The 121,896-nt window shown below is 43.4% G+C and overlaps 9 protein-coding genes across 12 annotated transcripts in view; 3 read left to right on the forward strand and 6 right to left on the reverse strand.

Annotated features, from left to right (window-relative positions):
* LOC115385773 (chromodomain-helicase-DNA-binding protein 3-like) overlaps positions 1–18,788 on the forward strand; it is a 23,686-nt gene extending 4,898 nt beyond the window's left edge. The window contains 31 exon segments of the mRNA XM_030087847.1: positions 1–15; positions 123–219; positions 326–493; positions 495–518; positions 601–801; positions 887–1,024; positions 1,730–1,851; positions 2,042–2,215; positions 2,821–2,962; positions 3,587–3,718; positions 3,960–4,077; positions 4,727–4,851; positions 4,935–5,166; positions 5,453–5,637; positions 5,723–5,900; positions 6,078–6,164; positions 6,530–6,615; positions 7,117–7,250; positions 7,337–7,487; positions 8,156–8,355; positions 8,413–8,542; positions 8,754–8,979; positions 9,072–9,116; positions 9,119–9,178; positions 9,296–9,427; positions 10,251–10,359; positions 10,860–10,992; positions 12,788–12,983; positions 13,670–13,833; positions 14,108–14,234; positions 18,480–18,788. The exon segment at positions 1–15 is cut by the window's left edge and continues 117 nt beyond it. Coding sequence (XP_029943707.1) covers positions 1–15; positions 123–219; positions 326–493; positions 495–518; positions 601–801; positions 887–1,024; positions 1,730–1,851; positions 2,042–2,215; positions 2,821–2,962; positions 3,587–3,718; positions 3,960–4,077; positions 4,727–4,851; positions 4,935–5,166; positions 5,453–5,637; positions 5,723–5,900; positions 6,078–6,164; positions 6,530–6,615; positions 7,117–7,250; positions 7,337–7,487; positions 8,156–8,355; positions 8,413–8,542; positions 8,754–8,979; positions 9,072–9,116; positions 9,119–9,178; positions 9,296–9,427; positions 10,251–10,359; positions 10,860–10,992; positions 12,788–12,983; positions 13,670–13,833; positions 14,108–14,234; positions 18,480–18,748 — 4,300 coding nt within the window. The 3' untranslated portion in view covers positions 18,749–18,788.
* A 10,683-nt stretch (positions 18,789–29,471) lies between these two features.
* On the reverse strand, positions 29,472–37,109 carry tnfsf12 (TNF superfamily member 12). Its single transcript, XM_030087841.1, has 6 exons — positions 36,326–37,109; positions 34,785–34,866; positions 33,354–33,410; positions 33,193–33,216; positions 32,950–33,077; positions 29,472–32,000 (listed from the first exon to the last, which is right to left on the reverse strand). The coding sequence occupies exons 1-6, from the start codon at positions 36,497–36,499 to the stop codon at positions 31,725–31,727; spliced, it is 741 nt and encodes a 246-aa protein (XP_029943701.1). The 5' UTR covers positions 36,500–37,109; the 3' UTR covers positions 29,472–31,724.
* Positions 37,110–53,745: 16,636 nt separating this feature from the next.
* On the reverse strand, positions 53,746–63,234 carry LOC115386003 (diamine acetyltransferase 2-like). Its single transcript, XM_030088130.1, has 6 exons — positions 63,039–63,234; positions 62,023–62,074; positions 55,659–55,742; positions 54,385–54,486; positions 54,260–54,300; positions 53,746–54,186 (listed from the first exon to the last, which is right to left on the reverse strand). Exons 1-6 carry the CDS (start codon positions 63,099–63,101, stop codon positions 54,019–54,021), a joined length of 510 nt encoding a protein of 169 aa, XP_029943990.1. The 5' UTR covers positions 63,102–63,234; the 3' UTR covers positions 53,746–54,018.
* A 2,553-nt stretch (positions 63,235–65,787) lies between these two features.
* LOC115386002 (diamine acetyltransferase 2-like) lies at positions 65,788–71,837 on the reverse strand. 2 transcript variants are annotated; one of them, XM_030088128.1, is made up of 7 exons: positions 69,927–69,984; positions 69,160–69,211; positions 68,876–68,959; positions 67,064–67,165; positions 66,875–66,976; positions 66,753–66,793; positions 65,788–66,679 (listed from the first exon to the last, which is right to left on the reverse strand). In XM_030088128.1, exons 2-7 carry the CDS (start codon positions 69,188–69,190, stop codon positions 66,512–66,514), a joined length of 528 nt encoding a protein of 175 aa, XP_029943988.1. In that variant the 5' UTR covers positions 69,191–69,211; positions 69,927–69,984; the 3' UTR covers positions 65,788–66,511. The 2 variants fall into 2 exon arrangements, with proteins under 2 accessions (XP_029943988.1, XP_029943989.1); XM_030088129.1 differs by lacking the exons at positions 67,064–67,165; positions 69,927–69,984 and adding an exon at positions 71,673–71,837.
* Positions 71,838–77,988: 6,151 nt separating this feature from the next.
* Positions 77,989–82,836, reverse strand: LOC115386005 (diamine acetyltransferase 1-like). Its single transcript, XM_030088131.1, has 6 exons — positions 82,671–82,836; positions 81,754–81,805; positions 81,470–81,553; positions 79,377–79,478; positions 79,255–79,295; positions 77,989–79,181 (listed from the first exon to the last, which is right to left on the reverse strand). Exons 1-6 carry the CDS (start codon positions 82,731–82,733, stop codon positions 79,014–79,016), a joined length of 510 nt encoding a protein of 169 aa, XP_029943991.1. The 5' UTR covers positions 82,734–82,836; the 3' UTR covers positions 77,989–79,013.
* A 13,674-nt stretch (positions 82,837–96,510) lies between these two features.
* Positions 96,511–100,325, forward strand: LOC115384905 (uncharacterized). The gene is made up of 3 exons (XM_030087082.1): positions 96,511–96,758; positions 98,250–98,986; positions 99,512–100,325. The coding sequence occupies exons 2-3, from the start codon at positions 98,263–98,265 to the stop codon at positions 99,595–99,597; spliced, it is 810 nt and encodes a 269-aa protein (XP_029942942.1). The 5' UTR covers positions 96,511–96,758; positions 98,250–98,262; the 3' UTR covers positions 99,598–100,325.
* A 567-nt stretch (positions 100,326–100,892) lies between these two features.
* LOC115384888 (uncharacterized) lies at positions 100,893–104,360 on the reverse strand. 2 transcript variants are annotated; one of them, XM_030087065.1, is made up of 8 exons: positions 104,297–104,360; positions 104,055–104,126; positions 103,615–103,686; positions 103,184–103,386; positions 103,041–103,101; positions 102,778–102,943; positions 102,311–102,508; positions 100,893–101,623 (listed from the first exon to the last, which is right to left on the reverse strand). In XM_030087065.1, exons 1-8 carry the CDS (start codon positions 104,309–104,311, stop codon positions 101,499–101,501), a joined length of 912 nt encoding a protein of 303 aa, XP_029942925.1. In that variant the 5' UTR covers positions 104,312–104,360; the 3' UTR covers positions 100,893–101,498. The 2 variants fall into 2 exon arrangements, with proteins under 2 accessions (XP_029942925.1, XP_029942931.1); XM_030087071.1 differs by having other exon boundaries at positions 103,041–103,095; positions 104,297–104,359.
* A 1,107-nt stretch (positions 104,361–105,467) lies between these two features.
* Positions 105,468–111,679, reverse strand: man2b2 (mannosidase, alpha, class 2B, member 2). Of its 2 annotated transcripts, none has more exons than XM_030087057.1 (19): positions 111,480–111,679; positions 110,212–110,358; positions 109,953–110,058; positions 109,702–109,874; positions 109,461–109,576; positions 109,109–109,286; positions 108,836–109,034; positions 108,575–108,765; positions 108,320–108,491; positions 108,048–108,184; positions 107,526–107,803; positions 107,252–107,443; positions 106,928–107,171; positions 106,747–106,857; positions 106,476–106,668; positions 106,252–106,398; positions 106,036–106,148; positions 105,790–105,907; positions 105,468–105,704 (listed from the first exon to the last, which is right to left on the reverse strand). In XM_030087057.1, exons 1-19 carry the CDS (start codon positions 111,612–111,614, stop codon positions 105,601–105,603), a joined length of 3,054 nt encoding a protein of 1,017 aa, XP_029942917.1. In that variant the 5' UTR covers positions 111,615–111,679; the 3' UTR covers positions 105,468–105,600. The 2 variants fall into 2 exon arrangements, with proteins under 2 accessions (XP_029942917.1, XP_029942913.1); XM_030087053.1 differs by having other exon boundaries at positions 105,468–105,707.
* Positions 111,680–111,761: 82 nt separating this feature from the next.
* smim20 (small integral membrane protein 20) lies at positions 111,762–114,306 on the forward strand (the record flags this gene model as incomplete). The annotated part of the gene is made up of 3 exons (XM_030088421.1): positions 111,762–111,939; positions 113,442–113,498; positions 114,040–114,306. Coding segments are annotated over 3 exons (279 nt in total), but the record flags the coding sequence as incomplete, so codon positions are not given.
* Between the last annotated feature and the right edge of the window lie 7,590 nt (positions 114,307–121,896).

A 121,896-nucleotide genomic window follows, 5' to 3' on the forward strand; every position in this document is an offset into this window, starting at 1 on the left:
CTACTGGAGACACAGGTAGGACCGTTCTACCGCTTTTCTGAATGTTCCATTCAGCTTTTAAGTTCTTCATTTGAATGTAGCCTTCGCCTGTGGAGTAACTTTACTTCTTTTTTTAAAATAAGGGACGCCATCATGAAGGAGGACCCCGACAAACCCAGGAAGATCAGGAGCAAGAACGCAGAGGGTGAAGAAGAGTCTCCTGCCTCACCCGTCACTGATGTAAGCTTTTCTGTGGTTAGAACCTGTATTTGGGACCATGTTCCAAGAACCAAATACATAAAAGTAGTTTGACATTTATTAATTTGTTGCTTTTTTGTCTCTTCAGCCGACCATTAAATACGAGGAGCAGCCGGACTTCGTCACGTCGACGGGCGGCACGCTGCACCTCTACCAGCTGGAGGGCCTGAACTGGCTCCGCTTCTCCTGGGCTCAGGGCACCGACACCATCCTGGCAGACGAGATGGGCCTGGGCAAGACCATCCAGACCATCGTCCTTCCTCTACTCGCTCTTCAAAGAGGTGCCGGAACGCTCGTGCACGCCTCGGCCTCTCGGAGCCCGACCCGACGCTGAGTCCTTTTATTTTTTTCCGGTCCCCTCAGGGCCACACGAAGGGCCCGTTCCTGGTCAGCGCGCCACTTTCCACCATCATCAACTGGGAGAGGGAGTTCGAGATGTGGGCGCCCGACTTCTACGTGGTGACGTACACGGGAGACAAGGACAGCCGCGCCATCATCCGGGAGAACGAGTTCTCCTTCGACGACACGGCCGTGAAACAAGGGAAGAAGGCCTTCAAGCTGAGGGTGAGGAGCGGTTCAAGTCTCAGAACGAGCCTCGCCGGGAAACAGCCGCTCATCTGTCCTCTGGTGCTTCTTCCCCGCCTTCCAGCGAGAGGCTCCCATCAAATTCCACGTGCTGCTCACCTCCTACGAGCTGGTGACCATCGACCAGACGGCGCTCAAGTCCATCGACTGGGCCTGCCTGGTGGTGGACGAGGCCCACAGGCTGAAGAACAACCAGTCCAAGGTACCGAGCTGTGGCCGTGCTGTTATAGGGGCGCTTTAGCGCTCTCTGGTGGTGGAACTGTGTGAAAACAACACTTTTCCTAAAGACAAACAGCTTTATCCATTCATTCAAGTCACCGTGTTTTGTAATTTCTCCATTTCTTTCTTATTCTTTCAAATCAGTAATTCCACATTTATGATGTTGATCATGTATTATATGATAACATTGGTATAATTCCCCATGATGATTTAATTTTAAGATATTTTAAGTAAACTGTAAACAAAAATCCACATAAAACTAGAACACATTTTCTAACATATTCCCAATTCTTTTAGTAAATTTTGATTTCTTTTGCTATTAATTATATAAAAGAACAACGACAAATACAAACAATATTTTGAGAGTCATTAAGTTTAGTGAGTTTCAGACTTTTCTACATGTTTTATTATGTGTATTTATCATGTTTAAGCAGTGTAAAAGATTCTTTTACACACATGTCGAAGTAATGAAATGTCCTTGGATAATACTGTGGAGTTTGTTTTTTTCAATAAATGCCCTATAAAGCATTAAATTAAATTCACTTCATGTTAAGGTAAACTGTTCCCATAAACATGCAGGTGTCTTCATTTGGATTCATGTGTAGTTAGCACTTGTGTGACTAATAGACTGTGAGTTTTTCTCCCTCATGTGGCCTGTTAATGAGATTTTTTATGCCTGGATTTCTAGTTTTTCAGGCGTCTGAACGACTATAAGATCGACCACAAGCTGCTGCTGACAGGAACTCCCCTTCAGAACAACCTGGAGGAGCTTTTCCATCTGCTCAACTTCCTCACGCCCAACCGTTTCAAGTAGGACCACTCCCTTTAAAACACCCTCCCACACTAGAAAATCAAACATGCTTGAAATCATTATGTTGACATTATATTGAAAGATTTATTTTGGCACTATTTTACCAGTCTGGGTCACTCGTCAGTTTGTGACCCCTGAAGTAAATATCTTTGACGCCCCTGCTCCGATGTCTCCTTCTCTCTGCGCCAGTAACCTTGACGGCTTCCTGGAAGAGTTTGCCGACATCTCCAAGGAGGACCAGATCAAGAAGCTCCACGACCTGCTGGGGCCTCACATGCTGCGCCGGCTGAAGGCCGACGTCTTCAAGAACATGCCCGCCAAGACCGAGCTGATTGTCAGAGTGGAGCTGAGTCCTATGCAAAAGTAAGACGCTCCTGCGTACGCTCCAGCACACCGATTTAAAAGGCACAAGTATAAGATATAAATGGAGAAAATAAAGAGAGAAAGAACTAACACAATATCAGTAACACAATAAATATGATGAGGGTTCACAGAAATTACATAAACTACAACGATTACAAAAATTACAAAAGTATTTACAGTATTTTTCATGAGGCTAAAGATTGTCTGTAATCCAATGTGAAGAAAAACATGTTTGTTTTTGCATAAATATGTTAAAAAAAATCAATTATTGTAATTTTTGTACTAAATCCAACATATTTTACCTTTTTTTTAAGTGATTGCATTTAAAATCCATCTAAATTTCACATTCAGTCCCTTCTTTGTACTGACTTTTGTAACGACTCTGCACTTGTAAACAGTTCCCAGAAACTGGGCCCGCTATTTAGTGAGAGTTAGAGAAAACAACCTCCCTTTCAGTTTTGATGCTATCACTGAATCTGAACAATGCAGCAGAAAGGGGAAAGGAAGGAAGTTTATCTCGCTGCTCACTTGGTTTACGCCGAATTGTTGCAACAGCGATTGTATCGGGGTTTTTTTTTTTCATTATTTTATCTTTTCTAACGCAGGAAATATTACAAGCTGATCCTGACCAAGAACTTTGAGGCGCTGAACTCCAAAGGTGGAGGAAACCAGGTCTCCCTGCTCAATATCATGATGGACCTAAAGAAGTGCTGCAACCACCCCTACCTCTTCCCCGTCGCCTCCATGGTGAGATCAGAGCCTTTTGTCCTCTCAAATCACATCCTCCACAGCAAAGTTTTATACAAACAAGTGAAACAACAAACAGCAATTTGTTGTGTGAAGTTGATTTAAGACGCAGCAGGTTTTGTAGAAAGGTTGTCTGATAACTAGTTTTAAGACCAGTATGGTAAGTTGTCATGAAAAAAGCATAAACATTCACAAATTCATGCTGAAAAAGGTTTTTGTTTCAATTATAATGGCTTTTTTTTATTGCAAGAACTTCTCAAACCATAGCTTTGAATTGTTGCTGATTCGCCGGACAGTGACATCTTGTGGTCATATGTGGTAGTGCACGCTGTGAGTGGGACTGAAAGCGAGACAGCACGAATAGAAAGTGGTTAAAAATGGCTGAAGTAGGTCAAAATTGAGTAATTTGTAAAGAAATGGCATAAAAATGATTTTTGAAAAGTGTTTTTTGTGAATATGTGAATGTTATGTGGCGATATGTAAATGTTAATGCTGCCCAAAAAAACCTAAAACACTTGATCATACCAAGCAACAAAAGTCTTTCTGAGTAACTGCAGCCGTGTGTGTGTGTGTGTGTGTGTGTGTGTGTGTGTGTGTGGTGTGGTGTGTGTGTGGTGTTTACAGGAAGCCCAGAAAACTCCCAGCGGTGCTTACGAGGGCTCGGCCCTCACCAAGGCCTCTGGAAAACTCACGCTGTTGCAGAAGATGCTGAGGAAGCTGAAAGAGCAGGGCCACCGAGTTCTGGTCTTCTCACAGGTACCCGCTCGCACTAAAACACACACACACATATAAGGAAAGCATGCACGCAGCAGATGGGCAGCTCCCCACGCAGATGTTTCAATAGTCCCAGGACGCCTCCGGGGCGCTCAGCGGCAGGCTGCCGTTCCAGCTGTGCAGCTGCGAGGGTAATGAAGTATAGAGGAAAACACAAGCACATGACCAGCCGTCAAACCGCCTCCCCCCCCCCCCCCCCCCCTCCTCTCTCCGCTCTGCCCAGATGACCAAAATGTTGGATTTACTAGAAGACTTCCTGGACTATGAAGGCTACAAATACGAGAGGATCGATGGAGGCATCACCGGGGCGCTGAGACAAGAGGCCATCGACCGCTTCAACGGTGAGACGCTGGGCTGAGTGGCGTGAGTTACAACCCCGGTAAAGGCTGGATTTTAAGTTTTGAGTTTATCCAACAGTGTCAGAAACGAATGTCAGAAGTTGATGGAAAGACGAAACACTACTTTGCTCTTTCCCTTTCGTGCGTCCGTGTCTGTACTAGTTAGTGCGAGTCAGGAATCGAGTTTATTCTTCAGGATGATTTATCTGTGTATGTATCTCCTCAAGTTTTTGATGTATGCGCAGAACACGGGATCCTGCGTGGATCTGAATTTCACCGACGTGCCGAGGCGTTTTTCTGGCAATAAGCGCCATTTAATTATAGAGTAAGAGGAGCCGCCTGGAGGTGCGTGATGCATCTTGTGGAGCTGGTGGATTCGCGTTCGCCGCCTCGGGATGTTCAAATGAAGCTGACACATCAGAAATTCTACTGTGAACTGTAGTGGGATTGTTATGTATCAGAATAATGAATCCAGTGTTTGTTATTGTGGACCTGAGAAACACGAGTCAGCATTTTAAAAAGTAAGATCATGTGAGAAATATGTGAATTTTCAGAGTTAGAAATACTTTACCATAATTAACAGCAGATTGATATCTTCCTCCTCACTCTTGATGTAGTTTTCTCACTAGTCCGTCTCGCTCCGTTCTCCCAGCTCCCGGCGCCTGTCAGTTCTGCTTCCTGCTCTCCACCCGAGCCGGAGGTTTGGGCATCAACCTGGCCACGGCCGACACCGTCGTCATCTTCGACTCGGACTGGAACCCTCACAACGACATTCAGGTTGGGCCCCGGCCGCCGTCCGCGGAGCCGACGCGAGTCGCTCTCCGTTTGTCAGAGCGTGGGACCGTCCGTCTCCCCCGCAGGCCTTCAGCCGGGCGCACCGCATCGGGCAGGCCAACAAGGTGATGATCTACCGCTTCGTGACGCGGGCCAGCGTGGAGGAGCGCATCACCCAGGTCGCCAAGAGGAAGATGATGCTGACCCACCTGGTGGTGCGGCCGGGCCTGGGCTCCAAAGCCGGCTCCATGACCAAGCAGGAGCTGGACGACATCCTCAAGTTCGGGACGGAGGAGCTCTTCAAGGACGAGGGAGAAGGTGAGACTGTCGGGCTCGATGAGGATTTCCAGCGGAACGGAGTAATGTGCGGTTTTGGATCTCAGTTTGAGCGGGGCTGATTCTAATAGGGGAACTTTGGCAGGACTCTTCTCCTGAATCTAATTATTTTGTCATGTTGCCTCCGTTTAAAGCCTTTCCTCTTGACAAGTTTGGCCGGAGGCCGCTTTCGTTTTTTTTCTAGCGACGAGATTGGTTAACTGGACCGTTTTTATTGGTTCAGCTGGTTTGGAAGAGGCAGACGCGTCATTCTCGGTTTGTCTGGCAGGTATGAAGAACAACTCGGGCGATAAGGCCGAGGACGAGGGCAACGTCATCCACTACGACAGCGCGGCCATCGAACGGCTCCTGGACCGGAGTCAGGACGCCACGGACGACTCCGACGTCCAGAACATGAACGAGTACCTCAGCTCCTTCAAGGTGGCCCAGTACATGGTCCGGGAGGAGGACAAGGTACGGTCGGGCCGATCGCTCGCACGCTTCATCTCTTTCGTTTGATTTCTCTCTAAATGCTTCGCGCCCGTCGTTTTGGTTGCAGATCGAGGAGATCGAGCGGGAGATCATCAAGCAGGAGGAGAACGTGGACCCGGATTACTGGGAGAAGCTGCTGCGGCATCACTACGAGCAGCAGCAGGAAGATCTGGCCAGCAAACTGGGCAAAGGCAAGAGGAACCGCAAGCCGGTCAACTACAACGACGCAGCGCAGGAGGACCAAGGTAGGGGCCGAGCGTCAACTCCTGGGCCCTCATATGAAGTCTATCAACACAGCGTTTGTTGTTTTAATCCCTAAATCTTATGAGAAAACAAGCAGGATTTCACATGTTTGAGTGATTACATGCACAGTGGACGTGAATGGGCCTGGCCTATTGACAGACCACCATGTGCTGTTTCAGAGTGGCATGCTGACATTTCAGATAACCAGTCCGAGTATTCAGTGGGCTCCGAGGAGGAGGACGAGGACTTTGATGACCGGCCAGAAGGTAAGGCCGGCCGGCGCGGGGAGATGAAACGGAGACGTCGGGTCCAGCGGGGCCGCCGCTCATAAACGGCGAAAGCCGCTTGTGTGTGTGTGTGTGTGTGTGTGTGTTGTCGGGAAATCTCTCCGGGTCTGCGTTGAATTACGCTCCGAAATTGAATCTGCTGTTACAGTTCACTGGCAGACCCAAACAAGTCCTGTTGCCAAAAAGGCAAAAAAAACCCCAAAAAAATCCACCATTCAAACTCAGACAGGTTGAGCAGAACGCTCGAAGCTGGAATCTACTAATGAAATCAGCCTCATTAGAAGCATAATAAACATTTTCCAGGTTTCTCCATCTTCCTATCAATAATAATCCTCTGTGTGCAGGTCGAAGGCAGTCGCGCCGCCAGCTGAGGAATGAGAAGGATAAACCTCTGCCTCCTCTTCTGGCCAGAGTCGGAGGCAGCCTTGAGGTCTGTACATCTCTGGAAACACTCTTTTACTTTGAACTTTTTTTGTGTGTGTGTTTTTTTAACATTATTATATTACAAAAAAAAGCTGTCAGTTTTTATTTAAGGCAAACTGGCTCTCTAATATATTTTTCAAACAATCTGAACATGAGTTATACTAAATTGGAGGTGGCAGCAGAGCTAATATATCTCCCAAAAACACGCTCATTAATCATCCCGATAATCGCGGACGTGATTTAAATGGACCGCTCTGTGCTAGGTGGGACTCGGAGTTTATTTAAGCATTATCAGGCAGACAGAGTTATTCAAGGACAGGATTTGGGAGGTCTGAGAAGCACGCCGATATCTGCTGGAGGATGACAAAAAAAAAAAAAACCCCAAAAACGTTGGCTCATTCTGGCGTTTTCATTTTAAATTCTGTTATAATAACAATCCACTCGTAAATTTTGATTTTTTTTTTTTTGCTCTGAAGGATTCCTGAGTTGTGCTGCTTTCCGTCAATAGGTGCTGGGCTTCAACACGCGCCAGCGGAAGGCCTTCCTGAACGCGGTGATGCGCTGGGGGATGCCGTCCCAGGACGCCTTCTCCTCCCAGTGGCTGGTCCGGGACCTCCGGGGCAAAACCGAGAAGGAGTTCAAGTAGGAGAGTCTCTGCTTGAGAAAGTAAATGACTCCAAACCGCTTCTTGGAAATCCACCATCGTGCTCCTCTTTTTTCCCCGCCAGGGCGTACGTGTCCATGTTCATGCGTCACCTGTGCGAGCCGGTGGCCGACGGCGCCGAGACGTTTGCGGACGGCGTCCCGAGGGAGGGGCTGTGCCGCCAGCCGGTCCTCACGCGCATCGGCGTCATGTCGCTCGTCAAGAAGAAGGTCAGAATAAAGCCCTTTTTAGTCAAAGAGGCTGAATTTAGCCCGTTGTGACAGCTGTAGTCTTTAAAATTCCAGTTTTGGATTTTTGATTTAAGACAGTAAATCGCTTCAACTCTGAAGCAGCTCTGGGAATGCAACCATAAAATTTAGATAAAAATCACCAATTACACAAGATAAAGTTCATGAAACTGTGGGACAAATGAGTCCATGACAACAGAAAAAAAAGAACTGTAATGTAATAAAAACCATCAAACTGGAGAAGAATTTCAAACAGATACGACCAAAAAGCCAAAATTCCTCTTAAAATCTTGAGAGCATTAAAGGGAATTTCGGGCTTGTATGTTAACCAGGTGGTCTGATGTCTTCATGAAGCAGTAAGTCATCATTAAAATGTCAGAATCCTCTTTTTTTTTTTTCTACTGAAGCAGCCACCCTGACAGCTTTAGAGATGTTTGGATTGCCTACCACTTTCCGATTTCTCAGCGAACTTGACGTTATCCAAACACGCTCGCTTCGGTTTCCAGTCCCGCTTGTTGTAACCTGCAGACTTCCTGATCTGTTATCTGCGCCACGGGGGAGGTGGGTGGGGGGGGGGGATAAACCGCGTGGCATTAGGTGTTTTTTTTTTTTGTATATTTTTCCTGAGCGTTTTGATGTTTTTGCTTTCAGATCCCGAGTTTGAGCACATCAACGGGCGCTGGAGCCTTCCGGAGCTCAAGCCCGAGGTCAGCGTGGACAAGTCGTCCTCCAGGGCCTCCTCCCCCACCGTGAAGACCGCCACCCCCACCCCGGACGCCAGCTACAACAACACGCCGTGCACCTCCAAGCAGGTAAGACCAAACGATACACGCACGGCAGGACCAGCAGGGGAGCCGTTCCTGATGTGTGTTTTATCTGTGTGGACGAATTCAGCCACCCTGATCCTGTGGAGAAGCATGAGAAAGAACGGCAAGGAGGGCGAGAAGGAGGAGGAGAAGGAGGAAGACGAGGCTCGGCAGGAAAAGGAGAAAGCGAAGGAGAAGGATGAGGGGAAGGAGGCGGACGGCAGCAAGAGTGCGGAGGTCAGAGGAGGTGGGACATCCTCTCTACGAAACACCCCAGTTACTGTACATATTGGTCCATAAAGCAAGAAGGGAACATAAAAAAAACCATGTGTTCCTAAAACACAGTGCAATCCTGATATAGTTCTTGTTTCATTGTAATTGAGAGGTATTTTTTTGCTAAATTTAAAGTTGTATCTGTGTGGAAGATAGAAAAAAGAAACACAAATAGCCTCTGTGACGTGTTTTGCAGGTTTCAACAAAAGAAGCGACACAAAGTGCATCTCCCGGTCAAAAAGGCGACGGCAAGGAGGGACGGCGAGGTGAAAGACGGCGAGAAGAAGAGGCGAGCGACGCTCCGGCCGCCGCCGGCGAGGAGAACAAAGTCCAGGAGGAGAGCAAGGAGGAGACGAAGGCAGGCGTCCAAACAAGACGCAGATGTTAAGAGGAGAAGTCAGGTGAAGAAAAAAGAACAGAAATTAAGAAAATGTGAGATTTTTTTTTTTTTTTTGTATATTTGTTTGTAAATAAGTTGTGTTTGGTTTTGCAGAAGGAGAAAAGGTAGAGGAGGGAAAGGAAAAAGAAAAGAAGGAGGAACAACAACAACAGAAGCGACAGAAGTCAAGGAGAAAACCGAGGCAGCAGACGTGAAGAAAGGTGTGTGTGTGTGTGTGTGTGTGTGTGTGTGTGTTCTCCATTTCCCGTTCAGTAATCAGTGCCTCCTAGAGCGTTTGAGCCAGCGCCATTCAGCCTGTCGCCTGTGCTTCTCGACAGAAGAGGTCAAAGGTGAAAAGGACGCCGCAAAAGAAGCCAAGCCAGCGAAGGAGGAGGCGCCCAGGGGCAACGGGAAGCCTCCCAGCGAGCGGCCGCGCTTCATGTTCAACATCGCGGACGGCGGCTTCACCGGTCCGTGCTGATTTACCGCCAGCCGACGTGGAAACGATCTCGTACATATATTTGACATCTAAAAGGCTGCGATCAGGCCCCCGGCTGTCGTTTGTCTCCCTCGACAGCTCCGACCACATGTATACATATTCTACATGTATTCTTCAGTTAAAAAAAAAAAAAAACCCTGCCCAATGATTTATCGCAGTATTTTTACAGCTCAGAAATAGAAAACACTCGTTCTGTGTTTATACCACATGACGGCTCCGGCCTTCATGCAACGCAGTGTGGCGCTCACAGACACCGACGCAGCGTTGTGTAAGCCGAATTTCACCGAAACGCCGCAGAAGCGTGGGTGATGTCATGCGTTTTGCTGACCGATATTGTGATGACTCCTCCGTAGGAATTTCTAACTTCTGCTTTATTTGAGCACTTCCCACTTTACCCACTCGAATCTCACACAGACGATGCAAGAAAAAACAAAGAAAGATCTTCCACATATCGGTTTAGTGGTGTAACTAGTTAACTTTGACCTTTTTTATCCGAAGAGTCACTAACAAACACAGACGTTTCCAGAAAATATGAATCCTGACGGTTAAAATAGCTTCAAAGTTCCCCGAAAAAGTTCACACATCATAAACCGGACTTGTAACATTGAGCAAACAAACCCTTCCTCCCGCTCCCCAGAGCTGTTCTGTAAAAGCAGCGGTGAGCCAGATTTATCTCCCCCTGCCATCACCGGTCCAGGAAAAGCTCTGCAGTGAAGCACCTGCAGCCAGGTTCCGGCTCGCCGGGCGCTTTCAGATCGGCCTCGTTCTCACTTTGTGCCGGTTTCGCCCCGCAGAGCTGCACACTCTCTGGCAGAACGAGGAGCGGGCCGCCATCTCCTCGGGGAAGATGAATGAGATCTGGCACCGCCGACACGACTTCTGGCTGCTGGCGGGAATCGTGATGTATCCTTGACAGCGGTTGCCCGGGCGATGAACCCCGCTCGTGTTTGTTTTTCTATCGCGGCCGGCAGAAGCGTAATAAGTCAACAGCTGCGGCCAAACGGCGAGCCGTGTCCGCGGGACGCTGCCGCGGCGGGTCATTTAGTTCAAGTTGTTTCTCCTTATTACGGTTATTAAGGCCATTGAGTATTCAGAAAAAGTTACTTTTGTTTTCCCGATTCTGCAGGCTGGGAAGGAGTGCTGCCAAAAATAAATGCAGTTCTGCAGTTTAACGAGAAGGAGAAAAATCATTAATAGTATTTAATTTATTTATGCAATTTAAATGTATGAAAAATATTGTCTAAAAAAAAAAAATTAAAATTACATCTCTTTTATGAACTTTTTAGAAATGACTCAAGTGGGCCTTAAAAGTGAAAAAAATCATTGTTAAAAGTTGGACAAACCAACACATCTGTGTGGGGAACTGAAGGTGTTTGTGGAGCCTTGACGGCCCGGCGCCGCAGTCACGGCTACGCCCGGTGGCAGGACATCCAGAACGACCCGCAGTTCGCCATCGTCAACGAGCCGTTCAAGTCGCAGGCCAACAAGGGCAACTTCCTGGAGATGAAGAACAAGTTCCTGGCGCGGCGCTTCAAGGTAAACGTGGCCGCTCCCTCCGTGGCGGGGTGGGCGGGGCCTCCGGACGGGGTTTGTTGAGGATAACGTTGGATGATTTCCAACATAACGGTCGGAGTGAGACATCCCTTCACCTGGATCTCTGTGACCTTACTGCTGCTAAATCGTATCATGTAAACACTCTGAGTCGATCTGCTGAGATCCGGTTGCAAAGCATTATGGGATTGACCCACTGCGCCGCGGAGGTTCTCCCGTCTTCGATCAGCTGACCTTTCCGATGGTCGGATGACGGTTGCCCCTAGACCCACATATTGGCCGGACGGTATTGCTGACCGCTGCACTTCTGGATGCGCTCTCATCCTGTTTTCGAGCAGCTCACATGTTTCAGATCCTTCCTTCAACATCCTCATTTACTGTATCCCCCTCTGCCTCGTTTCTCGTTAACTCCTCTTGCTAAATTAGGGGGGAGCTTCTCTGTTAATCTGCACCGTCCTCTTCAGTCTTAAATTCCTTTGCAAAACGTTTAAATCTGTTCTTTTTTCCCCAGAATCCTGATGAGTCGTTGACTTTTTTCTGCGCTAACCGAGACACTGACAACTGAAAATACCGGTTAGGCGATCGGAGCGGTCATCAGGCAAAATATACTGAGAGGCCACAGGCCGAAGTAGGAGTTATAAAAGTTATTTTATCATTTTGTATCTTCAAGATAAACGAGATTTCTTATCTGGCCTTTCAGTGATGCTTCAGTCTCATGTTGGGACACTTTATTATTAATATTACTTTGATTAGAGCTTATTTTATGATGGAAGATTAATACATTTTGGCAGCAGAGATGATCTTTGCTCAGGCTGAAGCATTTATCTGCTGTGTGGCACAGACGACTCATTATCAGTCAGGATATGGAAAGGCAGGATTCACAGGAACATGCTCGCTCGGTTCACAGTAACTTTTCAGAATATTTCATTCCGCCCACTTCTTCGGTGCCTCGTACTGTACGTCGGCTGCTTTTCCTCAAACCAAAGCAGCTGTCTCGGGTCTTAGTCACGCTCTTTTGAGAGATAACAGCGGTTCACTGACGAAGAAAGCCAGTAGTGTGTTTACGCCCGACGATTGAAAAAAAAAACAAACATGCCAAACGTCAGAAAACAAACCAAAACTCCAGATTTTTGAAAATAAATGCAGCTGAATCCTCCTCATCCTATGGTCAAATCTGAAGATTTAACTCCCAGGTACAGCCGATAGCACTGATTGTCCAGAATCTGCAGCTGAATCCAGATATTTACTGCCTCTTTATCCTCTTTCTGCTCGTGTAAGGCCGCGATAATCCCTCGCTGTGAGCAAATCACACCGCAGACAAGCTGCTCTCATACGCACGCTCTCTTTTCTATAAAAACATTTAAATCACTTATCTTGGCTGTCCGACTTGAAATTATAGCCCGGAGCAGCTCATTGGAAAATTGTAGGCTCTTAAATATTTCTCCTGATTACCTACTAGCTGGAGCTGCAGAGGCTCCGTCGTTCGGTCAGCTGCAGACGGTCGGTGCAGAATGTGCTGGAAGGGCGCCAATTGGAGTGTTAAATTACTAAAAATGAGGATTGTTCACGTGTTTATAACATTTTATTTTAGGAGAAGAGGGCAATTAAAGCGTATTGAGCCCCATAAATCTCGGTAACAAGGATTTTTTTTTTTTTTTGGGAACTGGAAGCAGCAGAGTTGCAAAATCACTGAAAATACTCGGGGAAAAACAGGAGATTAAAACAATCTTAAGTTGCAATCAATCATTAAAGCAGCGCGTTGTTTTTTTTTTTCCCGCAGCTGCTGGAGCAGGCGCTGGTGATCGAGGAGCAGCTGCGGCGGGCGGCCTACCTGAACATGACCCAGGACCCCACCCACCCCGCCATGGCGCTCAACGCCCGCTTCGCCGAGGTGGAGTGCCTGGCCGAGTCGCACCAGCACCTCAGCAAGGAGTCGCTGGCGGGCAACAAGCCGGCCAACGCCGTCCTCCACAAAGGTCAGTGAGGACGCCGAAGGTCAGGGTTCATGGATCCAGAGAAAGTCTTGAAAGAAAAGCGCGGCCGTTGTGCAATCTCTGCGTTGGCCGCGTCGCTGAATTCGCCGCCGCCGGGCAGATAAGCTTACACCACGATAAGTGAGCGCTCCAAACATTTCCTCAGCCCCGCTCTCCAGCAAGTCTCTCCATGTTTATATCGCACCGTTGAAACAATAACAACCCCGGCACACTGCCGTTCGTGTCGGAGCCCCGGACCTAATGAGCGCTCAGACGCTCTTATCACCGTGACGGTCTGGTCGGCGATTTATTCCGTGCGGGGATGTGATGACAGAGAGGTCAGATAGTAACGGATGGGAACTGCAACGGCTCATGAAAGCAGGGTCAGAAATGTGCTATTTATGCATCCATGGCTCGACGTTACGAGGAGCCGAAGGAGCAAATCTAATAAGGCCGACTGCGTAAACACAGCGCTCGCTGTGTTGAGAGCTCCGAAATTATATTTACAACTGCAGCCGTGCTGAGATCATTTCGACAGTGAAGCTTGTTTTGGTGCAAGAGTGCAAAAATATTTGCATATTTTCTATGTATTAAAAGGAAATTGTTCCTTCTACTGACACTACTACTACTACGACTCGGTTTGAAAGGCCGGAGAAGCGTTAACTCGGCTGCTGCTGCTGTGTTTGCAGTGTTGAACCAGCTGGAGGAGCTGCTCAGCGACATGAAGGCCGACGTGACCCGGCTGCCGGCCACGCTGTCCAGGGTCCCGCCCATCGCCGCCCGCCTGCAGATGTCCGAGAGGAGCATCCTCAGCCGGCTCGCCAGCAAGGGCACCGAGACGCACACGCCCCCGGTCAGCAGCCTGCAGAGAAAACACACACACACACACACACACACATACGTGCATACACTCACGAGTTACAACCTGCTCGCGCTGCGCTGCACACGAGGGGAAAGAAGCAGATGGCGGTCATCCAATGCAAATCCAGAGTCTTATTATCTTGTCACCCACCTGCGTGTTTTCCCTCCAGCTGAGTCAGCTCTTTGTTTGTTCAAACTGATTTATTATTGCTGTTCTTCATTGGTAAAAATCGTCCACCTCTCTCCCCCCCCCCCCCCCCCTCCAGCCCATACCTCCAGGACCCTACGCCACCCCTCAGAACTACGGCGCCCCCTTCACGCCGGCGCCCCCCAGCGCCCTGCACCTGGGAGGGGCCAACTACAGCCAGATGCCGCCCGGCTCCTTCATATCAGGTCAGTGTCCGCTGCTCTCGAACGCCCCTTCACACGGCGGCGCGGCCTGGACCTGGAGTGTCGGCTCACGCTGTTGTGGAAGTTTTCCGATGGGTGGAAAGAGAAGGAGTCTGAGAAGCGCTTGGGTATAATCATCACGAGGCATTAGGGATTTGGTAATTACAGTTCTCGGCATAATTTACGGAAGAAGAATACCAGGTTGTTTGATCTGTTTGACACTTGGCAAGCAGGCGGTTTAAGGCAGATTAATGCTCCTTTGTGGAGGTGTTGTTGGAGCGCCGCTGCAGCCGCCTCTGGCGCAGGAACCGATTCCTATCTCAGGATTTAAGAAGGTGACTGTCATAACATTCCCGCTCCAGTAGATTTACAGGTTCAGTTTAGACCTTTTCTGCACATTTTTATTTGAACGTGAGGAAGCTCTGTTGACGTTCTTTCACTTTTCACTTCCTAGCGTTCGAAGCAAGTTCAATAACTTGAGTTTAAAAGAAAAAAAAAAACACACACACACACACACACACACAATGGTCCAGCTTGGGAGAGTTCACTTCAGGTGATGTTCGCTTTGCTCATCATGAGGAATGCTCCTCCGCCTGTCAAACAAACGCTGCGTCCGAAGACGGATGAAGTGTCCCCGCTTCGTCCCACCGAGCACAGTGGAGCCAGAACGTCACACGCACTGCTGCGTCTTTTATTGTCGCCTCGTTTGTGGAGCATCGCAGAACTCTGGAAAACCATCGAACCAATCCAGAATGCAGCGTATCGATCCTGATCAAAGGATCACAGATGGCGAAGGCTTTTGGTCCCAGAGTCATCCACACGCAGGTGTTTTTTTGTTTTTGTTTTTTTTGGTTTGTGGGCGCAAACTGGCAGAAAACCTTGAGAGAACCAGCTCATTCAGTCTGGAGGCCCAGACGTCCTCGCCGTGAGGGGGGGGGGAGGAGAGAATTTCAACCGCTGTGGAAAAAGGTTGTGCAGATCAAATCGTGCTTTTGAAATCTATCGGAAACACATGGAATCAAACAGCTGTTCAGCGTTTTAATTTGACACAGACGCACATTTAACTGCTTTACTGGACTTCTGCACACTGGACGCCAAATATGAGATGATTTCACTTTTTCAAGCCCTATTCTAAGGAAGGAAAAAAAAAAGGATTTTTGTGTGGTGCTTTGACTCGCCGTGTAGAAGAACCACCAGAGGGCCATTGAGAAAAAAAAATGTCTCCACCTATAATAAACATTCCTGCCTTCCATCTTTTAATGCAGCGGCTGTTTTGAAAACAGCTGTGTAATGCATGTTATGGGTTCGGATCGCGTCTGACGGCGTAACCCCGATAATGCCGCTGCGATGTCGGCGGGATTATCTGAGCCTCGCCGTGAAATTCTGAGTTTTTCAGCAAAAACAGTAAAACTGAACTCTGACGACTTGATGTGCTTCTTCAATAAGTTGCATTTTCCAAGGTGGCGAGGTCGGTGGAACGACTTCGACGTGCTCCTGCGCGGAGCGGGGGGGGGTTGAACCTTGTCAATATGATGTGTTGTTTTGTGTGTGAACCAACGGGAACGGCCTGTACCGAACACCACATTCACAACAAAATCACTGTCAGCGCATACATTTCCACCTCTTATTAACATTCATTTCTTCCTTTTAGCCAAATTCTGACTCCTGTTTTGGATGTTTCTGTTTGTATTTTCCCAACATGTACCAATATTTTACATTGTTTAAAGTTTTTTTTTTTTTTGTTCTTCCCCCCCTAGTTTGGTTTGTTTTCTCCTGTTACATTATGGGGCTTGTAGGCGGCGGTCATGTCAGGATAACTTGGCTTCCGCTGAAGCAAACGCTGTTGATTTTTATTCAGTTTGTTTCATGCATGCTTAACCATCCCTGTGGAATGCGACGCTGCATTGCTGCAGCGCTCGTTCGACTTCGCTCCGCAAGAAACTTTCAAGCAAAATTACTGCATCGTAAAGCAGAAATGTGTTGAGGGTCATTCCCCCCCCCCCCTGCCTCTTTTACCCTCAACAATTTCTCCTGGCATCGGAGACCCGTAGGGAAACAGAAGCAGACCAGTCTGACCAGTTCCAGTCCTTGCGGTCTCCGCTGTGGCATCTGTGTGTTTAAATATTTGAGCGCCGCGGAGCCGGCTCGCGCAGCGCCCCGATGGAAGAGGCTCCGATCCGGCCTCAGAGATCAAGACTTGATTACTTGGCAACTGGCACTGATGACGGGCGAAAACCAGTCCAAAGCGTTGCTCCTATTTTTAAAGATATCATCTGAGGAATTCCATCTTTATATGGTTATGTTGTTGTGGAAAAACATTTTACGAAAGAAAATGGAAAAATATGTTCTGGCCTCATGGAAACCACTGTCTCTGGGAAATGGGTATTTCAGGATTTCAATGCACTCCACTCGTTTTTTTTTGGTTTTTTTTGATCAGGACTTTATTCAAGTCTTGAGTTTCATTCTAATCCTCAAACGTGTAGAGCGCCGAGGTACCTGATGGCCTCTGAGGCGACTGGGCTTCCAGCTCTCTGAATGGACACTTTATCTCCCCGGGCAGCTTAAAGAGATGAAACCTCAAAGTCCAGAGCGGAGTCCATATCGGAAAAAAAACATCTGCAGCAGGGTTTCAGATGTGGCTGCCAGAGAGACACCTGAAATAGACATTACCAGAATCAAACACAAACTTTCTGCGCTGCTATATTAAGGCTTTTTCTTTTTTTTTTTTTTCCTTTTTCTTTTGACTTCCTAACATGTCCAGCCTCTAAACCCCAATACTCTGCTCAGCTATTACTGGATCTAATGGCACATTGTGCAACAATAAAGCGCCGTCTGGAGTGCTATCAAAACCTGTTGAGGGCCTATTTTCTTTATCGGGAATGTTTATTTTTCTCTTGTGAAGTCCGATTGTAGCTCTCATTACTTATTGAGTTGAAATCTCAAGAAATAAAAGAGTGGGGAGGAAAAAAAAAAAAAAAGAAATCAAACATTTTTTTTTTTTGTTTTGGCTTCTCGTCCCGCTCCCCTCGCCTGCAGTCCGTCACACACCACTGGCAGTTTGTGAATTTATTTTCTTATAATTAGTTTGGTAACAGCATATGCTCTCCAGATCCGCTCTCCGCTCTGCGTGTGCGTTCGTGTTCGGAGATGTTTAGATAGCAGAGATGTGGCAGAGATAACTGGCAAAACCTGATATTCCCCAATAGGCTTTGCCCTTAAAAAAAAAAAAAAAAAAAAATACCGCAACGGCGAGCTCCTCTCCTCCGCCGCTCGCCCTGTGTATCTTGATTTTAGTAATTGTAGACCGTGGACATCTGTCAAAGGCATTGCGCTCTCGCGAGCCAGAGCCTATCTCTGAAAATGTCATTATGCTCAGCCTGTCTGAGGCCGCGCGCCGCCAAGAAAACATTCGGACTTTGTGCCGAGGTATTTTTGAGTCGGGGCAGAAACCGCAGGAGTTCGGTTGTGTAAACGTCGTGTTGTGACTTGTGAACCGGCGGCGGCGGCGGCGGCGGCGGGCTGGGCCGAGCCGAGCCGGAGCGCTTGGCTGTTCAGAAATAGTCGCGCGTGAGTTGAGTTGAGTTGCTCCCTGGATTTCTCTCTCTCTCTCTCTCCCTCTCCCTCTCTCTCTCTCTGCTGGCCGGGGCCTCACGGCGAGCTGCAGCCGGAGCGCTCTGGCAGCAAACGAGACCGCAGTTATGGTCCCTGATTGGGGTCACATTGGTCCCTGACCTCTTTAGGTCCGAGCAAAAAAAACGAGCGAGAGTTAAAACAACACGATCCTCCGATTTTTTTGTGACTTTCTGACTTTCCATCATTAGCGGCGCTTTCCTGAGAGAAGCTCCCACACTTGAGTACACAAAACACATCCCAAAATATGCACGTCTGCTGTGGCACTTCTAAACCCCACGTCTCCAGCTCCACTCTGTGAACCCTGCCGTGCACGGTGCGCCAGTGGAGGATTGTCACATGTGGCAACGCGGCGGTGGCACTCGCACGGTACCTTTGAAATGCATTTTGGGGAAAAAAAAAACCTGTTTCAGCCTTCAGGAAGCGGAGTCCATTCTTGTAGAGGAACCTGGACGCCGAAGCCTCGCCGGCGTCGGTAGCTGACCTCTGACCTCCCCCACCCCCCCCTACTACGGGGGACCAGTAAAGTGTCACGTTATCCTGCGCTCTCTCTCCCCCCCACCCACCCCCCCCGTCTCCGAGTCTCCACTACAGTCTGCCGCTTGTCTGCCCCCACAGAAGCCGCTGCCGCTGCTGGGGCCACCGGGGGAGCCGCTGGTGGAGCTGCCGGAGGGCCAGCCGCCGCCGGCGCCTGCCAGAAGACCAAGGAGCACGATGTGGTGCAGCGGCAGCGGGTGGTGGACCTGTGGAAGGACGGCAAGTCCGAAGGGGCCATCGGGCAGGAGCTGAGGATGCCCAAGTCCACAGTGCACAGCATTATCGTCAAGTACCGGCTCAGCAACACGGTGGAGAACCTCCCGCGCAACGGGAGACCAAAGAAACCCTGAAGGAGGAAAAAAAAAAAAAAAACCCTTTGAATGTAACGATTTGAAAAAAAGAAAAACAAACAAAAAAAAACAATCAAAGAGAGATGAGGACCGGGATGAATGATCTCCAGAAGGACCCAGAGACAAAAGCACTTTGACACTGTTCCAGTGTGAGAACTGTGAAGGGAGGAGGGGAAAAAAGAAAAATCTCTTTATCTGGGAGAAACGAATATTCACGACGAGGAAACCTGACTGAAGCTCTGACCTGGAGGACACGTTAATGCGATCGCAGCTATTCAGGAATACAGACATGACGGCTAAAACGAAGCAAAATGCAACAAAAGAGGATTTTTTTTTTTTTTTCTTAAATCCTCCTAAAAAAGACGTCTTTTCTTTTTTTTGGTTTCACCCTCTGAGCCGAGAAGAGATTTCCCCTCGGATCAATTCTTCATCCGCCGGCTGACTGAACAAGCCTGTCCCCTCGGTCTGACCCTGTACTCCCTCATTCCTCCACAGGCCTCCACTCCTCCGTCTCTCTCTGCACATTAATATACATATACACACACACACACACACACACACACACGCCGGACCTCACACACAACCTAAGAACCTGAAGAGAACTTTGTGTCTGCTGAGCACGGGCAGATGGCTTCCAAAATAGAAAGGGACAAACTGGATACAGATTTTTTCTCTGCAGCAGAAGGAGGGAGGCGAGGAAAAAAAAAAAAAAAAGAAAAAGATTTCTAATTATATAACGCTATACTTCTCATGGACTCTCGTGCCCTGGCATTCCTCAGAAACCCGGAGACATAAAAGAACAATCAGTAGCAGCAGTACTGTATTACAAAGCCTATTTACTGTTTTGCACCTTTTTGTTTTGTTTTGTTTTTTTTTTTTTAAACTTGGAAGGTCACTTAAAGGGGAATATCACTCCACTGAAGTATTTACACTTCCTGTTGTTGAGCCTCATCGCGGCAAAAATCAGTATTTATGAGTTTGTCTTCCTCAGAGATAAAGATGCTCATCTATCAGCGAGGGAGGGGGGGTAAAGGAGGAGGGGGGTCGCTTTGATGCCGGAGGAGACGTTTCTGTTCCCCGGCCCGTTTTTATTGTGACAGCGTGATGGATTCCGAGCTGGAAAATGTCCCCCCCTTCCTCCTCCTCCTCCTCCTCCTCCTCCTCCGATCCCTGAGAAAATAAAACACTCTGGACTGTGTCACGGTTTTTCCAGCCTGATGCAGCGGCCGAGCTGTACATCAGGGCCACATCTGAGGCGGGGTGAACTCTCCCGCCGCCGCCGCCGCCGCCGCTCCGGACGGCACAGAGATGAATTACACCCGTCCACCAGTCCGTTTGAGGACTTTTGAGCTGGAACGGAGTGGTGTTCCTCTTTAAGTTCAACACATCTTCGGACCAGTGAAGTATGGCCCGCAATGAGTGTGTGTGTGTGTGTGTGTGTGTGTGTGCGTGAGAGAGTGTGTGTGTGTGTGTGTGTTCTTCCATCGAAGCTCGTTACGTTTGAACATTTTAGTACTGGTGCCAACATGATACTTGAGATTATTTACTAAAAACTGAACGTTTTATTGTATAGAGTATGAAAATGTCTTTTTCTATAAATACTTTTTTGTATTTCTCAAAATAAGCTCCTCTCATGCGCTACTCTTTAATTTAAATTCAGTTTGTCGCAATCTTGCAGTGAGTTTGCTTCGGAATACAGTCGGAAATAAGCAACGTTTCAACTCAAACCTGTAATTATTGATATTTTTATATTAAAAATGGATAGAATAACGTTCCGTATGGTGAATGGTGTTGCTCATAGTGACAAACCCGCTGAATATGCAGTCCTGGTTTCATTAAAGGGAGCAATTTAGACTATTTGAGCGTATTGTTTAGATTTTTTTTTTTTGTTTTTTAAATCTCTGTGGCTTTAATGTGTGGTCGGGTCCGCCATTGTTTTCCAGCTGCGGGCAGCTTTTTCTACTGAAAATGAACCCAAACCATGTCGAAAACAAAAGCTGGCAAAATGTGGCGGAGCGCCGAAACGCAGCCGAAGAAGGACGGGCTCAGTCGGTCGTCTCCGCGCTTGTAAACATGGAGCTAATGTGTCGGCCACGTTGACTCACGCACCGCTTTCTGACCGGAAACAACTGGGTGGTATTTCTGAGACGGGTTTTTTTATTTATTTTTTTTTAGATTTAAGAAACTCTTACTGGCCAGCTCTTCAGTAAAGTTTGACCCAGAAGAGAAACCAAAGATTAGCGACCGCCGTTTTTTTTTTTTTTTTATCAGCGCATGTTGAAGTTGACTGGATGGAGAGTGATTTATCCAAAAGGCCTCTCGAAGCCAACCGTAGCAGCGGCAGTTCCTACGACGTAGGTTGTTGTCTTCACTGCGTGTGGTTAAACAACATGGACTGAGAAAACAAACATGGCCGCCAAGAGAGCCGACTTATTTTAAACCAGAATTTAGACTAAACGCTGGATAAATACTACTGCCGTAGGCTCTATATCCAGAAGACTGTAAACATGCGTACGCGTTCTTCACTTAAAGCAGAAATACTTGACTTATGTTCCTGACCTCCATCTGCAGCGTGTCCCACGAGCTGGTTGTGAAACTCCTACAACTCGCAGACTTATAAATCACTTTCTGTTCTTTGGACAGGTTCATAATTCTGAAACAAGGTCGAGCTTTCCTTCTTTCTTTCTTTTTCTTTCTTTCTTTCTTTTTTTTTTTTTTTTTTTTTTTTGAGAAGTTGACAGTTCGGAGGCACAAGGTTGTTCTTCGTTAAAAAGTTTCTGGCAGCGGCAGGCTCACGCGAAGCATTTCAGCGGACAAAAATGCGGCGTCTCCTGCCAAGATGGCAGCGTTCGCCTCCATCAGATAGTAGGCAGGACCTACATGGGAGAGACACAGACTGACATGTTGGCCAGGAATGCCTTTTATTGCCTTTTTGGACTCGAGATGCTCCATCTAGTGCACTCCGGAGTTTAGGAGAGGAATAAAACGGCCGAGGTTTAAGACGTGTCCTTTTATGGGCTGCTGGATTTATCTTTTTCTTTTTACTATAACTGCAACTCCTGCTGCCAAACTAATTTGGGATGGGAAGAGAAAAAGGTTTTATCTGTCTAACGATGTCTGCCGCTACTGCAAAGTTAAAGGCCGACGAGTGCAAGCGAGGAATTAGGAGGAGGAGGAGGAGGAGGAGGAGGAGGAGGAGGGGTTTGGATGGAAAGAGGCGAAATATTGCAGAATGACTTTGGCAGCAGGGAGAAATGTACGATGTTGGATGTTGCAGAGGAAATTTGTTATCTGCTGTAGTACAAGTGCTTTATTGAATTCCTCCTCCGGTTTTTATCGTCATGGCTCCTTTACCTTATATGCCTTTTCGGTAGAGCACAGCCGACTCTTGTGGCCAGTATCAATATTGTGGGTTGTAATATTTTTTTAATTTCAATCCCAGCTGATTTGAAAACACTTGAACTTTTTTTTTTTTTTTTTTTTTTTTTTTTTTTTGTCTGGCTGCTCCGTAAACAGAAGTGACTCCTTCTGTTTGCTTTCAAACACACCAACCTTTCAATAAAGACGCTGGTGAAAGCTACAAGTTAATCTCAGGCAACATTTCTGATGAATAGCTGCAGCTCTGCTGACCTCAGTGACGCCGCGGGTTTGATTTGATTCCCGCACAATAAAATCTGCCTCATATTTTGCCAGATGACTACTTCTAATGTGAGACGGCAACGTCAGGTAATTGTTAGGTTGCGCAGTCGCCTAAGCTGGGGATGAAAACCCAAACTACAAAGCCGGATTACGCGTTCATAGTTTCCTGCGCTTCCTGTGTGTCGCTGGCAAACTCGACGAAAAGAGCAACGCTTAAATACACTAGAGAGTCATTTGACAAATTAAGACCCACATGTGAAGTTTCATGAAAATGCATCATTTTTGTGTAAAGTGTTTACACAGAAATCCTGGAAACTATGTAGTTAGCATGCCAGGCCACGAGGTGGCGCTGTTGTTTGTTTTTTGCTATGAAACTACACACAAAGGGTGTCAAACGTGCAGGACGCCGGCCCTCGAGGACCACAGTTTGATACCCTGCTTTAAAGGTACAATTATTATTTTTTTTGGAATTAAAGGAATAGGATTTCTGTCCTGGAGACAAGGCTGAATCAGTGGACTGGTTTGCTTTCCCTCCGTCTCAGTCTCTCACTACACCCCCATGTGGTAGAGCATGGTATTACACGGCTAGACTGGCTGGAAGTGGGTGATTTAGAGCAGAGACGTCTGCAGAACAAACACCAGGGAGACAGGGTCGCTGCTGGTTTTTCCATAATTCTTTTTCAGACGTTGTACATTTCAGAATAATTGCGTTTTGTCTGTATAGTTAAAAGATCTTTCTGGAAAACTGCTCATTTTCACAAAGCAATAAAAGCACAGCAGGCTAGTGGTGCAGTGGGCAGCTGTCTTGCCTTATCGTGGATGCCTGGTTTTGAATTCAAGTTGGGCATCGGGGTCTTTCTGTGTGGAGTCTGCATGTTCTCCCTGTGTGCGCTTGGGTTTTCTTGGACACTCCCACTGTCATCCAAAGAAAAATGCATTTGAAGAAGATAATCTGTGACACAAGTTTACCCATGTGAGAGTGTGTGAGTGTGTGTGTGTGTGTGTGATGCATATCCCTTATAGGGCTGAAAAACAGAGGTTTCAGCACCCTGCAGGTTGATGAATGGTCTCTAACGCAGCTTCTGAGTTGTTTTCATTGCTCTGCTGGACGTGGCGAAGACTGCTTTGTCCCGTCATGAGCTATTTTTCTTTGTCCTGCACCCTAACGTCTGGCGCTCTTTCACCCAGTCTTTACCTCCATTTGTTTTGCTCTTTATCAGATTTAGTCTGCACCCTCCACACACTGCACACACACACACACACACACACACACACACACACACACACCGACAGACTCTTTCTTTTCATCCTCTCCTCTGGCCTCCGTTGGCCGAGCGCCATACGTTTTCCCATAAGTGGTCCCCCCCACCCTCCGGTTTCAGACAGACACACAGCCCCACAAGCGTCCTCAGCTCAGCGCGCCCCCTTATCGCATCTTTGATCTGCACGGGGGTGTTATGACAGTTTATCTCTCCCCGTGGCGCGAGTGAGAGCCGTGTGCTGCTGGTCTATTCCTGGCTTTTGTTTTGAAAGCGGCGCTGAACTGGCCTCTCCACTCCCCGAGCACATGCACGATAGCACACTAATGTGGGAAGCACAGAACGAAGTTACACTCCGATGCACGTGTGTGTGTGTGTGTGTGTGTGTGTGTGTGTGCAGATGTGTGTCTGTGTCCTCATGTGCCTGTGTGTGTGTGTGTGTGTGGACTCATTGCTGGCCTCACTTTCAAACTTATGCATTTTGAAGTCTTGTCATTAATGTAAACACAACGCTGTATATGTAATATGATATATTAATGTACTGTATCATGTTTTCTCAATAAAAAAAAAAGATATAATCAGGCTTGTTTCTCAAAAACTTTCTGATCTGTGTGCAAAGATGCTTTTTTTACCTTTACTTTTTTGTAAAATAACACCACAAAGCCACAGCGCAGATCAGTGACAAGCACCACATGAGCGCTGGAGGTATTTTTAGTGCTCACACTTCTCAAACTCTGAGGCCACATTTCCCACAATGTTAAGAGGATGCTCCTCCCCTTTCAGCTTTGCAAATATTTCTTTTTTTGGTCTAGAATAAATGTTTTGAGGGGAGACGTGTTTTGTTTTCTTGTCTCCAGGTAGGTGAACGTTCAGCTTCAGAAGTGTCAAGCTCGACAATTTAGAAAAATGAAGCATTTGTATTTGTAAAGCTGATTTAAACACAGAATAAAAATGTCAAATTAGTAAAAAAAAAAGTAACTTTTTTGTAAAATTAAGCTGATTTTCGGAGCTTTAAAGTTTAGATTTACTTCAATAAGTTGTGTTTCTTGGATTTTTCGACTGAATGTTTATCACAAAAGAAAACTTACAGGGGGTGGTGTCCGGCTAAACGATTCCCCGGGGCACCAGACGCCACTGAAGGAAGGTTCTGGGCTGGACCAAGAGTGGGAACAGGCGGGGGGTGGTTACACATATTTTAGATATAGTTTAGGATTTAATTCATTTATTTGGCTGATTTGTTTGGTTTATTCTTAAGTATGACTTTTGTTTTTCTTTAGATTATTATGATGGGTTTTGGAGTGAAGGATTTTAAAAGTCTCAGTGAGCTAATATGTTTTACACCTGCAGAGTTTTTGTGGTTTTACCCACTTAAGCTGAATGGATTTAAGTCATTTGAAGACGTTCACTCAGGTTAGTTGGTCGTTGTTGGCTGTTGTTGTTAGGCTCTGCTCTGCTGCTGGGGAAGCCATGCTCCACTGAAATCCTCCCTTGCACTTTCGCACTTTATGTTTTTTGGCTCATGAAAGTAAAAAAGAAGTGGACTACTCCACCTTGACTTGTCTCCTCTTGCTGCTCACTGTTTTTCCACCGCTCGCGCTGTCCTGCTTACAAGCAGAACAAGGTTTCTCACGCAAATCAGCTCATGGTCTTTTGGGCAACAGAAGTGAGTTCGCATAAATTGCCAGATCGGTTAATTATTCCTCAAAAGTGTGTCCAGCATCCACACAGGTCACAAACCTCTACTCTTCCTGCCTCCGGCTTCAGTTCCAGTCAGAACCTTCACAGAAATTATCCCCAAATTTTGTCCAGCTTTCTCTGTTTTGAGCCACTTTCAGTTGAGACCTTGACACATTGGATTAGAGTTCTGTTCTGTCCCTGGAAATAAGTGAAGGATGTGTTTCATCAGTACATGGAGGCGAGTCATCTGAAGGAGCAGCACCGCTAATCTGCTAATCTGCGTCTCAGATCCTCTCCATCCCTCAAGCCAACAGCATTTCAACCAAGACGCTCGCTCAGCACTTTCATTATTCACCTCGTCGATGATTTCTTTTTCATGCACGACTTGCAGAACGATTCCGCCAGAATCTGCCTCGTCTGATCATAATAATGTATTCGATGTCTTCACCCCGGGAGAGAGGCGGCTTCTCGCTCCTTTCTTGCTTTGAGCTGGACACATATGGGTCACATTTATTCCAGTTTATTCAGGAGATTTGCGTCTCAAGTCAAGTTATTCATCTCCGAAGGAATTTTCTGTCCTCGCTCCGGAGGAGGAATAATCTGCGTTCCGAGGCCTTCCGAGCTGACCTGAGGTCTGATTCTCTCTCTCTCTCTCTCTCTCTCTCTCTCTCTCTCTGCAGTGCTGAACGGGCCGCCCATGTCTGTAAAGAAGGAGCGCGAGGTGGAGCTGCTGGTCAACCGGCGGGAGCAGCGCAGCGGAGAGGTCATCTGCATCGACGACTAGACAACACACACATACACACACTCATGTGCATGCACACACACACACACACACACACACTAAACACATCCATCCGCTGCAGAAGATATCTTCCATTTCTCAAGACGGTTGAGCTTTGCTGGTTAAACCACGTGTCCAGTGTTCTGACTAATCCACTGAAAGTTTTTTTTTTTTTTGTTTTGTTTTGTTTTCTCCCCCTCTACTGACTGGTACTCCACAAAAACTCGCAATCAGACACACATGCACTCATGCACGTGCACTTACTGTCCACACACACACACACATAGAAACACACACAACTTGTCTCATAACTTCTCGTGACCTTCTCTCGTCTGCCTCAGAACCATTATACTCCTCATGAAACGGCCTCCTCACGCAGGCCTCCTCCCCCTCTAGGGATGCTTCTAACCTCACACACGCACGCACACACGCACGCACACTCACACACACACACACACAACGCTAAACTCACCTCAACCTTTGTAGAATCTCTTTATAATCCATGTAACCTTCCCGCCGCCTCCTTCCCCGCCCCGCCGAACTCTCAACAGGAAGCTGCATGCGAAGCTAAACTCATCCTCTAGCGTTGCACTCCATCTCCTGAAGCATGCTCTAATCACAGTAACGCTGTCTCGTGGAAAGGAAAACTAAAAAGACAAAAAAACAAACAAACAAAAAAAGAAAATACTAGAGAGGTATCAAGCTGTGCCTACAGTCGTTTTAATACTGTTTCTAATTCTCAGAGAGAGACTCAAATCGCCGGTTTCTCGGTCCGAGCAGCTCCAAGCACAGCTCCAGCTTTTCCTTTTCTTTTTCTTATTTTAACCTTTTTGTTTCGATTGTTTTGTTTTGTTTTGGGTTTTTTTTCCCAATGGTACATGTGGAGATGAAACACCTGTAGAGAAGTTATGATATGATAAATGTCTTCAGGACTCGTGCGACCATATTTCCCGTGCATCTCATCCCAGCCCCGGCCCCTCCCTGGTTCCAGCTGATGTACAGAGCTTTGAGGTATTTTAGGGGGGGGGGTTTGTTCCGGAAAAAAAAAAAAAAAAAACGAAAAAAAAAAAAAAAAAAAACGGCTTCGCCACGAGGACGCCATTTTTCAGAGACCTCCTATGAATGTTTTTAACCTTTCATAAGCAGTGTTATTAAAAACCGACGGAAAACACTCCTCTTATTTCCCTCCCTCCTCTCCTTTCAATCTACTTTTTTTTTTTTCCTTCCAATTTTTCTTTTTCGTTTTTCCATTTCTTTCTACGGCCTCCTGTGATATACTTTGCGTATTTAAACGGCTCATTCGTGTTCTCCTGTGTTTCCACTCCGGCGGTTATGAGTATTGTCGTTGTCGATGTTGCTGTTTGTTCTTCGCCGTCGCTATTTGAGGAAGAGCTTCTACCAAATGAGACATTTTTTTGTTTTGTTTTGTAACGAATAAAACTAAGAAATAAAAAAAAAAAAAAACAAACAACTCGGTGCAAACGACGCACCCCTTCGCCATGGTCATCCCAGAGAAGCAAAACGAAGAAGTTGAGCGAACTTCAGAGGTAGATACGCTACGAGAAAACTCACTTTTCTCCTTGCTTACATTTTAGATTTGGGGCTTGCAAGTGACATACATATATAGAAAAATAGGCCATATGTAACCCTAAATGCTTCTATGAGCAAAAAAAAGAAAAAAAAAAAAAGAAAGAAAACGCATACTATCTAACTCCAGTAAAGAGTAAACGTCTATTATCTGGGAAAAATCAAAGGCTGGAAACCCATTTTATACACCGCATCATTTAAAAACGCCTTAATAAACATAGCTGAACAAATGTAAAGTCGTTAAAACGAATTAAGAACCTGATGTCAACCTGTAAATCCTGCTCACCACTGTTGGTTTTGAGTTAAAAAAAAAAACAACCAGATAGTTCGCTGTTGATTTATCCCATGAACTTTACAATGATCTTCACACAAAGTACTCTCAACCCATTTTACAAAGTTTTCGTGACCCCCGAGCTAAAATGTTACATCTAAAAAAAAAACCCAACAACTACCAAGCACTTATTTTTATTTTTGTTTGTTTGTTTGTTTGTTCCCACTCTTTCTTTGTCCTGTTTCCAGAACGTTGTGTTGATTTCTGGGTATCTCGTGTCACTGTGTCTGTAATGGTGCCGATCAGACGATGAATGGCAGTGAAAACATGACGCGTCTCCTTTGATTTCTTTCTCCTTTTTTGTTTTATTTGTTTTATTTGTTTTTTTTTTTTTTTTGTTTGTAATAAAACTGAATGAAATGATAAGAATCGCCGTGTGGATCGTTTTCTGCTCCCTTCACAATGTTCAAATCAGCGGATTTCTTTAACTGAGAAAGAGTCCAGTACATCCAGACCCGGACTCAGGGGTGTTTGACCTCATGACCCTTTTCCAGAAACGTCTAATGTAAATGTTTTTTTTTTCACTGGTGGATCCCATCCTCCCACCGCCGCCCCCCCAGCTGTGGACATTTCAACTTTAATTCCTCTGTATTAAGGACTTTAATGCCTCAATCTGAATCCCAGTCTAAGCAAACAGCTCAAACATCCTCGGAGACTCAGAGCTGCTGAGTCAGGCGGCTTTGATGGCGGCGGCGGCGGCGGATGCTGCTGAGAGGGGAGAAGTTGCTGATGTGGGGATGTTGTGAGAACAGCTCATTGATTCGGTGTCTCCTCTCCATCACTCTTTCCTCTCGCACACGCACTACACACACGGATGGAGCAGACGGTCCGTGATTCACCGTGACTGGAGGTGAGGAGTCACGCAGGCCTGTTATTCAGAGCAGATTGACGCCGCGCTCCGAACCGCTTACTGCCATCGCTGGGATTAATCGAAAGAATAGGATATCAGAAACTCGACTTTCTCATAAACAATAAGGAAGGTTTATTCAACGGAAGAGTGACACACACATCCTCATTTTACACAGAGCTTCTTCACAAGAGTTCACAAGATTTTCCGAGGCGGTAATAAACTTTGACATTTGAAAAAAAAAGAAAAAGAAAAAGAAGGAATCGGGGCAAGGAAGTGTGTTAAGACTGTGTGTGGTGACGGGGGAGGGCCGAGGCATGTTTTCCCTCAAAGACTTCAAGCTATGTGGTTCAGGTTCAGATTCAGGAAGTGAAAATTTAGATGGCTGGTGTGTGTGTGTGTGTGTGCACAGAGAGGACATTCAGGGAGCTGTTGGAGTGTGTGTGTGTGTGTGTGTGTGCTCTGATTGGTGCTGACAGGGAAATATGAGGTGCGCGGGGATGTGGAGAGGGGCGACAGACACAAGAAGGGAAACGATGAGGAAATCAAACAGGATCTAATGTCTGCGCTTCGCTTTTTTTTTTTCTTCTTTTTTCTTTTTTTCCATTTCAAAACATGAAGGTTTGGCTCCAATTAAAAAACACTACCATCTCCGCAGTAAAGTGCTGAGGGGAAACCAATGTGGTCCATCCACAAAAACTACTTATAAACAAGAGTGGGAGTGCAGAAACCCACTGCTAGAAATACACACTGTTTGTATTGTTGCAGGGAATATTACAGAAAGCAGCAGCATGTGACAGAATGGAAGGAATTTCATCTCTTAAAAGAAAAAAAAAAAAAAACAAGAAGACATAAAATTAAAGATGTGAATAAAGATTAAAGCTGAATATCTCAAGTGGACGTACAGATTTCTTCAATTAAAGCTTTATTTGTGCAATTTCCCCACTAGTTTCGGTCCAAATAAGAACTTTCTGGTTATTTTCTGAGGTTATCGAGAATAATGTGTGTGTGTGTGTGTGTGTGTGTGTGTGTGTGTGTGTATAGCCTGGAACTGCTCCATTTGAAGTGGATTTTGGATCTTTTCCACACTTCTGCAGCCTTCTGCTTTGGAGTCACACGTATGATTTACAGCGAGGACAAACACTTAATCTCCTGCTATCGTGAATCCAGCCGAGCGGCGAAACGACGGTAAAACACCGAGGAGCCGCAGCAAAAAAGGGGGCTGGAACGAGCCCAGCGCACGCACCGCGACAGTATAAATAGAATAATATCGTCAGGATTTAAGGCCAGAGACAAATCCAGAGGATTTTTGCACGAGGAGAAGTGTATCAGCAGTGATGATTTAATGAACGTAGCACCTTGACTTCTTGATTTTTAAAAAAACTAAGCGTACCTAATGTTCAACGGTTTCAGTATTCCATCACTTTAACCACAAAACAATACAATTTTTCACATATCAGTTTGGTTTTTTTTTGCAGCTGGAAGACTGAGGCTGGTGTCAAATTACGAAGACTGAATCCTGCATGACTCAAAACTGCTATATTAAAAGACTTTACCAAAGAGGCAACATTCTTTTCAAATGGATCCCCCCCCCCCAAAATGTGAAAAGAATCATAAATTAATGTGAATTTTGGTCGAATCTTTTGAGAATCATACATGTAAAGTGAGCAGGACGATAAATTGATTGAAATTCCTGGAGGAATCATACAGAAACTGTTAGAAACCGTTCAACTTTTCCACTTTTTTGTTCTTGAATAGCACATTTACGAAAATTTCTCATTTCATGAATACCAAAAATGTTTCTCATCTGGAGCAAAACAACAACCGGAGTGTTCACCCCTCACCCAGTTCTCCTTTAACTGACTGAAAATCAGCAGATCATTTACAAACAGCGTGGAGATGATGGCTATAGACACCAACCAGATGAGAGAAATAAGCAAGAGAAGACAAAGACACGCTTGAAGCTGCTTTTCTTGCCACTTCTCGCTCCTGCTTTTCAAAACTATACAGTCATTTCATTTTAGAAAAGAGAACAAATTCACATCCGGGTCGCATAAACACACTTCTGCCAGCTCCTGTCTCGTTGCACGTGTGTGAAATGTGTGTGTGACATATATACAAAAGGCTTGCAGTATTTCACACTAGTACATACAAATTGCATTGTAACGATCATAAATCAGTTTTTTTTTTCCTTTTTAAAAAAAGTTTGATTCATTAGATTTCATACGCAAAAAAAAAACAAATACTGCATTATATAAAACGTTGATATCAATCGGTGAAGGCTTTTTATAGACGCTCACAGAGCTGTGGGAGTGGAAGTGCATGCACAGCTTTTACAGTCAGTCCTTAAAAAAGTGAGTTTAAGCACAATTTATTACATGATACGGAGACTAAGATGAACATCCAAGGAATTCTCTCTTCTTTTTTTTTTTTTTTTTTTTTTTATATGACGCTCTTTATCTACAGAGCAGCTTCCATCACATCTGTTTTCCCGGCTCACATTCATCCAGCGTTCGCTGCGGGTCTTGGTCTTAATCCAAAAAAAAAAAAAAAAAAAACGGCGTTCCAAGGGAAAGAAATTCCACAACAGCTTCCACAAATGTCAGGTTTGTCCTTCAAATTAACGTCTATGGCAGGAAGTCGCAGCATTATGCGATACCTCAACTGCTTGTGACTGTTTCAAAAAGAGAGAGAGAGAGAGAGGCAGAGAGAGAGGGAGAGGGAGAGAGAACGAGCCTCATCTGGACAAAAACAAGTCAATTCCGATGAGTTTGTGCGCTCGTAAAAGTAAAAAAGACAGAGAGAGAGAGAGAGAGAGAGAGAGTTTCCAGGCCAGATGAGCCGAGCGCCGAGCCTCAGTTGACTCGGAAGATGCTGAAGACGTGCGGCGAGGCCGAGGCGCTGCCCACGGCGTGGAGCCTGAAGGCCGAGCCGGTGACGGCCTGCAGCTCGGTGCCGCGGTCCAGCCGCAGCAGGCCCGACACCTGGCACGGCTTCAGGAAGTGGAAGGGGTGCGGCCCGGCGGACGGCGTGGTGCCGTAGCCCTCCATGCACTGCAGCTTCTGGGGCCGCTGGCCGCCGCTCACCACGTCCAGCTTCACGTACTGCGACTGCTGCTCGTTGAACAGCACCTGAGGGCGAGGAGCGTCCCGTCAGACACACACACACACACACACACACACAGCCCTGTCCCAGACTGTTTTAATGAATATTAAACAGAGTACATCAGTATTTCAAAGGTCCTTCTTTTTCTTTTTTTTTTTTTTCCCCTTTTAGTCAGATTTTCTCCAGACTTCTGTCAGCCTGACAACACCAAAGTCTGGACGCATGAGATCTCTTGAAACCCGATCTCCGCGTCTCCAGAAAACAGTTGAGTGCGAGAACAAAATGAAAGCTTAATTTATAGACCGGCCTCGTCCAACTCCTCTGTTTTTTAATCTCAACAGCTTCCATGGTGAATACAAAACCAGGGTTTCAGCAGCCGAACGCTGCGTTCTGATCTCAGATAAAGGAAGGATTTCATCCCCGTCGCTGCTTGAAGTCAGCCCCCATCCAGGAATTCACTTTTTTTAATGGACCAGATGAAGGATCTCATGACAGATTCACATCGATATGTGTTGATGAACCTAGAAAAAGTCCAAACACTGATCCATAGAAAGTGGATCCATCAACTTCCTCCACATTCTGGTGATGACGGTGATCCTTACTGTCTGAATGAACATCTTTAATAGAAAGCTTAAAAGGAACATTTTCATTCTCAATACAAAACTATGGACCAAAAATACCAAAACAATGAGCTGGAAGATGCTAAAACGCTTAAATCTAGTCTTTAGCCGTCAATAGAACCGTCTCCTGCACCACTTCATCCAGCTAAACCCCGGACCGGCTGCCAGTCCACAGACAGCCGCTCACACACATCACTTCACCTCAAACGCTTGTTTTCTGGACTGGAATCAAACCGGGGATGTTTTCACTCTCGGGCCTCACGATGATTCACTCATTCGTTTAATGGAAATACTTGCGGGAGCAGATTTAAATAAAGTTATTTAAGTTTGCGGATGAAAATAGAGCGCGCCTCACCTGGCAGAAGAGGAAGTAGACCCCCGTCTTCTCCACGGTGAAGGTGCCCTGCTCCCTGTTGTACCTCACTGCTTTTGTCATGTTGAGCGTCCTCTCCTCCCAGCCCTTGATCACGCCACCTTCTCCAACTGTCACACACACACACACACACACACACACACACACACACACACACACACCCCAGGTTATTCATCCCGAAGACCAAAGATTATCCGGCGTGCTTCGGGTTTTTATGAGTCTTACCTTGCTGAGAGGAGACTTTGGTTACTGGAGGAAAGCGGGAGAGAGACGTCGAAAGAAAGAGGAAAGTCAATTAAGATTTTTACGAGCGCAATCGTATAGGGGTATATGATTGAAAACACTTCAGCAGATGCTCCGCGAGACGGATCTGCCAGGCCACTTACTCTCAAAATGAGACGCCGCTTTCTTTCCACTCCCGTTCCTCCCTCGCAGCGTCCCCCCTTTCAGAAAGGAAGAATATGAGTTTGAATGCAAAGAAAATAACCCCTGAGGTTTCCTTTTTTTTTTTTTTGATAAAATAATCATTACCATGTGTATCAGTCTAATAACACAGTGTGTTAATTTGCTGCCGTTTCGACTCGACCTGGCCGGTTTTTTTAATGCGGTTAGCAGATGGGCAGAGGATTTCCTTTCACGTGCTTCAATATATTTCCTCAAACTGTTATTTTCAGTGAGAAGAGAGAGTGTGCCTCTTTTATTTTTTTTTTTTTTCTTCTTCTCTCTTTCCCCTGTGGGGGCTAATCTCAGTGCCAGCTGGTAGCAGTCATCTAGAAAATACAGAACGCAGAGAGAGAGAGAATGGAGAGCAGCGAGTGTGGCGGGTCAAGGGAAAAAGAGGAGGAGATGGACAGCAGAGAAGAGAGCATTAAAGAGCGGCGTTAAGAGACAAAGCTGGAGGGCTTGAGGGCTGAGGAAGAAAAATGAAGTGCTGGAAAAAAAAAAAAAAGAGAGAGAGACAAAAAGGTCTTTGGCTGCTCCGCGACCCAAAAGGCTCGAGTGAGAACAGAGCGAGGCAGCAACGGCGAAGTCTCCGGCTCGGATAAATACAATAAATAAAACACACACACTAAAAGGCCGGAGCTGGGGAGCGCCTGCTCCTGTTACTCACCCAAGGTTTATTTTAGCCTCATGATCCGGCCTGCGGGGAGCGATTTCAAACACCGATACGACCCGAGTGTGGACTGTGAAGTGCATACTTTATGTTTCAGCCCCCCCGCCCGCCGCCATCATTCAGGAATATTAAGTCCCTGACCCTGTAGATTTAGGATTTGCTACGGGCGAGCGAGAAGCGGAGGCTTTTTCCTGACTCAACCTGTCAGTCATCACGACGGCGGCGTCCCGCCGCATGAGGTTCACCCTCGGACAAAATGTGCGCGATCAGGCGGTCCCGTGACGGTGACGCAAGCGGGGAGCTAAAAATACCGCGATGATCGGTCATCAAATATCGCCGCTTTCACAACAAATCACAGCCGCGGCGGTCGTGTGCTCAGGGGCGGGGACAGAATCAATTTGGCCGGCCAAGGAGCGTGCGACAGGGCCTCCGTCCCCAGCCAGCTGGTTTTTCTGGGCTCCGGGGGCCGCTTCTTGGTCAGACCTGTAATTTTATAAACAGTCATCCAGCCTTGCCTACTTTTTTCCTGTGTCAACTTTTAGCAGCGGGCAGCGGCCGCGGGCCGCTCAGACCCGACCAAAGTGGCATGTGGGCCGGGACATGGCCGGGGGTTTGTGTTAAATGTTCTTCCCAAAAAGAAAAAAAAAAGCACCAGTTGGTACGCAGATTTGTGTCTGTGGTGGCATCTGGGGAGTTGTTGTACCGTCTCTTTTCACCCGCTGTCCCACCAGCAGCTCCCTCTTCTCCAGAATCAGCTGGACGATGGCCTTCCTCTGCGTGTTGACCTGTCGGAGGGGAGAGAGGGAGAAGGGGAAAACACATCATCCACCAGTATTCCGTTTGAAAGCAGCCACAGTCCCCCGGCCCCACGCTGCCAGCTTTAGATCCGCCACTTCCTCAGAGACCGGTTGCGACACCTAATGCATGTTTTCAGCGCTTTACATTCCTCGCATGTCTTTGCCCTCTTTCTTTTTTTCTTTTTTCCTTGCGAGAAAGAAAATGAATTTTTGTCCAGCCAGCAAAGTTTTTAATTCCTTGGCTTGAGAGGGGCCCAGCTGAGTGACCGGAGGAGAGTTTAGATCAAGCAGGAGAAGGAGAAGGAGTCGCTCCAGGGGAAAAAGTGTGTTTAAATTTACTGCTACTGTGGAAATAAGAGGCAGAGAGTTGCTCTCGGCTCTCCAGACACTCACTGACTGGCTCTCATCAGAAGTTGGCCAACCGTCAAGTGGACAGAAAGGGCCCCCCTTGGGAAAGGCTCCAGCATCAACACTCCACGTGTCCAATTTTGTGTGCGTGTTCATATGTATGTGTATGCGCAGTGTGTGTGTGTGCAGGTTTGTCAACATGATACACGGCCAACCTGTACCCCCCCCCCCCCACCCCCACCTCCCCCTGATCTGAAATCCAGTGCAACCTGGTTTTGTAAATAGTCTGAACTTGAAACCAGAAGAATTTCCATCAGCTCCTTTTGGCCGCTTTTAGGAAAATAATCTGCCTTGTGATGCAACCTTGTGCTGGAGCCTCACAACCGCTGCAAGTGCAAAAAGTGTGTGTGTTTGGGGGGGGGGGTCTGAAAAGTGCACTTTGCATGAGGCCGTGCAGGATTAGGGACGATTTACTGCGAGTTCAAGTCAGATTTAAGTTGCACTTTCATCCCGACACATGCATGAAAAAGCGGGCTTTGCAGGGCTGCGAATGATTTACACTTGCCGCACTCTGTCTTCCTGCCTGCTTCACGCCTCCAGCCCGAGCGCAGTCAGTGGGGTATAAAGTGCTTATAAGCCAAATAGTTTGAGGCTTTCCAGTAAATTGAGATAAAACTGGAGCACAACTGGCACCAGAGTAATTAAACATGGCGGGGGGAGCAGAGGGGGGGGGGGGGGGGGGGGGGGGGTGGAGACGCAAAAATAAGCTGTGCACAACTTAAAATGCGTTTATTGGTGAGTCCAGGGGAAGTCGTGCCAAGCAGGGAAACGGTGCCACAAAGCACAGTACGTGCAAAAGGGGGCGAGAGAAAGGGGGGGGGGGGGGGGGGGGGGTGTTAAGTGTGGAATTGCATTTGTCCACAGACCCCCCGCCAAGATTCCCGTAACCGCAGCTACAAAAGAAGTTACATAACGCACACTTGATAGGTATGTCAAAATAAAGAAATAAATCAAAAGTTGCATGCAGATAATTATTACTGTGCACGCTGTCCCCAGAGGAACTGCTGCTCGGGTGCTTTTGCAGAGTAACGATACAAACCTGCTCGAGTCGGTCCTGCAGGATCTTGAAGGACTGAGACAGGTCCCGCGTCTGACGCCAAGTCCACGCCGTGAACAGCGCGCTGCATGCGGCCAGGGACAGAGCCAGCAGCGCCAGAGAGACCCAGACGACCCGCAGCTTGCGCACTCGCCGCCTCTGCAGAATCCGATGCATATTATTGTGTGCGCGGGGGCTGCACTGCTTCTACTCACCGCCGCGGCGGACCGTCCAAGAGCCACACTTCAACTCCATTCCGGCGCAGCGCGAAGTGCCTCCAGACGCATTGCGCACGGTCCGGGAGAAGTGCACGCTCCGAGACTTTACACCCACCGCCGCTCGATTCTCTATCTGACGGGATGACTTTTTAAAGCAACAAAACATCCGATCCGCCGTCCTCGCGGGTCACAGCCACCATCCTCCACGCGCGCAGGCCGTCTCCAGACGGGAGAAAAGTCCGCACATCAACAACTGTTGCATCCTCCTGCGCGCGACTCGTTGACTCAGCTCTCTTGTCTTCCCTTTAAAAAACGGCGTGCCGGGGGGTCAGTCCATTAGACGTGCAGACGGAGCGTGCACGCATGAGTGGATCCACGCACACACACTCGCGCGGCTGGAGGTGAACTTTTTGGTTTTCTTTTTTTTTCTTCTTCTTCTTCTTCTTCTTCTTCTTGCGTGCGCTCCGATGGTGAGATACCGGCTGGCATCCGCCGTGGAAACCCCGGGGAGGCGAGGAGAGGCGAGGGGGAAAACGAGCCGCGGAGGAGCTTCCGCCGCTTGTCAGATCACTTTCATCAACTTGCACGGGCTTCGAACTTATGTGCCGCGCGTGTGGGGCTGCAGTGCCGCCCGCGGCCACACGGTGGCGGTGCCTGTAAAGGCACGACGGGCTGCGTGCGGCTTTTTCTTTTCTTTTTTTTTAAATGTCCACACTGTAATCAACAGGTGAGGACTGCAGATTTAACATGAACACAAAACACTGAGCTGGAGTGTCACAATAACTTCAAACTTTTAAAAAAAAAAAAATGTTAAAGCATACATAAAATGAAATGCATAAGATAAACTTTCTAATAAACTTTCTATATGTCAAGCCTAATGTTGGTATTTTAAAATGCCATATCAGTACAGATGTAATAATATGTATCAAATATTCAATAATCAGCACTGTGATAGACATAGGAATATAAAGAAAAGTATTTAAAAAATAAATTTTCAGCAACCAAGCAAAAACTGTAATTCCTCTTCTGAAATGTGTAGTTTTGGGGTTTATTCCAGTTCATTTGACTCATATTGTTCACTGATGGATTACGAGCGCCCCTGGTGGTAGATCAGAGTATTGCAGGACAGACAATACTGCAAGCAAGAGTCCCAGAAACAATTTATACCAATTTATCATTTTATCATTTTAAAATATGACAATATTATTAACTGGAAAGACTATCCTCTGTTCCTTTGAAAAGAAAAGCAAAGCAAAGTTTTTTTGGGAAAAAAAAAAATCTAAATACTCAAGACAACAATTTCAAATGATTTCATTGCAGTAAATTTTATTGAGCAGCAAGAACGAACAGTACAAAATATGAAAATATAGCTTCAGACCAAAACCGATTGTCTTAAAGATTTAATCAAAATTACCAGGAACCATCCATCACTTAAATAACCAAACAATATGGTTCAAAACTAAACTAAATGACTTGGGTGACACTAAACACCTCAAATGTGGCTTTGAGCCTCTTCTTTTTTCCATGAGCCAGTTTTTAACACAATCACCAGCATGTTGGTATTTATTCAACACATTGTAATCTATGTGCTTGAATACTGAGCATCTTCAGTAAACTCTGCATCAAAGCCCAGAGCTGAGTCAGTGGTGCTAGTGCGCCCTCTGCAGGACACCTGCGGCTGCACTGCCCAGTAATCACATTGATTGCACAGGAAAAACTGCATGTTCACACATTTTAAATTACAATTCCAGACTCTACTGCCCTGATTGTGCTTTCATTAATAGACTGAATAAATATTAAAATCTCTGCTAAACCTTTGTCTCATGTTTGACACTGTATTTATTTACATGTTCATTTAGTTTTATGTCCAGAGAACAGCATGTCTGGCCGCTAAATTTTAGATCTTCAATTGTTTCAAATTACAAACCTGAAAATGAAGGGTCAGTGTTTCCTCTTTGTTTAGAAAGAAAGAGAAAAAACTAAATATAACCTGCCACTCAGACGGTTTTCATTAAATTGATGGAAATGATATAAAAAGAAAAAAAACCCTCTTTTTTTCCCCCTTTTAGGTAGAAAGCAGACAGAATAAAAACCAGCAGTCCAGACCAAAGTGATGCCACTTTCATTTTAGCAGGACAGGTTCAAAAAAGTCTACTGAGCGGCCTCCAAGGTCCCTCCAGACGGATCACGGTTTGATTCCCGCCTGTTTCTTTTTGAAAGCAGGCCGAAGAGCTTGGCTGCATCCCGGCAGGCTTTTGGTTGATTCCAAATGACTCACTGAGTTTCACCACGTCAGAAGGAGAAAACAGAGGAAACACCAGCAGTTTGTGCTTTGACAGCAAACCTCATCTGGAAGACGACAACCAGCGTGGCTCTTTGGTTGGTTAAGGGTACAATTAAAGGGATAAACGATCAACAATTCACTGTTTCGCAACAAACAATGAAACACGAGTTACATCGATTAATTTCTTAATGTGTTTAGAGATAAAACTATTTCTTAGGAGACACACAAGTAGATTATTTTAGTGCCAAAACAAGGGGACAAACACCAAACACAGGTTTCAGTGCTACTTTAAGTGTATTGTGAGGGTAAGTTTCCCAAACTTAAATTCACTTAGTGAAGTATTTGCTCTAAAAACTACAAATGCATCTAATCAGCAGTTCCTCAGGAAACTAACAGTGAAGAGCTTATAGCTCAGTTTATTTGTGAAGAAACTTCACTGATATGATATGAAAGTGAGAGTTTTAGAATAAGTGTGCAGTGTATGACCACGAGATGACATTATTGTGTGAATGCTGAAGGCATTCACACTATTACATTCCTTTTCTTTATTGTGTGAATGCCTGAGGCATTCACACGTTTATTTTCCTGTTTCTTTATTATTGTGTGAATGCCTGAGGCATTCACACGTTTATTTTCCTGTTTCTTTATTATTGTGTGAATGCCTGAGGCATTCACACGTTTATTTTCCTGTTTCTTTATTGTGTGAATGCCGTAAGGCATTCACACGTTTATTTTCCTGTTTCTTTATTATTATTATTCTGACTTCTTCCGCCGTTTTTCGACACGCTTCTCCTCCTTCAAATCTTGTCCGATTTGAACCATTCAGATATCAAATTGTGCAGCTTTTTAAGGACATTCTGGCAATGTTCTAACTTTTGAATATCTTTTAAACTTTTTGAAATATTTCAACTTTTGTGCAACTTTCTGCCCCATGTTAACGGATGGAGATTTTTTCAAATTTTGGAACCTTATAACTTCTTCAAATCTTAACCGATTTTAACCATTCAACTTTTAAAATATTCAACTTTTTAAACTCTTTCTTGAACCTTTTTAAACTTTTTCAACTTTGTTCAACTTTTTCAAATATTTCAACTTTTTAAAATTATTTTTAACATTGAAGTCAATGGGAAAACCCTTCAACGGACCTTTGAACTCCTTCAACTTTGACCCCTTACAACTTTGTCATACTTTGACGTAGACACTTCATTTTACTTGCAAAATGTAGGCATTTTTGTCCTCTATTCAGGTATGTCATATCATGTCCATATCTTTTACCAAATTCAAACTGTGAGCCTTCAAGTACGGAGAGCATTTCAGCCGTTTTTGGAGTTTACAATGGGTGTGTATTGGAAAAGCTAGAGTGGGAGAAAGGAATTTAGAGTGCGGGAGGCTCTGGATTTAAACCAAAAAAATAATTCTTTTCTCGTCCCCCTGGCCACATTTCTGGCTCAATCTACACAATTACCTCTCTAAACGTAGCCACTTTTCTTGTGACCCGTACAATTGAGTCACTTGGTCTCTATCTCAAACGGTTCTCTCTCCAGCTGCATTTCTGTGAGGAGAGCGCAGGATTTTCTCCCATCCGCTCCAATGCATTTTGGAGAGAGATTTTCTCACTCAAATCCAAAACTTCGCTCATGTTCGTACCATCACAGTGGCTGAATGGATGATCCTACAGACATGATTCCTGCACCATTAAATTCATGAAAGACTTCTGAATCTGATTGTGAACAAATCTTTTTCAATGTCACCTCTGGGTCCTCGAGGAATGACATTTTCTCAACCATGCGCACTCCATAAGAACTGCTGGTTCACTGTCTTGGCTGCTGTGCAGCTGGTCTCCATAGCAACAGACACACCTGTTGTGCTGCTGCTGCTTGATGAGTCTGGACTTTTCCATTCAGACTGGAGCTCTATTGATCCTCTGTTACTCTGACACTGACTCTGCTGTTTCTTCAACTTTCTTAAAGTTTTTCCAACTTTTTGCAACGTTTTCAAACTTTTTCAACCTTTTTCAACTTTTTGCTGCATTTTTCAACTTTTTCAACGATTTTCAACTTTTTGCAGCGTTTTCAAACTTTTTCAACAATTTTCAACTTTTTGCAGCGTTTTCAAACTTTTTCAACTTTTTACAAGTTTTTGCAGCGTTTTTCAACTTTTTCAACGATTTTCAACTTTTTGCAGCGTTTTCAAACTTTTTCAACTTTTTTCAAGTTTTTGCAGCGTTTTTCAACTTTTTCAACGATTTTCAACTTCTTGTAGTGTTTTCAAACTTTTTCAACAATTTTCAACTTTTTGCAGCGTTTTCAAACTTTTTCAACTTTTTTCAAGTTTTTGCAGCGTTTTTCAACTTTTTCAACTTTTTGCAGCGTTTTCAAACTTTTTCCACTTTTTTCAAGTTTTTGCAGCGTTTTTGAACTTTTTCATCGATTTTCAACTTTTTGCAGCGTTTTCAACCTTTTTTTCAACTTTTTACAGTGTTTTTCAACTTTTTGAAGTGTTTTCAACCTTTTTCAACTTTTTAGAGTGTTTCCAACCTTTTTTAAAACTTTTTCAACTTTTTGCAGTATTTTAAAACTTATTCAACCTTTTTCAACTTTTTGCAGTCTTTTCAACCTTTTTCAACTTTTTGCAGCGTTTTCACCTTTTTCAAGGTTTTTTTTTTAACTTTTTGCAGTGTTTTCAACGGTTTTCAACCTTTATCAACATTTTTCAACTCTTTGCAGTGTTTTCAAGCTTTGTCAAAATTTGTCAACTTCCTTTTCAACCTTTCTTCTTGAACTTCTTCTGCATTACAGTTTAGCATTTTCAGCTCAGCATTCACACTTGCAGTTTCTTCAGGAACTGCAAATTTTTCTAGTTATTATTATTATTCTGACTTCTTCCGCCGTTTTTTGACACGCTTCTACTCCTTCAAATCTTGTCCGATTTGAACCATTCATATATCAAACTGTGCAGCTTTTTAAGGACATCCTGGCAATGTTCTAACTTTTTAATATCTTTTCAACTTTTTGAAATATTTAAACTTTTGTGCAACTTTTTGCCCCATGTTAACGGATGGAGATTTTTTCAAACTTTGGAACCTTATAACTTCTTCAAATCTTAACCGATTTTAACCATTCAACTTTTAAAATATTCAACTTTTTAAACTCTTTCTTCAACCTTTTTAAACTTTTTCAACTTTGTTCAACTTTTTGAAATATTTCAACTTTTTAAAATTATTTTTAACATTGAAGTCAATGGGAAAACCCTTCAACGGACCTTTCAACTCCTTCAACTTTGACCCCTTACAACTTTGTCATACTTTGACGTAGACACGTCATTTTACTTGCAAAATGTAGGCATTTTTGTCCTCTATTGAGGTGTGTTATATCATGTCCACATCTTTTACCAAATTCAAACTGTGAGCCTTCAAGTACGGAGAGCATTTCAGCCGTTTTTGGAGTTTACAATGGGTGTGTATTGGAAAAGCTAGAGTGGGAGAAAGGAATTTAGAGTGCGGGAGGCTCTGGATTTAAACCAAAAAAATAATTCTTTTCACGTCCCCCTGGCCACATTTCTGGCTCAATCTGCACAATTACCTCTCTAAACGTAGCCACTTTTCTTGTGACCCGTACAATTGAGTCATTTTGTCTCTATCTCAAACGGTTCTCTCTCCAGCTGCATTTCTGTGAGGAGAGCGCAGGATTTTCTCCCATCCGCTCCAATGCATTTTGGAGAGAGATTTTCTCACTCAAATCCAAAACTTCTCTCATGTTCGCAACATCGCGGTGGCTGAATGGATGATTCTACAGACATGATTCCTGCACCATTACATTCATGAAAGACTTCTGAATCTGATTGTGAACAAATCTTTTTCAATGTCACCTCTGGGTCCTCGAGGAATGACATTTTCTCAACCATGCGCACTCCATTAAAAAGTGCTGATTCACTGTCATGGCTGCTGTGCAGCTGGTCTCCATAGCAACAGACACACCTGTTGTGCTGGCTGCTGCTTGATGAGTCTGGACTTTTCCATTAAGACTGGAGCTCTATTGATCCTCTGTTACTCTGACACTGACTCTGCTGTTTCTTCAACTTTCTTAAAGTTTTTCCAACTTTTTGCAACGTTTTCAAACTTTTTCAACCTTTTCCAACTTTTTGCAACGTTTTCAAACTTTTTCAACCTTTTTCAACTTTTTGCAGCATTTTTCAACTTTTTCAACGATTTTCAACTTTTTGCAGCGTTTTCAAACTTTTTCAACTTTTTTCAAGTTTTTGCAGCGTTTTTCAACTTTTTCAACGATTTTCAACTTTTTGCAGCGTTTTTCAACTTTTTCAACGATTTTTAACTTTTTGCAGCGTTTTCAAACTTTTTCAACTTTTTTCAAGTTTTTGCAGCGTTTTCAACCTTTCTCAACTTTTCTCAACTTTTTACAGTGTTTTCCAACTTTTTCAACGATTTTCAACTTTTTGCAGCGTTTTCAAACTTTTTCAACTTTTTTCAAGTTTTTGCAGCGTTTTTTCAACTTTTCAACGATTTTCAACTTTTTGCAGCGTTTTCAAACTTTTTCAACTTTTTTCAAGTTTTTGCAGCGTTTTTGAACTTTTTCAACGATTTTCAACTTTTTGCAGCGTTTTCAACCTTTCTCAACTTTTCTCAACTTTTTACAGTGTTTTCCAACTTTTTCCAACTTTTTCAACTTTTTGAAGTGTTTTCAACCTTTTTCAACTTTTTAGAGTGTTTTCAACCTTTTTTAAAACTTTTTCAACTTTTTGCAGTATTTTAAAACTTTTTCAACCTTTTTCAACTTTTTGCAGTCTTTTCAACCTTTTTCAACTTTCTGCAGCGTTTTCACCTTTTTCAAGGTTTTTTTTTTAACTTTTTGCAGTGTTTTCAACGGTTTTTAACCTTTATCAACCTTTTTCAGCTCTTTGCAGTGTTTTCAAGCTTTGTCAAAATTTGTCAACTTCCTTTTCAACCTTTCTTCTTGAACTTCTTCTGCATTACAGTTTAGCATTTTCAGCTCAGCATTCACACTTGCAGTTTCTTCAGGAACTGCAAATTTTTCTAGTTGTGTGAATGCTGAAGGCATTCACACCTTTGTTTTCCTGTTTCTTTATTGTGTGAATGCTGAAGGCATTCACACGATTACATTCCTCCTCTGACTTCTTCCGCCGTTTTTTGGCACGCTTCTCCTCCTACAAAGTTTGTCCGATTTGAACCATTCAGATATCAAAATGTGCAGCTTTTTAAGGACATTCCTGCTATGTTCTGGCTTTGTAATATCTTTTAAACTTTTTGAAATATTTCAACTTTTGTGCAGCTTTTTACCCCATGTTAATGGATGGAGAAATTTTTAAACTTTATAACCCTTTAACTCCTTCAAATCTTAACCGATTTTAACCATTCAACTTTTAAACTATTCAACTTTTTAAACCCTTTCTTAAACCTTTTTAAACTTTTTAAACTTTTTTAAGCTTTTTGAAATATTTCAACTTTTTAAAATTATTTTTAACATTGAAGTGGATGGGAAACCCCTTCAACTGACCTTTAAACTCCTTCAACTTTGAACCCTTTAAACTTTGTCATACTTTCACACAGAGATGTCATTTAACCTTTAAAACGTAGGCATTTTTGTCCTCTATTTGGGTATGTAATATCCTTTCAAGATCTTTTACCAAATTTAAACTGTGAGCCTTCAAGTACGGAGAGAATTTCAGCCGTTTTTGGAGTTTACAATGGGTGTGTATTGGAAAAGCTAGAGTGGGAGAGTGGCAGTTAGAGTGGGGGAGGCTCTGAATTTTAACCCCCCAAAAAATTATTTTCTCGTCCTCCTGGCCACATTTCTGGCTCAATCTGCATAATAACCCCTCAAAACGTAGGAATTTTTCTTGTGACCCGTACAATTGAGTCACTTTGTCTCTATCTCAAACGGTTCTCTCTCCAGAGGCATTTGTTTGAGGAGAGCGCAGAATTTTCTCCCATCCGTTCCAATGCATTTTCGAGACGCCTGAATCCAAAACTTCACTCATGTTCGCACAATCGCCGTGGCTGAATGGAAGATCCTACAGACATGATTCCTGCACCATTAAATTCATGAAAAACTTCTGAATCTGACTGTGTGAAAATCTTTTTCAATTTCACATCTTGGTCACCGAGAAATGCCATTTCTTCAACCATGCGCACTCCATTAAAAAGTGCTGATTCACTGTCATGGCTGCTGTGCAGCTGGTCTCCATTGCAACAGACACACCTGTTGTGCTGCTGCTGCTTGATTAGTCTGGATTTTTCCATTAAGACTGGAGCTCTATTGATCCTCTGTTACTCTGACACTGACTCCACTGCTCCTTCTACCTCTATCAACTTTTTTTTAAAAGTTTTTGCAGTGTTTTCTACCTTTTTCAACCCTTTTTAACTTTTTGCAGTGTTTTCAACTTTTTGCAGTGTTTTTAACCTTTTTCAACCTTTTTCAACTTTTTGCAGTGTTTTCAACCTTTTTCAACCCTTTTCAAGTTTTTGCAGTGTTTTCAAACGTTTGCAACCTTTTTCAACTTTTTGCAGTGTTTTCATCCTTTTTCAACCTTATTCATCATTTTTCTAATTTTTTAAACTTTTTGCAGTGTTTTCAACCTTTTTCAACCTTTTTCAAGTTTTTGCAGCATTTTTCAAACTTTTTCAAACTTTTTCAACTTTTTAGAATGTTTTCAAACTTTTTCAACCTTTTGCAGTGTTTTCAAACTTTTCAACTTTTTGCAGTGTTTTCAAACGTTTTTCAACCTTTTTCAACTTTTTGCAGTGTTTTCAAACTTTTTCAACTTTTTACAGTGTTTTTCAACCTTTTTCTATTTTTTACAGTGTTTTCAACGTTTTTCAACCTTTTTCAACTTTTTGCAGTGTTTTCAACGTTTTTCAACCTTTTTCACCTTTTTTCAACCTTTTTCACCTTTTTCAAGTTTTTGCAGCGTTTTCAAACTTTTTCAACTTTTTACAGTGTTTTCAACCTTTTTCAAACGTTTTCAACTTTTTGCAGTGTTTTCAAACGTTTTTCAACCTTTTTCAACTTTTTGCAGTGTTTTCAAACTTTTTCAACTTTTTACAGTGTTTTTCAACCTTTTTCTATTTTTTACAGTGTTTTCAACGTTTTTCAACCTTTTTCAACTTTTGCAGCGTTTTCAAAAGTTGTCAACTTTTATTAACCTTTTTCATCTTTTTGCTGTGTTTTCAACCTTTTTCAACTTTTTTCAACTTTTTGCAGTGTTTTCAAACTTTTTCAACCTTTTTCAACTTTTTGCAGCGTTTTCAAACTTTTTCAACCATTTTCAAGTTTATTTCAGGGTTTTTCAACTTTGCTTATTGAGCTTTTTCTGCATTACAGTTTAACATTTTTAGCTCAGCATTCACACTTGCAGTTTCTTCAAGGAACTGCAAATTTTTTCTAGTTATTATTCTGTATTCTTCCGCCGTTTTTTGACACTTAACTCCTCTTACAGTTCTTGTCCGATTTGAACCATTCAAGTATCAAATTGTTCAGCTTTTTAAGGACATTCCTGCTATGTTCTAGCTTTTTAAAACCTTTTAAACTTTTTGAAATATTTCAACTTTTGTGCAACTTTTTGCCCCATGTTAACGGATGGAGATTTTTTGAAACTTTGAAACCCTTCAACTCCTTCAAATCTTAACCGATTTTAACCATTCAACTTTTAAAATATTCAACTTTTTAAACCCTTTCTTAAACCTTTTTAAACTTTTTAAACCTTTTTAAACTTTTTGAAATATTTCAACTTTTTAAAATTATTTTTAACATTGAAGTGGATGGAAAACCCCTTCAACTGACCTTTCAACTCCTTCAAATTTGAAGCCTTAAAACTTTGTCATACTTTCACATAGAAAAGTCATTTAACTTTTAAAACGTAGGCATTTTTGTCCTCTATTCAGGTATGTAATATCATTGCAAGATCTTCTACCAAATTTAAACTGTGAGCCTTCAAGTACAGAGAGAATTTCAGCCGTTTTTGGAGTTTACAATGGGTGTGTATTGGAAAAGCTAGAGTGGGAGAAAGGAATTTAGAGTGCGGGAGGCTCTGAATTTTAACCAAAAAAAAATTCTTTTCTCGTCCGTACGGCCACATTTCTGGCTCAATCTGCACAATAACCCCTCAAAACGTAGGAATTTTTCTTGTGACCCGTACAATTGAGTCACTTTTTCTCAATCTCAAACGGTTCTCTCTCCAGAGGCATTTGTTTGAGGAGAGTGCAGAATTTTCTCCCATCCGCTCCAATGCATTTTCGAGACGCCTGAATCCGAAACTTCACTCGTGTTCGCACAATCGCCGTGGCTGAATGGATGATCCTACAGACATGATTCCTGCACCATTAAATTCACGAAAGGCTTCTGAATCTGACTGTGTGAAAATCTTTTTCAATTTCGCCTTTCGGTCCCCGAGAAACGCCATTTCTTCAACCATGCGCACTCCATTAAAAAGTGCTGATTCACTGTCATGGCTGCTGTGCAGCTGGTCTCCATTGCAACAGACACACCTGTTGTGCTGCTGCAGCTTGATTAGTCTGGATGTTTCCATTAAGACTGGAGCTCTATTGATCCTCTGTTACTCTGACACTGACTCTACTGCTTCTTCTACCTTTTTCAACCCCTTTCAACTTTTTGCAGTGTTTTCAACATTTCTCAACCTTTTTCAACTTTTTGTAGTGTTTTCAACCTTTTTTAAACTTTTTGCAGTGTTTTCAACATTTTTCAACTTTTTTCAAACTTTTTCAACTTTTTGCAGTGTTTTCAACTTTTTTCAACATTTTTCAACTTTTTGCAGTGCTTTCAACCTTTTTTAAACTTTTTCAACTTTTTGCATTGTTTTCAACCTTTTTCAAATTTTTTCAACTTTTTTGAACCTTTTTCAACCTTTTTCGTCTTTTTGCAGTGTTTTCAACCTTTTTCAACTTTTACAGTGTTTTCAAATTTTTTCAACCTTTCTCAACATTTTTCAATCTTTTTGACCTTTTTTCAACTTTTTGCAGTGGTTTCAACCCTTTTCAACCTTTTTCAAGTTTTTAAAACGTTTTTCAAGCTTATTAAACTTTTTTCAACTTTTTGCAGCGTTTTCAAACTTTTTCAACATTTTGCAGTGTTTTCAACGTTTTTCAACATTTTTCAACTTTTTGCAGTGTTTTCAACCTTTTTCAAACTGATTCAACTTTTTGCAGTGTTTTCAAACTTTTTCAACCTTTTTCAACTTTTGCAGCGTTTTCATACTTTTTCAAACTTTTTCGACTTTATTTCAGGGTTTTTTATCTTTGCTTATTGAGCTTTTTCTGCATTACAGTTTAACATTTTCAGCTCAGCATTCACACTTGCAGTTTCTTCAGGAACTGCAAATTTTTTCTAGTTATTATTCTGTATTCTTCCGCCGTTTTTTGACACTTAACTCCTCTTACAGTTCTTGTCCGATTTGAACCATTCAAGTATCAAATTGTGCAGCTTTTTAAGGACATTCCTGCTATGTTCTAGCTTTTTAAAACCTTTTAAACTTTTTGAAATATTTCAACTTTTGTGCAACTTTTTGCCCCATGTTAACGGATGGAGATTTTTTCAAACTTTGAAACCCTTCAACTCCTTCAAATCTTAACCGATTTTAACCATTCAACTTTTAAAATATTCAACTTTTTAAACCCTTTCTTAAACCTTTTTAAACTTTTTAAACCTTTTTAAACTTTTTGAAATATTTCAACTTTTTAAAATTATTTTTAACATTGAAGTGGATGGAAAACCCCTTCAACTGACCTTTCAACTGCTTCAAATTTGAACCCTTAAAACTTTGTCATACTTTCACATAGAAAAGTCATTTAACTTTTAAAACGTAGGCATTTTTGTCCTCTATTCAGGTATGTAATATCATTGCAAGATCTTGTACCAAATTTAAACTGTGAGCCTTCAAGTACAGAGAGAATTTCAGCCGTTTTTGGAGTTTACAATGGGTGTGTATTGGAAAAGCTAGAGTGGGAGATTCGAATTTAGAGTGCGGGAGGCTCTGAATTTTAACCAAAAAAAAAATTATTTTCTCATCCGTACGGCCACATTTCTGGCTCAATCTGCACAATAACCCCTCTAAACGTAGGAATTTCTCTTGTGACCCGTAAAATTGAGTCACTTTGTCTCTATCTCAAACGGTTCTCTCTCCAGAGGCATTTGTTTGAGGAGAGTGCAGAATTTTCTCCCATCCGCTCCAGTGCATTTTCGAGATGCCTGAATCCAAAACTTCACTCGTGTTCGCACAATTGGTATGGCTGAATGGATGATCCTACAGACATGATTCCTGCACCATTAAATTCATGAAAGGCTTCTGAATCTGACTGTGTGAAAATCTTTTTCAATTTCACCTCTGGGTTCTCCAGGCACGACATTTTCTCAATCATGCGCACTCCATTAAAAAGTGCTGATTCACTGTCATGGCTGCTGTGCAGCTGGTCTCCATTGCAACAGACACACCTGTTGTGCTGACTGCTGCTTGATTAGTCTGGATTTTTCCATTAAGACTGGAGCTCTATTGATCCTCTGTTACTCTGACACTGACTCCACTGCTCCTTCTACCTCTATCAACTTTTTTAAATGTTTGCAGTGTTTTCAACCTTTTTCAACACTTTATAACTTTTTGCAGTGTTTTCAACATTTTTAAACCTCATTCAACCTTTTTGCAGTGTTTTCAACCTTTTCCAAACTATTTCAACCTTTTCAACTTTTTTCAACCCTTTTTAACTTTTTGCAGTGTTTTCAAACTTTTTCTAACTTTTTCAACTTTTTTTTAAACCTTTTCAACTTTTTGCAGTGTTTCCAACCTTTTTCAACATTTTTCAACTTTTTGCAGTGTATTCAACCTTTTCAACTTTTTTCAACCCTTTTCAACTTTTTGTAGTGTTTTCAAACTTTTTCAAACTTTTTCAACTTTTTTCAACCCTTTTCAACTTTTTACAGTGTTTTCAAACTTTTTCAACCGTTTCAACTTTTTTTTTAACCTTTTTCAACTTTTTGCAGTGTTTTCAGACTTTTTCAAACTTTTTTCAACTTTTTTTAAACTTTTTCAACTTTTTGCAGTGTTTTCAACATTTTTCAATCTCATTCAACCTTTTTCAACTTTTTGCAGTGTTTTCAAACTTTTTCAACCGTTTCAACTTTTCTTTAACCTTTTTCAACTTTTTGCAGTGTTTTCAGACTTTTTCAAACTTTTTCAACTTTTTTTAACCTTTTTCAACTTTTTGCAGTGTTTTCAACATTTTTCAACCTCATTCAACCTTTTTCAACTTTTTGCAGTGTTTTCAGCCTTTTTCAACCTTTTTCAACTTTTTGCAGTGTTTTCAATCTTTTTCAAAATTTTTCAAGCTTTTTCAACTTTTTTCAACCCTTTTCAACTCTTTGCAGTGTTTAGAACCTTTTTCAACATTTTTCAACTTTTTTCAACGTTTTTCAACTTTATTTCAGGTTTTTTCACCTTTTCTTATTCAGTTTTTCTGCATTACAGTTTAACATTTTCAGCTCAGCATTCACACTTGCAGTTTCTTCAGGAACTGCAAATTTTTTCTAGTTATTATTATTATTCTGACTTCTTCCGCCGTTTTTTGACACGCTTCTACTCCTTCAAATCTTGTCCGATTTGAACCATTCAGATATCAAATTGTGCAGCTTTTTAAGGACATTCTGGCAATGTTCTAACTTTTTAATATCTTTTAAACTTTTTGAAATATTTCAACTTTTGTGCAAATTTCTGCCCCATGTTAACGGATGGAGATTTTTTCAAACTTTGGAACCTTATAACTTCTTCAAATCTTAACCGATTTTAACCATTCAACTTTTCAACTATTCAACTTTTTAAACCCTTTCTTCAACCTTTTTCAACTTTTTCAACTTTGTTCAACTTTTTGAAATATTTCAACTTTTTAAAATTATTTTTAACATTGAAGTCAATGGGAAAACCCTTCAACTGACCTTTCAACTCCTTCAACTTTGACCCCTTACAACTTTGTCATACTTTGACGTAGACACGTCATTTTACTTGCAAAATGTAGGCATTTTTGTCCTCTATTCAGGTATGTTATATCATGTCCAGATCTTTTACCAAATTTAAACTGTGAGCCTTCAAGTACGGAGAGCATTTCAGCCGTTTTTGGAGTTTACAATGGGTGTGTATTGGAAAAGCTAGAGTGGGAGAAAGGAATTTAGAGTGCGGGAGGCTCTGAATTTAAACCAAAAAAATTATTCTTTTCTCGTCCCCCTGGCCACATTTCTGGCTCAATCTACACAATTACCTCTCTAAACGTAGCCATTTTTGTTGTGACCCGTACAATTGAGTCATTTTGTCTCTATCTCAAACGGTTCTCTCTCCAGCTGCATTTCTGTGAGGAGAGCGCAGGATTTTCTCCCATCCGCTCCAATGCATTTTGGAGAGAGATTTTCTCACTCAAATCCAAAACTTCTCTCATGTTCGTACCATCACAGTGGCTGAATGGATGATCCTACAGACATGATTCCTGCACCATTAAATTCATGAAAGACTTCTGAATCTGATTGTGAACAAATCTTTTTCAATGTCACCTCTGGGTCCTCGAGGAATGACATTTTCTCAACCATGCGCACTCCATAAGAACTGCTGGTTCACTGTCATGGCTGCTGTGCAGCTGGTCTCCATAGCAACAGACACACCTGTTCTGCTGGCTGCTGCTTGATGAGTCTGGACTTTTCCATTCAGACTGGAGCTCTATTGATCCTCTGTTACTCTGACACTGACTCTGCTGTTTCTTCAACTTTCTTAAAGTTTTTCCAACTTTTTGCAGCGTTTTGAAACTTTTTCAACCTTTTTCAACTTTTTGCAGCATTTTTCAACTTTTTCAACAATTTTCAAGTTTTTGCAGCGTTTTTCAACTTTTTCAACGATTTTCAACTTTTTGCAGCGTTCTCAAACTTTTTCAACTTTTATCAAGTTTTTGCAGCGTTTTTGAACTTTTTCAACGATTTTCAACTTTTTGTAGTGTTTTCAAACTTTTTCAACAATTTTCAACTTTTTGCAGCGTTTTCAAACTTTTTCAACTTTTTTCAAGTTTTTACAGCGTTTTTCAACTTTTTCAAAGATTTTCAACTTTTTGCAGCGTTTTCAAGGTTTTTCAACTTTTTTCAAGTTTTTGCAGCGTTTTTGAACTTTATCAACGATTTTCAACTTTTTACAGTGTTTTCCAACTTTTTCAACCCTTTTCAACTTTGTGCAGTGTTTTTCAACTTTTTCAATGATTTTCAACTTTTTGCAATGTTTTCAACCTTTTTCAACTTTTTGCAGTGTTTTTCAACTTTTTCAACGATTTTCAACTTTTTGCAGTGTTTGCAATCTTTTCCAGTGTTTTTCAACTTTTTGCAGCGTTTTCAACCTTTTTCAACTGTTTTCAACTTTTTGCAGTGTTTTCAACCTTTCTCAACTGTTTTCAACTTGTTGCAGCGTTCTCAACCGTTCTCAACTTTTTTCAACTTTTTACAGTGTTTTCCAACTTTTTCAAACTTTTTCAACTTTTTGCAGTGTTTTTACACTTTTTTAAAACTTTTTTAACTTTTTGCAGTGTTTTAAAACTTTTTCAACCTTTTTCAACTTTTTACAGTTTTTTAAAACTTTTTCAACTTTCTGCAGTGTTTTCAACCTTTGTCAACATTTCTCAACTTTTTGCAGTGTTTTCAACCTTTTTACAACTTTTTGCAGTGTTTTCAAACTTTTTCAACCTTTTTCAATTTTTTCAACCCTTTTCAACTTTTTGCAGTGTTTTCAACCTTTTTCAACTTTTTGCAGTGTTTTTCTACCTTTTTCTACTTTATTTCAGGGTTTTTCACCTTTTCTGATTCAGTTTTTCTGCATTACAGTTCAGCATTTTCAGCTCAGCATTCACACTTGCAGTTTCTTCAGGAACTGCAAATTTTTCTAGTTCAAGTTAACTTTATGAAACAAACACTCTGTATTACTACTTTAATTAACAGCACACCATCAGTAGTGTTAAAGCAACACTAATACCCCTTTCACACTGCAAGTAGTGGGTCGACCCGTGTTTTCGACCCGCTAATAATCGCCTTTCATGTCCTTTCACACTGCCTGCAGAGTCTGCCAGCAGGAAACCACCTGCTGGCGAGCCGCGTCGCTGCGTCTTCCCGCGCTGATAGTGTCCCGCGTTGATGACATCATCAGCGCGACGGAGCAAAGCGAAAGTAAACAATGCAGCGGAACACAGTCCCCATTACCTGTAGACCAATCTCCTCTTCCCCACGGATCCAGAGGAGCTCTCTGGTCTCGCTATCTTGCCAATGCTGGGTCATCTTGACGAAGGAAATCTCACGCTGTGTCCAGAAAGGACAACTAGCCCGCTAACGTGGCCACGCTGCGTCGACGTCATCACGTAAGTTACCGCGTCGACTCCCGTCTGCCTTTCGCACTCCCTTTCGCCCCTCCTACTAAAGAGCCGATAGTAGCGACCCGCTAAAAACCCGGGTCGATTGCAGGGTTGGAAAAACCAGGGTCTAATGCCGAGTGAACACTTTCACACTGCCATGAGGAGCCGATTAATCAGCGGGTTTAAACGGGGTTTTTTGGCCAGTGTGAAAGGGGCTTAAGGAACTTTCAGTTTTCCTTGATTTTGGCAGCACCAGTGGACAAAAGCGGTAGTGTTTTGCCTGAACGAATACTACAGTTCCCATGAGGACTAGCGTGTGGCGTCATAAAATGCTGCTCCCGGTGGCGTGCTGTCGGACTGAACTCGCCTACATTTGTTTCCAGTGGCTGTGTGAAGGACGGATAGCGATGAGATAATGAATGTAATGGTGGCTAAACAATGTCATATCATGATGTGACGCATGCCGTGGCATGTGGGCCGGGACATTTGGAGTTTTTTAGTGTGCAGGGTTCCTACCACCCTCCTCACAGTTGCTTTTTCCAAGTGAAAGCAATACTGACGCCCTCAGCCCGTGACAGAGGGTCGATGTATCATCACAAAAGATATTAAAATGTTTTATTGAGGTTCAAAAGTTCCTTAGTATCACTTTAAACTATCCTGCTAAAGCCTGTGTGGCATTTAAAAGAGAAGCGACTCAAATCCAACCGGCCCATAAGATGTGAATCTTGAGGTAAAGTGAAGCTGCAGGAGCGAAAGTGCGATCCCTGCCGTGCGGTTCGACCTGGCGAGCCTACGGCTGCGCCAGGCTCTGCATGGCCTCGCCCTCGCAGCGCATTAGGTGGTATCCGTGGTGCTCGGTCACGTCGAAGCAGCCCGTCCTGGCGTAGAAGTCGATGGCCGACGTGTTTGTGTCCTTGACGATGAAGTCCAGCTGCTTGCAGCCAGCAGCCATGCCAAGCTGCAGAGCAGAGAGAAGGAGTTAGGATCGAGACCACTGCAATAGAAAATCTGAAAACATGTGGTTCACTCACCTGGGCCACTTTACTCATCAGCGCTTTACCAATGCCTTTTCCTTTGGGACAGAAAGTGTGCATTAGTTAGTAACAACAGCACTACAGATATTTGTAACGCCCTCTCTGAGACACTGGCCCCATACCTCTGAACTCCGGCATCACGTACAAGTCCTCCATGTGAACAGTCCTGCCTTTGCTTGAGCTGTAGGCAAAGTAGTAAAGAGCGTAGCCGATCTTTGTATGGCCTGAAATCCACAAGGTCCAAAATTAAAAAGCAATGCCACAAAAAGCGTTACTTTTTATCTCTTTGAGAAAAGCAAATGCAACATTAGAGTCTTTATAAAATTCAGAACGCATTGAAGTCATATCTTAAATGCAGACATTGGAGTCCAGAGGAGGGCGGACGGCGGCGGCTGGATGGAAAAAAGGCTGTGTCATGGAAAGGGGCTGGGCAGCGGAGCGTAAGGTGATGGTGCTTTATGAGGGAAAAAGAAAAATGAAAAGAAACGAAACAAGCGCAATAGCCCTGTTAAGCGGCGGGTAAGAAGAGCGGCCACGTCAGTGCTGCTCTGCCACATTAGGTAACAGAACTAATAAACACGGGCTGATCAAGCCGATCGCTGCGGTGATTGACTGGCTGCATGGCTCACAGCAGCTCACAGGATGAACCAAAAGGCGCTAACTTAATTTTTTAAAACCTGGACTGGGTGTTTTCAAAGCGTATTTGTGTTGAGTATTCTTCACTTTGTGGTCCAACCCATCCCAAATGTCTGGGCTGGGTTTGAGTCAGGAGGTCATGGAGGTCAGGTCATCTGACGCAGTGCTGCATCGCTCTCTTTCTAGGTCAAACGAACCTTGGATGGCCTGGAGGCGTGCGCTCATGATGGTCCAGTAAGCTCAATCCAGATGTGATGGATTGCCGTGGTGGACGTATGGTCCGGTCAGTACTATGTTGGAATAAACTACCAACAGTGTCACCGTCACACCTCCTCCTCCAGGCCTCACACACACGGAAACTATCCTCCCAACTTGCCCAACCTTGAATTCCTAACATTGGATTTCTTGTCCAAATGTCAAAAACCACACCACCATTAGAGCTTCAAGAAAACACCCTGTAGTAATTCTCACTGGATAAATTCAGCCAGGTAAAATTTAAATATGCTTTCAATGCCTCGTAAGCAATAAGAAAGTCTAAGAAGAGGAGCTCAATCATCAACAATGCACAACAAAGTTGACTTATAATTGGAACAAATAATTGACTTCAAAGATGGGAAAAGGAAAAGCAGTCAGGAATGTCAATAAAGCAAAAACAATAACCGCTGCAGTATGTATTCAAATATTTGTCAGGTAATTTTGTGACGCTGTTTGTCTGCTTGTTCAGCTACATGAAGTAAAAACACTGATGGATCCGTCTCACCGTTACTGGACTTGTGGCTTTCAGGCACCTCGGTCATGATCGCGTGAAAGAAGGGTTTCTTGCAGAAGCCGTCTTGCTCCAAATCTGCAAAAATGATCATAGGGGACACTCGTGAGCAAGCAATGGAGTAGGCAGCGTGTTGCTGAGCTCTGCGGATCATTTCGTCATTTAAGATATAAACTGGCATAAATCGAGATTAATAGTCACAATACTCGTTCTGCTTTCCTTCACCAACCGGATGGAAAGATACATCATGGCCAGCAGAAACACCAAAAGCCGTAACGCCAACACTCCATCGACCGGGCCTGCTAAAGCTACGGAAGTATCGCCGCCCACGACCTCGCGTGGCTCAGGTGCCCATTCTACACTACAGCAGCTCCAACTTCAGCGAGCTCCGCCGAAATTACTGCCTTCAAAGAGGAGCTGCTAACAACGCTCCGATCGGATTTTGTGGCCGTTCTCAAAGACGAAATCCGGATGGTTTTTGAGAGTGAAATGTCGGTCATCAAGACGGAAATCCAAGCCACCAAGACGGAGCTTCTTCGCTTTAAAACGGCTGTGCAGACCCAGGTGACGGGGATGGAAAACACAATGAAGGAGATGGAGCGGGGACTTTCTGGATGCTCGGATGATGTAACCGAGCTACAGAACACTGTAAAACAACTTTCAACTCAGGTGGCTGCTTTGGAAAGTAAATGCGAAGATCTAGAAGGGAGATCTAGACGTGATAATATTCAAATAATGGGTGTACCCGAAGATCAATGCAGCTGCAGCACAACCGCAATCTCGGCACTTCTGAAAGAGGCATTCCAGCTGGAAAAGGCTCCGCTACTGGACAGAGCGCATCGGACCCTGCAGCCACCGCCAAAACAGGGAGCACCTTCGCGAGCCGTCATTGCTCGCCTTCACTACTTCCAAGACTGCTCTGACATTAAGCTCGCTCAGTAGCTTCGGATTTGTTCAGTTGTGGGTTTTGTTACTTGTTCTTTTTTCCTTACTTGAGACATGTAATAGAAGAGGTCTGATGTGCATCTTATTACTTATGTTCATGTATACTTTTTGTTTCGGACTATGGCTCAGACTGTGAACACAGGAGTAACAGCTTCATGTCCAGTCTCATTTGTGAGCTGGAAAGTTAAGGGGATGGACCATCCCATGAAACGACAAAAAAGTTCTCACACACCTAAAAAACTTAAAGGTAGATAGCGCTTTTCTTCAGGAGACTCACCTGGGGCTATCTGACTATCTCTGCCTGCGCAGTAGTTGGGTTGGGGAAGTTTTTCACTCAAAGTTTCGGTCCAAATCAAGGGGAGCTGCTGTGATTATCGTAAACATGTGCCTTTTGTTTCCTCTCATGTTGATGCGGACCCCATGGGCCGATTCATAATTGTTACTGGTAAACTCTATAGCAAGCCTGTCACTTTAGTGAGTGTCGATGCTCCGAATTGGGACGACACAGCATTTCTTACAAATCTTTTCTCTCGCCTTCCCGACCTAAATAAAAACAACTTGATATTAGGTGGAGATTTGAACTGTGCGTTATCCCCCTGCTTGGACCGAAGTTCTTCTAACATGACCCCAGGTTCGAAAACAGCCATAATTCGAGATGACTCAGGTGAGATTCATATGGACCATCCAACTGTTAATGCATGCTTTACAAGATATTTTGAAAATCTGTATCAATCTGAATCGCTGAAAGACGACAATTTATTCGATTCATTTTTTGAAAGTATTGAATTTCCTCACATAGACCCTACATCAGCAACTGAACTAGAATCCCCATTTTCAATCAGAGAAATAGAATTGTCCATTAAAAATATGAAAAACGGAAAATCTCCTGGCCCAGATGGGTTCCCAATAGAATTCTTCAAAATGTTTTCTAATAAATTAACTCCTATACTACACTCTGTGTATATTGAATCCCTTTCAACAGGCTTGCTGCCTGAAACTTTGCGACAAGCTACTATATCACTTATTTTAAAAAAGCGAAAAAATAAACTAGACCGCGGATCATATTGCCCCATCTCCTTGCTCAATGTGGACAGTAAAATTCTTGCAAAAATGATTGCTCATCGCCTTGAAACAGTCCTCCCAATTATAATCTCACCAGATCAGACGGGCTTCATAAAGACCACCCATTCTACTTCAAATGTTCGGCGTTTGTACAATGTAATCTACTTTACTCCTCTCCTTTTCGCGATCTCCATTGAACCACTAGCTTTAGCTTTACGTAGCAACAAGGATATTAAAGGTATTACAAGAGCAGGGTTGGAATGCAAAATCTCGCTATATGCAGACGACATGTTGCTCTACCTGTCTGACATATCCTCCTCTCTTCCCCCTAACTTAGATCTCTTAGATAAATTTGGCAAGATCTCTGGATATAAGATAAACAAACAAAAAGTGAACTGATGCCGGTAAATCTAACTATAAAAGAACAACCCTCTGTAGATGCATTACCCTTTAAGGTTTGCAGAGAAAAGATAAGATATCTGGGTGTGTGGGTCACACACAAATTTAAAGTCCGAGTTAAGCAAAATCAGCCATTTTCTTCTAAACACCTTCAATAAGTCATAAATGTATTTCTTTACAACATATAAAAGCCATTCCTCCATTTATGATTTAATTTAGGAGGTAGACGTCACAGACTTTTGCTGAGCACTCTCAGCATCTGACTCAGAGTCAGTTTCTGGCTCTGATGGCTCAAATTGGTAGGGCTGAGTCCGTCAGATGAGGCTGTTAGCGCGAGCTTCCACTGTCACAGTTACATGGAGGCGGCTCCCCTCCTGCGTGTGGGCGTGGTTCCAGCGCTTCCAGCTGACACGCCCCCAGCGTTTCACAGCAGAGAAGTGCTTGTTTTTCCATGATTTTGAGACCTTATTTTATATACTTAGCAATTTTTTTTTCATCATTGAAATTTGGCTCAGTGGTTAATGATTGTTTATGCAGTGTGACAAACTCATAACACAAATTTATTTCTGCTTAACTCGGACTTAGATCTTTTTGATGCAAACTTTCCATCTTTCCTGTCCTCCCTTAAGGAGGATATAGACCGATGGGGCCTGCTGCCACTGTCTTTGGCAGGTAGGATTAATTCCATCAAAATGACTCTTTTGCCCAGACTTTTATATTTGTTTCAATGCATTCCAGTCTATTTAACCAAAACATTTTTCATTCCCCTAGACAAAAATCTATTGTCTTTTATTTGGAATAAAAAGAAACCCCGGATACGCAAAGCTATATTACAGAGACCTCGTCAGGAGGGAGGACTAAGTTTACCGAATTTTCAGTTTTACTACTGGGCTGCAAATATTAAAATGATTTCCTACTGGCTGCAAAACAAAGGAACAGCAGACGCTCCTGACTGGCTGATTTTGGAGAAAAATTCCTGTAATGTCTCACTTAACGCTTTTTAATGCTGTAGCATTCCATTCCCCGACCCATTGTCTAAATATACATCCAACCCTGTTGTTGTCCATTCATTAAAAATTTGGAAACAGTTTACACAACATTTCAATATCTGTCATTTCTCGTCACTTTCCCCTATTTGAGGAAATCCTGTTTTCACACCCCCTCAGACGATGGCTTATTTAGTATGTGGCCTCAATATGGGATCGATTCTTTTAATGACATGTTCATTGGTAGATAGTTTGCCTCATTCGAGCAGGCTATGCTGAAGTTTGGTCTTCCCAGGTCCCATTTCTTCAGATACTTACAGATTCGTAGCTTCATCTCATCTAGCATAGTTCATTTTCCCTCAAACCCCCCCCCCCCCCCCCAGACACTGATAGATTCTATTAATAATCTCATATCATCTCGAAGGAGCAAGACAGGGAATATATATTCCATATTAGTAAATGAAGAGCCCACAACCCTTAATGACCTTAAAGGCCAATGGGAAGGAGATCTTGGTACAGAAATTTCTGAGTCTGTATTGTCGGAAATAGGCCTGGGCGATTATATGATCGTGATTGGTGATCGCGATTAATTTCCAGTCGATCACGGTGATCAGCTGAGAGTACATTTACTCGATCAGACATGGCAGAAATGTGCGTAACACAGCCAATCACAGTCGACTTTTTCCTGCTCAACTCCAGCCTGTAAGTTGTCTGAGAAGTAAACAGAGATGAACGTGGAGCCGAGGGCAGCGAAGCAGATGAAGTCAGCCATGCCTCGGCGTTATCCTCTGAAGATGAGGCTGCTGGTGACAGGAAAGGCTGCTCCACCCGCACCGCTGCTAGCACACCGCTGCTAGCATACCGATCCGCAAGGAATCTGGTCTTTTGAGTACAGGAACTACTTGTGATACAGTTTAACTAACGATCGTTCAGTTCTTCTCTTTTACTGAAAATGACGGTGGATCGCATCATTGAACATATCACCACGTCTTGCCGCTGACACTCTTCTTCTAACAACATGCAGAGAGAGCCTGCAGCGGCTGCAGCGCCGTTCTTCTTCTGTGGTGTCTGTGTAAAACAAGGTTGAACATGCAAACAGCACACCTAGTGGCATGAAGTGCAAATGCAGTCATGGCGTCGCCTGTGGCCGTGGTCTGAATGAGGATCTCCTGGGGTTACTCCAAATGTTTCAGAAACCAGAATATTTATCTTAACACGAATATTGACTGCACGTCGAATATTGACTCCAGTGTCGTCTTTTCAGGCCACTGCACCATACGAGCAACATTTTAAGAGGAGAAAAACGATTACTTTTGTCTATTTTTTTGTATTATTGTAGTTATGTACTGTTACATTTTAAGTCTAATCTGTCCAATCTAGATTCTTTAAATTTTGTACATTTGGTGCAAGCATTAATGATGGCAGCAGCATATTTAGCATCAGAACTTGAAAATAATGTTTGTTCTAAAGCACCTTCATTATCCCCAGACGGTTTCTTTAGTTTTTTAATCTTTTATAGCAACAAAAATCCTCAGGGCTGTAAACTGTCACACTCTTAACAATCATTCAGTTCTTCTCTTTTACTGAAAAAACAATGCATCGCAAGATTTTATTATCTTGGTGCTAGATTTTTTTTCCATTTACTGCACTGTTCAGTGAGATTGTTGTTATATTTTTCTATGCTTATATTATTTAATTTGCATTGCTATTTACTTGGTTTGTTAATAAAATGTTAAACAATTCTATAGTTCTAGTTTTCAGTGCAAATGCTTTAAAACTGGTTTAAAAACAATATAACATATCGTGATTTTAATCGAGATTGAATGATATGAAGAAAAAAATCGTGATCATTTTTTTTGCCATATCGCCCAGCCCTAGTCGGAAATGATGAAACGAAGATATACATCCTCAATTTGTATGAAGCACACTGTTATACAGTTCAAAATTTTCTATCGATTGCACTGGGCCAAGGTTAAATCGTCAAGGTTTGTGCCAACCATAAACCTTATGCGTGATCGCTGCAAACAATTCCAAGCCACTTTGATCCACGTTTTGGGAATGTCCCAGTCTGTCTAATTACTGGTCACTGATTTTTAAGTTACTCTCTGAAACTATAGGACTCGTATTAGAACCATCTGCATTTCTCGCTCTCTTTGGGGTGGTGACACAAAAGGTAACGATGAAGAAATAGTTCCTAAACCTCCTGTCTTTTGCCACACTAATAGCCAGACGACAGATTTTGATTAGATGGAAAGACCTCCATCCTCCAACATTCAGACAGTGGATTAGAGACATGCTTCATTTCATTAAGTTAGAGAAAATCAAGTATACAATAAGGGGGTCAGCCGACACATTCTTAATGATATGGCAACCTTTTCTCAAATTGATGTGTTAAGTCCTGATAACGTTGTGGATATATAGCCCCAGGGTGAAGACAACGAAAAGCTCTGAAAAAACCTGGAGAATTGCCTGAAATGTACCCTGTGCTCATATGTCTTTTGATGTTCTGATTTAGACCCCTGAAAATTGTAACTACAGTTGACTTTACTCTGTCTTTTTTTTTTCTTCTTAACTCTCGGTCTTTTGGCTCCAAATTGATAAGTTCATTAATATATGGGGTTGGGGGGGTTCTTTATTGTATTTTATTGTATTCATCTATTTTACATAGTTTGCCTACTTTTATTTCTGTAGGCATTTTCCATATACAACAGTTACATGATTGTAAATTGTTAAAGATGGACTGCAAATTAATAAAGAAACCTTGTTAAAAAAAAGGATCATAGGGATATTTTAATGCATTCCTTTAATGTATGGACTGAAAACATAAATATGAAATGCCCTGCCCTTTTGAATCAACACGACCCTATATCAATCTTTGGCAGTCCCCTTCTGGGGTTGGGCCCCCCTGGTTGGACACCACTGCCTTTCCTGCAGCCTGTCAGCAGGTGTTTGAGAAGAAAACTCACCTTTCTGAGTCAGTGTCAGGTGATCTGACATGCCCTCGAATTCTGTCAGTTCCTGGGAAGGAAATAAACAACAAATCACTCAAATCCATCAATCGACAGCGAGAAATGCAATCATCAAGGAACATTTTGAAAAAATCAAAGGGGGAAAGAAACGTGGCTGTCTCATGGGTCGAACAGGTCTGCTGGAGCTGCTACTCTGAAGGACAAATTTCATGGGAACATTTTAGAAAAGAAGAATTGATGATACAGGACACTATTTGTGGTTGCCGAAATTCATGCACATTTTATTTTATTAGGGAACATTTATGGTTGTAACGCTGATTCAGTAAACTCTAACTTATTACAGGAGATTGAAAATGTTATCATTTCGCATTTAGGCTGTCTTCATACAGAACTGGATGATATCTACAAAGAAAAAGCTAAAGGTGATGTCATACGAATATGACAGACTAACAATGATTGTTAAGATTGTTTTGGTTTTGGACATCTTTTGGATAGTTAAACATGCACCGGGTCAAACTGACCCGGTGCATCATTGACATCATTGACATCATTGCTGTTCCTAAAAAATGAACATAACAGGAGGGTTAATATGCAACATTTGTACACTCTGCGATGTGACGGTGAAACCATTGAGCATGACTTTGTTGATTGCTGTCATGATGCCCTCAGTAATCAACGCCGGGCCATGTCACTCTTGACAGAAGCCCATAAGGTCCAAATATGCCCCCTGCGCAACACAGAAAAGGCGAATTTATGAGAGGGAAAGTGAAAGTTATGCCGCAAAACCGTGCTGATACGTATCTTTGTGCCTTTTTTAGCGGTTATACGGGAATTCTGGACCTTTCCTATGGGATATACGGCGTATACCTGTGTATCACCGCTGCTTAAGCGCGCACGTGTGATAAAGACAGTTCATCCAACAACATCTCATATCATCTGATCGCGGCTGGATAAGAGACGGAGAGAAAAAGAGCTTATTAAACGTCTTCCGCGCTCACGTGCTGTCTGCTTACCGCTATCATTCGCGCGATGTCCTTGCAGTCTTCCACGTTGCCTGCGCGAATGCTGAACTCCATGTCTGCCTCAGTGTGTGTGTGCGCTCGTGTGTGTGTGTGTGTGTGTGTGTGTGTGCTGGAGGTGAAGCGCTCAGGGCAGAGATCTCGCCAGACTCGGGCCGCGCGCTTCTCTGTTCTCGTGCACTCATGCACTTCTTCTTCTTCTTTTTCTTTTTCTTCTCCTTCTTGTTTTAGGCGGGTGGCAGCCAACATTTAGGCGCATTTCCGCCACCTACTGTGCGGGAGTGTGGGCCAGAGTATATTTTCCTGCCTAAAACCCAGATTCTCCTCATGATTCCACTATCCCTTAGTAAGGTGATCAAATTTTTACAACCTTCCTGCTCACACTTTGAGATGTTCTTTAGCAGAAAAAGACTCTCTGACTCCTCAAATGTCCTTTTAAAAGCACGTCGTTTCACTTCATACTTTCTGCACTGCATCAAGACGTGCTCCATATTCTCAGTAGCTTCACCACACTCGCATCTTCCTGTTGGGTGTTTTCCTATTATTGCTAGAGTCTGGTTAAGTGCTTTATGACACCCTACTTTCTTTTGGATCTTATACAGGTGTCTTCCTTTTCCCTCCTCATCCCAGAGCCGCTGCCATTCTGCCTGAATTTGGCTTTTAATCAGTGTTTTTGCCTCCGACTTACTGAGGGTTAGCTCCAAAGTATTTGCTGTCTTTCTTGCTACAGTGCTTGTTTTGCTAATTGATCCGCCATCTCATTCCCCGTTACCTCCTTGTGGGCAGGAACCCACAAGAAATGAATGGTCGTTTGGACATTTTTTAATCTATACAATATCTGATGTATTTCATATAAAAGGTCTGGTCGGCTCTGTGGCGAGAAGTTTTGAACTGAGGTTAGGGCTGCTAGTGAATCTGAACAGATGAAAGCTTGCACTATTTGGTTCTCTTCTACCCAGTGTAACGCCATTAACAGTGCCATCAATTCCGTTGTATAAACCGCAAGGTGGTCCGTGGTCCTCTGCCTTCTAAAAACACCTAATTCAGGGACAGCAAAAGCATACCCAGTTCTCCCTGATTCAGGATCCTCAGATCCATCAGTAAACAGGACAGTACAATTTGCATACCGACTCCGAGTTCTGACATTAACAGCTTCCACCAAGTTCCTACTACTACCGCTTTTTAACCCATGAATATACAAATCAACATCTTCAGTAGGCAATAACCAATGCTTCGAACTTACGCGCGTGTGGGGTTGCAGTGCCGCCCGCGGCCACACGGTGGCGGTGTCTGTAAAGGCACGACGGGCTGCGTGCGCCTTTTTCTTTCGTTCTTTCTTTATTTTATTTTATTTTTTTTAATATGCTCTGCAATCAACAGGTGAGGGCTGCAGGAGATTTACCATGAACACAAAACACTGAGCAGGAGTGTCACAATAACTTCAAACTGTTTTTTTTTTTTAATGTTAAAAGCATACATAAAACGAAATGCATAAGATAAACTTTCTATATGTCAAGCCTAATGTTGGTATTTAAAGTGTCATACCATTAGAAATGTGATAAAATGTATCGAATACTGTAATAATCAACACTGTGGTAGACATAAGAAGAGAAAAATGTATTTAAAAAAGAAACTTTCAACAACCAGACTTATAAACAATCAGAAAAATGTAATTCCTCTTCTGAAATGTGTAGTTTTGGTGTTTATTCCAGTTCATTGGACTCATACTTTTCACTGATGGATTACGAGCGCCCCTGGTGGTAGATCAGAGTATTGCAGGACAGACAATACTGCATGCAAGAGTCCCAGAAAGACAAATTTGGACAAATAAAACTCTAAATGCTTGTTCATTCAACCATTTTAAAATATGAAAATATAATTTAACTGGAAAGACTATCCTCTGTTCCTTTGAAAAGAAAAGAAAAGCAAAGTTTTTCGGGAAAAAAAAATCTAAATACCCAAGACAACAATGTCAAATGATTTCATTGCAGTAAATTTTATTGAGCAGCAAGAACGAACAGTACAAAATGTGAAAATATAGTTTCAGACCAAAACCGATTGTCTTAAAGATTTAATCAAAATTACCAGTAACCATCCATCACTTGCACTGCAGGACACCTGCGGCTGCACTGCCCAGTAATCACATTGATTGCACAGGAAAAACTGCATGTTCACACATTTTAAACTACAATTCCAGACTTTATTGCCCTGATTGTGCTTTCATGAATAGACTGAATAAATATTAAAATCTCTGCTAAACCTTTGTCTCATGTTTGACACTGTATTTATTTACATGTTCATTTAGTTTTATGTCCAGAAACCTGAAAATGAAGGGTCAGTGTTTCATCTTTGTTGAGAAAAAGAAACAGCTAAATATAACCTGCCACTCAGACGGTTTTCATTAAACTGATGGAAATGATATAAAAAGAAAAAAAACTCTTTTCCCCTGTTTAGGTAGAAAGCAGACAGAATAAAAACCAGCAGTGCAGATCAAAGTGATGCCACTTTCATTTTAGCAGGACAGGTTCAAAGAAGTCTACTGAGCGGCCTCCAAGGTCCCTTCAGATGGATCACAGTTTGATTCCCACCTGTTTCTTTTTGAAAGCAGGCCGGAGAGCTGGGCTGCATCCCAGCAGGCTTTGGGTCGATTCCAAATGACTCACTGAGTTTCACCACGTCACAAGGAGAAAATAGAGGAAACACCAGCAGTTTGTGCTTTGACAGCAAACCTCATCTGGAAGACGACAACCAGCGTGGCTCTTTGGTTGCTTTTTAAAGGTACAATTAAAGGGATAAACGATCAATAATTCACTGTTTCGCAACAAACAATGAAACACGAGATACATCGATTAATTTCTTAATGTGTTTAGAGATAAAACTATTTCTTAGGAGACACACAAGTAGATTATTTTAGTGCCAAAACAAGGGGACAAACACCAAACACAGGTTTCAGTGCTACTTTAAGTGTTTTGTGAGGGTAAGTTTCCCAAACTTAAATTCACTTAGTGATTAGATGCTTAACCGCATAATCTGCATAGTTACAACTAGAGATTGATCAATAAAAAAAAAAAATCCAAAATATAATTAAAGTATTTGCTCTAAAAACTACAAATGCATCTAATCAGCAGTTACTCAGGAAACTAACAGTGAAGAGCTTATAGCTCAGTTTATTTGTGAAGAAACGTCACTGATATGAAAGTGAGAGTTTTAGAATAAGTGTGCAGTGTATGACCACGAGATGACATTATTCAAGTTAACTTTATGAAAGAAAACACTGTATTAATACTTTAATTAACAGCACACCATCAGTAGTGTTAAACTATCCTGCTAAAGCTTGTGTGGCATTTAAAAGAGAAGCAACTCAAATCCAACCGGCCCATAAGACATGAATCTGGAGCTAAAGTGAAGCTGCGGGAGCGTAATAAGTGTTGAGTGCGATCCCTGCCGTGCGGTTCGACCCGGTGAGCCTACGGCTGCGCCAGGCTCTGCATGGCCTCGCCCTCGCAGCGCATCAGGTGGTATCCGTGGCGCTCGGTCACGTCGAAGCAGCCCGTCCTGGCGTAGAAGTCGATGGCCGACGTGTTTGTGTCCTTGACGATGAAGTCCAGCTGCTTGCAGCCGGCAGCCATGCCGAGCTGCAGAGCAGAGAGAAGGAGTTAGGATCGAGACCACTGCAATAGAAAAGGTGAAAACATGTGGTTCACTCACCTGGGCCACTTTGCTCATCAGCGCTTTACCAATGCCTTTTCCTTTGGGACAGAAAGTTAGTTAGTGACAACGGCACTACAGATGATATTTGTAACGCCCTCTCTGAGACACTGGCCCCATACCTCTGGACTCCGGCATCACGTACAAGTCATCCATGTGAACAGTCCTGCCTTTGCGTGAGTTGTAGCCGAAGTAGTAAAGAGCGTAGCCGATCTTTGTATGGCCTGAAATCCACAAGGTCCAAAGTTAAAAAGCAATGCAACATCTATTTGAAATTCACAACGCATTGAAATCATATCTTAAATGCAGACATTGGAGTCCAGAGGAGGGCGGACGGCGGCAGCTTGATGGAAATAAGGCCGTGTCATGGAAAGAGGCGGCACAGCTGGGCGGCGGAGCGTAAGGTGATGGTGCTTTATGAGGGAAAAAGAAAAAAGAAAAGAAACAAAACGAGCGCAATAGCCCTGTTACATAAGCGGTGGGTCAGAAGAGCGGCCACGTCAGTGCTGCTCTGCCACATTAGGTAACAGAACTAATAAACACGGGCTGGTCAAGCCGATCGCTGTGGTGATTGACTGGCTGCACGGCTCACAGCAGCTCAGAGGATGAACAAAAAGGCGCTAACTTTATTTTTTTTTTAAACCTGGACTGGTTGTTGTGTTGAGGATTCCTCCCTCTGTGGTCCGCCTCATCCTAAACTTCTGGGCTGGGTTTGGGTCAGCAGGTGATGGAGGTCAGGTCATCTGACACAGTGCTGCATCACTCTCTTTCTAGGTCAAACGAACCTTGGATGGCCTGGAGGCGTGCGCTCATGATGGTCCAGTCAGCTCAATCCAGATGTGATGGATTGCCGTGGTGGACGTACGGTCCGGTCAGTACTACGTTGGAATAAACTACCAACAGTGTCACCGTCACACCTCCTCCTCCAGGCCTCACACACACGGGGAAACTATCCGCCCAACTTTTCTCACAAACACACGACAGCTGGAACCAGAAAACTCAGACTGGGACTCGTCAGACCGAAGGACCTCGCGGTGTTTGATGGTTTCTCTGACTCTGACTGTACTTTAGGAAGCTTTTTAAGGTCTTGATGTGAACTGACTGACCTCTTGTTCCTCTTCACCCGAGTGGTTCTTGTCTTCATGCAATATCAAACTTTAGGACCAGTTCCTGTGTCAAGTCTTCCAGTAACCAGCCGCAGCAAACCAGCCGACAGCATTATGGTTCCTCCACCATGCTTAACTGTTGGTAGGATGCTTTTTTTTTCCCTTATTGGCTTCATTGAGCCATCTATCAGAAAGCTGTTGGTGTGCAGTGTGGAAAAGCTCTATTTTTGCTTCAAATGTTCACAAAACATTTTCCCAGGAAGATTGCAGTTTGTTCAGGTTTTGCAAAGATCATTTGTTCCCTTTTATGTCTTTTTTTTTCTTGGCCTTCGCCCATAAAGCCCTGTATGGTTTGGTGCGCTGGTCTGGTACTTGTTGGAGCCACGGCCTCAGACTGTTCCAGGTTTCCCTTCAGGTCTCTGGATGTTTGACGCTGTGTTTTATTCTGTTTCTCCTCCCCAACATTTCAACCATTTTTAAAGAAAATATTATGCTTGTTTATTACTCAAATCCTTATAAATCATTCACCACCCAACAGTGATGACCAGTTGATCAGAAATAGCTTTTTTAAATAATAAGTTAGACTTTGCAGGTTGAAGTGAAACTGATCTGAACAGGACAGTCAGGACAACCTTGAACTCCTAAGTTTGGATTTCTTGTCCACATGTCAAAAACCACACACTATTAGAGCTTCGAGAAAATATCCTGTCGTGATTCTCACAGGTTAAATTCAGCCAGGTAAAAGTTAAAGATGCTTTCAGTGCCTCGTAAGCAATAAGAAAGTCTAAAAAGAGGAGCTCAATCATCAACAATGCGCAACAAAGTTGATTTATAATTAGAATAAATAACTGACTTCAAAGATGGGAAAAGGAAAAACAGTCAGGAATGTCAATAAAGCAAAAACAATAACCCACTCCAGTATTGGTTCAAATATTTGTCAGGTAATTTTGTGACACTGTTTGTCTGTTTGTTCAGCTACATGAAGTAAAAACACAGCTACTGATGGATCCGTCTCACCGCCACTGGACTTGTGGCTTTCAGGCACCTCGGCCACGATCACGTGAAAGAAGGGTTTCTTGGAGAAGCCGTCTTGCTCCAAATCTGCAGAAATGATCATAGGGGTATTTTAATACGTTCCTTTAATGTATGGACTTAAAATATAAATATGAAATGTCCTGCCCTTTTGACTCAACACGACCCTATATCAATCTTTGGCAGTCCCCTTAGGGGTCGGGCACCCCTGGTTGGACACCGCTGCCTTTCCTGCAGCCTGTCAGCAGGTGTTGGAGAAGAAAACTCACCTTTCTGAGTCAGTGTCAGGTGATCTGACATGCCCTCAAATTCTGCCAGTTCCTAGGAAGGAAATAAACAACAAATCACTCAAATCCATCAATCGACAGCGAGAAATGCAATCATCAAGAAACATTTAGGAAAAATCGAAGGGGGAAAGAAATGTGGCTGTCTCATGGGTCGAACAGGTCTGCTGGAGCTGCTACTCGAAAGGACAAATTTATTGGGAACATTTTAGAAAAGAAGAATTGATGATACAGGAAACTATTTGTGGTTGCCGAAATTCATGCACATTTTATTTTATTGGGGGTCGGGGTCACGTCCGTCGTCGTCGCCGTCGTACAAAAACTCCAAATAAGGAAGTTGAGTATATATGTTCCTCTTTTTTCATTTCTAATCAGAGCTGGGCAACGATTAAATTTCTTAATCGCGATTAATTGCACCCCAATCCTGGAGTTAATCCCGATTAATCGCGATTAAAATGGCTCATTTGAAGTCTGGTGATTCCATTCAAAATGTGTGTGTGTTACATAAATAATTCTACAATTGATCAAATATGATTTATAATGGCTTAAAATACCAAGTCTTTACCAAGATTGCCCCCCAACACACACACACACACACACACACACACACACACACACACACACACACACACACGCACACACATACAATAGCAGAGCAGATGAAAAATGGAAGTTTCTTATGAGCGCTCACTTCCTCAAACTTCATTCTATAAGCCTAAATTCAGTCATGCTGAATTGTGCCTCATTCTTACCTTTATTAAGCCTGATTGTGTGTTGAAGGGAAATGCACTTTATTTTGCGCGTTTTCAGCGCCTGAAAAACGCCCAGCTGGCCGAAACGCTGCACCGACAAAACTCGCGATTTAAGTTTCACTTTCATTTTCTTCATATTTGCGCTTGTTATTTCAGTTTGTGCCTCATACCAGCATTTTCCTCGTGATTTTTCTGACAATTCGGCCGAGTTCAATATGGCAAATAATGAGTAATGGACCGTGTTTCACTGCTAAAAGCGCATGTGTTTTTTGTTTTTTTTTGACCCTCAGCTGGAGCGCAGTGAGACTCTCCTACTCGGGGCGCAGGACAGGTTCGGCTGGCGGCGCACTCGGCGCCCCCCTGCGCGTTGTGTGCGGGCAGTCAGATGGGTTAAGGCGAGAAACTCCCCGCGTTCAGTGCATTCCCCCTTACACTAGTCCCTTGCACTCGCTGCAGCACTCCACTGTGTCTGTGACTGGTAGGGAAAACACTGCAGTCAAGTGAGCCGACACCTCATTACGCGGTGCGCACATATTCTCTTCATTACGGTAAAAGCGAAACCGAGGGGATTGCGAAACAAACGTTGATCGCAACTCACTTTATTAATCATGAATAGGAGACACATGAATACTGTCAATGAAAGCAAAACTGACCAACAAAGTACATTAAGGAAAGCTTATGCTAATGGGGATTTTCAGTCAATATATGTCAAATGAACAGAGTGATAATGAGCTCAAATACTGACATTTCTCTTCTTTTTCTTTATACAATATTTAAAGCTAAAACAAAGAGATGTGTCTGAAAGAGACACGAGAGTAATGTGATTCACAAGAGATTTGGAGTAAATCGGTCCAATAACCTGGGAGCTATTAAGGAAAAACTTTTATTAAATTTTATTTTTTTTATCATTTTATTAAAATATTAATAAAATGTAATGTATTAATAACTTTCTTTGAGCGAACAAAGAGCTGTGTCTGAACCAGAATCTACAGTGATGTGATTCACAGGTGATTTGGGGTCAATAGGTCCAATAACCTGCAAGCTATTGAGGAAAAACTCTCTTTTTTTCATAAAAATATTAATAACATTCCCCAAGAAAACAAAGAGCTGTGTCTGAACCAGAAGCTACTGTAATGTGATTCACAGGTATATGAACTCAATAGGTCCAATAACCTGGGAGCTATTGACAAAAACTCTTCTTTTCATAAAAATATTAATAAAATGTATCATTAACTTTTTTTGAGCAAACAAAAAGCTGTGTCTGAACCGTACAATACAGTAATGGGATTCACAGGTAATTTGGAGTAAATAACCTGGGAGCTATTGAGGAAAAACTCTCTATTTATCATAAAAATATTAATAAAATGTATTAATAACTTTCTTTTTTAGCAAACAAGGAGCTGTGTCTGAACCAGAATCTACAGTAATGTGATTCACAAGTGATTTGGTGTCAGTAGGTCAAATAACCAAGGAGCTATTGAGAAAAACCTCATTTTTTCATTAAAATATTAATAAAAATTATTAATAACATTCAACAAAAAAAACAAAGAGCTGTGTCTGAACAACACACTGCAGTAATGTAATTCACAAGTGATTTGGAGTCATATACCTGCGTATCACCGCTGCTTCAGCGCGCACGTGTGATAAAGACAGTTCATCTAATAATCATCTGATTGCGGCTGGGGAAGACATGGAGAGAAAAAGAGCTTATTAAACGTCTTCCGAGCACACGTGCTGTCTGCTTACCGCTATCATTCGCGCGATGTCCTTGCAGTCTTCCACTTTGCCTGTGCGAACGCTGAACTCCATGTCTGCCTTCAGTGTGTGTGCGCGCTCATGTGTGTGTGTGCGTGTGTGTGTGTGTGTGTGTGTGTGTGTGTGTGTGTGTGTGTGTGTGTGTGTGTGTGTGTGTGTGTGCTGGAGGAGACGATGAAGCGCTCAGGGCAGAGATCTCGCCAGATGATTAGTGCCGCGTGCTTCTCTCAGTGTTGTCAGATCCTCATGGTCGTTTCCAGCAGGGGCGGATCGAGGATTCGAGGAGATCAGGGGCTTCGCCCTGAGGGTGCAGACGCCGATTTATTTTTTAAGGCATTTTTTGCCGTAAACTATCTTTATTTAGTTAATTAATTTATTTTTTATTATTATTATTTTTTTACATCAACTTACCAAAGCTGAGAAAGGCACGGAGAACACTTAAAAATCAGACCCTTTAATGATGCAAATGTCTTCCCACCATCAGCCTTGAAGTCATTGTTTTATACCCCATGTACACTGAAAGAAAAAAAATATAAAATACAAACGTTATTTAGACTGATCATAAACTAAAGAAATAAAATACCTTATTTCCTTACTGCAGGCTACCTGTGATTCTGGCTGGCACCTCCTTTACTGCTCTGTTCTTCAATCCTGTCCTCAAGTCCTGTCTTCGATCCTCCTGTCTCTTCTCTCTTGCTTTCTCTGCATATTTTTTATGATTTCCTGTTCATTTCCCCCCTCACTTTCACTCCTTCCTCTCTTCTCTGTTACTCTTTAAATACAATATTTCAGAGCTGTTCTCATGTCTTGTCATGCCTTTTTTTTGAATGTTAAATGTGGGTCATCTCCTGTCTTTTCCTCTTCACTCACCATGAACCAAAATAAATAAAAATATTTAGAAATAAAACCTATGAAACATAATGATATATTGAGCTTAAATGTTTGAAATGTTTCTTGATGAGATTAGAAAATTCTCCCTCTTCTTCAAATAAATGAACTGTTTTAAACTCCCTTGGATTAGCTGAAAAATACATCATTATTAACTGTTGACTGAACCACCAAAAGTGTGCATATTAGCTAAAATTAGGACAAGTTTAAGCATCTGCAGTAGTAATATACAGTACAATAATCCATAAACATTCTATATAATGGCAAAGCACTGACAGGGAACACTTTCCTGCACAATGAATACTTTAATCATTTAGCTAGTAATACTTTTCATTCATATTTCATAAAGGGTTTTTAGTCTTATCCTGGAATGCAACATTGATCTTGCTGTCTTTCATTTTCAGTGCGGTTGTGTTGTTGTTAGTATTAATGGATAATACTGATGGCCAGCGAGCAAAATCAGTCAGAGTTTCACAAACCGGGAACATCAATCTGTGTAGCAGCTTCTGCTGCTGCTGCTGGTGGCGACGTCCACTTTTTGAAAAAGCGTCCGATATCCATTACTGGAGTCGACTCTGGTTAGTAGTAGAGTCAAGGAGCAGCGACTAGCGCGCATCATTTCCGTGAAAAATTTCGCTATTGCGGAACTTGGGTTCCCGCCCAAGTCTAATTTTTCCAGCCCAAGGAGTTAAAACCAGCCCAATTTTAACATGCCTGCCCAAGGCTCTTTTTCCCAGCCCAATGACTTTTAAAGTAGCCGCCCAATCTGGCAACACTGCACTCACGCACTTCTTCTTCTTCTTCTTCTTCTTCTTTTTCTTCTCCTTCTTGTTTTAGGCGGGTGGCAGCTAACTTTTAGGCGCATTTCTGCCACCTACTGTGCGGGAGTGTGGGCCAGAGTATATTTCCCTGCCTAAAACTCAGATTCTCCTCATGATTCCACTATCCCTTAGTAAGTTGATCAAATGTTTACAACCTTCCTGCTCATACGTTGAGATGTTCTTTAGCAGAAAAAGACTCCCTGACTCCTCAAATTTCCTTTTAAAAGCACGTCGTTTCACTTCATACTTTCTGCACTGCATCAAGACGTGCTCCATATTCTCAGTAGCTTCACCACACTCGCATCTTCCTGTTGGGTGTTTTCCTATTATTGCTAGAGTCTGGTTAAGCCCATGTGTGCCCAATAGGCTCTATGCACAACTCAACCACTTCCTGAACTTCAGGAGGCTCCTTGTTTCCTGTCTTTCATGATGGGATGAGCTGATTAATGCAGGTGTGTCTGAAGTCGTTACAGAGGTCAGGGACACCTGCATTAATCAGCTCTATCATGAAAGACAGGAAACAAGGAGCCTCCTGAAGTTCAGGAAGTGGTTGAGTTGTGCATAGAGTCCATTCTAAGTCGACCCAGAACGACCTGTTCTCTTCTATTCATTTCCAGTGCTTTATGACGCCCCGATCCTTTTGGATCTTATACAGGTGTCTTCCTTTTCCCTCCTCATCCCAGACCCGCTGCCATTCTGCATTAATTTGGCTTTTAATCAGTGTTTTTGCCTCCGACTTACTGAGGGTTAGCTCCAAAGTATTTGCTGTTTTATTGTTTATTGTTTATTGTTGTTTAGGGATCCCCATTAGCTTCCACCGTGGTGGTTGCTAGTCTTCCTGGGGTCCCAATTAAAAACATTAACAGAAAATTACAGTAAAAAAAAAAAACTAAAACAAAAAAAAGTAAAACAAAAGTTTACAAAGACATTTCTCGCCGCACAACTGTTTAGCCCAACTCAATCAGCATGTCACTCACCAGAGATCTAACAGATTTTTAAAATGCTTGTAACTTAGAGTCTCTAATTCTATGAGGTAGTTTGTTCCATAGCTGAGAACCCCTGTATAAAGATGACTTCTGCAAAAAACAGGTTCTAGGGTGGTCAACAACCATGTCTCCTCCAGAGGCACTTCGTGTGGAATGAACATGGGTCTGATTTACAAACGTCACTCTCTGAAATAAAATGTCAGGTTCTTTAGATATAATGATCTTCTTCAACAGCATTAACAGCGTATATTGCACTTTACTATGAAACATTAACCAGGACAAAGTAGAGTGCATGTCTTTCACCCTGGTAGTATACGGACATTTCAGAACTAAACGGGCAGCCTTATTTTGGGCAACCTACAACTTAGCTAAGTCAGATTTATTAGCGGCGGACCATATAACGGGACAATACTCGAGCTGAGATAAGCCAAGAGACTGGACAATCTGTTTGATGATCTCTGGAGTGACATAATACATGCACCTTCTAATCACAGCCATAGCTCTGCCCATTTTACTGATCACATGATCGATATGATTTGACCAAGAAGAGATGATGATCCACTATGACTCCCAGCAACTTAAATTCTTGTACATGTTCTAACAAATAATTATCCATGGTAAGTGCAAGTTGCACATTTTTCAGCAGGCGTAATTTACTCCCTATAAGCATGGTTTTAGTTTTAGAAACATTCAAAATCATATTATTATTTCTGACCCATTTCAGTACAGCTGACAACTCCACTTCCAGCACATTAGAGATCACATTTACGTCCGGATTAACATAGTACATTGTTGAATCATCCGCATACATAACAAAAGATGCCTTCTCTAAAACATAAGGTAGATCATTCGAAAAAACAGAAAAAAGAAATGGCCCCAGACAACTGCCTTGGGGACGGCTGCAGGGGACACCAGTGCTACTAGACAGAGAGCCATTATAAAACACTTGCTGGCTTCGGTCTCTTAAATAGTCTCTTAACTAAAACAAAAATCTTGAAGGAAGTCCATAGCATTTAAGCTTAGAAATGAGGAGGTCATGGTTAATTAAGTCAAAGGCGGCACTGAAATCAAGAAATACAGCTCCCGCTCAGCTGCCATTGTCCAAGGCACTATACCAGTCATCGATCATGTGAACTAAAGCTGTAACAGTGGAATGATGAGATTTATATGCATGTTGAAACTTCGATACTATTAACCATGACATTTTAATAGATAAGTTAGAGAGATATGGGATCCGAGTGAGAGTATTGGACTGGGTAAAGAGCTATCTGACTGACCGTCAACAATTTGTACAACTTGGAGATTTTTGTTCTTTTCTGTTAGTTGTTTCTTGTGGTGTCCCACAGGGGGCAATACTGGGCCCCATTTTATTTATTCTTTATATAAATGATATATGTAAAGTTTCAGATGTTCTTAAGTTAGTTTTGTTTGCTGATGACACAACTACTTTTTGTACTGGGGATGATCTCCAGGCATGAGAGCAGGAAATCAATACAGAATTGAATAAAATTAAATTGTGATTAGACAGAAACAAATTGTCATTAAACTTGGGGAAAACCAAGTTAATGGTGTTTGGAAACATGGGAACAAATGATGTTGAAATTAAGTTGGATGATAAAATTATTGAAAAAGTAAATGAAACTAAATTCTTAGGAGTATTAATAGATGATAAAATTAATTGGAAATCACATATAAGCCATGTTCAAAGAAAAGTTTCAAGAAGTATTTCAGTAATAAATAAGGCAAAACATGATCTAAATAAAAACTCATTGCGTATACTTTATTGTTCATTAGTTTTGCCATATTTTACTTGCTGTGCAGAAGTATGGGGAAATAACTATAAAATAGCATTACACCCTCTTGTCATTTCGCAGAAGAAAGCATTAAGAATAATACATGGTGTCGGTTACAGGGAACACACAAACATACTTTCTGCAAATTCTAAATTATTAAAATTTCAAGATATTGTTGATTTATTGACTGTACAAATTGTATTTAGGGCAAGTAAGGACAATCTTCCAAAAAACATCCAACTTTTATTTTCTAAAACAGTAGGTGTATGGTATAATTTACGACATACACACAACTTTAAAGTTAGATGGGCAAATAATAAACGGAAAAGACTTTGTCCTTCAGTTCAAGGGGTAAAACTGTGGAACAAATTAGGAAGACAGTTCAAGGAATGTCCAAATATGAAATTATTTAAAAAGCAACTTAAAGAAATTACTTTTGAAAAATATATTAAGGAGAATGATTTTTGTTTATAAAAAAAGAAGTGTTATTAACTGTACTGTGAACATATTTGTGTGACAATGAAGGTTGCAATATCTTTAGTTAAAGAGTTTAAGTGAAGAGGGGTGGGAGATAATAAGTGTTACTTCATCCCACTCCTTTTCGAGCTAATATAAATGTGTTTTGTTATTGTATTGTGTTGTATTGATTGTAATGATTTTTTGTTTACTCTAATTTAATTTTTGTGTACTGCTGAGCACTGAGAATGAAATTTAGCTCGAAGCAAAAAAAACAAACAAACAAACAAATTGTCATACCAGTAGAAATGTGATCAAATGTATCAAATATTTAATAATCAACACAGTTTTGGGGTTTATTCCAGTTCATTTGACTCATACTTTTCACTGATGGATTACGAGCGCCCCTGGTGGTAGATCAGAATATTGCAGGACAGACAATACTGCATGCAAGAGTCCCAGAAAGACACAATTTGTATAAATAAAACAAGAAATGCTTGTTGATTCAACCATTTTAAAATATAAAATTATAATTAAAAGCATACCCTATGTTCCTTTGAAAAGAAAAGCAAAGTCTTTTGGGGAAAAAAATCATAATTACTCAAGACAACAATTTCAAATGATTTCATTGCAGTAAATTTTATTGAGCAGCAAGAACGAACAGTACAAAAGTGAAAATATAGCTTCAGACCAAAACCGATTGTCTTAAAGATTTAATCAAAATTACCAGTAACCATCCATCACTTAAATAACCAAACAATATGGTTCAAAACTAAACTAAATGACTTGGGTGACACTTAACACCTCAAATGTGGCTTTGAGCTTCTTCTTTTTTCCATGAACCGGTTTTTAACACAATCACCAGCATGTTGGTATTTATTCAACACATTGTAATCTATGTGCTTGAATACTGAGAATCTTCAGTAAAACTCTGCATCAAAGCCCAGAGCTGAGTCAGTGGTGCTAGTGCGCCCTCTGCAGGACACCTGCGGCTGCACTGCCCAGTAATCACATTGATTGCACAGGAAAAACTGCATGTTCACACATTTTAAACAACAATTCCAGACTTTATTGCCCTGATTGTGCTTTCATGAATAGACTGAATAAATATTAAAATCTCTGCTAAACCTTTGTCTCATGTTTGACACTGTATTTATTTACAAGTTCATTTAGTTTTATGTCCAGAGAACAGCATGTCTGGCAGCTAAATTTTAGATCTTCAATTGTTTCAAATTACAAACCTGAAAATGAAGGGTAAGTGTTTCCTCTTTGTTTAGAAAGAAAGAGAAACAGCTAAATGTAACCTGCCACTCAGACGGTTTTCATTAAACTGATGGAAATTATATAAAACGAAAAAAAAAACTCTTTTTCCCCGTTTAGGTAGAAAGCAGACAGAATAAAAACCAGCAGTCCAGACCAAAGTGATGCCACTTTCATTTTAGCAGGACAGGTTCAAAGAAGTCTACTGAGCGGCCTCCAAGGTCCCTCCAGACGGATCACGGTTTGATTCTCGCCTGTTTCTTTTTGAAAGCAGGCCGAAGAGCTTGGCTGCATCCCGGCAGGCTTTTGGTTGATTCCAAATGACTCACTGAGTTTCACCACGTCAGAAGGAGAAAACAGAGGAAACACCAGCAGTTTGTGCTTTGACAGCAAACCTCATCTGGAAGACGACAACCAGCGTGGCTCTTTGGTTGCTTTTTAAAGGTACAATTAAAGGGATAAACGATCAATAATTCACTGTCTCGCAACAAACAATGAAACACGAGTTACATCGATTAATTTCTTTATGCGTTTAGAGCTAAAACTATTTCTTAGGAGACACACAAGTAGATTATTGTAGTGCAAAAACAAGGGGGAAACACCAAACAGGTTTCAGTGCTACTTTAAGTGTATTGTGAGGGGAAGTTTCCCAAACTTCAATCCACTTAATGATTAGATGCTTAACCGCATAATATGCATAGTTACAACTAGAGATTGATCATCAATAAAAAAAAAATCCAAAATATAATTAAAGTATTTGCTCTAAAAACTACAAATGCATCTAATCAGCAGTTACTCAGGAAACTAACAGTAGTGAAGAGCTTATAGCTCAGTTTATTTGTGAAGAAACGTCACTGATATGAAAGTGAGAGTTTTAGAATAAGTGCGCAATATATTGACCATGAGATGACATTATTCAAGTTGAATTTATGCAACAAAATACTATGTATTACTACTTTAAGTTACAACACGCCGTCAGTCATGTTAAACTATCCCGCTAAAGCTTCTGAAAAGAGAAGCTGCTCGAATCAAACCGGGCGATAAGACGTGAATCTGGAGCTAAAGTGAAGCTGCAGGAGTGTATAAGTGTCGAGTGCGATCCCTGCCGTGCGGTTCGACCCGGTGAGCCTACGGCTGTGCCAGGCTCTGCATGGCCTCGCCCTCGCAGCGCATCAGGTGGTATCCGTGGCGCTCGGTCACGTCGAAGCAGCCCGTCCTGGCGTAGAAGTCGATGGCCGACGTGTTTGTGTCCTTGACGATGAAGTCCAGCTGCTTGCAGCCGGCAGCCATGCTGAGCTGCAGAGCAGAGAGAAGGAGTTAGGATCGAGACCACTGCAATAGAAAAGGTGAAAACATGTGGTTCACTCACCTGGGTCACTTTACTCATCAGCGCTTTACCAATGCCTTTTCCTTTGGGACAGAAAGTTAGTTAGTGACAACGGCACTACAGATGATATTTGTAACGCCCTCTCTGAGACACTGGCCCCATACCTCTGAACTCCGCCATCACGTACAAGTCATCCATGTGAACAGTCCTGCCTTTGCGTGAGTTGTAGGCGAAGTAGTAAAGAGCGTAGCCGATCTTTGTATGGCCTGAAATCCACAAGGTCCAAAGTTAAAAAGCAATGCAACAGAAAGCTTTCATTTTTTTCTCCCTTTGAGAAAAGCAAATACAATGTTTGAGTCTTTATAAAATTCAGAACGCATTGAAATCATATCTTAAATGCAGACATTGGAGTCCAGAGGAGGGCGGACGGCGGCGGCTGGATGGAAATAAGGCCGTGTCATGGAAAGGGGCGGCACAGCTGGGCAGCGGAGCGTAAGGTGATGGTGCTTTATGAGGGAAAAAGAAAAAAGAAAAGAAACGAAACGAGCGCAATAGCCCTGTTACATAAGCGGCGGGTAAGAAGAGCGGCCACGTCAGTGCTGCTCTGCCACATTAGGTAACAGAACTAATATAAACACGGGCTGATCAAGCCGATCGCTGCGGTGATTGACTGGCTGCACGGCTCACAGCAGCTCAGATTAACAAAAAGGTGTTAACTTTATTTTTTTAAAACCTGGACTGGGTGTTTTCAAAGAGCATTTGTGTTGAGGATTCCTCCCTCTGTGGTCCGACTCATCCCAAACTTCTGGGCTGGGTTTGGGTCAGCAGGTGATGGAGGTCAGGTCATCTGACGCAGCGCTGCATCACTCTCTTTCTAGGTCAAACGAACCTTGGATGGCCTGGAGGCGTGCGCTCATGATGGTCCAGTCAGCTCAATCCAGATGTGATGGATTGCCGTGGTGGACGTACGGTCCGGTCAGTACTACGTTGGAATAAACTACCAACAGTGTCACCGTCACACCTCCTCCTCCAGGCCTCACACACATGGGGAAACTATCCGCCCAACTTTTCTCACAAACACACGACAGCTGGAACCAGAAAACTCAGACTGGGACTCGTCAGACCGAAGGACCTCGCGGTGTTTGATGGTTTCTCTGACTCTGACTGTACTTTAGGAAGCTTTTTAAGGTCTTGATGTGAACTGACTGACCTCTTGTTCCTCTTCACCCGAGTGGTTCTTGTCTTCATGCAATATCAAACTTTAGGACCATTTCCTGTGTCAAGTCTTCCAGTAGCCAGCTGCAGCAAAGCATTATGGTTCCTCCACCATGCTTAACTGTTGGTAGGATGCTTTTTTTTCCCTTATTGGCTTCATTGAGCCATCGATCAGAAAGCTGTTGGTGTACAGTGTGGAAAAGCTCTATTTTTGCTTCAGATGTTCACAAAACATTTTCCCAGGAAGATTGCAGTTTGTTCAGGTTTTGCAAAGATCATTTGTTCCCTTTTATGTCTTTTTTTTTCTTGGCCTTCGCCCATAAAGCCCTGTATGGTTTGGTGCGCAGCGCCTGGTACTTGTTGCAGCCACGGCCTCAGACTGTTCCAGGTTTCCCTTCAGGTCTCTGGATGTTTGACGCTGTGTTTTATTCTGTTTCTCCTCCCCAACATTTGAACCATTTTTAAAGAAAATATTATGCTCACTCATTACTCAAATCCTTACAAATCATTCACTACAACCAGTTGATCAGAAATAGCTTTTTAAAATAATATAATAGTCTACTGTATGGCAACAGAGAGGAAAATACAGAGAAGAGTTATAAGTTAGACTTTGCAGGTTGAAGTGAAACTGATCTGAATGGGACAGTCAGGACAACCTTGAACTCCTAAGTTTGGATTTCTTGTCCAAATGTCAAAAACCACACCGCTATTGGAGCTTCTCGAAAATACCCTGTAGTGATTCTCACTGGTTAAATTCAGCCAGGCGAAACTTAGAGATGCTTTCAATGCCTCGTAAGCAATAAGAAAGTCTAAAAAGAGGAGCTCAATCATCAACAATGCACAACGAAGTTGACTTATAGTTAGAATAAATAACTGACTTCAAGGACGGGAAAAGGAAAAACAGTCAGGAATGTCAATAAAGCAAAAACAATAACCCGCTCCAGTATTGGTTCAAATATTTGTCAGGTAATTTTGTGACGCTGTGTGTCTGTTTGTTCAGCTACATGAAGTAAAAACACAGCTACTGATGGATCCGTCTCACCGCCACTGGACTTGTGGCTTTCAGGCACCTCGGCCACGATCACGTGAAAGAAGGGTTTCTTGGAGAAGCCGTCTTGCTCCAAATCTGCAGAAATGATCATAGGGGTATTTTAATACATTCCTTTAATGTATGGACTTAAAATATAACTATGAAATGTCCTGCCCTTTTGAATCAATACGACCCTATATCAATCTTTGGCAGTCCCTTTAAGGGTCGGGCACCCCTGGTTGGACACCACTGCCTTTCCTGCAGCCTGTCAGCAGGTGTTTGAGAAGAAAACTCACCTTTCTGAGTCAGTGTCAGCTGATCTGACATGCCATCGAATTCTGTCAGTTCCTAGGAAGGAAATAAACAACAAATCACTCAAATCCATCAATCCACAGTGAGCAATGCAATCATCAAGAAACATTTTGGAAAAATCAAAGGGGGAAAGAAACGTGGCTGTCTCATGGGTCGAACAGGTCTGCTGGAGCTGCTACTCTAAAGGACAAATTTAATGGGAACATTTTAGAAAAGAAGAATTGATGATACAGGACACTATTTGTGGTTGCCGAAATTCTTGAACATTTTATTTTATTGGGGAACATTTATGGTTGCAACGCTGATTCAGTAAACTCTAACTTATTACAGGAGATTGAAAATGATATCATTTCACGATTAGACTGTCTTCATACAGAACTGGATGATATCTACAAAGAAAAAGCTAAAGGTGATGTCATACGAGTAAGATTAAACACCTGTACTTTTTCACATTAATATGCAACATTTGTACATTCTGCGATGTGACGGTGAAACCATTGAGCATGACTTTGTTGATTGTCATCATGTAACTTTCTTTTGGTACATGATGCTCTCAGTAATCAACGTCGGGCCACGTCAGTCTTGACAGAAGCCCATAAGGTCCAAAAGTGCCCCCCGCGCAACACAGAAAAGGCGAATTTATGAAAGGTAAAGTGAAAGTTATGCCGCAAAACCGTGCTGATACGTATCTTTGCGCATTTTTCAGCGGTTATACGGGAATTCTGGACCTTTTCTAGCGGATATACGGCGTATACCTGCGTATCACCGCTGCTTCAGTGCGCACGTGTGATAAAGACAGTTCATCCAACAACATCTCATATCATCTGATCGCGGCTGGATAAGAGACGGAGAGAAAAAGAGCTTATTAAACGTCTTCCGCGCTCACGTGCTGTCTGCTTACCGCTATCATTCGCGCGATGTCCTTGCAGTCTTCCACGTTGCCTGCGCGAATGCTGAACTCCATGTCTGTGTGCGCTCGTGCGTGTGTGTGTGTGTGTGAGTGTGTGTGTGTGTGTGTGCTGGAGGCGGTGAAACGCTCGGGGCAGAGATCTCGCCAGATGATTAGGGCCGCGCGCCCTCTCGTTCTCGTGTACTCACGCACAGACGCATATGATGGCTATAACGGACTCGTGGAGCGTCATCAGAAGTAGACCAAGTACTACTGACACTGAAAGAACGCAAGAAATACCCGGATGTCTTTTATGGAAAATCACAGACATCATCGTTTACGCCTCATTCACGCTGCTGTGGATCATCATCATCATCATCATCATTATTATTATTATTATTATTATTATTATTATTATTATTATTATTATTTTCTTTATGCGTCCTTCTTCACATCCTGGAGAGCCGAGTCGTGACCGTTATTATTATTATTATTATTATTATTATTATTATTATTATTATTATTATTATTATTATTATTATTATTATTAAACAGTATTAAAACAACTTCTCGTAAGGATAATAATTAACTTATTACACATACATCGAAATGTTGTCAAATACAAGACCATGTAGAAAGAAAACAAAATAATAAAAATAAAAGAATTTGTCTTTAACATCAAGCATCTAAAAGGTAACTAAATAGGAGTAAGGTTTGAGACAGCAGTCAAAAAAGCAACAAAAAAAAACAAGATATATCAACAAATCTTTGTAGCCATTTTGCAAGGGTGTATATTTTTTGAGAGATAAGAAAAACAATTCAAAGTAATTTAAAACTAAATCAATGAGGGTTTGCTATTCCTCATATTGCAACAATGAACTTGGTATTTACCACAGAGAACAGCTACGATGTGTGGATCCATGTCTGCAGCCCAGCGGCACACCTGCTGGTCACCACTTCCGGGTCTCACAAAATATTAAAAAAAAACGGAGCTGTAGATCTGCATGCATCCGACAGAGAGCGCTCTCCTGCAGGAGGGGGAGACAACCAGAGGTCAAGGAGGGGGAGAGGTGAAGGGTGGAGGATGAAGATAGACTTTTGCTTTTTTCAAACATCAGTGAAGATGGTTTTGAATAAACTCACCCTGTGAATCCAAATATCAGTGTTTTAAAGTCTCCAATAAAGATCATCAGTGGATTGATTAACTGAACCTAACACACAGGAGTGTGTTAAAAGTAAAGTATGTAATATTAGGTGAGGTTAGAGCAGCCAGTCCACCAACAGGCAATGGTCTATTAAACCTAGACTGACAGTTCAGAAGTCAGAAAGGTAAAGATATTTATCGATTATTGAGTAGAGGGACTTTCAAATTCAGTAAGGATCCTGTTGGAAGAAAACCGATAGCCTTTATTTAACACATACAGCAGTGGGAGATTACATTTCTCTAATATTCACAACATGATTCATTCTTAATCAGCCGAAGATTTAGAAGAAAAAAAAAGAAGAAAGCATCAGAAAGCACTGCATTTAATATCTTCTTTGAAAGATATCAGAGGAAATACCAAAAAGATAGGGAAAGATTTTACAGTTCTTTTTAAATAATAATAATAATCTTCTCACTTTTGACAGCCACAGTCGGCCATTTTTTGTCTGGTTACTCCAGATTTCACTGGCTGATCCATGGACCTCTTTCCTTTATTCACCATGTCAACCTTGGAGTTGGAGCCCTTTGTTTGGTGGAAGCATCGTGATTTCATCCCACGGCTCTCCATTTATTCACTGTTTGAAAAGCTTCGAATGGCTTTCAGCGCCGGGGAAGACGGATGACGGATTTTCTCTCAAACTGAATATTCAGCTTTATTTTCTGAATGTGGCTTTTTGATGTCACCCTCTGAATCTAATACTCATACAAAAACAATGACAATTTGGGAATCTCCCTTCACTGTGACCCATGAGTCATTGCTGCTGTGACGCCGCTCTCTGGACAGTTATGTGCCAATTTACTGGAGATTTGACTGTACAATGAGCCGAACATTGGTCTTTACAGTGACTATAAAGGGTTCAACTATAGAAACACATCAGAGTTAACGTTTTCAATTCACACACCGCAAGTTTTACAAGACCAATATTGGTTTTTTTCTTTAAACTTTTTTTCTTTTCTCTCTCTGAAATGGGAAAGTTTAAAGACGTTCGATCATTGCTGTGTGCCTGTAAATGATTTCCATAAAGCTTCATGGTGTCTGTGTGGATTTTACTGGATGAGAAATGCTGCTTAACAGCATGTGATTAAATCCTACGTGAAACTGGTTTTTATTAATAATTTATTTTTGTTTCATCAAACTAAAAAAGAGCTATTTTATATCAACAATTCATAGACCTTCAGCTTTTTCTCTCAGTGGAAAATTAGTGTTTTAATGACGCCCACAGACCTTGACTGTGACAACGTTTTTTTTTTTTATTTTTTGGTTTGTTTTCTTTTTCCGCCCTGACCTTCTAAGCTGGCACAAAATACGCCAGAATGCCCGTCTGCATTCAGAGCTGTGAAGAGTGTCAGAGTTATGTAACCACTGATGCATTCATTAGTCCTCAGTGGTCGTGACGCAGCTCTGGGTTTTATCATTTCAGCGTTTCCACCAACTTTGCAGCAGTGTAATGCGCTGAAAGTGATAAGACAAAAAGATGAACTTTCTGAGAGGCCTGTCGGTAAACCGCGCTCTCTCTGTGTGACGAGAGCGACGTGATCTTCGTAGAAACAAAGGACTCCGTGTTGACGGCCGTGACATTAGGTGTGAAAAGGGAGAAAATCTGGAAAGCAACGATTTTTTGGAAGGTATTTAACTAGGAAAAAAAAAACCCCCAAAAGGTCAGTTTCCCTCCCTAACCTGACCTCTGCTGAAATCACAAGGACAACAAAACTGAAGTGGCTCAGCTGGTGGAGATCCGGCTCCTCAAGATATCTTATCTCAGCTGTAAACAGAACTCACACATAGAAGTTTTAAACTCTTAAATTAGCACGTGACCCATGTGTTTTCCTTTAAATAATCCCATAAGTATACTGATATCGAACACTTCTTTGGTGCTTCTACCACACTATGTAGAAACAGAATTTCTCATATTTTCTCTAGTTATTATTAGTAAATCATATTTGCTGGTTGCAGACTACTGGGTTGTTCAGTTATTTAAAATTAGAGCCTCTAAATCTTTACAATACAGTCGTGATTCTCTCATGTCTCTTGCATCTTTTCACAAGCCCATGATATATCTTTTAAGAGTATAACGGCTCTCGGCGGCACCAGACCGCAGTAAAGATACCGCCGCTTCACTGGTGTGTAAAATGTGGTTTTAAGTAATAATTAACGGCTGATCCAGCAGCTAAACATCTCAAAGAGGAGTCGCTGGTCTTTCTGACCTGATTTCGCTTCTCTAATTACACACGTACGTGTTGATTCCACGCACAAGTAACGGCGTAAATAGGAGCCTGCGGGAGCGCGGTGCTAAAAATACATTTTGCGAGCGGTTCGTCACAGCGCACGGCTTTCTGTACCGAGGAGGGTGGGGAGGAAATGAGCCGAGAAGAAAAAAAAAGGGGGGGATTTTTTTTTTGCAGCGCCGGCTCGGAGTGCCGTGTCGGCAGCTTTCTCCTGGAAAAATAAAAAAATCCAAAAAAAATAAAAGAATCTGTGTGTCTATAAATAGCTGGAGCGGGACGGCGTGGGCTGACGAACGGCTGCTTTCATACGACGCAAGCAGGAAAGAAAAAAAAAAAAAAAAAAAGAAAGCCAGAGCCTTTACCAACACATTCATCAGCGGGCCCCGCTCGGCCTGCCGTGGTGACGTGTGTGAACCGCCCCTGGCAGTCTGACACACACACACACACACACACACACACACACACACACACACACACACACACACACACACACACACACACACACACACACACACACACACACACAAACACACACACACCAGGCCAGGACGTTAGCAGACGGCGGACTGTGACTAAGACGGAGTGTGGGGGGGGGGGGGGGGGCTCTCGCTGGTCTAGAAATATCTGACAAATGCTACAGAAACCCAGAGGAAAACGATGGCCGGCGTCCAAATCTGGTGTCATGTTGACCTACAGATGATCACAGCTGCAGAGAAGGTCAAGGCCGTTTGATGACAGTCACATCAGTCCCGAAGTTTCATTTTCATTCATATCATCCTCGGAGAACAGCTCATTTGATTTTTTAGTGTTTTGTTTTTGAGAGAAGCTTCTGTGTTTTCCTGTTTGTTTGGAGCGAGATAAAGCTTCATGACTCAGGAGAGTCTAACGTCATCGAGCACCAAATCCTCATGATCACACCGACATCAAGTCAGCCCAAACAAGTCTCAAGACTAAACCAGTTTTCTTATACTGATTATTGCAATTTGCATAGTTTTCAATACAGATGACCCTTCATTTTTATTTGTAGTTGAATAAACGTTTGTGCATTGTGCTACTTGTTTAAATGTTTTGTCCCTACACACTGGGGTGGTGTGTGTTTTTGCTGTTCATCATTTCACAGCTGGTGTCAGACAGTGAGCTCACCGAGGAGGTATTTTCACAGAGCGACTTCTGTTTTTATGAGCACACGTCATTTTCAGTCTCTTGAAATCTTAGGACAGGTTTGTAAGGAGAGCAAACATTCCCCACTTTCACATGTTTCTATACGTTTGTGATGCATATTACTGTAATCCTTTGTGAAATACTTCTTTTGTTTGGTGCATTGCTCCTTTTCAATAACATGTTTTCACTTCCTCTATAGTTGCTGCTGGACTGTGAAGTAAAACTCATCAGATCATCCACATTCTCAGGATTTCACAGTTTGATGACATGTTCGCACTCTGCGAAATGCCAAACTAAAAATACTGTTAACCAGTACTGATGTCTTCCATGAAACCCCCTTATTGAAATAGTTTAGGATTTTTTTGAAGATGTTATTTTTTTGAACAGATTTAGAACAGAAACACTCTTCAGTTCCCTGAAGTTTAATTCTCCTTTCTCTTTCAGACTTTGCTTCTTCTTCCACACTGCGTTATTATCATCTTCTTCTCAACATGGTTCTAATACTGAAAGTATAAAAAAACTATACTCTGCAGTTAAGACCGACTCACCAGTGAGGAAGAAATGACATTCCTCTTGGTGTTGCTAACCTGTGCTGTAAAGATATGCGATGCTTTAAAGAAGTCTACTCCAGTAATATTAAAGTTGTGAATAATGAAAAGATGCATTCTTGAAACAGCCTGCTGCTGATAATGGTACACTTAGTGAGAAACTGTGACTCCTTCAAAACATGGCGGCCCTTTGGCTGAGAAGCAGCTCTACCGTTAAACTGAGGTTAACGGTTGCTGTCTGGAGCAAAGAGTCCACGTTTCTGACGGTCCGTGGGACTCAGTGATCCATTCGCTCTTTGACGTGAGACGTTCTCTCGCCTGAATATGTTGCTTTTGTTCTGTTTTGTTTTTCCTGTTGTGTTTCAGTCACATGCATAAGAAACGGCATAAAATAAACACCTACTTTATAAATTAACTAGTATTACCTACGTCCTTGTATGTGAATTTATCTCAACAGCTCTTTTTGTTGTACTTTTTTAAAGCTTCTATATATCAAACGTCTCTTTGCTCTTTGCTTATATAACCCATTTAAGGTATTTCCTCTATACATTCTGTACAAACAGTTCCCATTCTGTTCTGAGATAAGTCAACCATCCCATCGGTTTTGGGAATGGGACGGACCTGAACTTTTCAAAAATACTTCAAATGCATCAGTGAGATGCACGCTGGTTTTGAAGTTTGTTGGCCCATTGTTCCTCGGACCGCTGGAGAAAGTCTTCCCAGCATGCCGCTGGTAACTCGCAAAATAACGGCAGGCCGGACGCTGCCTCCGCTTCCTGTTTAGTCTGGATTCTGATTGGTCCCTGGGCCTGAGAGTATTTCCACTACAGAGCCGTCAACACCACATTTATCAGGCTCTAAAAGGAAAATTAAACAAATAGAAGACAGTTGGCTGAGGCACAGTCAAAACACACACACCAAAAAATATCTCCTGAAAAATGATTTAACGTCCACAAAGTCTTTATTCAGCTGCTTTTTATTCAGGGGTTACCACAGTAAGTCATTAGTTTCCACCGCTTCTGTCTCAACTAATCATTCTTCCTCTTCAGCCCCCATTATCTGTGGTGTACCACAAGGTTCGGTTTTAGGTCCAATTTTATTTTCTATTTACTTTCTCCCTTTCCATCTTTTAATCATTTCATGCAGATGACAGAGATGTACCTTCCTGCTGATCCACGAACCCTCAGATGGCTCAATATTTTCGTCGACGACATCAATCCAAACGTGAAAAATCGCTTTCCAAACGCAGAAGCAGCTGAACTAGTGCATGCGTCTGGTGATTTGAGGAATTCCCCCAGACGGACCCATCCTCCTCGTCTGGCCTGGTCATGCTATACCAAACTTCAGACTGAAAGCGGGAGGTGGGGGGGAAAAAAAAGGAAATTAGCTCATCAGCAGACTGACGCAACACTGCTGTAAAGATATGAGTGAGGAAAGGAGACGCTGTGTCATTCCTCGTGCTGGTGCACATTAACATGCCTTATTAGGACATCGGCAGTGATTTGTGTGCCCGAGCGGCTGTTGGGAAGACGTTTGCCTTTGTTTTTCTGTTTTTCTTTTGTGCTAGCCTGGATTTCATAAGTTCCCCGACGCAGTGCGAGGCATGCGATTCATGTGAAAGTCGGATCACTTTGTCCCTTAACTCAACAAGGATCGCTGGCGGAGTGGGCCATTCAGTAGAACATTAAACAATAGCTTCGTTTTCGGGAAAAGACAAACACACAGAGCAGAGCGGACTTCCCTGTAAGGTCAAGGGAGATGTTTATTATTCTGATGCGGTTCTTCACCGGTGTCTCGTCGAATGTGGATCGATGGGATGCGATTCCAGCTCACTTTCGGTAAAGAGCTGGCAAACACTGAATAAATTACGATCACTTGCTGATAAATTACGCTGTTCTCTCACTAGTCAAACAAAACAAGTGTTATTTACAAGCCTCATATTTCTTTTATGCTGGTAACGCCTCCCGGCTTCCCGTTCTGACCCCAGCTGTGTGCACTGCTCATATTTCAACACAAGACTGTAAAATAAATAAATAAATAAAAAAGTCACTTACTGGATGATCAGACTTCTTGCTAAATGGCATAAAAATGACCAGAAATTTTACACACAGCGAGCTATGTGTCTGTGGCTGACATATTTTTGAAGGTAGAAGCTTCTGTTATGTGTAGAACCATGGAATCCACCTCTGAAAATTCAAAGCGACCATGAGGCGACGCTGGACCTGCCAGCTTCCCTCTTTGATCCGGACCACGTTCAGCCTTAAGGCAGGTCACGCCTGAGTTCAACACCGTTTACAGAAAACAGCAACCTACGTGGAAACCTGTTGCTGCTGTACACATGCAATTGATATGTTTCAAAGCATGAAAATGTTCCGACTAACCTGATGATGAAGCTTTCTGCAGATCCCTGCAGCAGTAAGTACTTTAACAAATGGCTTTTAAGGTTTCACAGGCTTTCTAAATTTGCCTTTGTTGTGGCTGATAACATAAAGGAAATACGCTTCTCATTTTTGCACACGCTATTTCCTGAATGCAGAACTAAACCTCACAACAACACCTCAAAAAAGTCACATAACGCTTTGGGCATGATGTAAACTTGCAAAAATGTGTCGGGTATCAGCAGTCACCTCCCTCTTTCCTCTTGACTTTTGTTTGTCTTTCTGTTTGTTCCTGCCCGGCAGCAGGGCATGACCGACCCCCCACAACCCACTCTGTCTAGTCTCTCGTCAATTATTACCATTTTTTTGGATGGAGACCCAGATCCATTCTCCACCCCGTCATTTTAACATTTTTCTTCAGATCTTTTAAATTGGAATTTTTCAATAATTTTTCATTGAAGATTTATATTTCTTCTCTCTGGGTCTGAATTGCTGCATTGTGACTCCTATTCACTTTATAAACTGTACAACACAAGCAAGAATACAGACATAAGGAAGAAACAAACTAAATAAACTAACTAAACTAAACTAAATATAATAAATAATAAAGTCATAAACAGAATGATTTGAACACATTCAGATTCAGAGTTTCAACCTTTTTAAAAGAGCGCCGTTCAAGCAGGAAAAATAGGAAACACAGCCAGATTAACTGATCGTCTCTCTATGCTCACTCCACCTGGTTCCTGTGCTTCATCCACAGAGGGCCACTTTGCTGAGCAAGAGTTGACCAATTTGGTTTCCTATTGAGCCTTTCTTGGGCCTCATGAACGCAGAAAACTGTCAGCCGTCATTGTACAGTTTCCGGAAGACGGACCCTGAAAAGTTAAGAGCAGCAGCAGAAAGGCGGGTCCCAGTGATCCAGAAGCAACTTCAGCGTTACTTTGGATTTGCCAACTTTGACAGAAAATTAATGAGAGACTCCAATAATATCTGACATAATTCCTGCCAGGACTATGGTCCCTACTCTTTAGTAGATTCAACTTCACACACGCCTATAGTCCTAGGACACAGAAAGTCAAACCTGATGGCCCGTCTCGCCAGTTCAGTGACAAAGAAAGCACAAACTACACTTCCAAGACCATTCTGCTAGTCTCCAGTGTTCTTGATTCCCTCACTTGGGAGATTGAGGTGGTGATTTCCAGAGCTCAGCAGAGTCAGTCAGATCCAGATGATAATCTTGCTGACGGCATATCACAGTTCAAGTGGCCACACAGATTCCAAATAACAGTCGAACAACCAGATGAGTCTGAGCTGCACTTACCAAATGCAAATACATAAAGAAAAGAACCAAGACAGATGCAGAAGTTAAGAAAATGGACATTTTGGTGAATAGCGAAGCAACAGCAGCAACACGTCTTATTGTGTGTGTGTGTTTGTGTGTGTGTGGGCAGGGCTCAGTGCTCCTGAGCCAAGAAGACCATGGCCCCACCCAGATTTGGAGGGGAGCCGGCCTCGCCCCAGGAGCCCTGCCCAGAAACCAAACAGGGTTGTCTTTTCTCTGTGTTTGCCGTGTGATGGACTGGCAACCTGTCCGGGGTGTATCCTGTCCTCGCCCATGGTTAATTAGCCCTTCACAGGATCAAGTGTTGGATGGAGGGATGGACAAATAGCCCCCCCCAAAAAAATACAATCAACCCCAACCAAAAAAAAAAAAAAATCTAAAATATTACAACACAAGCTAAGAGATGCCAAGGACAAGCTTTAAACAGAACTGATTGTAAAAATCAACAGTATGAATCATAAAAAAATTGTCTCCCAACCAGCAGAGAACAACAGAACTCTAAAACAAGGAAAATGTGACCCATGAGCGAGACTGGAATAAAAAACAAAAATGACCTGAAATGGCAGAAAATAAGCAGGAACATAAGTAAAAATGAAAGAAAGCATTTGAATGATGAAGACAAAACAAAACAACCACAAACGATCTGCAGGTTTTTGCTCGTTTCATGTCTCTTTTGAGTGTGTTTGGACCTCGGTGGTAGGAACAGGACATGTTTTTTCCATCGGTCCAGTTGTTTTCAAAGCCTTCCCATGGGTAAATATCCAACTTGATATTTCAGACTGACAGCATGCAATATTTCTGTAGTTTTATAAAAACTACTGTACCGCCACCCACCCCCCCCCGAAAAATAAAGAAGTTACACTCTGATATATTTATCCATGCTGCTTCGTTCATCCTGCAAATGTCCTGCAAGGTCCACAGGCCACGAACAGCAAACAAGCACAGGAATGTACGGCGGTTCCCCAAAGGTCCCTCGCTTCCATAAAAACCTACAGCTGGCGATATGCACGTAGCGTATCTGAACTCCAAACATGCTGAATCTCGCAGGCTTCTGCAGCAACATCCTGAGGAAATCGCCTCTCCCTCAAAGTTACCATAACGAGACATCAAAGCTTGGGCCGCTGCCAAGCCAATGAGATAAAGTGGATTTTAAATGGGCTTCATCAAAATGCTGCTCCTAAATATTTCTTCTTCTCTCTTTTTGTTTTTTTTGTTTTTTTCATTAGAGGCGGTTTACTCAGATTTGCTCGCTTCCCTTTTCACAAACTCAACCTGATCCTCCTGTGCAACCAGAAGCCTGTTGTTCTTGTTCCAGAAAGCATGTGTAAGCACCAAGTGGAAAAATATACACCTCGTCCAGTTTTTCAAGTAGGAGATCAAACCCTCCTGAATTCCCGCTCGATGACGCCTCACTTCAGGGGAGAATTACCTCTTGTTCTCGTTTGTATCGCGTCTCACAATCGGCACACGTTGGCCTGAGCGTCAGGAAAGGTGTCACTCGAGGTGCTTCTTCTGATCACAAGACGCCAAACGCTCCATACCCTGCTACTGGAAACTGGGAATATTTAAAAACACAACACGATAATTCCAAAAGTGGGATTGCCCCTGCAGGTTTCATAAAACCACCTGATCCATAAAAACAAGCCTGCTTTGGGATGGGTCTGGCCTGAATGTCAACAAACAGGTCCCTTTGGGAGATTCATCATACCGTCTACGTTTTTCACGAATACCAAACTCCACCCGCGTTTCTCTACAGTTATGAACATTTTTCTGAATGTCCGGAACAAAGCGTATGCTCCACTACAGCGGGGACGTCAAACCACCCACCTGGGATTCATAAAATACAGATAAAAACAAAAGAATAATTTAATTTACCTTTCCTCTAAAAAGGTCAATTCTAACGTCTCTCTGAAAAAGGTCCAGTTTTAGTCCGATTTCACTAAAGGCTAGCACGTTTGAGCAAAGTGAATCAGCTGAATCAACAGAAACTCTGCTGCCATCTGCAGTTTTTTTAATCTTCACACGTTTTACTTCTGCAAGAAATTCGCATTTGGTGGACAAAACTAGAAACTGCAGTCTATTTTATTCAAGGCGCGTGTCTCAGATCTGTCTGATATACACAACCCTGCAACTAAAACACGAAAATAAAGACCGATATGTACATTTTAAACTTTTCTATAACTTTTCTCAATAAATTAGCAAACAGCCTGACAGTTAATCTAATCTAATCCCAGTCCAAAAAGACAGTTAAACTGTGATATCACTAAAACCAGTTTACCCCCAAACTCCCATCTTGTTATTTGGTCTCAACTTGTTTATCGGCACTGTATTTTGAAGTAAATTCCTGAATGTTTCAGTGTTTTATAAGAAACAATTCAAGGCCTGGGACTCTCGCTATTGTTCCATCCGACCCTGACTGATCAGTAAATGTACTTGTTTGTCTCCACAGGCTTCGTGGCATGTTGCTCTTTAATACAAACACATTGAGGGAAACCTGAATTGCTGCTATGCATCTTAGAAACATTTTATTACTTGTGTCAATAAATTTTATCCTTTGCACTGAAGCAAACTAAGTTCATTCAAGTCTGATGGTGTCCAAACATGAGTTTTTACCAATTTAACTGTTTTATTCTACAGAGTCATAAAGAAAGCTTTCTTTTATTAGTGTGTTGCTGTATTGTATTGTTGTATGTATTGTTGCATCCAGTCAGGAACTGGCAAGAAGCCGGTCCTTTTATTGTTGTTGAAGAAATCATGTAAAACTGGAGCCCGTTGTGTTTACAGTGCAGGGAGAAGCAGCGGCAGCAGGGGGAAGAGGCTGTAAAGAGCCAAACTAAATCATCCTGACAATGCTTACACGATGGATATTTGCTTTAGAACATTTAGAAAAACAGAACTAGTCATAAAAACGAGTCGCCCTGAACTTTTGTGGGTGTCTGCTCTGCCATTTTACTTCCCATATTTTCTGTTTGTCCTGTTTCCAATAATAGAAGCAGTTTGCCTCCCTTCACGAGGACACTAGAACAGATTTCACAACCGGGTAAATATCATGATTTTCCAACCGCGTCACGTAGAACTCAGGAAACGTGGCTCTGAGAACTGATTTTGGAAGTCTTGCATCAGGATTGGATTCCCCGTGAAGTAAAATCGAATATCGTCACTCGGGTCTCATCCTTCCTCTGATGTTACTCAGATTGTTTTTTTTTTGTCAAAATCCGCCCAATATGTTGACGTTGACCTTTGCAGGAACTTTTCTCACTGCAGGGATGGGTTTGCATAAACTGTGCATTTACATTTCGCACTGTTTTCCCTCACAAAGACTTCATCACCACCCCCTATGAGGGGGATTCAGATTTGTGGGTTTCGGTCTTGAGTATCAGGGATTTGAATAATGACCGGATGTTCCTGTAGAACCAGAAACGCCCTGATGATAGTAATGAGGCTAATTGCAGCTGCTGGGGGGGGGGCATTGATGAGAACGCGGGTCTTAATGTTGAATACCACTCTGAGTTTGCATTTTCTCAATGGGGCGTCCTGAACCTGCCGAGCAGCATGCTCCAACCTGAACTCAGACCACGGCCTGGACGCTGAGGCTGTCCTCGCCGCTCGTCGGTAGGGCGGGCCGCTCGCCTGAGTCGGTCCATTATGTCACCGGCGGCCCCAAGAATAGCCGCAGTGTGTCTCTGCGAGGCGCTGAGGCGAGCGTGACGTCCGCAGCTTAACTGTTGTTGGGCCGAACCCAGGAGAAACAGGGGCCCTACTGTTCCCCCCATGTCAGGCACACCCAGACGCACACACACACACACACACACACATGGAAGCGTTTAAAGTTTTTCCTCTGCCACTGTTCAAGAAACGGTCCCAGAATAAGCAGCAGGAGCAGATCTGCACCAGCAAAGGGCAGTGATCCCCATCAGGCTGTGACGCAACGCGTAGGCAATGAAAGGTAGTGGGTTTCAGATGTTTCCCTCGGCGCAAGGCAGATGATAGTGCCTGAATAAAGAAATGTGAGCTTTTCAGTGGGTGGAACATGGCCGCATGAGGCTGTGTGTTCATGTCAGCTCATTTTAAAATCCTGCAAACATTTTCTCTGCTTCATGCTGTTTAAACAAAGTATGTATTATCAATTTTGTATTTATTATCGTTGTTAAAAGCAGAAATTATGGCAAAACATTGAGACTGAATCCATGAAATTGTCCACTTTTTTGGTTTTTATTCAATCAAGGGCTTGAATAGTTAAAAATATTACATGTTTCTTGAGCAAATTTACAATTATGCCCCTGACTTTCTATTTGATGTGGCTATGGAGCGTTAAACCGCAATATAATGGCTTAGTTTTTCATGTGTGAGGGTTGAACAATACTGAACAAACTTGTATAACTCCGAACTACTTGGGAAAAATAGACAGTGACAAAACAGGCCAAGTTAAAATTCTTGTATAAACCCTGTCTGGTGAAAAACAGCTCTTTGTTCAAGCTGCTGAATATCAGTTTGCTCTTATTTTAGTGTGTTCGGAGGCTGTTGTTGTTTTTTGTAAAGATGCATTTGCCTTTCTCATATTCTATATATGTGCTTTAGGATTTGTTTGTTTGTTGTTTCTGTTCAGTTACAGTGCTGCTTTCAAGAAAGTAAACTTAACAATATGCAAGAATTGCTGGCCTTTTTTTAAATAATGTTGCAGCCAAAAATGTAGAACATGAACAAAAAAATGAAATAAGATGTATTCAGGTGAAGTCTACAACCAAGAGAAGAGATCTGTATTTTTCTTAGAGGACATTTCTACACGTATAATAAAGTTTTTCCTGGGAACAATAACAATAATGCCAGTTAAAAGGCGCAGAGCGTCATCCACTTCCTCCCGCTTTGAATCAAAAGTTTCACTCAATAGAAACTCAAATGAGAAGCAGATGCGCGCCCGCGCGTGACGAGCTCGCGCCCGCGGTATTTAAACCGGGTTCCTCCCACCGCAGAGCTCAGTCCGCTTTACACGCTGGGTACAGACACGCGCGCTCACACACCGAGGAACCTCGCGTTTGACTCCGCGCCCCGACGCACGGCGAGCACGCGAAGACCGGGAGGAGAGCAGGCGGGCTCGGGAAGGTTTCAAACCCCTGCTCCAAGGTTATTTTTTCTCCCCTTTCTGGGCGGTTTTTGTCGGACTTGCTGGTCGAGGCTCCAGCCGGAGCTATGGTTCACCTGAGGCGCGCGAGGAGAGCGTGTTCCGCGTGAAAGAGAGTCCAGGTGAGGAGGCGCGTCGAGAAATGAGATTATTGTTAACATTAAATGCTCAAAGAAAGAAAAACCTGCTGGGAAATAGATTTGGTTTTGTCGTATTGGAGCTGTAAAGTGCCGTTTTTCCTATTCGGTGAAATTTTTACGCGTCAGAAGTGAAAAGCTGACAAGTTTAAAATAAAAAGCTTCTGTTTGTGCCAGAAGAAAACGATATTCAGGGTTAACAAATGTATTGTTTGTTCATTTAAGTGTTCTTTACACTAATTATTGAGCGTTACAGTGGATTTTTACCTTCCTGACTCGTTTTCTATGAGTTGGCAGCAAAAACAGTTTAATGTGAGATTTCTGTTAAAATGTTTCTGCAATCAGCACTATTATACACTTAGATTATGTTCTTTTTTTTTTTCCTTTTTAAATAAATTTCACAAATTGAGTAGATTACCGAGGAATTTTCTTGCATGGCAGGTGAAAATATTAGACCAAACCCTCTCTTAACTATAGTTTAATTTGAGTCAAATTAATTATCAATTTGAATAAGAAGCAACTTCCTAATGACATGCAAAGTCCCAGAAACGCGATGTTTGCATGTGGAAGCTGTTTACACGCCAGCAAACTGAAGTGTTTAAGTGTTTTGTTAAACTAATGTTTGGTTTTCATGTTAACCTGGAGGCAGAATGTGAATGTTTGTCACATGGGGAAAACTAAGTGAATATGTGCTTTTTGCATTTTGCATGTTGGTGACCCACACAAGCTGCTGTGTGTGTGTGCATGTTTTGGGTCAGCTCGGCCTGGAGGTCGCCCTTGCATCTTTTCTGTGATATGACATTCTCACCAAAGCACGCCATTGTTTGGAGGAGAAATATTTAGGTGGGGAAGAAGGAGGGGGATGCAAAGCTGCTTCCTGTACAGGGATCTGACTAACAATGGGCCCACTGCCTTAAAACAGCCGGTGGCTCTCGCTGCGAGTCGCTTCTGAGAGGGAGCGAGGATGTCGAAAGAATGGCCAAGAAACCAGAAAGAGGAAAAAATATAGAGCAGCACAATGGTGGACGGGCAGCTCTGTGTGGTTATAGGATGGGAGACAATGGGAGGCCAGACGTGGTTGCATAATAGTTGGGTTAGCAAGGTCACCGAAGGCCTCGGACTCTGACACGGCGGTGATATGTCTCATACGTGGCTCATGGTTTTGGCCCTGAAATGGATTTCCTCAGATTCTCTACACTCTTCTCCATGTTTTCCAGTGCGCCCGCATGTTTAAGGGTTCGCTGCTTTGCGGACTAAAACCCAAGGCTGCCTGTGAATATTTAATGACGGGTGTCTGTGGTGGATGAATATTTCACACGCTGAATGCGTCACTTCTGTTCCCAATCTTGTTTAGTGACCTTTCACTTTTTCCACTGGCCGTCCTGACTTGGATGTTTTGCTTCCAGAGTGAATTTCACTGCATGACATTGCAAAAACTTAAAACTTTGTTTTCCGTCCTCCTCTGCCTCGTTCCAGATAAACGCCGTGGATGCGACTACGCTCCGTTTTCAGAAGAAAGGTGGAAGATTTGGGAGGGCCTCTGAAGAGGGACGCTTTCGCCACGGGCAATTACAGCACGGTCGAGATTTCCCCCAAAGCCGTCCTGAGTCGCGCCATGTCTCTCAGCACGTTCCACCTGGTGCAGACCCTCAAGAACTCCCCCGCCGCGTTCCGGCGGCGCTTCCGCCGCGACCGCACCGAGTCCCTGTCCCACGGGGATCCCCTCTTCAAGGTGCACTACCTGGGCACCGAGAAGATCTTCTCGCTGGACCGGGAGCAGGCGCAGGACGCCATCTCCCGCCTGCTGGACGGCATCGCCAACGGGAAGAAGCTGAGCAAGGACCACGCCCTGGTGGTGCGGCCCAGATACGTGGAGGTGAAGGAGCTGAGCACGGGCCGGCAGCTCACCAAGACCTACCTGCAGGACATCGCCTACTGCGCCGCCGACGCCAACCGGCCCAACGTCTTCCTGTACATCTGCAAGCACCACGGCCAGCAGCTGCAGTGCCGGGTGTTCTGGTGCAGCCGGGCGGAGCGGGCGCGGGACATGACGGCCTGCCTGGCGCACTCCTTCCAGCGGGCGCTCAGCGACTGGCAGCAGGACGGCTCGGCCACGCTGCCGCCGGGGGACGCCAAGGGCAAGCTGGCGGAGGAGTCGGCCAAGTCTTCGGCCAACAAGAAGAGCTCCACGCTGCCCACCGGTCTGGGGAAAGGTGAGACTTCTGCACACGGCTCCAGCTCTTTAAGCCCTTCATGTCAGGATTGTTCAAGTTGAACCCAGCGTAAGAAGACTCGGATCTTTTTGGGCAGTGAGAGTCCTTCAGAGAGAAGCTTCCACGCCGATATTTTAATGACAGAAGCAAATATCACACCAAAATCTCACTGTGTGAAAGTAATACATGACAGGATTTCACTAATTTACTTCAGTTTGGTGTGTTTTAGAGCTCAAACTGTGCTTTTACCTACCAGAGTAGGGAGCTGGCAGATCTCTAGCAGTCCTCAAACTCCCTCCAGTGTTCCAGACATGAATATTTCTTGATAACATTAATTTGATTTCATGAATAAGAACTTTTCTTTGTCTCAATATCAAACTCCAGTTTAAAGAGGAACAACTTGAACAGTCTTGTTAGCGTGAGAAGCGTTTCCCTGATCGTTGTCGACTCTTTTGTTCATCATTGGTTTAATATTAACATTTAAAAACTAACTCTGACAAACCCGACTCCTCGTTCTTGTTTCAGTTCGCTGGAAGAAAACCAGCTCCGTGTCTCGCAGCCCCCACAGAGGCATCACGAGAAGAGGGTCGTCCTCGGAGAGCTGGAACTGACTCTCCGTTTGACCACGTGCACCTGATGACGACCTTGGAGGGCCACGTCTCTGACGGACGATTACGAGACGCACGGATAAACCAGGAAGTGGCTCAACCTTTTTGCTTGGCGTCGGACGACGACCGCGAGAGTCCAGATTTGGACGTGCGCAGACCGTCGGCGAGAGGACGGCGGCACGGTCGGCCAGTGTTTGTGGATTTTGGGGCATTTTGGCTCGGCGCGGCGCCGAGTCCAGCGCCGGATGCTGTTGACGGCTTCCTTTTGTTCGCCTGCCATCACACACGAGGACTTCCGACTTGCTGAATAAACGACAGACAAAACTGGAAGAAGACTATGAAAGTCAGGATTTTGGGGTATTTGTTTTTATTTCACTGAAGCCTTTATTTTTTTTTTTATTACCTTGTGGCATTAGCGAGCTCATTTCTGTTCTCTTTGGCATTATATGGGCAAATTCAAGATATGAGGGGTAAATGCAGACACGTCGTACAAAAGTAGAGTTGAAACTCTTCATATTTAACGCACATAAACTGGAGTTACACACTGGTTTCTTTGTCGTCGGTCACGGCCTTTGTCACTTTCTGAGGTCTTTCAGTTCTAATCACAGATAAAACAGGCCTGTGAGACCAGAATCCTCCACTGACTCAGCAGCATCCTGAAGGAAAAAAAAAAAACACCCCAGACTCGAACCGTCTCTGCACTGATGAATTATTTGCTTTTACATGAGGGGGTTGGGTTGGGTGGGGTGGGGGTTAAATCCGTTTTTCGTCATGACTTGGGGGCTTGTTTGCGTCCCGACACTGGGAACACTGTGTTCCCGTGTTGGAGCCTCGGTGAGGAATGTGCGGCCGTGCACCTGCATTCCAATTCGGGGGTAAATCTGAGAATCTTCAAGGGGGAAAAATAAAAAACACCCACCCAGATTCTTCTTCATGTCAATCCGTGACTTTGCATGTGGCTCAGCCTCCATTGTCAATGCTACGAACGGCCTATATTTCTCTTAAAACCTCACCAAAGCCATAAAAGGTGCCTTTTTTTCTTCTTCTTTTTTAGCAGTTGGAGCCTGTTTAACGTGGCTGCTGTAGACTCGGATATGTGTCGTGTTGCGTAACGGCCCCTCATGACGCCGATTCATTTCTAACGTTTACGTATGAAGGAAGAGAGTTGGTGGTAAGCCCTCAAGCGACCATCAAGTCCTTTTTGTTTTTATGTTTTTAACCAAAATTAAGCTACAAATGTTGCCATTTTTTAATTTTATTTTAAACAAAAAAGGCTGCTTTTTTTTTTTTTTTCTTCCTTTGACCGACGTTCCATTCGGTTAATTTTAACATTTCGTGTGTTTGCAGTTACAAAGGCACAGCTCTCATCTCAGAAGGGATTGTTTCTGCCTGCTTTTAAGATGTATTTTATTATTGTACTGTTTTTTTTTTATGTGCTTGTACATATTTAATTAAATATGTATTGTATGAGAAATTAAAAGTTTTTATACAGTCACTTTCTGTTTGGGTCTGTTTGAGTTTTCAGCTTTGACCCTGATTAATGATTCTATTTCCCGGCTTTTAAAATGTTATATTTGGCTTGAAGGAAATAGGAACGCTTCTCCTTTTTTTTAACCGTGTTGGGAGGAGAGAGGTTGAGATTTCGGGGTGGCAGTGCAAGACTTTCAGAGGTCCTGGGACGTTATTTTAAATCTCAGTCATGTGACTTTTTTTCCCAGGGTTATTTCTACAGTGTTTTCAGAAAAAAAAAAAAAAAAACCTTAGAAGCATGTGACCGTCCTCAAACTACAGGTTTCCAGAGCCTGTCTGCTCCTCTTAAGACATTTCTGACATGAGTTGGCCATAATCCAACAGAAGTTTTGCACATTCAAACCGCCTTGCCGTCTGTTTTTGTACGTCAGAGGTCACTCCTCTCTGGACGAGTCTCGTGCCGTGGCGCTGGCGGCCGACCCGGCGCTCTCCCTCGTCCGCTGTAACTCCAGCAGGGCCTGAACGTGGAGACGCCTGAGAGGCTTCACCTCCTCCACCACTGGGAAAACAGAGAAACTTGATTAAAAACCCTGTTAGTTGTCGCCACAAGACTCTGCTGTTACTTCTGTTTTGAACCGAACATACAAGGTGTGACTGTCTCATGATCACGTTTTAATCTATGAAATGGGGCCAGTGGTTTACAATCGCTCTTTTACAACGCTGAAGACGACAGAATATGGAAATACCACCAACGCTGAACAAACCAAACAACGAGTCTGACCTACATCCAGCTCTAATCTACCTCTGCAGATAATGACTTCCTCAAATCGAGGCAGAAGTTGGATGAACTACAAAGACATTTTGTCAGAATAGTGTTCAACAATCCGGAACCAACAGATGGCACCCTGCAAGGCAACTGGTGAGTGAAGAATGCAGTTTGGTTATTTATTTCACTAAAAAAAAAAAAAAAAAATCGACTTTTTTTATTAAATTAAATAGTTGTTGACAGAGTCACGCAGATTGCACAGCCGCTTTGGGGTCTTTCTGTACCTGGATGAAGCCAGTATAAACCAGGGTTTTTCTTTATTAAAACGTCTGATTGTTGTATACACATTGCTTTCCAAATTCCTGAAAATCAGTGCAACGGTACTTCTGACCTGCACTGTCATAGCGTAGCTCAACAGCGCCCCCTGCAGGACGGAGTAGAAACCAATAAAAGAAAGTCTCTGTGACAACAATGTCCAACCTTTGTCGTAGTGCAGCTCGTCCCGGTTCCCGTAGACCACGTAGGTCTCCAGGAAGCCGAGGAGCGCGCCCGTGACCAGGAAGCGGTCGGGCAGGGGAAGACCTTTAATGTAGCGCATGTCCAGGGCGAAGGGGTTGGAGGGCGAGGGCACGGTGCACAGGCACACCAACTCACTGACCACGTCCCACACACGAGTGCCTGGAACAGAGTGAGAAAAGAGCAACTATTTTATGCTACTTTAGCAATTAGACCTTTTGGAATAAACAGTCACTTTTATGGCTGTCTGCACATTTTTTTTTTCCACAGCAGTAACCCCACGCCAAACGCCAACCTCCACAAAAAGGTCAAACTCCAGCGAGGACATCTGCATCTGATTTAGCTCATGGAAAACGGTGCAATTACTGAATCTGGCGTAGGCCAAACAATCCGCGTCCTCCTTGTTAGGATTCCGCGCGTTGTTTCCGTACCTCGCGTCTGCCAGTCGGCGATGGACCTCAGCTTCATGGGCGTGTCCCTGACCATGGAGTCCGTGCCGCCGATGTTGACCAGGCGCTCGTGGTTGGAGCGTATCCAGGCGTAGGGACGGCCGTACTTGACGTAGCCGGCCAGTAGAAACAGAGTGCAGTTCACCTCCTGGACGGGAAGGGAAAGAACAGAAAGATGAAGGCTTCTATCTTTCTTTTCCTCCGCATTGTTTGATGTTTGAGGCCATCTTGCCGGCGGCACTTACTGGCACTGCGATCTCTCTTTCACTTGGAGAAGCTGGAAGAAGATGCTCCTCATTGCTGGAACTCAAAAAAAAAAAACACAAAGGTCAGCCAGAAGCGAGCAGATCAATCAGCCCGGTCGGTTAAAGTTTATTCCAGGGATCACCTGGCGGCCTGTTGCGGCTGCGTCTTGGCGTGAGCGTGCGGCCGAGCGTCCGGTGGGCCCGGAGGGTCCCCGGGCAGGGGGGAGCCGCCGCGGCTGGCCAGGCTGGGGGAGCTGCTGCTGGGGGACACGTCGCTGCTGTTGCAGCTGCTGGTGGAGGAGAAAGACGAGGCTCGGGACACCACGAAGCCCGGGGAGCGCCAGCCCTGGAGGCCCGCATTGGTAAAATAGAACCTTTTATAACCTTTAAAATGAAACTTTAAAGATTTTCTTTGTTGTGGTGCAGAGTATGGTGGACCGGATTGGAGCCTCTTGCGGGCCATTTTTGGCCCACGGGCCTTATATTGAACACAAGCATAGACAAAAGGTGTAGATTAAAAATAATGCATGTTTGATTCTGGAGTTTATGACTGAAGTGGACACATAAAACTGACCAGATCCTCGTTGACGATGGTCAGCAGCAGCTCCTCTTTCCCCCTCAACCACGGTTGGAAGTATTTAAAACCCTGCGACGGAAAAAAAAAAAAAGAGAGAGAAGTTTGATGAGATCTGTTCGTGCAGATGAGCCTCCTATCTTATACGTGGCGAAAGGCTGCGGCCATATCGAATGTAATAAACAACCCAGAGGAAATAAAAACAAAACAACCCCAAAATGAGACGCAGATGTAAAATAATGAGGCACAAAATGCGTTAAAAAAATGAATGCATTCCACCGTAATGGGATGCAAAAATGTCGAGTTTGAAAAACAAGGAAACCACAAAGATTGTGAGCACACATCCAAAACAAGCAAATCAGCCCACAATAGAGAGAGAGAGATGTGAAGCAGAGTCTTGGTGGGATGTGATGGGAGTTTGTTGTTACTGGTGGTCAAACCTGCAGTGACCCCAGTAAAGCCAGGTCACTGAGGAAGTGCTGCAGCTTCCTCCTCTGCTCCCTCTCTCTTTTCTGAGGACACACAGAGAGAGAGAAATCTGAGCCACATCAGGAAGGATGCAGCCCATCTTCACATGCACCCATCAACAACACACAATGCAAATGCAAGGATTAAAAAAGGATGCACAGATTAATTAGCTGCATTTGAAAAAAGATGTCAGGATGGTGGAGGAAGAACTTACACTGGCGCTGCTCATCGTCTCCCTCACAGGCGATCACGACATGTCTGTTTGTTACAGGCTGCAGGGATGCTCTCCTTCCAGATCAGCCTCCTCTCGGGTGTTGTCTTTTTGGTTCCTGTCAGCGTGGAGCTGCAGCGCCTCTGGTGGTCGTCAGGGCGAACTGCAGGAGGCTGAAAAGAAAAAACTTGAACTGGAGTTTGTTATTTGATGTTATTAGAATAAACTTTATCAACGTTGCAGGTTGAAAAGCAACAAAATTCAAATGAATTTCTGTCTGTTTGTTTTGGTTTTGACACACCTGCATTGACCAGTCGAACAGGTGGAAACCAGGACGTGAGTTGTCTCTGACGATGTTTTATCCTCTGCTGAAGCATCAGGGAGGGGAGAGGACAGCCGATCATCTCCTGTTGCTGCTGTGATTATTCTCTGTAGTCTAACCAGTGGTACTTATTAAGCCGTTATTCATGAACAAGCATTGGTTTGAGTTTACTCAAAGATTCCTTGTAATTTTAAATACATTACATGCAAACTCCTGCTCTTTAACCCGTGACTTAAAATGCTGCAAGTCTATGAGGCTTCTCAGTGCAGTTCATTCAAATCAACTGAGCTTGATCATATATCTACACTACCAAGTCTTTCTAACTTGATTTAACTGCTGTAAGATGCAAAGTATCAAAGAGGATGTTTATACTATATAGCGATAAACATAGCTGTATCTCTAAAGTGACGATATGTTTCTATGTGAATAAATATATAATATGGTGGGTTTTTTTAAATGCATTATTAAAAGAATCTTCTTACGAATAGAGTGCAGCGCTTTCATTTGTTTTCAACACATAAACATATGAAGATGTATAAGCAGTGTTTAACTGAAGTAAGGCCCACATCGCCCCTGCTTTGAACCAGCCGCTGTTCTTTCTCGCCTATCGTTCATTTGAATTCAGTTTGAAACTCTCACTTTGTTATAAGTCAGTTGGAAAGTTAATAAAGTGAATTGTTCGAGCAGATGTCCAGATTAGAATTACATTTCTCCCTGCAGCTATGTACGAATATGGTGGGGTAATATTAATCACAAATCAGCTGAGATCAACTGATGAAATACAGTAATCCTCAATACTGACTCCAATCCTGAGAACGGAAGACATCTGATGCAGGTATTTCAGTAAAAAAACAATCATTTTATTAACTTCTAAACAAATCGTCACAATGTGCAAAACGTAGCATCAATCAGTCGTGTAACAAATGACTCAACTATTAAAAAGCTTGATTGGCGATCTTCACAGAAGACGAAGCGAACATTCAGCCTAAAATTTCGAGGATCTGAAGCGGACGAAGAAGGTCCTGATCTCTTTGGGTGAGATGGTCACCGTGAAATCCTGATCCTCGAGCTTCGGACTGTATTTGTCCTCTGCTAGACGGGACAAGGAAAACAAAAACAGGCGAAGGGATTGAAGCAGATCTACTTTGTCATCTGGCTCGCAGTCATTACTCACCGTCCTCCGGTTTATCAGCCGTCTTCCACGTCCAGCGCTGCAGACTGGCGACGTTCCAGGTCCCCGTGAGAGAGCGCTCCTCCAGCTGCGCCACGTCCCCGACGGCCTGGAGGACTTCCTGTCCACACCGGAGGAAAGAAGCAGCTCCGCTCACTGTGGCTCCTTCAAGTCTGAGACTCCCGACTTCTGGTTTGATCAATTTCCATGACATATAAAGTAAAAATACACAGGATGAGGTCGATTTACCTTTAAGTTTAAGGTGACAGGCCTGGAAAGCTCGGGGTCTTCTCCCTCTTCGTAGATGTGCATGATTCTCAACAAGACGCGATCAAAGTCTGGCTCCAAATGCAAAGTCTCACCTGCGTTCATGTTGTAAAAAAAAAAAAAACAAAAACAAAAAAAAAAACAGTTTCACAATCCGATACTGAAATTCAGGAGAAAAGGTAAAGATCGCCTGTAAACCTGAGTGCAGGTTTCTGAGATGCTCGTCGTGATCGGCACTGTAGTTCCACCCGGGAATACTGAAGCTCAGCAGGTGGAGGTTGGGCGGAAGGACCACCGAGCGCACCGGGGAGGGGTTTCTGGGCTCCTTGTCTTGCCATGGTTTCTCTGAGGACACACGAGACGGGGGGAAGCTAAAGCTCGCCGTCCCTCCCAGGTTCCGGACTTTCCGGAGAGTCACTCACGCGGCTGGTCTATGGGCATGACGACGGGCCGGTGCTGCAGCTCCACCGCCTGCCGCTGGTACATCTTGGAGGTGGCGCTCAGGGAGCCGGCCAGCAGCCACAGGGACGGCCTCGCCACGGAGCTGTCGTTCAGGGTCAGGTTGTAGCCCAGGTTCCAGGGCAGGTTGTTCCACAGCCGCCGATGGAGCATGACCTGCGGCGAAACGGCGGCGTTTATGAACTTCTCGTCAGTATACGGGCAGAGAAAACACACCGCCGGTGGTTTCAGCACCTGGAGCTGTCCGCTGTCCTGGCTGCTGACGCCATGAGCGCTGTCGCTCAGCAGCACCAGCCGGCTCCGCTCATCCTGGATGTAGGCCGTCCGAACCATGGGGTAGAAGTTCTGCGAAAAGCGAATCACGAATTGAATTCCTCTTTTAATATCCGAATAAACTTTATCGACTGGAGCGTACCCTCGCCAGAGTGTTGTTGACGTATTTCCTAAACGTCCTCTTCATCATCTGGTAGCCGTTGTCGTCTGTGTACAGAGTTTTGTTGCTCTTCAGCTCAGAGCTGGTCCTGAGGACGACCTCGGTGTTGAGGCGAAGGGGTCCCAGCGAGTAGGTCTGCTCCAGCCTGTAGCACGGCAGCCTGGCCCCAGAGCATTCTGGGACACGGGTGGTGATTGAATAGGCGTAATCTTTATCGTCCTCCTCTCTGGGAAACATCAAAATGAGCGTCAGCGCGTGCGGCGTTGACTAAAACGTCAGAATCAGCCGCGGCCTGGTTCCACTGACCTGTAGAAGTACTGCCTGACCTCTGTGACCAGGGTTCCGGGGATGATCTCCATCTCCACCGCCTTGTAGGCTCGCACGGCCGAACCGTTGGCGCTGAAGATGTAGTTGTCGGAGATCGGCCCCGCCTTGATGTCTCCGTTCGCCTCGTACTCCCAGAAATCCTGCGTCAGCCTCAGCCGCCTTTTTTCTGAGCTGCAAGTGAAGGAAGAAAAATCAAAATTTCAGAAAATGACACTGCAATAGGTTAGCTCATATTCGGACTGGCAGCTCTTACAAATAGGTGATGCTGTGCAGCAGGTTGGTGTCCTGGTCGAACATCAGCTTGTAGCACTCGTTGAGAACGGGAAGAAGCCGCCGGCCTGTTTTCTCCCACTCCTTCACGCGGCGCCTCTCAAACAAAACCCCTTTAGCTTCATAGGCGCAGGCTGATCTGGATTCTCCGCGGCACGGGCCCTCAGAGAACCGGATCGAGTATTTCTTATACTGAAGGCCTCCGAGTTCCACCATCACGAAGAGGTCGTACGAGGCGTTGGACTCTGCCGACCTTTGGATCTGGAGCAGAGAGAGGAGGCGGGAAGGTCTCACACTGCACGTTTTGTTCCAAACTAAAGAGTCGTGCCACATTTCCTCACGTTTTCCACATTAGAAGACGTCATTAAACATCTGTTGAGATCCATAAACAATAAAAAATGTTTGTATGTGAGAGGCTTCTGAAATCATTTGATTATTACTCACACTGAGTGATACAGACTTTTAGCATTATTTCTCCCAGACATTAAAAAGGGAACAATTCTACCTGTGCAGGGACGGGGTGTCCGTCCTCGTCGAACACGGCTGCACTCGGGAACGCCGCCGTGACGTTGATGATGGCGGTGACGTTCCAGGCTAAAGGGTTGTAAACAATGACGTGCTGCTCCAACGGCTGATGGACTCCTGGAATGACAGAAACTGAGGATCGTTACTCCAGAAATAACCTTCATTTCATTCACTCGACAGGATTCTGAGTGGGATTTGACTGCAGGGACGTTTAAACTGCCGCGCTGTGCAATCTTATCATGTGATTCAGACCTCTTCTGTGGTAGCGCCGGTCCAGGAAGCCGGGAACTTCCATATTATGAGGCAGCAGAAAAAGTGCAGCAAGCAGCTCTTCTGCTCCCATCATGCCTTGCAGGAGATGCTGCAGATACATGTCTGCGACTTTGGGAGACTCTGTTCCAGTGATTCCATCATGGTGCTGCACCTAGAAACCAGTTCAACACGTTATTTTTTCAGTACTTCTCTCATTTTCACACTTGTTTGAAGATTAATTTCTTGCTGAAGTACCTCAGACACGGCCCAGCGCAGAGCTCTGAGCTTGTCCAGAGCCCAGGCGTTGGCCACAGGCCCGTCTGGGAAGTCGACTCGATACCTGGCGAAGAGCGTCTCCGCTGCGTGCAGCCGGGAACTGGCCTGTCGGGCCAGTCCTTTCAGGACATTTCTGGAGGCGTAAAACCCCGTCCAGGCCTGGAAAGGCTCTGAAAGACGCAGCAGTTGCTGAACATATCGGCGAGGAGGCGTCCCGTGCGACGTGCGCTCCCCTCCTACCTGTTGAGTACGGCAGAAAGTCCTCATTCCCACGGACGTCCCAAACCAGACCAGACTTGTGGACGGCTTGGAAATACTCGCTCAGGGTGGCGTACTGCACCGTGACCCCGAGCTCCTGGCCGTTCTGGTTGATGTACGCCATCAGGGGGTCCATGTTGGCGAATTGCACGGATGAGTTGTAGAACTGTTTGTCGCAGCCCTGAAACAACAAGGTCTGGAGGTTCAGCAGAACTAAAATCACAAAATGAAAGGATGTCAGTCGTGTCTGCTCACCCACGGCCAGAGCACGTGGTTTGTCCTGAACCACGCCGCCCTCTGCTTGATGTTCTCCGCCATGGTCTTGGCGTAGGCACCGATGGTGTCTTTGGTGACCGGAAGGCTCATGTTGGGGTACACGCCGTCTTTAGGGGGGTCAGGGAACAGGGCCACTCCGTTCCAGTAGAAACCAGAGCTGAGACGCAAGAAGGACACCTTTCAATGAAATCTAACTGTCTGTGCAACTTCAAAGCTTCAATTTAAAGGTTATTATGGCGCTACTGGTGCTGTGGACTGCATGTGACCCCTGAATTAAAATGACTCTGACCCCCCCAGGATCATTCATTCACATGGTGAAAAGTTTCGGTACCTGTTGGAGAACGGCAGGTGGGACGGAGTGCAGTAACTAAACTGGTCCATGGTGTGAGTGAAGATTTCTTGCCGGGCTTTCAAGGAAGGAGACGCTCGCCACACAAACTGTAGTTTCTGTAACAAAACAAAGACAGAACAAACAGTAGCATCTCCTCATTTCTGAACTAGTAGTAGATTCATATATAATTATGATTAGTAAATAATATGATGCTCCTCGTATTAAACAGTTTTTTCGCCACCTTGTTCTTCTGCATGCTGTCCTTGAGGTCGTAGTCGATGCGGGAGATCAGGTGGGCGTTGAACCCGGCCAGGGCGAACAACACCGGCGAGGTGGTGGAAGCTCCGAACGGATCCACGTGCCAGGAGAACTGCGGCCGGACGCCGAAGGTCTGGTACAGGAAGCCGTGGCCCTCTGGAGCAACGGAGATGTTCCGGAGAGGTCATTACTTACAGCAGAGGGTTTAAAGGGGCAGGAAGCACGCTGCTGTACCTGTCATCTGCAGGATCTCGTCATTTAGATCGGTCACGGCCTCGTCGTGCATCACTTGGCCTCCGATGATGAACTCCAGGCGACCTTCTTTAACAAGCTGTCGGACCTTCAAAGGCATTTGTGAATAAAGAGAAATGAACTGCTAAACGGCGGCAAAAACACACAAATAGGTCTCATTCAAGGAGATGGAAAATGTGTCAAAAAATGTTTATTCAAGTGAAGAACTGAAACGTCATTCACGATGCTTCTGCATTCTTACCTGCTTCTTGTGGGAATCGGTGGCCACGGTGTCCCACCACAGCCGGAAGAACTCCTGCTCCACGGCGATGAACCTGCGCTCTCTGTGCTTCCACAGCTCCTCGGTCACACTGCTGTACACGTTGGCTGCATAAGCATGCATGCTCTCCTGTAAAAAAAACAAAGAAAATAAAGGTTTATCCACAATGAAGAACACACTGCAGTTTTACGTTATTTATAAAAATTTCAAATAAGATTCAAACCACGGATCTGTAGTTCCAGCCAAATACAGTCTCAAAAATAAAATAACGTTTTTGTGTCAAAAAAAAATTAAAAAAATTAAAAATTCATAGCAAATCAAAATTGGGTAGCACTTTACTTGAAGCATCCGGTATAACACATTATAAGTAGTTATAAACACTCAAAAATGATCACAATGCTTTATAACCCACCCTACAGCATAGGGTTAGGGTTAGGGTTAGGGTTAGGGTTAGGGTTAGACACCAGGTCTTGGCATTGTGATCATTTATAAGTGTTTATAACTATAGCTACAAGTGCTATAATGGCATTATAATGCTTTATAAATGTACTTATAATGTGTTATACTGGGTGCTTCAAGCAAAATGTTACCCAAAATTGTATTTTGACGGTAATACCATTTCACAGTAAAATGAAAGCTTACTCTCAGAAAAAAATTCACTGAGTTGTAAAAAAAAACAAAATCCCAAAACACCTTGGAAAGATAGACTGAAGTGTAATTCTGCAATAAAAAAGAATACTAAAAATGAAATAAAGCCTTTTTGAGTCACGATGTGTCACTTGTTGGTAAAAATAAACTTCATGAAATATGATCTTTAAAAGCAATCCCTTAGAATTCCTAAGACTTTATGAGACAAAAAAAAAATTATTAAAAAAAGAAACTTGAGGTATCAATTGGTTGCCTTGACACGTGGCAAAAGAAACAAAAGATTAGCAGCAGTCACTATTTCTTACATTAAATTGTTTATGGTGGTGAAATACCTGCAAAGAATAGATCTTGCAAAAAAAAAACTATGACGTGTACATGTACTTTGACACAAATGGATTCAGTGAGCAGATGTGGACAAGTCAGTAAAAAACATTTATAGATGCAATATTCTTGACTGATCTTAAAAAAAGTCATGGAAACTTATTTTAATAAAATTTCCTCATCTTAGATCCAATTGCCACTTTGCAAGTCTCAGATACAGGCTGTGTGGGGTCAGTAACAGTAGCGTTTATCTAATTTTAAAGTGAACACATTAATCTCACCTGAATGGTGTAAACCCAGCCAACATCCATGTGACTGTGGGGAATCACAAACGTCTGGATCGGCTGGTTGTTGTCCGTCACAGCACGAGAACAACAGCAGTAAACAATAAACACGACCACCGTGGCAAACTTCATCTTTTTTGACGCATAAAGAAAGAAAAACACCAGCTTCCTTGTTACTGTTATTTATTTTTGTCAGCAGCATGTGACACTTTAAGTACGGAAGCCCGTCCGGACCAAACAAGTGCGCGAAGTCGGGCGTCACGTGACCTGTAACCCGGAAGTCGTCACTGTAAACACTGTGTACGTTTTGGAGGTGAGAGAGAAGTTTCCACATGTAACAGAAAAAAAAATGTCCAAAACACCAAGATAGCGCTGATTTTCGGAGGCTTCGTGACCGCCGTGGCAGCCGCGTTCTACCCCATATTCTTCTACCCGCTCACGCACAAACACGAATACAGTAAGTAAACCCGCAGCCTCACATAAAGGACATTTTCATTATGTTCATGCTTTACTATTCTTGATTTACGTTGCGAAACAGAGCTAAAATAACGTTTATGTGATTAATGAAATTATGTAAGTGTTTACTAACAAATCAACGCTGATCTAAACATGTTTTCATAAAAACTGCTCGTGAAATAGCATTAAACATAACTATAAAGGTCTTGTTCCATGTCAAAGGTCATGTTTCAGTGAGACATTAGGACTGTATTTGAATATTAGGCGTACATTCCTATTTTAAACCAATATGTGCGTGTGTGATTGCGCGCGCGCAGATTGCTAGATTGATAGAATTTCTTATTATAGATGTTCTTGTTTTTGTATAATTTAATTTTATGCACGTTCTGACATTTCTGCAACGCATTAATAATAATTTCATTTAGTTAATTGATTAATTAGTCACTTAAATAATCAGTACCTTCGATTTATCTCAAATGTGTATTTACATATTGTTGCAGAAATGTTTTCACCTCAGATGAATGTTTTACTTGACGAAATGTCAAAACACATTTTAGTTCAGGGGCCACACAACGCAGTTAATTCTCTGTAGGCTGGGCCAGGAAAATTGTGCCATAACTATCTTTATATTTAAACTTGTTTGTTGTGGTGTAGAGTGTATGTTTTTAAAATGTCTCTTTATCCAAATCTGAACAAACAGTTCTAAAACTTTCTGGAAACCCGACATTACGCCAATTTTAACAATGCAAAATGTGTCAAAAATGGGGTAAAAAAGCTTCTTTGAGCATTGCTGTTTAATGAAATTTAAGTTCATGTTGCTGTCCACACTGTGAAAAAAACTCACTATTTCATGTCTTTAGTTTCTTGTCACAATAATGGACACAATCACTCAAGAGTCAAGAATTTAGTGAGATATTATGAGTTCTTGTTAGACTGTTCCTTTAGAAACTTACATATACAAATATATCTAACTTGTTATCAGCAACGATATCATTCATTCTGGGGTGTTTATATGCTCTTGCATCACTGGTTTCAATAAGATAGGACCATATAATGAGATAAATGTTGGCCAGTAAATCAATAGACATCTTCCTATTGACAGAGTCCTTAGTGTTGGTAAGTGGTTGTGCTTCATGTTATATGTACTGAGATATTTTATTACAAATAAACATACTTAGTGGGATGTAGCCTTTTTGCGGCGCGCCAGTTTCCAAGAGCACAAAAGGAAAGTTCAAACCATCAATATGTACATAAAGCATAAAAACACAAAGACGAGTGACGCCGGGAAAACTCATGAAGTTACCAATTGTGGTTTTCAACTTCTGCCTGAAGTGCTCCACTTATTGAACGGCCCCTTTAGTCCAGAGCCAGTCCTGGCCGGGACGATGGAAAGTCAGGATATACATTGGACCGGAGAGCTTCGAGACGAGCAGTGAAGGCTGATGATAAGCAGCTGCAGCGTCTGAAACCTTCAAATGTCTGACTGGAGTGCTGCTGTTGCAGGAGAAGTCCAGAAGATGAACCGGGCGGGAATCAACCAGGCAGATGTGCAGCCTGTGGGTAAGTCAGGCCTTCAGGCACTTTTAAATCCCCCAGATGAGGTCAAGTGGAGAAAATCCATGAACCTCAACCTGCTGGGAGAGTATACAAACTCCAGACAGAATCGCCCCCAAGCTCAACTTGGACTCGAACCAGGGGTATTCACACAAGTGCTTTCCACTACACCACCTCCTATTTATTATTGTCCTAATATGTTGCAGAAGAGTCATGTGTTCTTTTACTGGCAATAATTAAAAAAAAGGAGAATTGAGCATTTTCAGCATTAAGGATTAATAAGTGTTGTTCAGACTGAACCATCAGGAATAAATCCAGCAGTTTTTATTCAGTTCCCTCAAACACACATTTTAGACAGTACACATCTACATCTCCTTTTTATTGTTTTCAATTGCCTTCATAATAATAATAAAAAGCTGTTTATAGCAATTAATAGTTCTGCACAATAGGTACAAAATATTTTCTCTTCAACCTTATAGCTGTGATCGGTTTCTATGCCTGATTTATGGAATCACAACTCTGTTTCTTTCTCTTTTCCAACCTGAAGGAGTGAAGATTTGGTCCGATCCTTTCAAGTCTACCGGAAAATGACGCCCAGATGAGGATCCGCTGCACGAAAATGTGTCTTTTGTTGAGTGGTTTACTTGCGTGTGAGTGACTGATTTCCAGAGCGTGTGTGTTATGATTGCAACTGTTTAAATTAAAGTTTGACCAACCTAAATCTGTGGTCGAGTCTGGTCGCCTGACATTCTGCCACACGGGGGCGCTCTACACCCACATGTCGTCCCAAAACACCAGCCAATGTTTTGTTTGTGAGTTTTAGGTATTTCTGTACAAACTTTTTCTTTTTTCTTTTTTTTTTCTTTTCCACAAGCCTTGCTTTGGAATGCAGCTTTTAGGAGATTTTAATAAAATACAGAGGTTTGTTTACCCCCCTCTCATTCACGAGAATCTCTCTTGACATCTTATTTTGATTTAGTTGATGCGAGAGTCATAAAATGGGTTCAGCAGATGAGGGACAATGTCCAGTGGTGTGCGGTATCATCTTCCAGAATGGAAACAGTAGAGACGGAGTTATTCCAGGACACATCACTCTGTATTTCATTTCCCCGGCGCAGTCCCGGGGTTTAACGGCTGCTAAAACGGCACGGCATAAAATGGCATGTGACCCCGGCTGTGTTTGTTGCCCATAGGCCGAGCGGACGGTGCAGAGCTCCACTGATCTTCTCCCTCGAAATCCAGACCGTCCTTTACGAGTCCTCGGATGCTGTAAAAGCGCAGAATTCCAAAAGTACCATATTTTTTTTTCCCCCCCCTGTACTTTTGCGGTTTCCTGACATTGACCAGCATCCCCTTCCAGAGCTCGCTCCATCAAAGTCCTGTTGAGGGAAAGATAGATTAAGAAACAGCTAAAGCATGTGTTTATAGTCCTTCGGAGATGCTGCGTTTTAGAGTTGCCCTTAAATCTTTCACGGTCCGAGATGTAGGCCTGTACTTTCAGGCTTTTAGGGCCGTCCGTGAGGCCCGGTGCCAGCGAAGCTCGCCGCGCCGGCCAGCAAAGGCCACTCTCCTTCACAACCCCCCAATCAACAAGCCCCATTGTTTATGAGAGGTTGTTATTGTTGGGCTGCATTCAGAAACAAGAGAAAACTCAAGAGCACTGCAGTGCAGAGGCGTCCAAAGTAAAGAGAGCAAGGGGTGAGGGGGTGGTTAAAGAAAAAAAACAACCCCCCCCCCCTCCAAAAAAAAAAAAAAAAAGAAAAAAACCAAAAGCAGAAATTCCTCTCATTCCCTGCTGGTGTTTTCCAGATTCCTCAAGCGACAGCTCCTCGGCTGTGCGAGTGAAGTAAGCAACCAGAGGGGAAATTGAAGCGAGCGGCGAGAGGAGAGAACCCGCATTCTTGAGGGGACGCGTCACCTACAGACAGAATAGCAAAGACACTCAATCTGGGTTACTTTGCCTGGCGGTGTGTAACAGGTTGTGCAGCCTGGCTCCTCGACCCGCTTCCTCACGGTCCTGCCTTAACATGAATCAGTGCGACGTTTCGTTCCAGACTGGAGCGTGTGCCCGTCTCTTTTCTCCTCCAGCCCTTGAGCCAAGCTTTTATGGTTCCGTCTTGTCCGCTGCTCTTTACGTCCCATTCACCGGGACATGTAGATAGACACCCATCTCTATAAAACATTCAATAGGGTCGCAGCTCGCTATAAAGCAGCGCCGACTCAAACAATGTCGCCTCCGCTGCACTTTTACTATCCTGCTATTAACCCATCACACAAATCTCTGCCCCTCTATTGGGGAGGGGGGCGTTTGGAGCAGTTTGTCGGGCAGATAATTGGCGAGGGTTCGGAGTAATCGCCATGGGAACATGGGTCGGTGTTGCAGGAGCAGCGAGATCGCGTTTGGGAAAGGTTGGGATGGCACAAGAAAACGTATTGTTCTATTACAGAAAGATACATTAACTCATAAAGGATTAGTTTGTTTATGTAGTCCTGTGTTCTGTAGCATAAGGGGCCATTGAAGGGGATTCTGGAGCAGAACATGACACTCGAGCACAGAGTGGTCGTACCGAGGTGTCTTTTTCCCAGAAGTCTAAAAGTGAAATGTTGCCGGTTGCTCGACTGAAACACCCTGACACACTTTTAATGGCGTTCGTCTATATATTTACTTCGCTGCGAAGAATCTCCAAGAAGATCACATGAAGACGGCCTCAGATCATTCACACTGAGTTCTCCTAAACCGACAAAGCTACGTTAAAACAGTGCGCCGGAGTGTTCCACACATTCTTGGGTCGGCAGCTGTGGAAATTGAGATTACAGGTCTGAAGCAGAGGTCTCTCAACAGGCGGGCCGCTGCACTGGCAGTCGGGTCCGGAGGCGAGCGGGGTTGCGTTTGAAGGCCGAAGAGGAGAGAAAGCGAAGAAGGAACCCAGTATCAACCCCCCCCCACCTCACCAACGCTGTGGTTGTGGAGCTTACTGGAACTCCAAACATCGTGTGTGTGCTTTTGTGTTCTGTTCGTGTTTTTTTTTTTCTTTTTTGCCTGAAGCGGGACCACAATAGATGATTATGGTTTGTTTCGGCTTGCGTCGCCTTCGCCCGGTCGTGAAGGCATTGCAGTTCAGGGCTGCGGTGTGTCGAAGGGGGGGAGGGGGGAGGGGGATGGTGGGGGGGGGCACAGCGCAGTGCTGTGTTGTTGTGCCTTTGCTCTTGTTTGCTGGTGTGACTTTGACTCGCACAGGCACTCCGAGCACGTCTTGCAGCCACTTGGCCGCATGTTGTGCGTTTTTTTTTTTTTTTTTTTTTTTTGCCTTCTAAAGTCTATTATTAGCCGAACCCGAATGAAAGTGGCAATTCTCGTAGTAATTAGCACGGCTCTTGTTTTCGACTAGAAGTTAGCCATCTTTGTTTCTCTAAAGAAGTTTGGAAACACGTGGAGAGAAGACACTAAAATCACCTAGCCAGCAGCTATAAATCCATATTCAGACAGAAGGACCTCACACACGTGCTCTTAAGACGTATTGAAATAACAGAACACACCTAATAATCCCGAGTGTTTATGGGGGGAAAGTCATTGTGGTCCTCAGGCGACCGGCGACTGATTCAGCACCTCTGAATGAGGTAATGTGGCTCAAAGCGAGCCGGAGGTCTGCCGCTTGGCTCCGGTTCACGTATGGATCTGCAGAGGAAACGTCTGAGCAATTAGCTGGAGCTTAATGCTGGAAAGTAAAACTTAATATTTCCTCTTTTTGTATATTATCATCTTCTTTTATTTTTTTTTCTTTCTTTTTCTCAAAGGAGAGGAAAATCTTTGTTATGGACCGACCGCATCGCGCACGCCATCTTTCCCTCATTTACCGTGTTGTCCCATGTTCCATTGATTTCCCCCGGTCAAAAACCACAATTGCATTTCGCCGACTGATTACCAGACTACCACACGCACGCACGCACGCACGCACGCATACACTGAGTTATTACTGTCGCCCATCCTAAACACACATCATTACACCGTGGCAGTCTGCGCCCGTGTGAAGGCTCGGCCGTCAATCAGGGTTACGGAGCAGGTTTTCCGTTTTTACGGCCCCGTTATAATCTTCGAAATTTCTTATGCACTAAAACGCCGGGGCAACTGTTGATTTAGGCAAGGTGGCGGCCGGAGCGGGCCAGAGCTGTAAGCAATCATGCTGTTCTCTCGAACCTCTTGGAAAAGAGAGAGAGAAGAGGAAGGAGAGCCGGAGTGATTTATAAGGCACCTTTAATGCTTGACACATTCATTCTCAAACATAAGTCTGCAGCCGATCAAATCCAGTGCTTACATCAAAAAAAAACATTCAAATGTCTTTTTTTTTAACACTCAGAGGAGTCATTTTTTATTCATATTTCCTGGCACGCCACATTCCCCCCCCCCAAGTCAAAATAAACAGTTTAACCCCGAGGCGGCGTTTTAAGAATCACACTGTGAACAATACAGAAGGTATGCGATTTCACGGGGCCTTTTAACGGCACGTAATGCAATAAAGATTGATAAAATGCGCGGTGCTGTGATCTAATATGACATACCGGGTCTTGTTTTCGTTGGAGTCCGTGTGCGGCGGGACTGGATGACTCACAGCGTCGAAAATATTCACAATACCCTGCTATTTTCATTCAGCTACATGAGCTCCGGCGTGTTATTAGTGGTTTTCGCTCTGAGCTAATTAACTCAATAAGTCAAAGGTTATATCCTAATGGGCGCGGCGGCAGCTGCTGTAGGGGGATTAAATACTTTCAATAGGTAATAAGCATCCAGAGTGGTAGCGGTGACTCATATTTGGAGTGTATTTTTAAGTGTAAATGGCGTGTGTGGGTGAGCAGACAAGATCTGCGTCTGGCTTCCTCGCGGGTTTTCATTAGAGCCTCACGGATGACAACAGAATATATGACTTGGCTCCGGCCGGGAATTCTGGGAAAGTCCATGGAATTTTGGACGCCTTGACGGAACACAGCTGTCTGCTTTTGGACCGTTCCACACCGAAGAGAGGAGGAGGAGGAGGAGGGAGAGGAGGAGGAGGAGGAGGAGGGAGGAGGTAATCCTCCTGCAGTGTGCGTCCCTGTGTGTTTGTGTGTGTGTGTGTGGTTTGTGGTAGGCCTTAAGGACATCCGCAGGGAGCTGACCCAGAACAATGACAGTTTTACAGCACAGCACCGGGCTGGCAGGCCAGGCGGGCTCACATGTGGCTAATATCAAGCAAAGAGCAGAATCTCGCTGAGCAGATTGGACCCACCTGACTCCTTCTGATAATCAGCGGAGGATGATAATCTGTGTATTTCTGACCCAGACCCCAAATCTGTTCTATCTGATCAATGCATTGTATAATCAGACAATCCATAAGAACATCCCATCATAACGATGGCATCTCTTGTGCCGTTGGGTTTTGCCTTCTGCGGGAGTGTGCATCGCTGTGTGTGCAGCTGTTGCTCTTGCGTGCCAGAAAGTAAAGTTCACAAATGTCGCTGCTGCGAATTTTCACAACGAGTCATTGTGCAAGCTTGCGTTTTCGCAACACTTTTCATTTTGTTTGAATTTCACAAAGTGATAAGTGTCGAATTTTTAAAATCGGCGCTTGCAGAGATCCGACGGCGACTTTGGGGAATCAGAGTGGAGTTTGAACACCGAGGATGTACGACTCGACTGTTGCAAGACTCGACTCCCGGCGGACCGAGACGCAACATTTGAGCTTCGAGTGTTGCTAAAATCCTTTTTAAAAAAAGTGGAGCAAAACGTGACTTTAACAGCTGTGGAAGGAAAATGTTTCATTGTCATGTCACTCTAACTTTTGGCGTTTGGGTACCTGAGAGATTTGCAGCTGACTTGGATTTTCCTGGACTCATCTTGATGCGCATTTGAGAATTTCTTGAGGAACTTGAGCTTCGAAAGAGTTGTGTTTGGATGTTTTCTTACTGACTGGAGACCTGAGGTGAACCTTATAAAGCACCGAATCAGACTTATCTCGGAAATATTTAGGTAAATCTATGCAAAGTTTGATCTGTTGCTCTTTAGAAAAGGTTATTTCTCTTCGTTTTAACCACTGGGGACTCCACACAGAATACTACTTGAGAACTTTGTTGAACATTAGGTGCACTCATGACCTCACTCGAACTTGTCTCAGATTACTTGAACTTGTCCCGAAAACCCAAAAGTCGGCGCACTGGGAGGCCTCCGAACGGTTTTAAGGCAGGCTCAGAGACGGAAATGAAGAGATACAACTTCACTTATTATAAGCAGCAGAGCAAATGAAATGCTCTAAATGTGTGTCATTTGACGAAAGAGGCATTTCAGGGAAAACCTCAGGAGGGAACTATTCCGTGTATTTCCTTGAAATCTCAAGCTTAACATCAATTTTAATATATCTTGCATCAGTGCTTTGGAGTGTTTGTGGTTGAAACAGCACGATCCCGATCCCACCGGCATTAAGGAACTGAACAACACAATGCAAGTCAGCTAATGAGCCTTTGTGGGTGGAATTCCTTTCCAAGCTCTTTCCCAGCGGAGCCCCGTCGACTCACACTGCGACCGAACACTTTCTGCTGCAAAGCGTTGAAATCAGACTCGAAACTTGATTTGGACTTAAAAATTGAGCTCCATCTACAAAATCTGCAACCCCTTCAAAACGTGATTCGGTCTTGTATATAAGAACAAGAGCTTTGCCAGGAAAATCTGTTACTCCTGACCCTCAAAGAATCTCTGAATATCGTGAAAACAAGACAGGCGACCGAGCTGCCGAAGACAGTTCCATAAACTTTAATGCAGGATTGTGGAAATCCTATTATTGTGTCCCTTTGAAATACTTGAAGGCTTTTGGAAAGGATCATCTTTCCACGACTGCTGAAGAACTTCATTATTTCCTTCATTTGTTTGCCTCGACGTGCAGGGGAAGGTCAGAAATAGACCTTGGTCATGTCGTGTGCATAACCCCAAACCTAACCGCAGGATTAAATCGCACCCATATGCCCCGATGTCGGGAGGAAATTTTGCAGAAGCGATCGAGTTGCATACATAAACCTCATCCTCGCATTCTGTCCAGAGGGTACGCTCCTGCCATTTAATGCCATCCACTGAGGAAAGCCACCCGGACATAAAAGTAGAATGATATCCCACCTGAGCTGCAAATGATCTCTCCCTTCAGGCTGCGAGCTTACTTTGTGGTCTGCCTCTTCCCTGCTCCCTCCTCTCCTCATTCATCCGTCTGAGCTCCATTCAGAGAGAGAGAGAGAGCGAGAGAGAGAGAAACAAACCACATGTTTCGGGGAGGAATCCCAAATGGGCAGCGTCCCAGACCAAAGTACCTCCAGCTCTCCTGCCCCCTGGCATCGCTTAGCTCTACCCTGTCATTAAGGACAGGCCTGAATGGTTTGCGTTGGAACGGAGCCCTCCATTAGATCAGGATGGGCGCAGAGGGGAGACGACGGGGGGAATGATGTCACCTCAGGTCGGGGGGCTGGAAGTGGGTTTGGGACCGGTGCCGCCTCCGGGCGCTAGCTGCAGGCGACGGAATGCGGCGCGTCTGATCTGTATCTGGAGGAGTATTTTTGGTTCACGTCGCAGGTACTGAAGCAGAGGCGTGTGGGTTCGCGAGGACGTGCGGTCGGAAAAGCACGGCCTGTTTTATGTTGCGTTCGCTCTTTGTTTCAGTGTTTCTTTAGTGGGCGGATGGTTGAATGAATCATTTGGACGGAGGCTGAGGTATCAGGGAGAGTGGTTTGGTTTGGGGAGGCGGGGAGAAAAGGGGGGAGGCGAGAGAGAAAGAAAACCAACTTGTACTTGTGGCTTTTAGGACTCCTAATGCACCAACTGCTCAGTGATTTTCAGAAGCGTACAAAGTGCAGCTGCAATTAGCTCCTACGCTAATGACACGTCTGATCAATCTTCATATGGAGTCTGGAGCTTTCAGTAGCTTTAGACTAAACCTTATTTTCTTATAATCTCCCTTGTTTTTTTTTTCTTTTTGTGCAATTTATACTCATAAATCAAAAGGAACAAATAATTCCGGGTGAAATAAAAGCATCACACCGGAGACTCTACTGCGAAACTTCCTTTTCTCCTAACTTTTCACTGACGTGTTCGTCGCGGACTTCGATCGGATCGATTCGCGTTGAAACAAAACAAGCTGCAGCAGTGACGGTGCATCTTTTTGATGCACGCCATCTTCTGAGCGAGCGAACTGACCGCAGACGGCTTAATGTGAGGCCGAGCTGATGGATCTGTTAATGGCCTCGGAATGAGAAACAGCTTACTGTACGGAAGCACAATCCGTCAGTCCTCGTACAGGAGACTCAGTATTAGTCACAATCGCTGCTGGAAATCACTAAAGTTTCCGTGCCTTTCTTACGACTTCATTCATAAAGAGCAGCACAGTACAGCATCACT

The sequence above is a fragment of the Salarias fasciatus genome, chromosome 3, assembly GCF_902148845.1.
Source record: "Salarias fasciatus chromosome 3, fSalaFa1.1, whole genome shotgun sequence".
Taxonomy (NCBI): Eukaryota; Metazoa; Chordata; class Actinopteri; order Blenniiformes; family Blenniidae; genus Salarias; species Salarias fasciatus.

Bases quoted from the DNA above. Each gene is read 5' to 3' on its own strand.
- tnfsf12 (XM_030087841.1), bottom strand. From the start codon at position 36,499: ATGCATCGGATTCTGCAGAGGCGGCGAGTGCGCAAGCTGCGGGTCGTC. The intron at 33,217-33,353 runs GTAAGTGGCCTG...GCTTTCCTCCAG, and splicing joins AGCGGCGTCTCATTTTGAGA to TAACCAAAGTCTCCTCTCAG. The intron at 33,078-33,192 runs GTAAGACTCATA...TGTGTGTGACAG, and splicing joins CAAAGTCTCCTCTCAGCAAG to TTGGAGAAGGTGGCGTGATC.
- LOC115386003 (XM_030088130.1), bottom strand. From the start codon at position 63,101: ATGGAGTTCAGCATTCGCGCAGGCAACGTGGAAGACTGCAAGGACATC. The intron at 55,743-62,022 runs GTGAGTTTTCTT...TCATTTTTGCAG, and splicing joins CCTGACACTGACTCAGAAAG to ATTTGGAGCAAGACGGCTTC. The intron at 54,487-55,658 runs GTGAGACGGATC...TGTGGATTTCAG, and splicing joins AAGCCACAAGTCCAGTAACG to GCCATACAAAGATCGGCTAC.
- LOC115386002 (XM_030088128.1), bottom strand. From the start codon at position 69,190: ATGTCAGATCACCTGACACTGACTCAGAAAG. The intron at 68,960-69,159 runs GTGAGTTTTCTT...TCATTTCTGCAG, and splicing joins CCTGACACTGACTCAGAAAG to ATTTGGAGCAAGACGGCTTC. The intron at 67,166-68,875 runs GTGAGACGGATC...TCCCTCATAAAG, and splicing joins AAGCCACAAGTCCAGTGGCG to CACCATCACCTTACGCTCCG.
- LOC115386005 (XM_030088131.1), bottom strand. From the start codon at position 82,733: ATGGAGTTCAGCATTCGCGCAGGCAACGTGGAAGACTGCAAGGACATC. The intron at 79,479-81,469 runs GTGAGACGGATC...TGTGGATTTCAG, and splicing joins AAGCCACAAGTCCAGTGGCG to GCCATACAAAGATCGGCTAC. The intron at 79,182-79,254 runs GTGAGTGAACCA...TCTGCTCTGCAG, and splicing joins TGATGAGTAAAGTGACCCAG to CTCAGCATGGCTGCCGGCTG.
- LOC115384905 (XM_030087082.1), top strand. From the start codon at position 98,263: ATGCGACTACGCTCCGTTTTCAGAAGAAAGGTGGAAGATTTGGGAGGG. The intron at 98,987-99,511 runs GTGAGACTTCTG...TTCTTGTTTCAG, and splicing joins GCCCACCGGTCTGGGGAAAG to TTCGCTGGAAGAAAACCAGC.
- LOC115384888 (XM_030087065.1), bottom strand. The intron at 102,509-102,777 runs GTACGGAAACAA...ACTCTGTTCCAG, and splicing joins CGCCGACTGGCAGACGCGAG to GCACTCGTGTGTGGGACGTG. The intron at 101,624-102,310 runs GTTGGACATTGT...CTGTTTTCCCAG, and splicing joins CGAGCTGCACTACGACAAAG to TGGTGGAGGAGGTGAAGCCT.
- man2b2 (XM_030087053.1), bottom strand. From the start codon at position 111,614: ATGAAGTTTGCCACGGTGGTCGTGTTTATTGTTTACTGCTGTTGTTCT. The intron at 109,875-109,952 runs GTACAGCAGCGT...CCGTTGCTCCAG, and splicing joins CGAGATCCTGCAGATGACAG to AGGGCCACGGCTTCCTGTAC. The intron at 107,444-107,525 runs GTAAGAGCTGCC...CTTCACTTGCAG, and splicing joins CTGCACAGCATCACCTATTT to CTCAGAAAAAAGGCGGCTGA.